We start from the raw sequence: 109,917 nt of genomic DNA, 5'->3' as shown, positions 1-109,917 counted from the left end.
ATCTTCAATAGATCTCTGGAAATGTGCGAAGTTCCATCCTGTTTCAAACGCTCCACCATCATTCCAGTCCCCAGGAAACCTGCAATCTCGGGCCTGAATAACTACAGGCCTGTCGCGTTGACATCTGTGGTCATGAAGTCCTTTGAACATCTCGTGCTGGACCACCTCAAGAGTGTCACGGGTCCCCTGCTGGACCCCCTGCAGTTTGCCTACCAAGCGAACAGATCTGCGGATGATGCAGTCAACATGGGACTGCACTTCATCCTAGAACACCTCGACAGTGCAGGGACCTACGCGAGGATCCTGTTCATGGACTTCAGCTCAGCGTTCAAGACCATCATCCCTGAACTCCTTTCATCCAAGCTTCTCCAGCTCAGCGTCTCACCTGCCATCTGCCAGTGAATTTACAGCTTTCTGACGGGCAGGACACAGCAGGTCAGGCTGGGGGAGGCCACCTCATCCACACGCAGCATCAGCACTGGGGCGCCCCAAGGTTGTGTCCTCTCTCCGCTGCTCTTCTCTCTCTACACGAACGACTGCACCTCAGCGAACCCGACTCTCAAACTCCTGAAGTTTGCAGATGACACGCTCAAGACTGTAGAGATGATCGTGGACTTCAGGAGGCATCCTTCGCCACAGCTGCCCCTCACGTTGTCCAGCCGCCTTGTGTCAACCGTCGAGACCTTCAAGTTCCTGGGAATTACAATCTCTCAGGACCTGAAGTGGGAGCTCAACATCAACTCCGTCCTCAAAAAGGCCCAGCAGAGGATGTACTTCCTGCGGCTTGTGAGAAAGCACGGCCTGCCACCGGAGCTGCTGAGACAGTTCTACACAGCGGTCATGGAATCAGTCCTGTGTTCTTCCATCACAGTCTTGTTTGGTGCTGCTACACAAAAGGACAAACTCCGACTGCAACGGACAATCAAAACTGCTGAAAGGATTGTTGGTACCCACCCTTGAGGACTTGCACGCTGCCAGAACTAAGACAAGGGTGTGCAAAATCTTCTCAGACCCTCCGCACCCCGGTCACCAGCTCTTCCAGCTCCTTCCCTCAGGTAGGCGCTACCGATCAATGCAAACTAGAACTAGTAGACATTCCAACAGCTTCTTCCCTCTTGCGATCAACTTCTTAAACAGCTAACCTATAATTCCATTACAACAAGCTGGCAATTTTTTGACTTGAGTTCGTTGTCACATTTCTGTGGGGCCAATTATGTATTAGTAGTTGTCTCGCCATGCTGCACTATTTGCATATACTGGCCACTCATGCCAGAGTAGCATCTGCTCCATTTGCACACTGATTGAGGAGTATCTGTAACATTTGCACAACCATTGTCCCAGATTATCGCACTACTCGTCACTTTAAACCGCATACACTCCTTGAAGTCTCAGCGCCCTTTGCAGAATGGTCATTGCGCCGGACTATTGCGATATTAGTCATTCGAACTGCTCTAAGTGCTAGAGGACTCTGCATCTTTTTGCACAATTGTTTTTTGTCAATGTCTTTATGTCTCCAACGTGTTCTGTAAATTGACTGTCTGTTGTACTAGAGCGGCTCCAACTACCGGAGACAAATTCCTTGTGTGTTTTGGACATACTTGGCAAATAAAGATGATTCTGATTCTGATTCTGATTCTGATGCCTCAGCCGCAATTCCCGTCGGACCAATCAATGGACAATAGCGGGTATCGGTCCGCCCTTGTGTGAGCTTTTGTACAAAATAAAGGCCTCCTCTCAAATAAAATGGCCGGTACTCTCTGCAGTTGAGTAACTAAACAACAAGCAGCCACTGTATCTAATAGAGGTTGCATTCAGGCCCTCTAAACTATTAGGAAAAAGTGCAGCAAAATACATTGCTAAACATTAGGAATGAATAGCTCTCTACCAATGTTCATACCTAGTAATATGTCACCCAGATGTTAATATTTTGAATAATTTGTTCACGTGATTAGATGATCATTTTCAATGCAAGAGCAAAACGAAGCCTCTCCTTATGCAGTAGCTTCCTCTTCTGTCTTTCCCCTCTTGCTATTTCTAGCCTGATACAACGCTTGTAATTTCCTCTTTACATGTGGTGACTCCACACTGTAGCTCACTTGTAATTTTTGTCAGTAGAACAGCGCACAGGCCGTGCCGTCACACCCGCCTTAGTACAGACTGACAACCACTGATGTTTTTAGGCATGCTCACAAATTGTATTTTCTGACAATATGTAATGCAATAAATTCAACCAGAATAGATATTGGAAAACTTGTTTGTGTAGTTTTATTGTATTTAAAATGCCCTCAGCATGCATGGAACCAGAACACTGTAATATTGTAATACAGGCTTTGTATTGCATTTGTTGGTGGTGATTGATCCGGATTTGAATAGAGGACTAGAGCAGTGCGTAAAGGATGGGGGTTATGTGCTCATATTTACAGACTCTCATCAAGACCCTGGCAGTGCTGTTTTGAATGTTTTGCAGCTTCTTGATGTACTTGCCAGGAATCCCTGTGAAAAGCCTGTTGCGGTAGTCCAGACTCAAAGAGATCAAGGCATGGACAAACATCTAGCAGGGTTAAGGTAGGACGGAGCCTGGAAATGTTGCAGAGATGGTGAAATTAGGTCTTGCACAGGTGGCGCTTCATATGAGGATCAAACCGAACTCCCAGATTTGTGTCTAAGGAGGGGAGAGGGATGATCTGGTCATCAAATGAAAGCTGGAATATGGTTGAAGACTGAACCTGGTGTAGTGTGCCAATGAAAAGAGCATCTGTTTTATTGCTGCTTAGTTGGAGGAAGTTGCTGTTCATCCAACTCTTTATCTCCTCGAGACAGGTGGTGAGGAATGGCGTTGCAGAGGACTTTAGGGCTGTCTTGACGTATAGTTGTGTTTCATCGGCATAACAATGGAAAGCGATCCCATGTCTGCTGATGAATCGGGCCAAGGATTGACCCTCGGGGGACTCCATGGGTGACAGGGAGCAACCTGGACTTGCTTCCTTCCCATGAGACAAATTCAGTTCTGTCTGAGAGGTAGGAATGGAACTGTAGTGCATGGTCTGACAGTCCAACAATATTATGGGGGCACTCGAGGGGACTATATGGTCCGCAGTGTCAAATGCTGCTGTCAAATCAAGGAGGATGACAAATGACAGTGATCCTGTGTCAACTGCCATCACTAGATCATTCGTCACCCTGAGCAAACCTGTTTTGGTGCTATTGGCTGAACGAAAGCCTGTCTGAAATTTTTCAGACACGTCGTTAAGAGTAACCCTAAGTACCAATTTTGCGAGATAGGAGCTGTCATTTGTCATCCGTCATTTTTAGCTTTGACTTGCAAGTGCAAACTTGAGATACGAGTGTTGGCAGTGAATTTTCTTTTATTTTGCTTTACTTACCTTCATTCCTACTTTTAAAACCCTGTACAGATTGTGTGCAAAGTTTATAGGTAAATAGAAAAGCCTAATCATTTTTGTTTGGAGACAATAGAATGCTAACAGATAATTTTTTTCCCCATACATTGTAATTCTTTTATCAAAGCACATCAAATTATTATGCTAGAAAAAAATAAACCAAAGTATTTTTATATTACTATTTTTTTTATGAAATGTCTCCCTTCATTGCACTTTTCCGACTATATATATATATATATACATAACCGCAGCAGTGCATACTGTACAAGAAATAAACTCAAAGTATCGATCTCATTACGTTGGCGTCAAGCATGATCAATACCAAGGTTGTTATCGATATTATCGATATTTGTGATGAGCCTTCCGCCACTATTTTCCAAAGCAAACGCACCTTTTTCCACGTCACGCAGGAGGAGGTGTCGGCGTAGGCAGGCGGACAGCCAGCCAGCCGTACCTCCTCCCTCCTCCCTCCGTCCCGGCTGCTACCCTTTCGTCCCTCTCTGCCTCACGTACGTGGGAGCTGCCCGAGTGTCTGCTCCCGGAAAGAAGAAGCTACCCCTGCCCGCTGTGGAATGAGTTTTATCAAGTGGAGACGCAGTGTGAAGGGAAAGGACAGCAGCAAGTGAGTCCGTGGTGGTGGGGGGGGGGTATCGCCAATGTCGCTCTTTAAGATGGTAGCCACGTTCTCGATATATTTCTATTGAATTCAGTTCAAAGTGTATCCGTGTAATGTTATGGTGCTGTGTTGAAGGACTCAGTAAACTCGTTCCGCGTGTTGCCGGTGTCGACAGCCTGTTGGACGACATTACACCGCCTGATGTGGTCAAGCAGGCTTGTTAGCTACATTGTTATATATTTCACACATCTTATACATTAGTCTTGCGCATCACAGTATGTTATTTAAAAAAAAAAAAAAATAAATAAATATTTTGGGGAATTGTTGTCAGGAATTCCACATTCATATATGTTTTTAAGTGGCTCTTTATTTAAAGTGTGTGTTCAAGAAGTAACTTGTCGTCACGAATGTTGCACTACGTGGCTTTCAAACATTCGGCACGCCAATCTAATGAGATCCTACCAGAGGTGGCAAAAGTTCTCACACTCTGCTTAGAGGTAGAAGTACAGATATGTGTGTCAAAGCACAAGTACTGATTTAGCTCCTGTGCTTAAGTAAAAGTAAAAATGTACGGACAAATGCACTTATTATGTATTTTTTCAAATGGATTTGTCCTGTCAATTATATACTACACCCGTTTTGATAACCTTTCACAACAAAATCTGTGCAGGAGAGGCAATTTCAGGATCATCGGTTTAAGGGTGCTTCGCTCCTAGCTAGGCAAGATGAATTTTGCTGTTTTGTACATTTTAACGCAATTTCATTCCCACATTTATGAAAAGAAGCGAAACTCTTTTTGTGAAAGTCTGTGACAAAACCATCAAATCTGATATGATTTTTTTTCAATGTTATCGGCATTATCACAGCAATAAAAGAAATGTAGACAACAACAAAATCACAGATAGGCAACAAAATAATAAATACAAAAAGTTGAATTTTCAATACAAAAAATAAAATCATCATACATATACTTTTTGACTTTTGTAAATTGTAAACAGCAACACCTAATGTGAATTTCAATGCATGCAAGACCCCACAAACTGTACCTAAAATGACTAAGATAGACAGTGACAGTTTAATAGTAGTGGGACTCGACTAAAACTTTAATCTAATTAGCGGCTTTGTAATTAATCACATATAATCAAATACAAATATTAGACACAATTGAAATGAATTTTGGTCGATGAGTAGATACACTTCAAACACAAATGTTTATTTTCCATCCAGCTATTACATACAGACAGATTGGTTCTTTATATTAATCCCCAAGTGCAATGATCAGAATTTAATTTTAATTTGACAGTATTTGCAAGGCTCTAACACATTAATTGAAGTCTGCTATATTCCAGTCGTCCCTAACCCCCCATTCTTTCCTGCTTGAGGCGTCACTCTTAAAAGCGCCGCGCACACAGCAGAACAAAGTATGCTTAATACGTTATTAGGGCTGCAACAAATCATTCCATCCATCCATTATCTGAGCCGCTTCTCCTCACAAGGGTCGCGGGAGCGCTGGAGCCTATCTCAGCTATCATCGGGCAGGAGGCGGGGTACACCCTGAACTGGTTGCCAGCCAATCGCAGGGGACATAGAAACAAACAACCATTCGTCCTCACAGTCACACCGATGGGCAATTTAGAGTTCTCAATTAACCTACCATGAGGAGAAGCGGCTCAGAAAATGGATGGATGGATGGGTTTTTTCTGTTATTTTTTTTTTAAATCACTTTTAAATGTCCCATCTTTTTAATTAAAAAACAAGACATATCAAATTGACAGTGCAGAAAATTCCCAAACAAAATTTATTATGATTCAGTTACTTGTTTGGTTGGTAACATTCCAGAAAATAGGCAAAAATGTTAATAAAAGAAGTACATTTCCTAGGTTGATGAAAGATAAGCAGTCTCCTGTATTACTATAATAAATATAATGTAATTATAAATATATTGTGTTGGGAGGCTGAAAATCAGAGTATATGGACAATTAATTTAAACGAGGTCTCTAAACGATAGTTGCCGATTCATCGTTGCACCTCTGTACGGTATTATCAATCATTAAAATTTGAAACGATTGGAATTTTATCCTGGTTTATCAGTGAACTGTTTCATACCTACTCTGCACTACTGCTAATGCTAAGATTTGACACTTAAAGGAAATGTGGAAAATTAACAGTTTATATGAATAAGACCGCAATGTCATTAGTATTCAAATTCCTTCTTAAAATAGGCAGTCAATAAAAAGAACAATGATCCCTCTGATGAGTCCTGTTGACTCGTCTTGCCACGGATGTGACAAACACATCGATTTGTTTCATCGCTTTAAATGTCTTTAATCCATCAATCTGGTCCATCGTCACATTCCTTCTACTGTCGTGTTCCTCTCTCCAACACGAGATCCATCAGATGAAGTTGAACTTTAACCTCTTCACAGGAATGTCATGAAGGCACAAAATGTCCCTGATGGCCCGGACTCCCCGAGCAGGTACTTTCCATCGAATACCTCCAGGGTTTGACATTTTAGCAGGAGAAAAAGGAAGTACAATGGGACTCAAGGATGTGCTGTTTAATAACATAGTTATTTTGTATTTTGGTATAGGCTTTCAGTCGTAAACACTCCAGCATTGGATCCTATCATCAGCGACTTCAGGTGAGTGAATTTAATGATATTAAGCTAATTCCAGTACGTTTACACACCACGTTTGACTGAAGATATGTGCCCTTTCAATAGTGCCGTCTCTAATACTGGTGGATCAGGCAGGACACTTTATGCTGCGCTACTGCTAAAGCAAATAAAACCACTTTGACTCATATGTGCTTTCACAATGTATTATGGGGTTTTCACTTTACTATATATGATAATTCTACCAGAAAGAACAGCTTTAAAGTAATTATGATACACTGACATGCGGTTCCTGATATTGGTGAACCAGCTCACTTCATGCTGTGCTGTGTTAGCATCAGCGCTAATATTGCAATCCAGAGTAGGTTTTGGCCTTTTTTTTTGTGACTTCACAAATACAATTACGACACTGACATTTAAAAAAAAAAAAATAATTGCCTCATCGAGCATCCAGTATGTCCTTATTGTGACTTTATTCATAAACAGTTTCCCGAACCTCACAGACCTTTATCTCATCAGAAATGTGAGATTCCACCTGCTAAACATGTCCCACGATCGTATCCCTCGAACAATTGCTGGCCGCTCAGATGGATTTCATCCCTTGAGATAATCTTCTTCCTCTACTGTTGTTCATTCTTTTAGGTTGCAGTTACACAGCAACAAAGATGCCCCGGAACAAGCTAATCCTTCCAACGGGTAAGACCAGAGAGTGGACTTTACTGCGTCGCCATGGCGACACTTTCACAACGTGACTGTGAATTACGATGACTTGTGACACACTGATGTCAGCAGAAGGTCTTCGGTATTACTGTAGCTCCTCCCTGCTGTGTCAATAATGTAAGGTATGACATGGTAATGGTTTTGTTTGGTCGTGTTTTTGCGAACCCGTGAAACCTATGGGGTGTTGTAGACCTGTACAAAGACTACTATTTTTACTTATGCAGCATCTCCTCCTTTGTACTTGATCATACTCTGAACAGTGTGACCTCAAAATTGATTGAAATTATGAAACCGATCCAAATTTCCGGGAAAGATACACCTCTCGATTAATAAGAAAAGACAATTGTTAAACAATAATTAGAACATGTAAAATAAATAAACGATACAGATAGATAAAGGTGATGTAAAATCAAATTGGAGTAACCTATTCATTCATTCATCCATCCATTTTCGATAGCTCTTGTCCTCATCAGGGTCACAGGTGAGCTGGGGCCAATCCCAGTTGACTTTGGGAAAGGGGCAGGGTACACCCTGGCCTGGTCGCCAGTCAATCGCAGGACTCAAATTGACAGAACCATTCACACATACATTCACACCTATGGACAATTTCAAGTCTTCAATAAACCTAACATACTGTACATGTTTCTGGAATTTGGGAGGAAGGCGGAATGCACGAATTCCACACAGGAACGCCTGAGCTGAGTTTTGGACCCAGAACCTCAGAACTGTGAGGCGGAGATGCTAACCATTAATTCACCGTTCTGCTCAAAATTGCTCAAAAATATAAATCAAATGCGAAATAGTTTAAATAAGGATAAATCATGCTCAGTACAATGTAGCAAAATGAAGAGTAAACGAACGTCGGAATGTACACCTCAGTCATCTCCAGTTTGTGTTCATGTAAAGAGTCTTACCTCCCAGGGGCACGCAGCAATCTTTCTTTGCATGTTCATCGCTACGTTACATGTCCACCGTGGGTCATGAGACTTTTGTTACAGGGTTCAGAATGTTAAAAAGCATGATTCATGAAATGCCTTACCTTCAGCAATCCTCCCTCCCCACTTGACTGCTATGCTTTTGTTGCATTTCACCAAAAGGTACAGTCGTTTTGTCTGTATATGTACTGTATAAATGTATATGTTCAACTGTATATTGTCCTCTTGGGGTTAACTTCTTTTTACATGTGTATGGCAGTTGAGAATGTAAAAATATTACTTAAAAATTGCCTGTACTGTTCCATGATCGGTTGTGGGAAAATGCCTGCAAAATTCGAACAAATCGGTTGTTGACCAGCGTTTTAAAGTTTTAGTGTCTTGTAACTAGGCACCACTGTGAACTTACGTTTAGCACATCTGATTCACAGTTCTGACATTTGGAGCTCGAAGGCTCCAAGACTTGTGAAGTTTTCATGTTCTCCTCGTGCTTGCATAGGCTTCCTCTCACATTGCAAAAACATGAGTATTAGATGAAATGAAGACTGTAAATTGTCTTTAGGTGTGAATGGTTGTTTGCCTATATGTGTGCCCTGTGATTGGCTGCTAGCTGGGATAGCCTCCAATTCACCCGCAACCCAATTGAGGACAAGCCCTCTAGATAATGGATGGATGTGTTGTATTCTTTTTTTACGGCCACAAAGTTGAAGAGTGCCGATTGTCCACTGGATGTTGGGACTTTAAAAGTGCTCTTTGTCACATACTGTTTAACAAGTACCAGAAAGTCTTACCTGTAAATGCCCTTTGAAGGTGTTTCAAAAGGACTACTAACTCCTGACTGCCTAATTTTATGACTGAGGCCCAGCCTCCAATTTGGCCTCACCTAATCGGAGCAAGACTGCAGTACGTAGCATTAGCTGGAATAAAAACACATTATAAACGATAAGGGTTGATTTTATAATTCAGTTATGGCCCTTCTGTAGTGCATGTATTATTTCACCAATGTTCCCACAAATTGAGTTGTGTGCGTGGGTTTCTTTGACTGAAGAAGGCACAGATCGCATTTGTGTCCCCTTGTGCGATGTGTGATAGTCATCCCAATCTTATTATAGGCTTGCTGGAGCCACTGAGTACTTCCTCCTCCTCCCATGCCCCCCTCCACTTCCTTCTCCTCCTCCTCCTCCTCCTCCTCCTCCTCCTGCTGCCTCTCTGGTCAGCTGCCCTGCTGCTGCTTCTCTTGGAGAAAGACACACCGTCCGTTTACTCATCAGAGCTCATCCGCATTACTTTCCTCACACACATGAAAATGTCAGGAGAACGGCCACTGTCGAACGGGTAAGAAACGTCACTTCTGCGGCTTGACGGCATGGCCTGTCTGTTAGTTTGCTCTCTTCCTTGCCCGCTATGATGGTGCTAATGCGTGTGGCGGAGCTCAGGCATGTGGACGAACTTGCTGGGTTTGTTTTTCAAAGCTGCCTTGTGTCGCAGCACAGCACACCCAATACAGTAATAGCGACAGCAGCAAAGAAAGGTCAATAACGGGATGCTGTTGACCCGCCCAGTGTGGAGATGTTGCGCAAAGGTGTGACTGTGAATCGTTGCTGTGCTTCCTAAGTGGTTTTATGTGTTTAAGAGGACTTGCTTCATTGATAATCAGGAAATATGGCCAGAATATTAGGTGTGATGGCTTGAAATGACAATAAATCAGCTTTGTTTGCTGTGTGCATTGTCCTTGTTGTACTTTCTCACAATGCAGTAAGAGGATGATGTCTTCTTCCAGATGTTGATATTGGCCTGCTTAATTCTCAATTGACATCCTGTTAGTACCAGTTGAATTGGTTTTCCAGCTTTAAAGAAATTACTTAACACTTACCTGTAGTATCATCTTTATGAAGGTTTATCAAACAGCTCTGGCCTCAATTTCAGGATACAGGTTAGTTTTAAGAAACACCATAACTACTATCTGGAGTTCAAATAGAAATTACAGTGGAACCCCCACAAAGTTGAAAACAACTTGTTTTGCGACATTTCAAAACAATTTTTCACCATAGGAAATACAGTAAACCCCTGTTTTTCACAGGCGACATGTTCCAAACTCACCTGTGGTAGTTGAAAATCCGTAATGTAGAGAGACCATTTACTATATATATCCATCCATCCATTTTCTGAGCCGCTTCTCCTCACTAGGGTCGCGGGCGTGCTGGAGCCTATCCCAGCTGTCATCGGGCAGGAGGCGGGGTAACCCTAACCCTGAACTTGTTGCCAGCTAATCGCAGGGCACATATAAACAAACAACCATCTGCACTCACATCTACGGGGAATTTAGAGTCTCCAATTAATGCATGTTTTTGGGATGTGGGAGGAAACCGGAGTGCCCGGAGAAAACCCACGCAGGCACGGGGAGAACATGCGGGGCCGGGTATTGAACCCGGGCCCTCAGAACTGTGAGGCTGACGCTCTAACCAGTCGCCCCACCGTGCCGCATATATATATATATATATATAATATATTAATATATATAATATATATATATATATATATGTATATAATATATATATATATATATATATATATATATATAATATATATATATATATATATATATTATATATATTATATATATAGTAGACCTCCCACATGCGGAACAGTAACACATACAACAAAAGAGTATTAAACATTGTATATCTAAACATTGGAATGTTCCACCAAACCATATAATTTTGTATACCCTAGCTATCTTAATGCTGACATATATTGCAGAACGCCGTAGAACGGTTACAGAAATTAGATCATAGTAATTGTAAACCTTCACGCAACTGCTACTTTAACACACACACAGCAACAACACATTCAAAGAGATCATTTAATAATACTCACAGGCATACATTCTTGTCTGTGAGAACAATGACTATTGCTGGAGAGTAGTTGGGGACCTTCCTTGCCTCTTTTTCTTGCTCTTAATTGCATTCTGCATCGCATATAGTTAACCTAAATGCTACCTGGCATGTTGCTGCACAACATGGTACCACGCTGAAGGGAAGCAACTCTAAATTTGGACTTGCATTATACTGCAAAACACAAAAAATGCTTGCTTAAAAATCTGCGATATGGCGGGGGCTCGGAAGATGAACTGCGCAGGGGTTCAATCTAATGTAAAGTGAATTAATTATTAAGCCCAAACAGTCACACTACAATCAAATCTTTATTAACTGTACAGGCAATGGTTAAGTACCAGTTTAACATTCCTAAGTATCATACAAAACAACATATAGCAGGTGTTAACCTCTGAATAATAAAGCTGAAATAAAGTAAAACTATTCAGCCAGGCAAGAACAGGAAAACACTTTGGGGTTCACTCTTACAAATTACGCACACTGTTGGCCACAGGTGTACAAGTGGTGGAGACTGGCATATTTAAAAGAAGGTTTTGCGCTTTTGGTAGCTGATTGTTTTCTCATTGAACAACTGGGAGAGCGGCCCAAGCGCAAAATTTAGTTTGAAGTGACGTAATTGGAAGTGTTTGTGCAAGAGGCAACCAAACATATTGATAAATTACAGAAAATAAATCAATCACACCAATAATTTTGGGGGAGCCAGCAAGTGCATAAAAGCCATGCTTTGATTGATTTAACTTGCCCCAACTGTGTGGCAATTGGATGTTGAGTACAGTAACACTGCTTTTAAAACATCACACCAGGAAAACTGCTATGGGTGAGGTCAGCACCAAATGTCACAGTACGCTGAAATGAGCCAAACGCACCAAAATGCAGAGTTGAAAAGATTTATGTTGGGTAATATGGCATGACGCCTTCTTATGACTGGGGAAAAAGTCAGCCTTTAGATCAGCTCCAAAATTGCATTGCTGAATATATGTCGCAATCATTTTTCATTGGCATTTCACAAATGGATACAAGAGCAGAAAAGGTCTCCCCGCTGCCTCTATTTTTGCATGCGCTACGCTGGCGTCGCTTTGCGTGCTGTTTGTCACCTACCTTTCAGACTTGCTATCTAGAGACACAAAATCAGCCACCACAATTCTTGTGAGGTTTGATAAATCACATAGCGCGTGCTCTCTCTATATATATATATATATATATATATATATATATATATATATATATATATATATCCCACATTTGGAAAATATGTCGAAAATTTAAATGTTAAATTAACCCCTGTAGCAGATCCGGAAGTTAGGCGTCGCCAGTGAGACGTGAGCACCGCTCGTCTAACAGGCTACTTTGAAGGAGCGCATTTGTTTGTATTTTCTATTAAATAAATACTGTACAATACATGTAATTTCATCAGAATACTGTGTTCATGAGTGAATGCATGTTTGGACGGCCAGCAGTTGGTCCATCAATAGGAAAGCGAGTCAGGTGTTGATCAGCATTGCCCAACAACCATACTAGCACCACACACGCCGGCGAGTCATTTAAACGGATTTCACGACCGACGATGACATAGATCAGATAAACACTAATGATTCAAGATCTAACACACCATCAAACATCAGTCTGCTGGCGCTGAATTTGTCTTTGCCAATTAATATGACATAATACGTCGATGTTCGGCCGTCGATCGGTGTAATGTTGTAGGGACACATTTACGGCCGTTGGGCAGTCGGTGAGCGTATCTGGGCAGGTGTCTCCCACACCAGTGGCACGGGTCAGCCGTCAGGCTGTCACCAGCCTTTGGAGGCTCAGAGCACGAGAGTAGTTAACTAAATCAAAATATGCAATATGATGTTTCACTTTCCCAGGGCGCTAGACTTCCTACAGCCTCTGAAGTGCGAATAAGGAAACATGCTTAAGCCTGGCAGAATGCGTGCTTGAGCAGATATGCGAGGGAACACACACACTTTAGGGTTACTCCACCCAGCGTACGCAAATGGCGAGAAGGTGTGCAAATGATATAATTAAATGGATGGCAGAATGGGCGAGTCAGAAAAGTGCAGAGCTGTATGCCTTTTCTGACTTAACGCACAAAAACACACTTAATCCTCTCGATGCTCACTTATCTGTTCCTTCGAAGGATTTTCTGACATAACGTCACCGATGATGGTTTGGGCTCCAACTTTTGTTTGAGTTTTTAGATAGACATTTACAGAACTATTTGGTTGAATTTGCATGGCTTTTGAGGCAGTTGACTTTGGAGGCTCTTCTGGAAGAAATCCAGGACTAGCCCTCTTGTTACTGATGTGTAATTCCCTTTTCGAAAGGAGTACATTTCTTAAAGGACATTATTAGCAATGATGCTAGCACAACATAATACAGTTTGAGACCACTGAATTAGGTGATCTTGTGTTCCCCTGGAAATGAAAGACATGTTTTTGTTGTTACTGAGGCAGCGTACCCTCCAAAAGATGTATAATATTTGGATGGATGGATGTTTTTGCTGTGTAAACAGAATGACAACATACGAAATTGTTTGTCACAATAATCTGATTACCATTGCAGGTTTATTGTCAGTATAAGTTGCATGTGAGAATGTGATGATACAGCATTTAAATTAAAATTACATTAATTTATGTAGGATTTAAATGTCATTTATTGACAATGTTTGATATTAAAATAAAAACAAATCTGTGCATAAGTCACACATATATCTATTCGATTGATAGTGCTCTAATATAATGCCTGTGTTTGTCCTGGAGAATGCTTACAGCATCATGTTTTTGGGATGGAAACAAGAATTGATGTTTGAGTGACAAATCAAATCTCTGTGATTATGCTGTGCATCCGCTTTAGCAGGACATACAGGAAACTCCTTGTTTAAACTGCTTTCGTGAGTGTTTGCCTCCTTAACTCACAGCAAATAATTATAATGGATGATTTGACACCAGATGGTGTGACAATTTAGAGGGGGTAAAAGTATTTTAATTATTGTTGGTCCCAAATCTTTCTTCCAAACTGTATTCCTTCATTTTGATGATGGCAGCAACAAGCACAAAGGATTATTATTATTATTATTTCCCAGTGACTGTTTTTCTCAATGCCTTTATGTCTCAAAAGTGTTTTCTGTCAATTGACTGTCTGTTGTCGTACTAGAGCGGCTCCAACTACCGGAGACAAATTCCTTGTGTGTTTTTTTGGACATACTTGGCAAATAAAGAGGATTCTGATTCTGATTAGGGCTCCACTAAAAATGAAAATACACATACTGTAAGAATAAAGTTATAGATTTACCTGAATACATTTGTAAATACAAAATTAAAGTGCAAATATTACATATTTAAATATTGTAACTTTTCAATACAAAAATCCCCCATAATTTTAGGAGAATACTTCTGTAGTACTAAGAGCATAAACCTGCGTACCTGTGATCTTGTTAAGGTGACAGACGTTAATTTTTTTTCGGTCATTTTGATATATACTCAACATTTACTGAAATTACCACTTTATTCTAGTAATATTGCAACTTTTTCTAAAAAAAAAATTGAACTTTATTCTCATATCACAACATATTCTCCTAACATTACGACTTTGTCTTGTAATTTTACCTCTTGTACCTCTTTTTCCCTGTTAAATTATGATTCAATCTTTGTAATTTTGCGACTTTTCTCGTAATTATTTTTTTTTCAGTATAGTCTTTCATATAGAGGCATTGTCCGACATTTTCCTCTAAAATGCGTGAGGTGAGCACATGACTCCTATGATTACCATCCTCATCGAACCATTAAGGGATCCCTCGTACCCTGTGGATGAGGACATTGTCAGCTACAGAAAAGACCCCTCATTTATTGTGTTTTTTCCTATTGGTCATATGGTGACCACAATGGTCACCCGCATGTCATTAGCCAGTGCTGCACCAGTGTATACTCTTCTGGGCTTGTGTGTGTATGTGTGAGAGTTTCTCTGTGTCTTTTAATTGGCAGGAATGTAAAGTGAATGCTGTATATTAGTCATCGTTATTACACAGATTAGTAGTTTGTGGTGACTGTGTGTTTCTATTTTTTTTTCCAGTGGTCTGATATATCAACTCTTGAGTGAAAGAGTTGACCCTGACTGAATGTTTTCTAGTTTCCTCTAATTCAGGACAATTTTTCAAGCTCATGTGATCAGTACGGTGCTCTGAAAAAGAGCACATAAAGCTGTGGTTTGTGGCTCCAAAACTCAACATCCTAATTACAAACGGACCTTGAAGCAAACATAGCTAAATGATAGACAACTGAATGTATGGAAGTGAAAGTGAAATGATCGAAAGCAACCACCAAGTCATCATAAGTCATCTTAATGAAAACAGACACGCTTCAGTGTCATCTGGCCCATTATGTTTAATGTTGATGATGCTTTCACGCTGTCCATTCTGCGACAATGCTGAGCACTGTGATTGAATCCAATGTAAGCGGCTGGATGAGAGCTTGAACTGGCTTCCGCCATATGCTCCTCATCTGAAGATCACGTGCATGCAGTGACATGATAATTAATGAGTTTCTTTGCTTTCAAAAATAGTGCTTTTGCTTATGGACATGCATATTTTGAAAGGCAGCACATAACTAACCGTTTAAAACATCTCCCCTAGTGTAAAACTTTTTTTAATCACGGGCCACAACGTAGTTATGGTTTCCCGCATGACAATTCGCCGATGTCAATGACGTCATTGATCGGATCTGCAAAAGACATTTACTCCACGTCGCCACGTGCACACTATATTTTAATCCAAAAGTTTCGTTTATTTTTAGCCTTGTCGCGTGTCTTTTGACGTAGGACTGTAAATATCTGACGGCCAATGAAGTTATTAAAAAAAAAACAAAAAAACATGTCAGCGGTGTGGGACAGACAACACGTCTGAGACAGGCAACACGTAATGTCCGGATAAAACTACAAGAAAAACTACTGCAATAAAATCTTGTATAGCGATACCGCCGCATCCCGTTTTTTACGATCATTGGGCTTTATCTTGACAACTCAAATGCGACCGGAAACACTCGTTACCGTGGTCGACGGTAGAGTGGAGCGTGTCGACGGTATTATAAGGACAAAATGGGGAAAAACGTGTGTTGGTGGTCACCGGTGCTCAGGACAGGAGAGGACGTTCGTTTAAGGCTTGCTTGAGGTATGTTCACGTAGTTTTAATACGATACGGCTCACAAGCAGGCAATAAAATGTTATGTAGCCTGGCAAGCTACTGCTAGCACGAACGGTTGGACGTAAACATGCCGCCTTTCTGTCGAATCATGCTCTAAAGTTTCAGTGTGGGTGAAGTAATTTAATTAAAAATAAAGTAATTTAATTACAGTAAGCTGGCACCCATTATTTCTGTCATGTAATGTTGGTTTGACCTGACTGATTAGAATACACGATCTGACTAGAGCAGTGATTTCCAACCTTTATGGAGCCAAGGAACATATTTTACAATTGGAAAATCTCTCTGCACACCAACAAACAAAAATGTCACAAAAAGTGGATACATTAATTACTGTATGTACTTCCTGCCATCTAATAGAAGACCATTCATTTGTTCTGTCTGTCACTATGCCTCACTGGCATAAATAGAGGAACAAATATACATTACTTATTGTAAGTATAATTTTTTGAGCAATTAAGTACACAAGTATATACAGTAAATGAACAGGTCATTTAAATAGACACATTCCTCCATCTTGTGATTGGATCGGTGATCGGTTATCGTTTTTTTAAACACGCTGATCGGCCCCAAAAATCCTGATCGTGTAAAAGCCTACTTTAAACACATTATAACTTAAACTTAAAACACAACGTTTCTCATTCACTGTTCGGTTCACATTAGGTACAGTAAGGGAACAAAACAACTGTGCTCTCTTTTGTCTTCACTGTGACAGATTCAGTGGCATTTGAAATGAAACATCAACAGCTTATTTTCTTTTTAGGAAAGTGGAACGTCAATACTTTGTATTCTTTTTAGGAAATGCTGTAAAAAGATTTAAAATGGCATTTGTTATTGCTTTGGCGCCATCTGAAAAACCCAGAATAGGTTACCATTTTTTTCGTTTTGTTTTAAACATATGGCTAGCCATATTGTCTGCTCGTCAGAAGCTGTGCTTCGTCGCCACGTGCACAGCTGTGTTTGTTTACAGACTAGACATACGGCTAGAGTTTGAAGCACACTTCTTGTCCCTTAGCTAATATTTCCTGTGTGGGAACCCGAATCATTACCCCACCATATTATATAATTGCACCTGCTTTTAATTAATAGCATTTTTAGGGCTAGTTTGGAGCAGAAGTCAAGGCCCAAAAACAAGGCATGGAGGGCCAGCTCTAGCCCACTTACCTTGAATTTGTGCCTTATCTTGTCTGTGGCGTTGGCAAGCCTTCTCATGTTGATACTGAGTTCCTCTGTAACTTCATGCTGTCAATGTAATGTATAAAGACACATTTGACTTGGGGATGGACACTGGACTATACTTCCTTGGTTGGAGCATGGAAGGATGGATGTTTACTTTAGTAATGACAGGGAAAGCTTGGTGAACCACCACTTCCTGTGTTTGCTTTTGTTCATCCAGGTGCTCAAGCTCGGACCTGTCGCTGGCTCTCAAGGACTGCATGGCCGCCCTGGATCTGTTCCTCCAAAATGACTTTGAGGAGGCACAGGCCCGCCTTAGACCCAGGTAGGAGCGCACACTGCAGCACAGTTTTAACTGCAACAGCAGCTTTTCAGCCCACGTGACTAGCTACACAAGCCACATGCTCTATAGCACGTGTTTTTTAGTGAGGAAGAAGGCGTCCTTTATTTGTCCCTGGGGAAATTCAATTAATTTTCCATGATACATACACAATGGTCAGAAAAAAATACACAAGGGCTCCTCTTGGAGCAGATGTGACAATAAGACTAGTGCCCTATGAATATTTTGACTATGCTTTGCTCAAGGCCACCACGGCTACCACTAAGGTCCTCAAAGCTACTGCAGTGAATACAGTGGAACCTTTAGAATCAAACACTGTCCATTCTGCAACATTTGCTGAACTCCAATTTGTTCCAATTTATATATATATGTGTATGTATGTGTGTGTGTCTCTCTCTCTCGCTCTCTCTCTGTCTCTCTCTCTCTCTCTCTCTCTCTATATATATATATATGTATATATATAAATATATATAGATAGATAGGATAGGATAAGCGGCTCAGAAAATGGATGGATGTGTATATATATATCCATCCATTTTCCGTACCGCTTTATCCTCATAAGGGTCGCGGACATGCTGGAGCCTATCCCAGCTATCTTCGGGCGAGAGGCGGGGTACACTCCAAACTGGTCGCCAGCCAATCGCAGGCCACATAGAAACAAACAACCATTCGCGCACCCATTCACACCTAAGGGCAATTTAGAGTCTTCAATCAACCTGCCATGCATGTTTTGGGGATGTGGGAGGAAACCGGATTGCCCAGAGAAAACCCACGCAGGCACGGGTAGAACATGCAAACTCCACACAGGCGGGGCCGGGATTTGAACCCCGGTCCTTAGAACTGTGAGGCAGATGTGCTAACCAGTCGGCCAGGATACCTTCTTTTAGGATTTTAGATTTTATATATATAAAAAAAAAAACATTATATCCCCATAGGTTGATTGAAGACACTTTTTTGCCCGTAGGTGTGAATGTGTGCCCGAAGATAGCTGGGATAGGCTCCAGTGCGCCCGCGACCCTTGTGAGGATAAAGCGGTACAGACAATGGATGGATTATATCCCCATCATTATAATGACTTTGATCTTAAATCTAAAATCCCACTACTTACATTTTTTTCAAGAACAAATTCAAGAAAATGCTTATCAGTGTACTGGTGAATCAGGTACAATTGAACATTTTAATATTGTGAACTGTTATTATTGTCATCACTGGTACACTTTTGTCATAGCATTACAAAAAGGTCAAATCTAAACACGTGAAATTTACCCTTGAGAAGCTTAATTTTTTTTCCCGTCACATCGTTAATGAAATATAGTTATTTACAGCAACTAATCGATTATCATATTAATAGACTATTTTAATAATCGATTAATCGTTTAGAGACATTGTTTAACTTAAAATGTTCAAAATCCTCAGAATTTCAGCCTCTCAACAGTAAATATTCTTTGATTTGTGTAGTCATGAAAGCAGAAGGATTATGTTTGTGTTTAATCAAAATAAGACATTTGAAAACATATTTTACAAACCCCAGTTCCAATGAAGTTGGGATGTTGTGTAAAACATAAATGAAAATAGAATACAATGATTTGCAAATAAGCGGCACGGTGGCCGACTGGTTAGAGCGTCAGCCTCACAGTTCTGAGGTTCAATCCCCGGCCCCGCCTGTGTGGAGTTTGCATGTTCTCCCCGTGCCTGCGTGGGTTTTCTCCGGGCACTCCGGTTTCCTCCCACATCCCAAAAACATGCATGAATTGGAGACTCTAAATTGCCCGTAGGCATGACTGTGAGTGTGAATGGTTGTTTGTTCCTATGTGCCCTGCGATTGGCTGGCAACCAGTTCAGGGTGTACCCCGCCTCCTGCCCGATGACAGCTGGGATAGGCTCCAGCACGCCCGCGACCCTAGTGAGGAGAAGCGGCTCAGAAAATGGATGGATGGATGGATGGATTTTCAAATAATTTTTAACCTATATTCAATTGAATATACTACAAATACAGGATATGTAAAAAAATTTGCATATCCTGTATTTGTAGTATATGTGAATATTTGCCAAAAAACAATAACATTGTTTTTTCGCAAATATTCACTTATTTTGAATTTGATTCCTGCAACACGTTCCAAAAAAGCTTGGACAGGGGCAACGAAAGACTGGAAAAGTTGAGGATTGCTCAAAAAACTTTTCAGCCTTGACATTTCACAGGTCAATAGGTTAATTGAAAACAGGTGAGTGTCATGATTGGAATCAAAAGGAGCATTCCTGGAATGTTCAATTGTTCACAAGCAAGGATTGGACAAAGTTCATCACTTTGTGACCAACTGCGTGAGCAAATTGTCCAAAGGGTTAAGAAAGTTTCTCAACGTACAATTGCAATACATTTAGGGATTTTATCATTTACGGTCCATGATATCATCAAAAGATTTAGAGAACAGAGAAATCTCTGCACGGCAGTGGCAAAGCCAGAAACCAAAATTGAAGCCTCGTGACCTTCGATCCCTCAGGCCGCACTGCATTACAAAAACACATCATTGAGTAAATATTTCCACATAGGCTCAGGAACGCATCAGAAAACTATTGTCAGGTAACATAGTTTGTCACTACATCTACAAATGCAAGCTAAAGCGCTACCATGTAAAGCAGAAGCCATATATCAACAACACCCAGAAATGCCACCGAGTTCTCTGGGCCTGAGCTCATGGATTGACGTAAAGTGCAAAAGTGTGCTATGGTCTGACGAGTCCACATTTCAAATTGTTTTTGGAAATCATGGACGTCTTGTCCTCTGGGCCAAAGAGTAAAAGGACCATCCAGACTGTTATCAGTGCAAAGGTAAAAAAACAGCATCTGTGATGGTATGGGGGTGTGTTAGTCTTCATGGCATGGGTAACTTGCGCATCTGTGAAGGAACCATTAATGCTTAATGATACATACAGGTTTTGGTGCAACATATGCTGCCATCCAAGCAACATCTTTTTCAGGGATGTCCCTGCTTATTTCAATAAGACAATTCCAAACCATATTCTGCATCTGTTGCAACAGCGGGACTTCTTAGTAAAAGAATGTGAGTACTAGATTGGCCTGCCACCAGTCCAGATCTGTCTCATGGAGAATGTGCGGCGCATTATGAAGCGCAACATATGACAACGGAGACCCCGGACTGTTGAGTAACTGAAATTGTACATCAAGTAAGAATGGGACCAATTCCACCAACAAAGCTTCAACAATTAGTGTCCTCAGTTCCCAAATGCTTTTTGAGTGGAAAAGTGATATAACACAGTGGTAAACATGCCCCTGTCCCAGCATTTTTGGAACATGTGGCAGGCATTCAATTCAAAATGAGTGAATATTTGCAACAAAACAAATTATCAAGTTCATCAGTTTGAACATTCAATATTTTGTCTTTGTAGTGTATTCAATTGAATATAAGTTGAAAAGGATTTACAAATCATTGTATTTATCTTCCGTACCGCTTATCCTCACTAGCGTCGCGGGCATGCTGGAGCCTATCCCAACTGACTCTGGCCGAGAAGCGGGGTACACCCTGAACTGATCACCAACCAATCGCAAGGCACATATAAGCAAACAACAATTCACACTCACATTCATACCTACCAATTTAGTCTTCAATTAACCTACCATGCATGTTTTGGGAATGTGGGAGCAAACCAGAGTACCCGGAGAAAACCCACGCAGGCCTAGGGAGAGAATGCAAACTCCACACAGGCGAGGGCGGATTTGAACTCGGGCCCTCGGAACTGTGTGCTTACCAGTCATTCACCGTTCCGCTCAAATCATTGTATTTTTAAAATGTAATTAAATTCACATTTTACACAACGTCCATACTTCATTGGAATTTGGGTTTTTACTTTGGAAAACGATCAACATTTTTGCCCATTTTCTGACATTACGCACCAAACCAGTAACTGAATCATGATCAATTCATGTTTGTGCATTTTATGCAGTGTCAATTTGAAACAATGTCCTGTTTTTGAATAAAGGGATGCAAATTAAAAATGTTTTACCTCTGATTCATCAAATAATTAAAAACATAATTGACAAATTAATCGATTATTAAAATAATCATTAGTTGCAGCCCTACTGTATTGTAATTCTGATTCTCCGAGTTATCTGTTTGACTATCAGGAGCTAGTTTAGGCGACATAGACATTGAGCTGACATTTTTGGTGTGCTGCTTGAAGCTGTATTCACTAACATCTGTTGCGTCCAGTTCTGGTAACCAACACCATGTCATCAAGTTACTACATTGTTGACTGCTTTTCTCCTCGGTCATCAGAGGCTTCATCACATTCTTACCTTTATCCTCCCCACCCGTTCCCACCAGCCTACTTTTTACTTTTCAGCGCTGTTTTGTGTAAAGAACTCCTTTTTGTCATGATTGGACTGACATCTTTACAGAGTTAACTGTGTTCTTGGGTTGAGTTGAAATGTTCTGCGTGATGTCATGAACCTTAATCCTAAACTCAGACTTCATTACATGGTCTCATCTTGTGTGTCTTTTAAGGGTAATTCTTGATTGACTTAATTAATCTGTTTTAATGCACCATGGCATCAGTAAAGATGCATTGTTGCGTATGTAATACTCAACTCTGAAAGAAGCCCTATTATCTACTATCATTAAATTGCTGAGTGATGACCAATTTATCACCTTTTCTATTGCATCAGTCACAGTCATTGAAGCACTCAGCTGAAGGAAAAAGCATCTGAAGGAACCTGCTTGCGACCCTAATGAGGACAAATGGATGGATAATGGACATGCAGTTCAGACTCATACAAACTCCCACCATAAAACAAGCTTAGAGAGCCATCAGTGTTGTTAGTGTCTTGTTTTTATATTGTTTTGCAGACAATTTCTTTGAGAATTTAAGTGCTCCTTTTAAACTGTTCACACTGTGTCATTATTTGACATCGAAGAAATCCTAACTGCACGCCTATATTGTTACCAATATGCCCAGAGCTATACAACTTGTTCTGTGGAGCTGGGGTTACTATAATGAGGTGGACCCAATCTCAGCATCTCGTGTAAACCCTCACTCAGACTTGAAAAAAATTTGGACTGCTGCTGTGAAATGTTTGTAATTCTCCCCCTTTCTTACCAACTATGCAACTCGCTTTAAAGTTCCCTCCTAAAAGCTTTCTCATCTGCCTCTTACTCGGATCCTCTCTTTTCTGTGAGTGTCACACTACTGCTTCTGGTAATTTAATCAACTTTTGGAGGATTTACAGTAGTCTTATTTTAACCTGTAAAGCTTTCCGGCATAGCAGCTTTGTGAGTGGGTGATTGCGAGGCTGGAAGAAAGTTCAGGGTAAATACAGACATACAGTAAAAAACAAATGAACAAAGGCGTGCAGATGTTAACAGTAGTTCAGTTTGAATATTCTTCCATTTGTTCAAGAGAACTTTTAAATGCATACTTTAACATAAATTAGTCTTTCCAGTTAAGTATGAAACAATAGCTATTGCTGCAACACTGAAGTTTGTAATTGCATGTTTTTAATTGTATTTGACAATCTTTATGTGACGACAACGATATGGGAATGAATTATAATACTTAGCGTGAAAGCATTTTCTGAAACTAGATCCTTTGAATTGAGGATGCCTGATGTAGCTATCTATCAAAAGCGTGTCTGTGCAAGTAGTTTTTTTTGGGTGGTGAGAAACAACAATGCAACGTTAGTGCACAAATCTCTGTAGCTCAATAGGTGTGTTTGGCTACACAGAAGATCATTTTGTATGAACATAGTGGAAGTAAACATTGTCCTGAGGTTGCTTTTGTGCCTTTTTTGTTTGACTAAATTATTTTCTCCTTAATCATCATTTGGTAATGGTTTACAACTGGAACAACAAGTAGAACTTCAATGACGTCAATCATTCTTCAGCTTGTGCGGGCAAAGTTTTTATTTCCCGGGTGTGACGTGACAGGCCAGCAGCCACAGGTATAAATAGATGGACAAGGTTTTTTGTGTTGTGGTGTTTTGGGGGGTGTGGCGTTCTAAGTAACCAATTTCACCCATGTGCCCACACATCAGAGTAAAGGATTTAATATTCACTTAATCTTTTGGTTCTCTCTCTAACCATATCCGTTCTTAATGAGTGCGTTCTCGAACATGGCACGTCCCCTTGTCTGATCATTCACTGTCATTTTACTTTCACAGAATCAAAGTCAGTATGTATCATGCCCTGACCTACGCCACCTTCTTAGAAATGCAGGCCATGATGACCTTTGAACCCCGACACATCCTGGAGGCAGGAAACACCATGAAGGAGGCCCAGTCTATTTGCCAGCGGTGAGACTTTGCTTTACTATGATAAAGGCCAGTTGAAAGACAGTTGATTTTGACATTTACATACAGTGCCATAGTCAACAGTAAAATAATATAGTTACTTTGTCACTGGAAAATGTATTGAAAATGCTCTACTTAAGGGAGACATGCCTTTTTTTTTTTCATAATTCAAAACAATTCCAAGGTGTCTTAATAGAAGTTCTCTGTTTCCACTGCATGATGGGATTTTGGTCACTCAGAGAGTGACTGTATTTTGCATGCAGCAGAATTGTGAAGGAGGCGGCACGGTGGAGACTGGTTAGCACATCTGCCTCACAGTTCTGGGGACCGGGGTTTAAATCCCGGCCCTGTCTGTGTCTTGTTTTTATACCCCGTGCCTGCGTGGGTTTTCTCCCACATCCCAAAAACATGCATGGTAGGTTGGTTGAAGACTCTAAATTGCCCGTAGGTGTGAATATGTGCGCGAATGGTTGTTTGTTTCTATGTGCCCTGCGATTGGCTGGTGACCAGTTCAGGGTGTACCCCGCCTCTCGCCCGAAGATAGCTGGGATAAGCTCCAGCACGCCCGCGATCCTTGTGAGGATAAAGCGGTACAGAAAATGGATGGCTGGATGGACAGAATTGTGAAGCTGTGTGCTCCCAGCATGCATTGTGCCATCAAATGTTGAACTGTTGCTGTAATAAAGATGTTAATCCTTCATGTTCATGAACGATAAGGATTAACGTAGCATTGAGCATGTGTGTTTATGTTACCTGTAATTTGTTGAATGTGTGTCTTATTAAACTCTCGCGTCACATGTATGTTGCACTTTTCTTCATGAAACCCTGACTGTGGCTTGAGTGACATCCCGGTCAGTTCTGCTGTATGCTAAGTGAAGCTAAGATAATCGTTACCGGGTCTATTTCTTCTGCGAGCTAAAAGAGCTCTTGTTTACCTTGTGTAACTCATCAGCCCCACAATGAAAAGAAACATTGATTTGACACTGTTGTCAGTTTAGTGACTGTAATTCAAGTGTACAGTAACTTACGTTGTTGCCAGTAAGTTACTGTGAAAACCCAATGAAATGTCTAACAGTGTATATAGACACCCCATGAAGCAAGCATCAACAAGATTTGATTCTGTTTTCACTTGTGAAGGCAGCACTTCAACAAATTGCCGAATTACACGTGTACTGGAGTGGTTCTAAAACGTTTTACACCATAAAACCTTTTACACCAAGTATCACCTGAAAATTAAAAAATAATTAATAAAATAGTATTTCTAAGTACCCCCATGATGACATTAAAATACTGTTCGTCAAAAATAAGGCAGCGGTTTTAATCTTAAGAAGTGTATTTCATATTATTGTAAGCAATGTGACATTATGCAGTTTGAGCATTAACAATGTGTTTAAATGTAGAAAAATAAAACACTACTTAAAAAAAAAATATTTAAATGTATTGCGCATAAAAGTTAAATCTAAATTGTATTTAAAATATTTGTTTAAAAAAAAAAACAGTTCTCAAGGATTAAATTCAAATGTGTTGTATCTAGAGCTTAAACGCAACTGAACTGTACTTGGGTTTCTATTTGTACCCGTACCACATTTTGAGAATCTCTGGTGTGGCAGGTCTGTGCATGTGGTGCATGCAGTGGACACATTGTACACACACAAACTCACTCCCATGTTGATGTTTCGCATTTTGGCTTTGACAGGGTCATACAGTACTTCTGTGTAGTCCGGCGACTGCAGTGAAAATGGTGGCTCTATGGTCACCCTACGTCAGCTCAGTTATGAGTGGAGAAACTCAATGTGCGACATTTTCAGAAATCAGCACATAACAAAAGATACGTTTGATGGGTGGGCAGAAACTCTGACCCAAGCATACAAGCAGTTTTCCAAAATATGTCCCCTTTTTAGCAAATAACAAAACCATGCACCGGGCAATTGTAAACGTTAAACCTGTTCATTATTTATGATCAGAAATAATTATGTTTATGCTCAAATCTGAGTTCGACCGAGCCGCGGTCCCCGTGATTGGGGCATAAAACAGAGCAATAGCCAATTAGGAAGCTCGCCGAAGTTTGCGCTGATGCGGACACAAATCATTCTTGATTGCCATTTACATCTGGGATGTTGTGACGCCATTCATCTACAATTCCGTTTTCGCATCGCAGCAACACTGGCGGTCGACAGTCGGCCACTCATGAAAACGAGTTGCTGTGTCGCTCGGTGTGCAGCGGGAATAAAAAAGGCTAGTGTTATACAGGAAACAGAAAGCAGATAAGCACAGAAGTGCAGGGCAGAAACTGATTATGTTTGCTCTCCTCATCAGGTACCGGAAGAAGTCGAGCTTCTCCAAGGGCTTTACAGAAGGTGTGTTTGTGTGTGCATGAGAGAGAGAGAGAGAGAGAGAGAGAGACAGAGTGTGTGCGTGAGGGTGTGTCAGAGAGAGAGAGAGAGGGTAAGAGTGTGTAAGTGTTTGTGCGAGAAAGAGTGAGCGTGAGTGTGTTTGTGTGCGTGTTTTGCGAGCGTTGTGCTGACTCATCATAACATACATAAATGACATTTTCACCGCAGACGAGATCCATGCTGAAGTCTGCTATGCTGAGTGCCTCCTGCAGAGGGCAGCGCTCACCTTCCTTCAGGTCAGTATAGCGGCCTCCTCTAACTTGCTTGGTCAACAATAAATGGATTAGCTAAGATTTTTAAGCTGATTTTGAACAATTGTGATGTGCTGAATCCAAAGATCACATTAGTTTTACTCAATCAGGTCAGCTTTTTGAACTATGGCCACATGTTTTTGTTTACATGTACAGGCATTTCCGCTTTAGAGGTGCAAATGAACGGTGGTTCATGCCCTGTCTTTTGAACAATGATGATGTAACATTCAAGTAACAGTTACTTACTTTTATCCGTGTCTACTATTCAATTTACAGTAAGCAAAGTTTGCGACATTTGACTATTAAACTGTTTACAACATGACATTAAAACCTGACCTGAACAAGAGAAACGGGTATCATTTTGGATTCAGCGATACAAAATTGTCCTAAATCAGTTGAAAAAAACATAAACAACCTGCAGTTTTTTGTACCCCAGTGTCATCACTGATTATGATTTTATTGTGTCATCCTTTGACTACTTCGCCGCAGGATGAAAATATGATCAGTTTCATCAAAGGAGGAATCAAAGTGAGGAATAGCTATCAGACGTACAAGTGAGTGTCTGACTCTAAACCTTTCTCGTCACTCTTTCAAAATGTAATTTTCTTTACTAACTTATTCTCTGTTTCATCTAAACCACAGAGAGCTCCACAGAGTGCTCGAGTCCACTGCGTACAGTCATGGTGACAATCATGGTCATTTTGAGGGTGGAGTCAAATTGGGAGTCGGAGCCTTTAATCTGGTAACAGTGTTAAAAATGTCTCAAATGCAACCAAACGTAAACAAACAATACACTGCTGATTTCAAACACTCAGTAGACATGCACACTGTGATGCAAAACCTGTCAGCATAAACCTGCTGACACAGCAACAATCTGATCTCTTCTGTTCCTTTGCCTCTCTTCCTCACGTAGATGATCTCCATGTTGCCGACACGGATGCTCAAGCTGCTGGAGTTTGTGGGCTTCTCAGGTAATAAGGTGAGTTCCCTTGACATGTGCTAAAAGAGTTTAAGATACACAAATGTCTGGAATATGAGTTTTGAAGGCATCCCAAAAAGTTAAAGCCAACATTGCGGTCAGACCCAGGCCAAAGTTTGAGTCGAGTGATTTTGTATTTATTTGTATTTTTTAACTGGAAATGACATAGGAAATTGGTCAAAGTAGTTGTTTTAAGTGGTGTTAATATTTGATATTTTCTCAATTTTTTTTTTTACATTTTGACTAAAACTCCCTGTCTAAAAGCAGGGATGTAGCACGAGTTTAGGAGTTGATTACGTACGTTGATTATGGTGGTGGTGATGGGGGTGGTCCTTCTGGCAGGGGCACCCCAAAGTGCTCGGGAAAGTTGTTTGACGCCCCTGTCTAAAAGAATTTATATTCAATCTTTCCATTCTTCAAAATAAATGCATATCTGCAATGTTCTAACTCTATACTTGATAAGAATGTCCAAATTATGCTAGAAGTTTACTAGGTTCTTTTGGAATGTGGCAAAAGATTTTTGAGGATATAAAAATTTTCAAGGCCAATGTTTTGTATTAATATCACTAACACAACTGCTATCATTTCCCCCACAGCATATCCTTTAAAAAAATACTTTAACTCAAAATGTGGCCTGGCTATAAATAACTTGGGTCTTGTGTAGATTAGAGTGTCACCCATGGCAAACATGTCCTAGGCGAGGGACCAGACAAAGCACAGCTCCAAAGACCCCTATGATGTTTAAAAATACTGGAAGACATTTTCCCTTGCTCGGACGCGGGTCACCGGGGCCCCCCTCTGGAGCCAGGCCTGGAGGTGGGGCTCGAAGGCGAGTGCCTGGAGGCCGGGCCTGCACCCTGAAAGGGTAACGTGGGTCCCCCTTCCCACGGGCTCACCGCCTGTGGGAGCGGCCATATGGGTCGGGTGCAGTGTGAGCTGGGCGGTGGCCGAAGGCAGGGACCGTGGCAATCTGATCCCCGGCAACAGGAGCTGGCTCTAGGGACGTGGAACGTCAGCTCTTTGCCAGCGAAGGAGCCCGAGCTGATGTGTGAGGTTGAGAAGTTCTGACGAGATATAGTCGCGCTTGCCTCCACACACAGCTTGGGCTCTGGTACCAGTCCTCTTGAGAGGGGTTGGACTCAACTTCCACTGGTTGGTCACGGTGAGAGGCACCAAGCAGGTGTGGGTACATTTATTGCCCCCCTGGCTCAGCGCCTGTACATTGGGGTTCACCCCGGTGGACGAGAGGGTAGCCTCCCTCCGCCTTTGGGTGGGGGGACGGGGTCATGACCGTTGTTTTTGCCTATGCACCAGACAGCAGTTCAGAGTACCCACCCTTTTTGGACTCCTTGGAGGGGGTGCTGGAGAGCGCTCCCGCTGGGGACTCCATCGTTCTGTTGTGGGACTTCAATGCTCATGTGGGCAATGACAGTGAGACCTCGAAGGGCGTGATTGGGAGGAACGGCCCCCCGAGAAATTGAATTTTGTTCTGTTATTGGACATCTGTGCTCATTAAGTATTGTCCATAACGAACGCCATGTTCAAGCATAAGGGTGTCTATATGTGCACTTGGCACTAGGACAACCTAGGCCGCAGTTTAATGATCAGCTTTGTGGTCGTGTCATCAGACCTGCAGCCTTGGACACTCGGGTGAAGAGAGGGGCGGAGCTGTCAATTGATCACCACCTGGTGGTGTGTCGGCTCCGATGGTGGGGGAAGATGCTGGCCTGACCTTGCAGGCCCAAACGTATTGTGAGGGTCTGCAGGGAACTTCAGGCGGGGGACATTGAGTCCGACTGGGCCATGTTCCGCACCTCCATTGCTGAGGTGGCCGACCAGCGCTGTGGCCGTAAGGTGGTCGGTGCCTGTTGTGGCGGCAATCCCCGAACCCGTTGGTGGACACCAGCAGTGAGGGATGCTGTCAAGCTGAAGAAGGAGTCCTATCATGGCTTTTTGGCTTATGGGACTCCTGATGGGGGTACCAGCTGGCCAAGTGGAATGCATCTTTGGTGGTGGCTGAGGCAAACATTTGGGCGTAGGAGGAGTTTGGTGAGGCCATGGAGAAAGACTTCTGGACGGCTTCAAGATAATTCTGGTCTACCATCTGGCATCTCAGGATCACATCAATGCTGTGTATAGTGGGGATGGGGCCCTGCTGACCTTGACTTGGGATGTTGGGAGTTGGTGGAGACAATACGTCGAAGACCTCCTCAATTCCACCGACATATTGACTCCCTTCACACTTTGAAACCCATATTTTTAGTCTGGCATATTGTATTATACTGTTATACTTTTATTTTATATATATATATATATATATATATTCATATATTATGGATTTTATACTTTTAACTACTGTTTGTAAAGTGTCCTTGGGCGTTTTTTAAATAAAATACACAGACACTGCTTATTGTATTCATAAAACAATTCAAATGTAATGTTTTACATATTGTGTCTAATTGTATGCAGGAGTTTGGCCTCCAGCAGCTTCAGGAGGGCTGTGCAGAAAGCACATTCAGGGCGTTCTTATGTAACATGCTGCTGCTCTGTTATCACACCTTTATGAGCTTTATTCTAGGCAAGTAAACACACACATACACTAGACACACACACACACGTGATGCACCTGGCGGTAAATCACTTACTAATTTTTTTGGCATTACATGCGTTCTGTGACCTGCAGGCACCGGAGAAGGAGACGTCGAAGACGCAGAAAAACTTTTGCAGCCATATCTCAAGAAATACCCTAAGGTGTGCAAGCTGTGTGGGCTTTTTCACTCAGTTGTGTTGTTTAGTGTGTCACATGGCTAAGAAATCTGGGCTGTTTATATCGTAGGGATCAATCTTCTTGTTCTTTGCTGGTCGAATCGAGGAGATCAAAGGCAATCTGGATGCTGTAAGTGAACTGAAAATTGTAAAGAATTGACATAGTTATGACTTTAATTATATTGCTTATATTGTACTGAGCAGTCAGACCCTTTTACATGTCACAATATGTTCTATGTTTGTGAATGATCAGACATTCCTCTCCCATAGCTGGTTCCCTTTTGTGTTGACATAAAAAAAAAAAAGCAAAGGAAAATGCAAAACACCCTTGTGAAGGTAATCCTTTTGATCAGCGGTAGGATAACTTTTGTGCTCAAGGGCCACATTTGCGTTTTAAAAGTAACAGATTGGCCAGGTCTTTCGCAGATGCGGTTTAAGAAAAATAGTTTAAATGTATGTCTAGTTAATTTAACAAAAATTACAGGACTCTTGGTAATGTAAATGCTTGGTGGGCTGGATTAAAGAATGGAGCGGGCTCTATTTTGCCAGCGAACCATACATTGTCCACACTCGCTTTAAATGCTCACTGAGCCAACATCTCCCTTAATGATGGTTTGAACTAATTTTTTGTTACTTGCGCATATAGTACTCTGCAAGGACTGTACATTGGCTGCTTTGTTGTAATCTCACAGAGGCGTGCAGCCGTCCTATTCAACTAAAGGGGCTGTCTGCGCCAGTGGCCATGAACAGAGCCAATCAAAGCAGCTTATTAATTTCCTTTAAGTGAGGCGCAATGATGGTCTTGCATGCATGGAAAGAGCGATCAATGCGTGACTCGAGCAATTGGCCAGTGTGGCAAAAGACAACATGACTAAATACATACAGTATGAACTGGTGAAAACCACAGGTGACTTAAGTATTTTTGTGGACCTCATAAATCCATTCCCACCCATGTGCGCAATCGTTCGTGCATGTGCTCCCCCTGTTGCCAGTAAGTTAATTTAAACTTAAATTATATTAACTTACTGACAACAGTGTCAAATCAATGTTTGTATTGATTGTGGTGCTGATGTGTTACATGAGGTACACAGAAACCTGAAGAAATAGGCCAGGTAACACTTAGCATTGAGCAGAACTTACCGGGATGTCACTCTATTGCACACAACCCACAGTCAAGGTTTCATGAAAAAAAGTGCAACATACATGTAATTTGCGAGTTAAATAATACACGTATTCCATGAACTATGTGTAACATAAACACACTTGATCAGTGTTACTCTCTCTGTTACTCTCTGTGTGACATCAACCAACATCCCATGATGCAGTGAAAACTAGTAAATTACTGTAAAATCACGTTAAATTATTTTACTGCAAAGTGTGTGGTAAATAACTGTAGAATTTACAGGAATGTCTAATAGAGGATGATTCAGAGGGTTTGATGTCCACTTTTGACATATTTCTGAATGAAATACAGATTTACATTTGACAATACATTTGATCCACCCCACATGTCTGTGGCGATCGTGTATCTGTCTGCCCACTCTCCAAGGACCCGAGCTAGACCTGGTTTTGGTAGTTTCGTGGACCAGCGTACCCCCAACACATTTAAAATGGGACGACTGCGCTGGTGTGGGCGTCACCACAGCTGACTTCAATCCTGACCAATTGAAGCGGGTTATTGCATAGCATTTAAAAGTGGCCCAAATAATCTTGCATGGTGATGTCATAGTGTGTGTATGTGAGAGAGAGGTGGAAAGACAGAATAGTTTCACTGCTTTTCCTGATTCCTTCCCCCGTCGCACACACACAATAGATGGTAGAAGGGGGCTTGCCAACCTAGCAAATTGCTGTTGGACATGACATTCTTCAAGCCATCAGTAGCCTTTGATTGCTTATTATGAGTTATTGCATAATCAGTAGTAACAAACATTGACTTGATAGACTAACTGAAATATGACTTCTGAATATAGTAACGTGTTAGATTACTCGTTACTCAAAATGGCAGACATTTTAGATTACAGGTATCATTGGTCTATGAATTATAGAGCCCAAAGTAACAAATCATATTTTCATGGTGCTTTTGGACTGTTAACAGTACATGCAGACAAAGAGACAATCATCAGTGGGGACAATATTGTGTAGTGGGGACAATATCAACATTCAAATGTAACCCTGAACACAAAGCAAACGAACCACAGTGATGTTTACGTGTGTCTCTCTGTCAGGCTATCAAGCGTTTTGAGGAGTGCTGCGAGGCGCAGCAGGAGTGGAAGCAGTTCCATCACATGTGCTACTGGGAGTTGATGTGGTGCTTCACATATCAGCGACACTGGAAAATGGCCTACTTCTACGCCGACCTACTCAGCAAGGAGAACTCCTGGTCCAAGGTGGGCTATCAGCATGCAATTTAATTGGAAAACATAAAAAAATAATAATAATTAGAATTTTCGAGCAAGATAGTGGGGTGTTTGCAGACCAATACTCTTGCCCCAAGGCCTCCAAAATACACTGATTTTATCCTATTATTGTTAAAATAAATCACTTGGGCAGCACGGTGGACCATTCTGCCATGCAGGGTTGAAATCTCAGCTCTGGCCTTCCTTGGAGTTTTTTTTTATCTCCCCACACTTGTGTGAGATTTCTTCAGGCACTCCTGCTTCCTCCCACATTCCAACAACATGTATGTCAATTCAACTCAAGACTAAATTGCCCTGAGGTGTTTATGTAAGTGTGAATTGTGGTTTGTCTGTATTTGCCCTTCAAATTGGCTGGGTACCAGTGCAGAGGGTACTGTGCCTTTCTAAATGAGGACAAGCGCTATAATGTACAAAGTGGATCGATAGATAATATTTTTGGCAAGTCGTAGGAGTCTGTCAGGAAAAAATATGCCATCCCTCCGTATTCTTTTATTGAGACCAAAAAACCCTATAATACCACCATTGCTGAGAAAGCAAGCCCCTGGACCTGTATATTCTTCTTTTTGGTTCCTTTTTCATTCTGTAAAAGAGGGTTGTGTGAGACTGCAGCAGTAACCACTCTTTTCCTCCCTCAGGCCACCTATGCGTACATGAAAGCAGCCTACCTCAGCATGCTGACAGAGGATGATTGTCTAACCTTCGGGGAGACCGCGCACACTCTGTTCAGGTCGTGGAAGTTTTTATATTTCTCTCATACGTAGTCAAATGGGGATCATTAACTATGGTCGCTATAAAACGGTGCCATCATAATGCCTTCGTCAAGTTAACACTAGTGCTTTGAGAGGAGAACCTGGACTAAAACCTATGTATATGATCTAAATTAAAATCTAAAATTGATGTTGTTTTTAAATACTATGCTGGATATGTAAGTAATCTTATCAAAGACAGATGATCATTATTTATTTTTTATTTTTTATATATATACAGTATATGATGTACATTGCAGGCAGGTGCAGGGGCTGAAGCAGAAAATTGCAGGCAAGTCTTTACCCACAGAGAAGTTTGCCATCAGGAAAGCTCGTCGCTACCTCACAGAAAACCCCATTCCTCTTCCTGTCCCACCACTGGTCAGTGCTTCTTCCGTGGGTGTAACAGCCATCCATCCATCCAATTCCTGTACCGCTTATCCTCACTCGGGTGGCGGGCATGCTGGAGCCTATCGCAGCTATCTACGGGTACACCCTGAACTGGTCGCCAGCCAATCGCAGGGCATGGGTGTAACATACAAGACTTTATTTGACATATGGGCAAACATATTTTGACATACAGTTGAACCTTGATAAAAGGGACCCCAATATAATGGATATTGGATAAAACAGACCGTCGGGACTGAACAATTCCAAAAATAGTTTCTATTTGTCACTTAAACTGCCGTTGACAAGGGACTGACGTACTACAGGGTCACAGATTTACAAAAAAATAAAAGATAAATTCCAAAAGATTCCCATGCCTATGAATGTGGGGCATGGACGTGGTGGCCATGTCATGATGGATATATCTATTGTCTATTGTACATCAACGCGCAGTGCATAGAGAGAGAGTTGCATGGTGGCAGTGTTAACTCTGAGGAGCCTCTGGAGTCTGGAACATGCTATTTTTGGTACAGTAACAGTTTTTTTTGTCAAGCCGTTCGCCTTTGGCAACATATTTGGAACTAGGAAGCACACTAATTCCTCACGCCTCATGAAAGCGACTCGTCCACGATGAGTACTGTACGTCAACAATGCCACCATGAGCATGCAAACCGCCGTGGTAAGTTTGGATAAAATGTGAACCTTTCCAACATTTTCAAGCTTTTTTTATATTTATTAACAATAACTTTGTACTGTACTGGGCATTTTAAGCCACGAAAAAAACCTACAAAACAATAATTTTGTACTGTACAAATAATATGGGTGCATATGGCCTTAAAAAAAAAGCGCTTCAACGGTCCGTCAGACAGTCGACTATATCGGGCAACCCCCCCCCGCCCCTCTTGGTCCGTTCTATTGAGGTTCCACTGTACCTCTTTATCGGGCAATTGAGTTAATTAATTCTTAATTTTGGACAATTTTTTAAACTTTGTGACAACAGTTTGGGGAAGGACTTCTTGTCCTATCATGCCTCAATGCACCAAGTAATGAAATAAATATTGAAATAAAATGTGAAATAATTGAATAAATACTGAAATAATTGAATACCATATTTATTTATTTAATGATGTTTTTGTTAATTTTATTTTGGCACTGTTAGTCTTCCATATTGGTCCTCCATAGTCATGACCCACTTTTCTAGAATTCAAACAGCAAGCGAATGTATTTTTTTCAAAAATAACCTTTGAAAATACATGTATGTCACCTTTTAACGTTATTTTGGGGTTCACCAGAGGCACTTTGTGACCGTTGTTTGCTGACTCCCTTTTAACATGAGTTTGAAAGTGATTGATTAATTCTGAACACAGCCACACTCACAGTTATAAGAGGGTGTGTGCACTTGTGCAACCACAGTATTTCAGTTATTTTTACTTCCCTCTCTTTTCAATTGTGTTGTACAGGTTTTAGGTCATGTTAATGGTGGAAAAATTATTTAACTTAATCTACTTTTTATATCACAAAAACCTGATGATTGAACAGCGGTGTGTAGACTTTACATTGTAAATAAAATTAAGGGAAATGTAATGTATATTCCTAATCATGGATAAGTATGTAACCTATGCTGTTGGATATCTGGTGAGACAGACAGTTGACAGACGTTTGGATGATTCGCTGCACTTCTTGTCCAGGAGATGATGTACATTTGGAACGGCTATACGATCATCGGCAAGCACAAAGAGCTGAGTGAAAACATGCTGAAGACACTGGACGAGGCGCAGGCAAAACTTGAAAGCATGGAACGTATGAGGAAACATCAACATACAATAAATTAGGATGTTCCTTCTCAGTTTTGTAATCAGTTTCGTCATCTGTAAGGCTCCGAGTTCTCCTTTGACGATCAGTGTCTGCTGAGCTTGCTGAAGGGACTGTGTCTCAAGCACTTGGGGCATCAGGATGAGGCCGAACACTACTTTACTCTTGTCCTCTGCAAGTAAGCGTTTCACAGACAAACGTACCTGTCATTAATGGACCGTATATAGATGCTTTCTCTGTATGTTATTTATTAAAAATGTTCAGACCCATTTCTTCTGCAGTGAGACCCAGATCAAGTATGACCACTACCTAGTTCCCAATGCAATGCTGGAGCACAGCTTGTTATGTTTGGAACAAGGCCGGAACGATGAAGCTGTAAAACTACTAGAAGCAGCAAAGTAAGTGACAGGGAACTCTAATACATCTCAGTGAGTCGGCGCTAAAATGGGCAATACAGGGGGTCCTCGTTTTATGACGGTCACGACATACGACTTTTCGAGGTTCTGAACGGCACGTGATGAACTAGTGTAAGAATAAGCAGCAAGCAGCACAAGAAGGCATGCTCAGTGGTTGATTTACTTACCGTTATTCATTTGATTGTGTTATATGTATGGCTTTCAGCATCCATCTATTGTGTATATATATAACTGTAATATATAGTAATAGTATATTACTACCACATTCACTAGTATCAAGTTACCCACAAAGCCATGTTGTCTCTGGTGAAAGTTTATAAAACTATCCGTAGTAAAATGCGCACTGCAGAGTCGACTCGTGGTGTTGATGTTCAGCTCGCTATTCACGTGTGTCTTTAATAAAAAGTCAATCCATTGCTTTTTACTTCCTCATTTTTGGGGACCTTAAAAAAAGAATCACCGAGCTGTTCTGTAAATTGAGGCATCCAGCAAAGACACATTTTCGGGGTGGAGCCATGGTTAGCTTGCTAACTGCACGCTGGAGTGGTAAATGGGCCTTGTTATGGAAGCTAAGCACAGCTAACACTCAACTGAGGAGCCAAACGAAATGACGTCACTTTGTCCTTATACTGTGTAGTGGGGTTGGGAACTTGCGCTAGAAACTATACGCCTGTGCTTTAGCCCTGCCCACAAAATCAGGAAAATTCAAACGGTGAGAAAGATGGTTCAGCTATATCGCAACAATCCAGCACTATATTGTTATAAGTCTTTGTAAATGTTTTCAGCACTTATCTTCAAACATATTTAATGTATTTAGAAACAAAACACAGATATCTGCTTAGAGATCCTTTTAACCAGGTCACTGACTAATTTTGACCTATGTTATGCATAAAACAATGGGGGGAAATTTTATTTTGACAGCATGGGACCTTTAAAATAAAAAAGAAAAGAAAAAGAAAAAAATTATGTGCTCAGGCCAAAGCAATATTTACTATATTGAAGTCAGGGGAGGCGCTTTATTTAGTAAGACCACAGCCTTGCCTAATAGAAAAAAAGTGATTTACAGCCATCATGTGGCTTCCAGGGGCAATTTCAAACCATTTTGGGTGGACATCAATTACTCTATGATTTTTGCTTTTTTCAACAGGGCTCAGTCCATATCTCCTGCAAATTTGAGTTACATGTTGGGTTCTCACAGTTTTCTTCTTTGTCATTCTGTGGTGGCATTGCAAATAAAGGCCAAAGAAAAATCCTTAAGATGCTCACTGAGATTAAAAATAAATAAATAAATAAATAAACAATAAAATACAAAAAATACAAAATTGCATGATTGAGGGTTCTGTTTTCCCAAAAATTGTACTAAAATTCCAAATTGTAACTTCGGCGGCATTTTAATGTTGAACTTCCACTGTATATGCTTTAAATTTGTGCACAAACAATACATAACATTTTTCTCAGTGTGATTGCTAACTAAACATTATGTTTATGTACAGGCAAAATTACAAAAACTACTCCATGGAATCCCGGACTCAATTCCGTATTCAGGCCGCCCTGCACAAAGCCAAAGGTGCGAGAGAAAATGGAGTCTACGTGCCCTCAAGCCCATAAAAAGCGAGGAGTGCACACAAGAGCTGAGATCCTGCATCTGCATTCTCCCTCAATGCACCACTTGGCTTTAGGCAGCCCCGTCACAGTTTTGGAATGGTTCTTCAGGAGGGTTTTGGGGAAGAGGAACAGGGGATATTTTTTCTATTTTCCTTTGCGTGTTTGTTTCTCCTTTACGAGCAACTGCCGCCAATGGCGTGCCAATGTGGCACTGATGGCGATCATCAAGCGTGTCATCTAGCGTGTGACACGTGCACTGGCTGGCCTTCACTTCCTCAATCAATTGGAAGCCGAGGCATGTCCAGGCATGTGCCTCAAATAACGGCGCACTCAAGTACCAAAGCTTTTTTTCGGGGTTGTGTCGCTACAGCTACTAAGAAAAAAAAAAGTTGGTCTGTGCAGCGTTAAGGTGGTTGTGTGTGTATATTTATCTATATATATGTATACACATATACATATACACGTATATATACACGTACTGTGTGTATGTGTGTGTGTGTGTATATATATATATATATATATATATATATATATATATATATATATATATATATATATATATATATATATATATATATATATATATATATATATATATATATATATATATATATATATATATAAAAAACACACACACACACACACACACTGGTTAGAGCGTCAGCCTCACAGTTCTGAGGACCCGGGTTCAATCCCCGCCTCCACTTGTGTGGAGTTTGCATGTTCTCCCCGTGCCTGCGTGGGTTTTCTCCGGGCACTCCGGTTTCCTCCCACATCCCAAAAACATGCATTAATTGGAGACTCTAAATTGCCCGTAGGTGTGAATGTGAGTGCGACTGGTTGTTTGTTTGTATGTGCCCTGCGATTGGCTGGCAACCAGTTCAGGGTGTACCCCGCCTCCTGCCCGATGACAGCTGGGATAGGCTCCAGCACGCACGCGACCCTAGTGAGGAGAAGCGGCTCGGAAAATGGATGGATGGATGGAGAGAGAGAGAGAGAGAGAGAGAGAGCGAGAGAGAGAGAGAGAGAGGGCGGCACGGTGGTCGACTGGTTAGAGCGTCAGCCTCACAGTTCTGAGGACCCGGGTTCAATCCCCGGCCCCGCCTGTGTGGAGTTTGCATGTTCTCCCCGTGCCTGCGTGGGTTTTCTCCGGGTACTCCGGTTTCCTCCCACATCCCAAAAACATGCATTAATTGGAGACTCTAAATTGCCCGTAGGCATGACTGTGAGTGCGAATGGTTGTTTGTTTCTATGTGCCCTGCGATTGGCTGGCAACCAGTTCAGGGTGTACCTCGCCTCCTGCCCGATGACAGCTGGGATAGGCTCCGGCACGCCCGCGACCCTAGTGAGGAGAAGCGGCTCAGAAAATGGATGGATGGATGGATGGAGAGAGAGAGAGAGAGAGAGATAGGAATTTAGATGGGAATCTAAATTGTCCCATTCCCATCTAAATTGCCCATATGTGTGAATGTGAGTGCGAATTGTTGTTTGTTCATATGTGCCCTGCGATTGGCTGGTGACCAGTTCAGGGTGTACCCCGCCTCTCGCCCGAAGATAGCTGGGATAAGCTCCAGCACGACACTAGTGAGGAAAAGCGGTACAGAAAATGGATGGATGGAGATATATATATATATATATATATATATATATATATATATATATATATATATATGTGTGTGTGTGTGTGTGTGTGTGTGTGTGTGTGTGCTGTGCATGTGCATCTAAATATAAAAATTCAGTAGCTCAGTTAAAAAAGTGAAACTTGTTTATTACATAGATTAACTACACACAGAGTGAAATATTTCATGATTTTTTTCAAGCTAACGTCTTATTCAGGGGTGCCATAGCGAAACATCGTCTTCCTGTCCTCTGCATCTTCTGCTCTTACTCCAGCTCTGTGCACCACATTCATAAATCTCCTCTTTGGTCTTCCTCTTTGCTTCCTCCCATGCGGCTCCATTTCCAGCATCCTTCTGTCAATATATCCACTGTACTGCTACTGCTCATGTCCATACCATAGCTTACAGTTAGCTAAAACTCCAAATCCACAATGTCAATAAATCATATTACATAAGTAATAATCAACATTTTTTTAAATTTAATTATTTATTTATTTTTTTTGCGAAGGTAGGTCGGAATTGGCCGTCTGAAATTTTTTTTCCCAGTGTGTTTAATGAATCTATATGAGTTTCACATTTTAATTGAACTACTAAAATGAACTTTTCTAAAATTTTCTAATTTATCTAGATGCACCTGTAGTTTATGACTAAAGCTACGACTACATGATCAATTTAATTTAATTTAGTGGTCATCTGTAAAACTCCTGCCCTTAGTAAGAAAATGCATGCATTATGTGCTGATAGCTAAGTTAGCATTTAGCCAACTTTTCCCTTTACAATACAAGTGTGATGAACATTTCTGTCATCCTTAGTTACTGAATCCAGAGTGCAGCTTTATATACAGTAAATGGAACCTTATACCCAAATTGTTCTGTTGTAAGAGGACAGATGACCGTGTGTCTTTTAAAAAGGCAGCCCTCCTCCTTTACTTCTGCCCCCACCCCCACCAGTGGGACAGAATCCAGCAGCACTTGAGCTTGAACAAACAGACCATTCACTTGGAGCAGTGAGGGGACCGCGTGGTTGTCCGCCTGTTGCATCTTTAACAGCGAAATGACAAGCACTACAGTGTGAACCTTAACCTGCTGCCCACCTGTATCAGCTGTGCTTGATTACAACCTCCTGTAAAGGGGGTTGAATCGTTGTATTTAGCAGGAATGTCAAAGTGTAATTATGTATCTGAACAAATACAGTACGTCATAGTGAAAGGAGAGAAACCATGTTAATATGATTGGATGACTTAATGGGCCGGGCCCCAGCATCATGATGGTTGAAAACCTTGAAACACAAGATGGTGTTTCACGTTAGAACTGTTATTCATGTTAAGTGGGAGGTTTGGTTTTCATGATGTTTTAAATGTTTCTCATGTGTCTTAATATTACAATAACAACTTATATTTTATTTTCTCGTGTGTATTATGATGTATTTTCCTTTATGTTGCACCTGGACATTTTAACATGAAACTTTGTGACATTGTGATATGTGCATTGAGCAATAGGTAAGGCTACCACTGAGCATAATGACATTCCTGTATATACTGAATGTTTTTAATTTAAATTAAAATGGAATTATGAGAAGAAGCTCACGAAAACAAAAAAATCAAATGTATTGTCTTTTATGCCAGGGTTCTCAAACTTTTAACAAAAATAAACATAACTACCATGTGTATCCCTAAATACACAAAAAAGTTGCCTATTTCGCAGAACAAAGTTGGTATATGAGTAGAGATGTCATACTATTTTACGATATATTCATATTTTAAGGAGAAAAAAGTTGTGATGTTATGAAAATAAAGTAATATTTTGTCAATCCCAAAAAGTTTTCATCTTCACAAGGACAAACGTATCTTGACGGGATAAACAGTCATAATCTTGTGAGAATAAAGTCATATTTTCACAGCATAAAGCCATAATATTATTATAATATTAAAGTCAAAGAGGGAAGAAAGTCATTTTGACAAGTGAATTTAAAAAATACAACTTTATTCTCGTAATATTACATCTTTTATTCTGGAAAGGATGCTGTTATTCTCAAAGAAATAGTACTATTTTTGAAAAAAAAATCTGTTTTGTTCGAGAAAAAAAATAGGAGTTCATTTCAGTAATATGTAATAGTAATAGTTTGTTATATATATCTATATATATACACACATAAAAAAGAACAACTTTATTCATCAGCTTTTAATGGCCCTACAGCTAAGGTTTTTTGTTTCATTGGTACACCAGTCCCCATATGTGGGTATACACTTCTTTTAAATGTTACGACATAACTTATTGCAAATTATTTTGCAAACCCCCAAGCTCAGGCTCGTAGACCCCCAGGGTTCCACGGACCTCGGTTAGAGAACCACTGTTTTGTGTTTTCTTGTACAGTATTTTATTTTATTTTTGTCTTTTTGTTAATAAAAACTTTATTCATGCAATCATATCAGAACTTTTAACTAGCCAAAGGCTAAGGTAGAGAAGAGTAATTGGTTTCCCCATATGTATGTATTTTCTTTTAAATTATACAACATAATTTATTGCAAAATATTTTGCAGACCCCGGGGGAGCGGGGACCCCAGTTGAAGAACCACTGTTTTTATGCCATTTGTTGTGTCTCTTGGGCAAGTTGTTGTTTAAGATAATTCAAGTCATGTTATTGACTGCCTTCAGAATACTCATTAAAAATCTCACTAAAGACTTAGTAAAACAGTGGTACACTCGCCTGACTTTGGTGCGGGCAGCGTAGGTTCAGTTCCCACTCAGTGACGGTGTGAATGTGAGTCCAAATGGTTATCCGTGTCTATATGTGCCCTGCGACTGACTGGTGACTAGTTCAGGGTGTAGTCGGCCATTCGCCCCAAGTAAGCTGGGATAGGCTCCAGCGCCCCGCGACCCTAACCAGGATAAGCGGTGTTGAAAATTGATGGCTGGATGGACTTACATAAAAAAAATAAAATGCTGCCAAATTGCACCTCAGACGGCGCTCTTGTTTATGTTTGCAAAGAATTACAATGTGATCGATCCGATTGGCTGCGAACAATTGCTGCGTGTATGTACTCGGGCGCCGATTGGCTGATTTTACGGTGGGCGGTGCTTGGTGTTGCTACAGCACCCGTCTTTTTTGTCGATGTCGAGTGCGACTGAAAACTGGAAAGTCCCTGACAGTAAAGCGAGGGTTTCCGGGAGGAACTACTATTAGTTTGAATGAGGGTTGTCGGGCCTTTCTTCGCCTGGCTTCACTTCATGGATTTCAAGAGCCTGATTCGTGTGTATTTCTAGCCTAAAAGCGACTGTTCCAGCTAGCTAGTCGGAGCGAGCTAGCTCTTTGTGTGGCTAGCGGCTAGCTCGAGGGATGTTGTGCTGTTGAGTCGAAGGCACACTTCCCGTCGTCGGGGAGAGGAGGACAGACGTCATCCGTTTGTGTTGGAAAGCCGCCGCTGCTCATAAGAACATCAGTGAAAGAAGTGGCCTGTGAAATATTCGCTGTGTTACGTAAGAGAAACGACGCCGAGGGAAACAGAAGGAAGGAGTTCGGCCGAACATGGGAAACTGCCTCAAGTCGCCAACTTCGGACGACATGTCGTTGCTCCACGAATCTCAGTCGGACCGGGCCAGCTACGGAGACGGCGCCGACCCCGACCTGGAGCCGCCGCCCCCTTACCAGGTAACTTTCTGACCAGGCAAATGTGTGCGGGGCTCGAGTCAGCTGTTGACAGGTTCGACATCGTCCCTCGGTTACTAATCCGCTTTGTAATATCCCGACGTCCTGTGCCTCTGCCATTTATGAATAATCCTCCACAACACCATAGGCAGGCACCACACGTCCTGCTGAGCTTTATGTCAATAAATGAATGACACCTGTCAGCTGATTTCCTCCTCGATGCTTACTTTTTAAATGTACGGTGGTGCCTTGAGATGCGAGTAACTCAAACCACTCTTATCTCAAGTTCACGTTCCCCATTGAAAGGACTCAAAATGCCTTGAAACCACTCCAGCTTCATTTATGTCCTCGTTCTTTGGTAAGGAAAAATAGAACTCCTTCATACTATACTGTTAGAATCTTAACATAATTAAACATAATGTAAAGAATTCAGCAGTTTGTGCATCATAATTTGCTGCATTCCAGTTCATTGTGCTGCTCTTTCTGGTGTGCCCACCTTCACCTCTGGGAGTGGGTATAACACAGTCATGCAGACACAAATGAACTTCTACTACTACAAGATGTAAGATTTGTATATGTCTTGTGTGAGTATTGTTACATTATGTGTTTACGTGTTGCTCCCCTGTTAGTGTTCAAATATCTGTTATTTCTAAAACCACAATTACTGATGCCAAGGGGTATCGTGCAATTTAGCCAACCCTCATCCTGCCCCATACACTGCTTGGCCAGTGGCGAGTGTGGCATTCATTGCCATGACAACCAGGGGGCAAGGCTTCGTGGGCTGCCTTTCATCATCTCGCTGGCAAGCGTATGCGTAAGAGCAGCCTGGATCTCGCCAGTGAGTGTGCGCTGTGGCCGGCTGCTTGCTTCTACCTGCGGAAGCAGACTCCAGATTGTGGAACAAAAACCAAACGCCCGTAAAGACCATCAGAGCATTTGAACTCATGGAGGCGGCAGTTCATTCACTGCACTGTGTCTATGTGGTGCATGGACTCATCACCAAAAACAAATACCACACAGCCTATCAACAACTTCACAGAGCAATCACTTGTCTCCCACTCAGAAGCTTCCGCTGTTAGCCAACACTAATCTGTGATTAATGGGCTTTGACATGATAGCAAGGGCATTGCACCCATGGTGGATATCCAGAGGTTGCTTGAAAGCAGTTCTGAAACTTCACCCAGTCTAGCTGATCATGTCATATGTGGAGAAACGTAAGTGCTCACTCAGACACATTTTCAGAAATAGGCAGATTACAAAAGAGTTACTTTGTTGTTTAATTTCACACTTACTGGGTGAGAATACACTTCAGAGATCCAACTATTTGTATACAAGCCATTAAAGAGGTAATTTCTGAAATATGTCCCCTTCAAGTAGCATCCGATAAGTGTTGCGTAAGGCCTTGGCAGCCTGTGTGCTAATTACTAAGTTAATATGCCAAGCCTTATCGAAGATTTAAGATAAGCATTTGTTTTTAAGGGTGGAGTAAAATGGCTCAGGAGAAACCCGGTAGCTCTTGACAATGTAAATAAGATTTAATAGTGCTACATAAAATGTTGCATGCTATTCATTTACAACATACAAGGTAGACTTTACCAGCATGGGGGTGTTAATTGAACTCGATGTAGCGAAATATGGTAACCAAACCTAGAGTTTAAACTTTTATCATGCGTGACGTCAGCAAACCTTGTAAGACTTCAAAAAGTTTCTGAAGAATTCATCCGTCCATCCATTTTCTGAAGCGCTTGTCCTCATTGGGGTCAGCTGACTTAAGGCAAGAGCCCAAGTACGCACTGGACTGGTCGCCAGTCTGTCGCAGGGTATATATAACTAGGCTTTACACGATCAGGATTTTTAGGGCCGATCAACGAGTTTAAAAAAACGATAACCGATCACCGATCCGATCACAAGATGGAGCAATGTGTCTATTTAAATGACTTGTCCATTTACTGGATATACTTTACTGTATATTAGTATCTTCAAAAGTATTCATTCTTTAGTCCAGTGATTCCCAACCAGTTTGCCGTGGCACAATAGTGTGCCATGAGCAATCTTCAGGTATGCCGTGGGAAATTATACAATTTTACTTACCTGCTCAAAAAATGATTCAATAACAGGAAATAATGTATCTTTGTTCCTCTATTTATGCCTTTGAGGCATAGTGACAGACATAGCAAATAAATGCTCTTCTATTAGATGGCAGGAAGTACATACAGTAATTACTGTGCATCTACTTTTTTGTGACATTTTTGTTTGTTGGTGTGCCATGAGATTTTCCAATCGTAAAATATGTGCCTTCGCTCAATAAAAGTTGCAAATCACTGCTCTTCTCAGGTCATGTATTCTAATCAGTCAGGTCAAACCAAAATTACAACATGACAGAAATAATGGATATACTGTAGTTGAATTACTTTATTGTAATTAAATTACTTCACACACCGAAACTTCAGAGCATGGTTTCACATAATGGCGGTACAACCGTTAGTGCTAGCACTAGCTTGCTAGGCTACATAACGTTTTGTTGTCTGCTTGCGAGCCAAATCGTATTAAAAGTATGTGAACATACCTCAAGCAAGCCTTAAATGAACATAATCTCCCAAGCACCGGTGACCACCAGCACACGTTTCCCCCCATTTTGTTCTTATAATACACACAATGCGATCGATTGTTGTTGTCGTGGCCGTGGTAACGAGTATCCGGTCGCGTTTGAGTTGACAAGATAAAGCCCCATGATCGTAAAAGACGAGGATGCGGTGGTATCAGAATACAAGATTTTATTGTAGTCGTCTGACAGTGCAATCGTGAAAGACCAAATTTGTCTTGTAGTCTTATCCAGGCATTACGTGTTGTCTGTCCCACACCGCCAACATGTTTTTTTTTAAAATAACTTTATTGGCTGTCAGATATTTACAGTACTACGTCAAAAGACACGCGACAATGCTAAAAATAAACTAGCTTTTGGCTTCAAATATTCTGTACACAATGGCGACGCAGAGTAAATGTCTTTTGCGGAGCAAGAAATGACATCATGGATTGGATCGGTGAATTATGACATTAAAGCCGATCAGCATAAAATGCTAATTATCAGCCGATGCCGATCAGATCGGTGTAAAGTCTATATATAACCAAGCAAACATTCACTCTCACATTCACACCTACAGTATGTACAAATTTCTGTCTTCAATGAACTTAACAGGCATGTTTTTGAATTGTGCGAGGAAGCTGGAGTACCGGGAGAAAACCCACGCAAGCACAGTGAGAAAATGCAAACTCCACGCAGAAGGGCCTGAGCTGAGATTCCATCCCAGAACCTCTTGACTGTGAGGCAGATGAAATAACCACCATTTCAATGTCCTAACCACTATTTCACCGTTCTGCAGAATCATTAATTAAATGTAAATGTAGTTTATGTCATCACAGAAGGGTACCAGTGATAGAAAAGGAAAAGTGTAATAATAACTATATTCCGTACCTGTAAATAAAATTTATTGCAACATAGGAAAGGGTCTAGCTACTAACAAACACCACATTTTTACTAAAAAGTGTTTTACGTATTTCACAACTGACAAGGCTACCTTTCAATTTATTATTATATACAGAAATAAGAAAATGATTAATTCCAGCAGTACCTCTAAAAACTCCACTCGGTTGACAGTATCCCCTTACCTGTCCCCCGTTATTGTGTGTCAGGAAAAGTGTAATTAGTAGGGATGGAACGTTTTTTGAAAACCTTCGGTTCGACTGTTTCGGTTCGGTCTGCGTGTCTTCCGTACAGTTCATAGGCATGCACACTTTTTTTTTTTTTTTGGGGTTATTTACTAAAGTGGCGAAGCAGTGAACAGCAGCACTTAACAGTACTAATGCAAGCCAAAATGGCGTCGCGTATGGTTGCGGCTGTGCATATAAGGTGCGTTCAGATGCCCCAACGCAACTCCAAGAGTGTAAATTTCCACAGCACTCTTGAGTTTACGAACGCTGCATAGTGTAGCAGAGCACGCTCGGAGGATATTTCCGAACACACTTGTGCCTGAGCCAGTGTTGAACTCTGGGTAATGTAATCATGATGCCCATTTGTAGCGCTGTCAATGGTTTGTGATCTCACATAAAAAACTACATTTCCCAGCACCTTTAAGTTCGTCCCATTGTTTTTTTTAGCATCTCTTTGGCTCCTGTATAACATTGTAGGGAAGGAAAAATAAGTTTGGCCACATTTCCAAGAAAATTAATAGTGCTGAAACAATCCTACAAAAGTATAAACGTTTGTGAGTCATAATTTGGTTTTGAGAGAGATTTGTCAGACCAACTTCAGCAACCTGAGGATACGCAATGCCAGCATGAAGCTAGCCAGTCCCCATAAAATTAGTAGAGTAGGCATTAAAGTGGTCGATATACACGGACTGTTATTATTCCTGCATCGTTTACCCGATGTGGATTCAAATACCCTCAAATTAAAGCTGCAATTCTGTAGATAAAGCACATCTTGTTCGTTTTAATTCAAATCCATTGTGGTAGTGTTTGAAGCCAAAAAGATGAAAAAAGTTTCCATTAATCAAGAGATGAAAGTTTATGGAGTGAATGTTATGCATGAGGTTTTATTTAGGAGATTTATTGAACCGAACTAGACCAGTGTTTTCCAACCTTTGTTGCGCCAAGGCACCTGTTTTACATCAGACAACCTCATGGTAAACCACCAAACAGAAATAGCATGAAAAATATCAGTTGTTTAATTGAACACAAAGCTGATATATTTGCAGGAAGCCATGATCTTTTCTATGAATGGTAACAGGTGGATACACAGCTTTATTGTACCTTTTGCCATCCAATGGAAGAGCATTTAATTGTTCTGCCTGTCACTATATGCCAGGGGTATCAAACTCAGTTTTGTTGTGGGCCATGTCGTCGTTATGGTTTCCCTCGTAGGGCCGTTATGACTGAACTAGCGATGGGCGAGCACCGATACCAGGTATCGGTATCGGGTCAATTCAGGCTTAATTTCAAGGTATAGGGTTCTCCTGAAGGCTGCCAATACCAGCCACCGATACTTAAGACAAAAACAAATCTGACATCGGGCAAGTCCTCCTTGCCAGTAGTTGCCGCTACACTGCGGTGGTTTGACACATCGAATCATCATGTGCGTCAGAACGAAAGAAAGGTCTTTGTTCACATTTATCTGTCATTGTGTTAATTGAAATGTTAAAAGTATCAAAAGTACTAGTGGTAAAGTACTAGTGAGTACTCAAGAGTAAATACTTACTGGTATCAGTCTGAAAAAAAGTGGTATTGAACATATACTGTGAACCCATATAAATTTATGATCGCCTACTATCATTGCATACACACGACAAATTGATGAATAACTAGTTTTGAAATCAGAAGCCCGTCAAAATTGTTTCTTCAACTATTATTAAATTTATTTATGGAGGGGGGGGGGATTGAGTGGTGTCAGTGCACTTTGTTTACACTGATAGAATTTCACAAGAGGCTTAACTAACTAGTTAAAAGCTACATTTATAAAGGACTCTTTCATAGCAGCCAGAGCCGACTCCCCTCCATGCCCCCGAGTTGACCACGGTAAGCACAACCAAGCTGGGAACACAGCACACGTTTGGCATGCTCTTACAGTTCAGCATAACACGCTTTTTTTAGAGGGGCCAAGTCCTCGCCTTTGCTCTATCACTTTGAATGTAGCTCCATCCTCAAAGCTCTGTCCTCCATGCCACAGCACTAAGAAGTGGGGTACGCACAAACAAATTTTAAACATCTTAACGGATTTTTTGTTTTTTTTATGTGAGAGCCCAAGAAAAACCAACACTGCGTGTAGAAATAATTTGTCTTGATGGTGTTGAGCCAGGAGGAAAGAGTCCATAAAAGACAGAAAAGGTCCAAAGTTTGGGAAAATTTTACACTTAACAAGGAAAATAAAGTGCAAAGTGTATCACAATAGCACATCTAATGTAAATATTGTTAACAATTATAACTAATTTATATAGCCTATCATCACGAGTTAAAACTTATTGTAATGTTCCTGCAGTTGGTCAAGGACCGGCACAGCCGCTGGTCCACTTTCAATCGCTTTATTGAAAAAATGTTAAGAAAATGACCATAACCACAAATTATGCCAAATCACTCCACATGCCAGGCCCAGCTTTTTAAAGCCACACACGCCCAAAGTCACAGATCCTACAGTCAAACATGAGGATGGCGACCCCAAGTGAACAAAAATAATACCTGCACCTCACATGCACATGTGATTGTGTTTAATATCACAAAATACATTTTTATCTGATTAGGCCTACTTGATTAATTGATGGATAATTGGTAGAATACATGATTCCCAAAAAATGTGACAGTTGCAGCCCTAGTGTGTACCCTGCATTAGTCCTGAATCTCTTTTACACAGAGACTCAGCAATAGTGAATCACATATGGCTACAACCCTAATAACCACATACATGTTGTTAGTCTGTTTCATAGTTGTTAACTTCTTTTTACTTGTGTGGTAATTGAAAAGTTGGATAAATTAAGTGCCCTCTGCTGTGCCACACTGTGCCTTTGTGTAAATTGACAAAGGGGGTTTTATGTCATAATATTAACAGCGTATTTGCGCTTCTACGGTATATTTAGTTAAGAATGTTAGAATATTTATTTACATTTTTATGATTCCATCTATAACCTGGCCAAAACCACAACAGGTACATAGATTCCTGAAGTTTTGGGGGGCGGAGGGTGCTAAAAGTCAGATGATTCTTCCCCGTGTTGTCTGGAATTGACTCATCTTGGTGCCAAAAACATTCCTTGCTTAGAGCTCAAGTGTGCAGCTCTGTTGCATTGTTGGCTTATTCTCTCAGAAGGAGACAATTTTGGATATTAGTCATGCGTTGTAAGCAATGACAAACATTCAAAAAATTGCATTCTAGGGAAGTGGCAGCGTGTATCAAAGTACATTTTAAAAAGTGAAAGATAGTTTGTTAATATGCTGAAAATGAATTAAGACAGGCAGCACCATCTTGTGGTTAGCACGTCTGCTTTACACTTCACAGGTTCGGATTCAAATCTCTGCTCCGGCCTTCCTGTGTGGAATTTGTTGTTTTTCTTGTGCATTTTTTTTCAAAATCAAATAATCTGTAAGCCATTTATTTTTAAGGCTAATGTTGTAAGGTAAGTTTGAAATTATGTAAAAGTGTTTTGGGGATAATAGTTTGTGGTACTATTGATACAGGCCAGTGATTCACAACGTCTTTTACGCATACCTGAAGTGTGGTATGTGGGCTCCCTCTAGTGGTATGCACAAGAATCACTGCCTAATTACAGTTCAGTTGTGTTTAACTTTTAAGTACAATACATTTGCATTCAATCTTTAAGAACACTTGTTTTTTTTTTACTTTTAATGAGGTAATATTTTTATTTAACTTTCATGGTCAATATATATATTTAACTAGTTGGAAAGCGCAATCTTAATGTTCAAACTGTGTTCCACTGGCTTACAATAATATTGAATATACTTTTTATGAATAAATCCTTTGTCTGGCCTATGCTACTGTATTTGAATATTGGTTGTGATGGTGGGACTTGGAGCGCTAAGGAGTTTTTTTAGGTGGTACTTGGTTTAAAAAGTTTGAGAACATTGATCTAGGCAATTATGTTTAGGGGGATGTCAATTGCTCACTCTTTTTCGCTATTCGCGGAAGGGCTCGGTCCCTATCACTAGCAAATAGCTAGTGTTTACTGTACAGTCTTTTTAAAATTCAAAAAAGAAAACCATACCAGTTTGTAGGAGGTTGTTGCCTTTTAAATGTTCACTTTTTAACATCTGCTCTCTGTTGTGGTTCTCTGCGATGACAACGCCCGTCAGACCTTGTTTCACAAGAATCCACGCAGTCAGCAATGAATCAGAAGGCAGGTGTCTAAGCCAAAGGCACATTGTGCTGCTTTCCCACTAGTTTCCTGAATGAACAAAGGAATGTTCTTTGGAATTTGCCAACGCTTCAGAATAAGGAGCACCTGTGCTTACAACATCCTCTTTGTGGGAACCAGCCAGACTAAGTGGACAGGATTGGGGTTCTGAGCCGACCAGACCACTTAGGCAAGCTAAATATTTTGCGTCCGCTCTATCATGATGTCAAGTGTGCAGATGGGAGTGTTAGTAATCTCAGATAATAGCTGTACCTCTTATTTGGGCTTTAGTGTTGACTACCTGTGTGACTGACTGACTGTCAGTTCTTGTGATTTGGAAAGTATCTGGTGAGAAGAGTGCTGACTCATTGCTATGGGAGCAGACTGGAGATACAGCTGTTTGCATTAGCAAGTGTGACCTGCAATGCCCCTTGTGCAAAGCCCCGGAGATGGCAAGCGTGGCGTGTAAGGCCTGCATGCTACTGTCAGATTGCACTTTTCAAAATGGCGAGAGAAAAGAAAGTTGGAATAGATGGTGTTGGACCCACTGTACCAATGTACAAAAGGGGAACACTTTTAACATTTGTAAAATGTGTAGTTAAACCAAATTTTACAGAAATATACTGCCTTAAATGTCAACTGTCAACTCGTGACATCAGCATATATTGTGAGCTGCCAGCGCACCTAAATAGACCTGATTTCACCAACTTACTCTGTGTGTGTTTTGCCTTTTTCTTTGAGTTTTTTGCGACATTTTTTTTAAAGGGCCACAAGTAAGTAAGTAAATGTTATAAGGATGTACGTCCCACTTTTTTTTTAAGACTGAATACAAATCAAAGTACTTAAATTGGGTACCTGCCAAAACTGGATACCGGAGCACTGCGTAATGATCTAGGGTACGTTCGGAAATTCAATCTGACGCTCTCACTGCGCTCTGAGAGTGCAGTGTTCAGAGAGGCAGAGCCCGTGCCATTTTCTATGACTTTATGAACGAGCATGTTGGCCATTGGCAGGTATACGTCTGTGCATCCGTCATATTGAATGTGTCATCTCATCCTGTCTGACGCTCTGGCCGCCTTGTCTCCTCAGTCAGGGGCTGGAGTGTGCTCCGGCACTCCCAGAGTGTGGCACTCTGAATAACCGAACGGCACACTCCAACAACGCTCTGAGTTTCTCAACGTTCTGGAGTGTAGAGAACACGCTTGGAGTGTATTTCCGAACATACCCGTAGGCTGCTATGTTAGATTCTCATGCAATCTAATGACTTATTAGCACTTAGCAGCTATACAGCATATTCTACAGTGTGTCATATTTTACCGTTTTACATTAAGTTAGTGGTTGGTTTCATTTTACACTTATGTGATAGTCAAGAATGTAAAAATTTTACTTTACAAATGTCGATCAGCGTCACGAAAGAGATTGTGGTTGACTTTGAGGTAGCGTACTATATTATTACATAATTACTAGCCTGTAACGGTGGCCCGGGGCCACTACCGCGCTGTGTCAGACCGGCCCAGTGTCGACACATGTAGGTGTGTCGACACTGGGCCAGTCATTGCACTTTTTTGTCTGCTGAAAATTGCCTAAAACTGCATTTTCAGTGTCTGCCTGAAATTCTTTTAGCGCCAAAATGTCCCGTCCAAGACAGGCTATTGTGATGACGCAAGGAGAAACTGTGACCAGTACAGCCTGACTGGATAAGCGGGCACGCATTCGGGCTTCGATAGCCAAAGCTAACGCTGCTAACCACATACAGCAGCTCGTACTTTGCAGCCTGTAGAATGTCATTCTGCCCTCCTTGCGCGTGCTTTAAGCTGTTTATTGCCCCCCCTCAGTTGGAGTTGACTGTAAAACTAAGCACACAACAAAAATGATTGCCCTCATTTTATATTTAAATACAAGACACACATTGTTTTAGAAATCATCAAATTAATGCTAACAGTCAATGGAAAATCCTATTCACGGGCTAGCTCGTATTAGTATTTGGTCGCAGGAGGGATTTACCTTGAAATAACGAATATTCACACAAACACCGTACAGAGACGTAATACATTACTCACGGGCATATATTCTTCCTATTCTGTGAAAAACAAGTTTATTAACATTATATCGCGACTTTCTTCTTCTCTTTTAAATTTTTTTATTTTTAGTTGAGTTTACAGAAAATGAGTAGCTCCATGCATGCATCACATGCATCAAGCCACACTGCCCCTAAGAGGCCAAGGCGCACACAGCAGGAGCAGCAGATACAGTCATTGGCTGTATAAAAAGACACGCTTTTTCCTGACTTTGACATGAAATCAGACTAAACGTTTCCTGTTTTAGGTCAGTTAGGATTACCAAAATTATTTGTATTTGCTAAATGTGAGAAAATGAGGATTTTTTTTTTAGACATCTATAATAGAAAAAACAGTCATGGCTAAAAGCATTGGCATGTTTTTAGCCACGAATATATTTATCTTTCTTAGTTTTTTTTTTTTTTTTTCAACTTCTATGACTTTAATGTGCTGTGTTAATATTTTACTTGTTACTAATTTATTTTCTGGTTGTTCCTTTAAGTTATATTTAAAGTTGAGTTGTGGTAGTTGAATAAATACAAATTCTTGAAATAAATGTTTATTGATCATGATTTCAATATCAGTCAAATAATTATTTTTTCCACAATCCCCGAGCCCTTGTGTTTCGTCCCCTCCTCCCTTCACACTGAGCAGGCACGCAAGCGCTATGAAGCAAACCCAAACAAACATGTCATATAATATAGCCAATAGCACTCACCGTAAATAAATTTAAAAATTGACAGCTAATCAATCAATATCGGCAGTGATCAGCAGATCTCACTCATGGATTACTGGTACCGGAATCGGCAGTATAAAATACTAGTGAGCACCTCCAATCATACACAGCGTGCACAACATCAAGACACAAGATAACGAATTGTTGGAATGTCAGTGCAAAGTAAATATTTGAATAATTTTGTAATTTATTTATTATTTTAAGCATTATTATTAATTTGTGCAATTGCAATGCCTTGATTTTAGCAAGTTTAGTACACAGTCATCGCCATGAATGCAATTGTACTAATAATTTCTTAAGGGGGCTATAATACAGTATAAAGACGCTTAATATAAAATAATCACTAAAACTCAATGTATTATATCATGATATACGGGCCACCACTCAAAAAGGCGTAACGTCGGACTCTGCTATTTCGGCCACAGAAATGTTTCGGCCTAAAATGGTCCAAAAGTAAATTTTTGTTTTTGGACCAAAATTACGATTTTACGATATGAATGACAACATAGCCTGAATTACTTTGAGCTTAGCTAGCTTTGTTATTTGAAGTGAGGGTATAAAGATCTTGTTTAGGTGGTGGTGAGCAGAGACAATCAAACCAAACATACCAATCCTCATATGTCTGCAGCCACAGACACTTTTGAAAGCAAAAATGCTTGCATGGCACATACAGACGCTTTCCAAAAAAAATAGAATATCATGGAGAAGTTCCATAATTCCATTCAAAATTGCTCATTGCTAAGGAGGCTGGCTGTTCACAGAGTGCTGTGTCCAAGCATATTAATGAAAAGTCGAGTGGAAGGACAAAATGTGGCAGGAGAAGATGCACCAGAAAAAGAGATGACCGTGGGCTTCAGCAAATTATCAAACAGAGAAGATTCAAGAATCTAGCAGAGATCCAGAAAGAGTGGAATGAAGCGGGGGTCACAGCTTTAAAAACCACCACATTCAGACGAATCCGGGAGATGGACTGTTGGGTTCCTCGGGTCAAGCCACTTCTGAGCCTGAGCCAACATAGGAAGTGTCGCAACTGGGCCAAGGAGAAGAAGGACTGGACTGTTGGCCAGTGGTCCAAGGTCCTCTTTTCCGATTAAAGTAAAGTGTGCCTTTCATTTGGGAATCAAGGTCCAAGGGTTTTGGAGGAAGGCGGGTGAAGAACAGAACCCAAGCTGCTTGAGGTCCAGTGTCAAATATCCACAGTCAGTCATGATTTGGGGTGAAATGTCCAGTGCAGGTGTTGGTAAACTCTGATTTCTTAAATGCAAGGTCACCGCAACAGTCTACCAGAATGTTTTAGAGAACTTCATGATTCCTTCTGCTGAGGATCTGTATGGAGATGCAGACTTTCAGCGGGACCTGGCCCCTGCCCATGCCGCCAGAAGCACCAAAACCTGGTTTGAGGCCCATGCCATCACAGTGCTTGACTGGCCAGCCAACTGGATCTAAACCCCATTGAGAATCTGTGGGGTATTATCAAGAGGAAAATGAGGGGCACCAGCCCCACAAACAAAGAAGAACTGACAGCAAGCATCAAGGAAATCTGGGCTTCCATAACTCCCAGGCAGGCCACATAACTCCACAGGCTGATTACATCAATTCCACGGTGCATCGAGGCAGTGATTAAAGCAAAGGGATTCCCAACCAAGTACTGAAGATTAACATATCGTTTTGAAAGTACCATATTTTGATTGATTTAATGTGACCCTAATTTCTGGTTTTTTTCCTACAAAAACTGAGAAGTAAATGGTGATTTCTTCACAGTATTCTAATTGTTTAAATTACTGATTTTGTGAGTTTCATGAGGTAGAAGCTCAAATTATGTAAACATAAACAAATAAATACTTGAAATTGTTTAAATTGTGGGCCCTGAATCTATAATCTATGAAAGTTTAACTTTTCGAATGGAAATAAATAAACTTTTCCATGATATTCAAATTTTTTGTAAAGGCTCTGTATGCTGCTCCCCTAATCCAGTTCAACTTGGGTTTTTACCCTCCCTCTGACTATCATGTCCTTAAACCTGATTTGTTAACACAATATAACTGCAAAGGGCAATGCTTCTGTTTGTTTAAAAAAAAAAAAAAAAAAAAAAGTTTGAGTTAGGGCTGGACATTTAATCAGTTTTACTGATCAGTTTGAGTACATGAGTCAGGGCGCTATTTATTTTTTATTTTTTGTCTATTTAAATGATCATTTTGTAAATGTTCATTTACTGTATCTACTTGTGTGCTGCATACTGAGTATCTTCAAAAGTATTATCGAGTCAGGTCATGTATTCTAATCAGTCAGGTCAAACTAACATTACAACATGACAGAAATAATGCGTGCTAACTTGCTGTAATTAAATTACTTTATTGTATTTAAATAACTTCACACATACCGAAACTTTAGAGCATGAATCCACAGAACGCTGGCATGTTTACGTACAGCCCTTAGTGCTAGCACTAGCTTGCTAGGCTACATAACGTTTTGTTGCCTGCTTGCGAGCCTTATCGTATTAAAAGTACATACCTCAAGCAATCCTGAAAAGAACGTCCTCTCCCGAGCACCGGTGACCACCACCCCCACACGTTTTTCCCCATTTTGTTCTTTTTTGACCAACATAATACATGCACGATCCATTGTTGTTGTAGTAACTAGTCCATGGTAAAGAGCGTATCCAGTCGCGTTTTAGTTGACAAGCTAAAGCCCAGTGATCGTAAAAGATGGGATGCGGTGGTATCGGAATACAAGATTTTATTGCAGTAGTCTGATGTAGTGCAATCGTGAAAGACCAAATTTGTCTTGAAGTCTGATCCCGGCATAACGTGTTGTCTGTCTCAGACATGTTTTTTTTTTTTTTTAATAACTTTATTGGTGGTCACATATTTACAGTACTATGTAAAAAAACATGCGACAAGGCTAAAAATAAACTAGCTTTTCGAGTCAAATATAGTGTACACGATGGCGACGCGGAGTAAATGTCTTTTGCGGTCATTGATCTGATCGGTGAATTATGATATTAAAGCCGATCAGCATAAAATGCTAATTAACGGCCGAAACCGATCAAGCCGATCAGATCGTGTAAAGTCTAATAGGTGGCACTTCATAATGATGTTTCCCAATTATATTTTTTTGGTTGCAGCGACTTCAAGCTTGTCAGTAAGCGTGCGAGTGTCAGTCGCCGCTTGTAATTTGTTCGGTTTAGCTCAGCCATGTCGCTCCGAGTGCGGCTGGCTTTACTCAGGGTAGGTCACCCTTCCTGCTTATCCAGGTTGATAACATAATGTGCATACTCACAAAGCATGAGTCATCAGCCTGTGGTGTTATCAGCAAACACATCCTGGGATGGAAACATGCGCTCTTATCTTTCCATTGTTATTTGCTGGTGTGATGATGTGTGATGCCTGTCGCATGTACAGCTGTTATCCAGAGATTTTGTTACTCGGTGGCAAAGAGACAGCAGGCTTAGATTGAAGAGCCTCTCAATGATTCATGTTTCTGGTGTAACTTCCCACAAGTGTTCCGGTCGATTTGAAGATGACGTCATATGCTGCCGCTGGACTGTTTTGTCTATTGGAATAATCTAAGGCCAAATTGTCACAGTGCAAATATTCAAGACTTTATTGTTTGCGTGCTGGTAGAATGATTGTATTTCCCCTGAGGAAATGCACTGGCAGTTTTTATTTTTCTTTCTGTCTGCAGTTCAATTTTCCAGTCATCCCTGAAATGTTTGGAATGCTTTGGACATCACTGCAGCTTGGTGAAGAAGTTTCAGATTCAGTACCCTTTGAGCTGAGCTGTAGGTGATGGTAAATTAACAATGATCGTCTGAATATTAAAGCATCTGAGTAAGACCGTGTAATTATAAACCTCTGTAAACTACACCCTCAATAATTAAATTGTTATAAACAGACATACAGTTAAATTAAGACCTTTGGTTGCGTCCTTCAATACACAGTATTAGCATCACTGTGAAGAACATATAAATTCCAAATAGGAAGGCCAGGGCCAAAAGCCTGAGTCAAACCCAGAAGCTCTCGAATGTAAGGAAGACATGCTAACCACTACTTCACCATGGTGCACCTCAGTGGAAACTATTGCTCAGTTAATTATTAGCAATAATGCTTGCAATTGTTTGTGTTAAAATACAATTACAATGTGTTCAAAAGTCTTCAGTTTAAAGGCGAGTCGGACTGGTAAAACTATATATAATATATTTAAACATTTATTTTGTCGCTGTCAGGCACTGGAGTCCTCGCATCTCAAACGCATTCCTTTTCAGGAAATGGAAAAAAACTCATCTTGCTTGAGTTACCAACCTTAGCATCATTAAAGTAATAATAATAATGCATTACACTTATATAGCGCTTTTCTAGGCACTCAAAGACGCTTTACAATTTCATGCATTATTAATTCGTGCATTTTTCATTCACTCCTCTGTCACACCCAGTGTGGTAAACTGCTTGTGTAGCCACAGCTGCCTTGGGGTAGTCTGGCAGAAGCATGGCTGCCATTATGCACCTACTGCCCCTCCAACCACCACCAAACATCCAACCACATTCATCTGTGGTTGTGTTTCTTGCCCAGGGACACAACAACTTGCCCTCTGCGCCACGCCGCCCACAAAGTTGGTATTATACCTTATATTGCTATCATATACTGTTGCGCATCAAATTAACACCTCCCCATAATCATTTTCAATTTATTCACAAAAAAAGAAATTGCTAATAGGTTTATGTGTGCCCTGCGATTGGCTGGCGACCAGTTCAGGGTGTACCCAGTCTCTTGCCCGAAGATAGCTGGGATAGGCTCCAGCGCACCTGCGACCCTAGTTAGGATAAGCGGTACAGAAAATGGATGGATGGATAATAGGGGAAATTAATTAGCAGGCAAACTTACCTTCGTGGCTGACGGGCTTCCTTCCGCAATGAAGCATTGCTATTGATTTTTAACAAAATAGGCCTATACAAATGTATTTAACCTAACTATTTTCACCCATTTTTATCTGAAAAAAATATATAACTTTCAATAATAATGCCGCAAGTTTCCCACAGAGTAAAGAAGAGGTAGAGCTAGATGACGGTTCTCAGACAGTTGAAGTGTCTCAAGTTACTTTCATCGTGGTTACTGACCATTAGTATCAGTTTTTGAAAAAATACGAACTTGACCATATTTGGACATAAGAGGTTTCCACTCAACAGAGACAATATGGTCTCTTTTTACCGCGTTTATTCCCCTATAGCAGGTTGGTCTGCAACATGTCCCGAACGAGGGTTTGCTAGATCCTAAAATTCCATTTTCACTTGGACTAACCTAATTTTGGTCAGTTTGCGTTAACACCTGAGACCTGGCAGGCTTACATCCGCCGCTGTTTTTTGCTTCATTCAGCAGCCAGGCCTTGCCCGAGGTCTCCTCCGTGTTGGCTCAGCTCGCCACTCTTCGCCATCTCTGCCCCATTTGATCCTGGCCAAATCGCTAAACTCCCTCGTCCGTCCCCCGTATATTCCGTGTGCTCCCGGTCAAGCAGAGGTTACGTAACGAACAGTTGTTGCAGCCCAGCTGGTGCACTGTGTATGAGAGAAGGGAGAGGCCTATGATAACAATTAGAATGCTGACCATTGGCACAGCTGACACCACACACGCACACAGTATGGCAGCTACCCCCTCTTAGAACTCGGGTATGTCACTTTTATCCCTGTTTGGCACGGGTGAAAGGAAGAGCTGTTCGGCCTAGCCTGCCAGCCAGTGATGCTGACTCATGGCCACTCTTGGTGCTCGCTCGTGTTACTACCCCACACAGATGTATTATTCAGACTGCAAAGAAAATGAGATTCCAAGTAAATGAAAGACTTTTGTATGGGATGGGATGGGAGGGGTGGTTTGCCACATCTGCAGTCATCGTCAAATAAATGAGTCATCATGCTTTCAAGTTGGGGCTTTGAGTCATTACAGTTCCATACTGAATGAAACCCTGGCAATAATGTCACCTGAAAATAGTACTTTACTGTAAATGCAGGGGTGTTTGTGGGGAGGGGAGGTAAGAAGTCACAATTGGATTATCCTTAAAAATGCCACTTATTCCTGACTTCATAAGTTTTAGAAATGCTACTGACATTATGGGGCACCCAGAATGTATTTTAATTTAAAAAAAAAATCCACATTTTGTGATGTTACAGCATTATTATCCATCCATCCATCCATCCATCTTCTTACTATGGTGAAGAATTATGTGTAGAATTTTGAGGGGGGGGGGAATAATAAATTTTCTTAATAGGCTATAGTGCTGCGCGATATGGACAAAGGTTTAAATATTTTGTCCTTAAAATTGCATAAAATGAATGGAAATGAATATATTTAAAAAACATTTAATATAGAACAATAAAAACATTTAAAAATTTAAATAAAACATATCAAGTGCACAATCACCAAAATATCTGGTAGTAGTCCTACAACCAGTTTTCAAGGAATACAATAAAGTACAAAGACTTAAAATAAAAAAAAATTTTAAAAATGGCTTTCAGTAGCATTAAACCATTAAAAGTGCAAAATGAACTGTGACTTAGTGTAGCAGTTGGATTGATCATAAATCGATTTCTCATGCCTGTGAAGTGAGGCTCAAGGATGACAGAATAAAAACGCAACTGAAGTTATGTTATGCTGCTCATGCAGGATAAATTCAATAAACGGAGTATGAAATGCACTTCGAGGGAATATGAGACAAGTTTGTGAGTTTCTGTCTGACTTTAGAGCAGACACCCAACTCCTCAGACACTACATCAGAGTAGCGACAGAGGTAAACTAATAAAATCAATGTCAAAATAACTATATAGCAATAGAGGGTTATATCTCCGCATGGTAGATGATTTGATCTCTCGCTAAGATATAAATCATAATATTGCACAGCACTTGGCTGTCGCATAACAAAATGTGGAAAAAGTGTAAATGTAGTCACACTCACACCTTTTATTTAGTCTTCAATGAAATTAGCATGCATGGTTTAGGAATCTGGGAGGTAGCCGGAGTACCCAGAGAAAGCCCACGTAAGCACAGGGAGAACATCAAATTTCCACACGGATATGATCTAACATAGACTCAAACCCAAATCTCCTAACAGTGAGGCAGCCATGGTAACCATTATTCTGACATGTTTAAACACCATTCAACCCTGCTGCCCTGATTTGAATCAGTGATTCAAAACACACGAGAGAGAGAGAGAGAGCGAGAGACCTATGACTGTGTGACGCCATCTCAATCATGAATTCCATTTGAGTTAAAAGCGACCCGCTGCAATATGATTGGCTGCCTGCTGCAACACAATTGACTGCTTCTTCCAGATAGGACACGCTATTATCACAGCACTATCACATACATGCGCAACACATATGCACACCACAGACAGTATGCCGTTGTGTCTAGCCAGTGGCCACCACGTACCTAAACTAACGACGCTGGCCTGCTGTGCCAAAAAAATACAATATCGAGGGAAAGTCCATTTATTTCAATAATTTGTTTCAAAAAGTGAAACTTGTGTTATATTAGTTCACCACCAGTGATGCTGGTAACGCGTACTAAAAAAAATTGGTCTGGTGACGTCATTAGTAATCTTAACATGTTACTTTTTATATTAGAATAATCAGATTACAGTTACTTTGATTTTGTCTGCCAATAGTTACTTTTTTGTACATGGATATGAACATTGATATGCTTTTGATGAATAATAATAATATGCTATTTATGCACAGGCAATAGATATTAATTATTATCATATTATTATTATATTATCATTAACAAACTACAGTGCTTGGGAACATGACGCAAGTCAATAACCAAGACACTTGATTCAGTCACGGTGCATGTCATAAGTGTAGACCAATTTTCAGCCTTTGTTTTAGTAGTGACGAATAAAACAGATGAAACACACAATATTCTTAACTATCCATCACTAAAATGCACACGACGACTAACTACAATATCGAAAAAAGGCGAAATATTTCTAAACGGGGCGGCACGGTGAACGACTGGTTAGAGCGTCAGCCTCATAGTTCTGAGGACACACACACACATTTTCCTTCATGGACCCCCACACAATCGGCAGGGTTGCTACAGTCTGTCTCTCTATCTATCAGTTAAGAGTCTTGAAAACCCACGCAGGTACGGGGAGAACATGCAAACTCCACACAGGCGAAGCCGGGGATTGAACCCAGGTCCTCAGAACTGTGAAGCAGAGGCTCTAACCAGTCTTCCACCGTGCCGCCTACATTATATAGTACTTGTTTTAATTGTTTTTGCTGAATCCAGCTACTCTACATGGTTGTGGGGTATTAATCCAATGGCCAAAAAGGGTCCTGCTGTGCTAGCTGCTGTGGGGGAACATCCCCATCTACTGCCAAGGACATGATGCATTCCCATGTCCAAACTCACTGCTCACAATTGTTCAGTCATTAGATTGCTAGCTGACCAACATTATTGGGCAAACGTCGCCTGAGTACTAACCATATGTGTCATGTACTTAAAGATGACCTCTTATTTGTGTTGAAGTAAACGCTAGTGCATTGTTTATTTGCTGTTGACTGAAGCCTTCTTCTATTTCTCTGTGTGCAGGAGCAGATCCACATTCCAGTCTACCACCCAACACCCAGCCAGGCCCGACTAGCCACCCAGTTGACAGAAGAAGAGCAAGTGCGCATCGCCCAGCGTATCGGGCTGATCCAACACCTTCCGAGGGGTGTTTTCGACCCTGGGCGGGACGGATCTGAGAAGAAGATCCGAGAGTAAGTTTTGAAAACTGGCCAGAATGATCTGAATTTGAAAAGATTTTCAAAAGTGCATTATTAGAAACACCAGATTCATTCGGTGGAATCTTGGTGTTGAATGTTAGGTTGATAGTACTTTATCGTCGGCATTTGAGATGTCCTGGTTTGTTGGCAGTCCTTAAATGCAGCTAAGCAGCAAAGTGAAAGTATGATTTTGCTTCTCTCCAGATCCAGCTACTTTTACTAGCCGGTGTAGTCTACTGTACTGTTACTGTGTGCCTGTATTCCCTAACATTTATTGCTGTTTTCATGCCAAAAGGTGAGTTTGACTTAATACCGTTTGTGTTAAATGCTTGTGCGCATATTTATTAGCCAATGTGTGATGGCATGTCCGTTTGTGCTTACGTTATTTAGTCTAATATGAAGGCTTTACATGTTCAGGATTTTTGGGGCCAATCACCGATCAGCGAGTTTAAAAAAAATAATAACCGATCACCAATCCGATCACAAGATGGAGCAATGTGTCTATTTAAATTACCTATTCATTTACTGTATATACCTGTGTACTTAATTGCTCAAAAAATTATATTTACAATAAATAATATATATAAATAATATATATTAAATATAAATAAATATAAATATAAATAAATATATATAAATAATATATAAATAATATATCTTTGTTCATCTATTTATGCCAGTGAGCCATAGTGACAGACAGAACAAATGAATGGTATTCTATTAGATGGCAGGAAGTACATACAGTAATTAATGTATACACTTTTTGTGACATTTTTGTTTGTTGGTGTTCCGTGAGATTTTCAGATGTAAAATATGTTCCTGGGCTCCATAAAGGTTGTAACTCACTGCTCTAGTCATATCGTGTATTCTAATCAGTCAGGTCAAACCAACATTACAACATGACAGAAATAATGGGTGCTAACTTACTGTAATTAAATTACTTCACTCACACTGAAGCTTTAGAGCATGATTCGACAGAACGGCGGCATGTTTATGTACAACGTTTTGTTGTCTGCTTGCGAGCCGTATCATATTAAAATAACGTGAACACACCTCAAGCAAGCCTTAAACAAACGTCCTCTCCGGTCCTGAGCACCAGTGACCACCAACACACATTTTTCCCCGTTTTGTCCTTATAATACAGTCGGCCCGATCCACTCTTGTTGTCGTCGCCACGAAAACGAGTGTATCCGGTCGCATTTGAGTTGACAAGATAAAGCCCAATTATCGTAAAAAATGGGATACTGTGGTATCGGAATACAAGATTATATTGCAGTAGTCTGTGATGGAAAAAAATTATATATATTATCGCATAAAAACACATTGTCGCTGTAACTGCATTTAGATGATAGCACCCTTGTTCACTGGAAACAAGAGCAGTTTGGAAAAGTACTACAATACACATTGCACAAGGCACAAACCCCCACACCTCTAGACACTGACCACATCTTGATAACAAACTAGTCCTTAAAAGGTCATGGAATGTGATACCACCTACTCAAGCTTTAATAAAAAGGGCACCATAAATAAAAAGAAGCGACTGCTTCTCCTTTTGTCGCAAAAGATAAGTACTGGCTCAGGTTGTGTTTGGTGTGTCTCCTGTCTCCTTTTGGCGGATGCTAAATTGAGAATATCTGTAGATTTACAGGATAACCCTAACAGTCTGACAGTGCAATCGTGAAAGAGCAAATTTGTCTTGTAGTCTGATCCGGCGGGCATTACGTGTTGTCTGTCGCAGACATGTTGTCAGTCCCACACGGCCGACATGTTTTTCTTTTTCTTTTTTTTTGTTAATAACTTTATTGGCCGTCAGATATTTACAGTACTACGTCAAAAGACACGCGACAAGGCTAAAAATAAACTAGCTTTTTTTATTAAAATATACTGTGCACGATGGTGACGCGCAGTCAATTTCTTTTGCGGTCATTGATCGGATCGGCAAATTATGACATTACAGCCGATCAGCATAACATGCTAATTATTGGCCAATACCAATCACGCCGATAAAATCAGTGTAAAGTCTACTAATATGTTAGCTAATGCTATTGATGAGCCTCATCTGAAGGAGGTTTGTTTCCATCCATCCATCCATCCATTTTCCCAACCGCTTATCCTCACTAGGGTCGTGGGCGTGCCGTAGCTTATCCCAGCTATCTTCGGGCGAGAGGCGGGGAACACCCTGGACTGGTCGCCACCCAATCGTAGGGCACATATAAACAAACAACCATTTGCACTCACATTCACACCTACGGACAATTTAGAGTCTTCAGTCCACCTACCATGCATGTTTTGGGGGATATTGGAGGACACCAGAGTACCCAGAGAAAACCCACGCAGGCACGGGGAGAACATGCAAACTCCACACAGGCGAGGCCGGATTTGAATCTCAGAAGCGTGAGGCAGATGTGCTAACCACTCGTCCACCGTGTCGCCAGGTGGTTTGTTTGGATTGAATAATTTAACTACTGAATACAGTTGTTTATGTACATACATGCAAATCAGTTGCCTTTTGGCGAAATCCGCCATTTTGAACACAAAATGGGCCATTTACGTGAGTTGTATAGATCCGATGAGTTTTTCCTTGGGGGGGGTCGCCAACGTCATAGGCTGTTTTGTACTCCTTGAACACTGGCAGCACTGCCATTCCACACATCCACCATCAACACACAGAGGTAATTGTGAATATTACTCAGCGGTGGACTAATATGGGAGCACATTGGCCTGAGGTTCCGCCTGTCACAGGAATTGACGAGACCAGAAAAAAACACTAACGCCGCTTCTGCTGTTAAGAACTAACGGTACTTTTACTCCGTTACAATGATCTAAATGTCGCTCGCTCCTTTTAATTAACAATTATTGCTTATCAATCAACTATTTTGTGCGCGAGACGACGACTTCCGCATCGGCGCTGTTTGCGCCAATCCAGTTGAAGCGCTAGTGACGTTTAAGTCTAGTTCGCCAATCAAACGACACAAGAAAGTCACATGACCTCACACAATGTCTTCTGTTGGGCTTCACGGGCATACAGTGGGTACGGAAAGTTTTCAGACCACCTTCAATTTTTCACTCGTTTTTTTTATATTGCAGCGATTTGCTAAAATCATTTAAGTTCTTTTTTTTTTTTTTTTTTTTTTTTTTTTTTTTTTTTTTTTTTCACATTAATGTCCACACAGCACCTCATATTGACAGGAAAAAAACGGAATTGTTGAAATTTTTGCAGATTTATTAAAAAAGAAAAACTGAAATATCACACATCCATAAGTATTCAGACCCTTTGCTCAGTATTTAGTAGAAGCACCCTTTTGAGCTAATATAGCCATGAGTCTTTTTGGGAATGATGCAACACATTTTTCACACCTGGATTTGGGGATCATCTGCCATTCCTCCTTGCAGATCCTCTCCAGTTCTGTCAGGTTGGATGGTGAACGTTGGTGGGCAGCCATTTTCAGGTCTTTCCAGAGAACCCTCAATAGGGTTCAAGTCAGGGCTCTGGCTGGGTCATTCAAAAACAGTCACGGAGTTGTTCTGGAGCCACTCCTTCGGTATTTTAGCTGTGTGCTTCGGGTCATTGTCTTTTTTGAAGGTGAACCTTCGGCCGAGTCTGAGGTTCTGAGTACTCTGGTGAAGGTTTTCGTTCAGGATATCCCTGTACTTGGGCGCAGTAATCGTTTCTTAGATTGCAACCATTCTCCCTGTCCCTGCAGCTGAAAAACACCCACACAGCAAGATGCTGCCACCACCATGCTTCACTGTTGGGACTGTATTGGATAGGTGATGACCAGTTCCTGGTTTTCTCCACAAATGCCACTTAGAATTAAGGCCAACAATTTCTATCTTGGTCTCATCAGACCAGAGAATCTAATTTCTCACCATCTTGGAGTCCTTCAGGTTTTTTTTTTTTTTTTTTAAGCAAACTCCATGCGGGCTTTCATGTGTCTTGCACTGAGGAGAGGCTTCCGTCGGGCCACTCTGCCATAAACCCCCAACTGGTGGAGGGCTGCAGTGATGGTTGACTTTCTAGAACTTTCTCCCATCTCCCGACTGCCTCTCTGGAGCTCAGCCACAGTGATCTTTGCTTTCTTCTTTACCTCTCTCACCAAGGCTCTTCTCCCCCAATTGCTCAGATTATGGAGGCCACTGTGCTCTTAGGAACCTTAAGTGCAGAAGAATTCTTTTTGTAACCTTGGCCAGATCTGTGCCTTGCCACAATTCTGTCTCTGACCTCTTCAGGCAGTTCCTTTGACCTCATGATTCTCATTTGCTCTGACATGCACTGTGAGCTGTAAGGTCTTACATAGGCAGGTGTGTGGCTTTTCTAATCAAGTCAAATCAATATAATCAAACACAGCTGGACTCCAACGAAGGGGTAGAACCATTTTAAGGATAATCTGAAGAAATGGACAGCACCCGAGTTAAATATGAGTATCACAGCAAATGGTCTGAATAATTATGGCTGTGTGATATTTCAGGGTTTTTTTTTTTTTTTTTTTAATAAATCAGCAAAAATTTCAGCAATTACGTTTTTTCTTTCTGTCAATATGTGGTGCTGTGTGTACATTAATGAGGAAAAAATGAACTTAAATGATTATAACAAATGGCTGCAATATAACAAAGAGTGAAAAATTTAAGGGGGTCTGAAAACTTTCCGTACCCACTGTAGGTATTAACACTAGATAAGCCAGCCCGGCTGATTGTTGTCCCTACGTGGCATGTTGGAAAGGTCGTCGTTACCATGAAGGCAACGGCACGCTACTATTGTTTACATTTAGATGAACAAAAACGAACAGCTTTCATGTATTCATGTCTGCCCAAACGTGGATATTTCAAAACATTGTGCAGTAAATTGCAGATGTTTTCTCACACACACACACACACAGCAACATCAGAATTTGCACATTCACATTTTATTTTGTATTTTTTTGTTGGTGGTGATGTTCATGCTGTGGTTAAAAAAATCAGAAGTTACTCAGTACTTCCATCCATCCATTTTTTGAGCCGCTTATCCACACAAGTGTCACGGCAGTGCTGGAGCCTATCCCAGCTATTTTCGGGGAGGAGGCAGGGTTCACCCTGAACTGGTTGCCAGCCAGTCGCAGGGCACATATAAACAAACAACCATTCGCACTCACATTCCCACCGAGGGGCAATCTTAGAGTCTTCAATTAACCTACCAAGCATGTTTTTGGGCTATGGGAGGAAAACGGAGAGCCCGGAGAAAACCCACACAGGCACAGGGAGAACATGCAAACTCCAAAGAGGCGGGGCCGGGATTTGAAACCCAGTCCTCGGAATTGTGAGGCAGACGCTCTAACCTGTCGCCCACCGTGCCGCCTTACTCAGTACTTGAGTAATTATTTAACTGTACTTTTTACTCAAGTAAATTTTTTTGGAGGACTACTTTTTACTTTTACTTCAGTTACATTATTGTCAAGTACCGTATTTTCGCGACCATACGGCGCACCGTATTAAAAGGCGCAGTCTCAGTTACGGGGTCTATTTCTGTATTTAACACATACATAAGGTGCACCGTATTATTGGGCGCAGGCATGGTAAAACATACGCTAGCATGCTATCGGTATGTTTTTAAAAAGGCAGCGGGAGCAAAACTGAGTTCGGTTGTACTTTATTGAAGTATTTAACAATGTACTCACGGTATTTTTTTTTAATCAATCCTCATCCACAAATCCGTCAAAGTCCTCATCTTCTGTATCCGAAATGAACAGCTGGGCAAGTTCTCCATCAAACATGCCGGGTTCCCTCTCGTCATTGTCGGAGTCAAGTCTCGTTGCCGGGGGGCTGTTCAGCAATGATGCCGGCATTTTCCTGCTTCCTCCACTTGCGAACCATGGATTCGTTGATCTTGAATTCTCTCGCGGCTTCTCGATTCCCATGTTCCTCCGCGTAACTCACAGCTTGCAGTTGAAACTGTGCTTCGTAAACATGTCTCGTCGTAGGTGCCATTTTCGGGGGTCCTAAGCCAAACCGATGTTGATTTGCACAATGCATATAAAACTGGGGGCGTGCCTTTAGCATCCTCTTTCATGTGCACTCTTCCCCCAGTCAGTGAAACGCTCATCAAAGTCGCACAACAACATTTACAGATTTTAGAACACATAGCACACATAAGACGCGCCGCATTGTAAAGCCCCCCGTCCATTTTGGAGAAAATTGAAGACTTTTAAGTGTGCCTTATGGTCGTGAAAATACGGTAACCGTATTCTTACTTAGGTATAATATTTGGCTACTCTACCCACCTCTGGAGCGGACATCCTCTATTGCTACTCTTACGTTTAAGCAACATTTTTGTTCATCAGATCAGCCAGTGTGGTATTTGTTGCACTGGTCTTTTGTATTTTCACGTTGAGGTCCTGCGGGTCGTGGCCCTGGTTGTGGTCTCAGCGGAACCGCGAAGCACATGTAACATTGGCGACAAGAGTTGATCCGCTACTACATCTTTTATTAATGAGAAAACGCGGCTACAATTATCTAATTAGTTTACAGATGTTCATGTTAAATGTATTAACGGAGCGATGTTAAGGATTATGTCATAACAGAATGAACTCACTTCAAATTCAGAAATGGCCAATAAAACCAGAAAAATAATGTACTTAATATTTTCCTGGAGGATGCATTTGGGATTAGCCTTTGAAGTTGGAAATAGTGAAAAATAAAGTGAAACAGACAATGATTGTCGTCAATTCTTATCCAGAATGAGAGTGCTTAAAGACGAGGACGCTATTCATGTGTTGCAGCTTGAAGCAGGCATCAGGTGCAGGTGGAGATTGGCCTGGCTCAAATTGGAGGCCAAAACAAAAAAGCAAAGAAATGAGCAAATTTAATTATAATCTTAAATTTTTACATCAACATGTACTTGAGCGGTGTAAATAAATTTTTCTCCGTGAACATTTTTTTTGTTTCCCCTTATTGTACTCTTCAGAATCTTCCAGATTGCTTCATTTGTTTGTTTGTCACGTTTTTCATGCCTTTGGTGTTTGCATGTCTGTTATGTAACATGGGTTCGTGATCGTGTACATTTTAGATGCATGGTGTTAATGTTTTATGATCCTCTCCGTTCTAAGTGCATTGCCGCCACCTTGTGGAATTATACTGATTTGCACACTCGCTGATGTCACACGCTACCCGACCAAGCCCTGCCTCTTAAAGGCACATCTAACACACAGACATTACAATATGTACATTACCCTCCATTTTATGCTTGTAATTTTGTTTGTTTGTATTCAAATACGCTTACAGCGTGTTTTAATAAGTTTAAAGCATGTGAGAGGGGTGAAACTATGTTTAAAACAATTTGTATAGTCTTTCTATATCAATGATTTTCACCTTTAGCAGGTGGGTCTGATGTCTGACGAAAGAGTCAAATGTGTGCGTTTGGGTCCGCAGGTGCGTCATCTGCATGATGGACTTTGTGTATGGGGACCCCATCAGGTTCTTGCCCTGCATGCACATCTATCACATGGACTGTATTGACGACTGGCTGATGAGGTCCTTCACCTGTCCGTCCTGCATGGAGCCGGTGGACGCCGCGTTGCTCTCCTCCTACGAGACCAACTGACACACACCTGCACGTGCCCGCACACACACACACACACACACACACACACACACACACACTTGTGGACCACGCTTGACACAAACACGCATAGACTGCACACTCGTGGACATATCCAGGATTAGTAAAGATGGAAGCAAGCGTTCACGAGTGGGCCTGCTGGTCAGGATTGTGTCTGGGAGAGTGAAAGACACTGCGGACCAGGAAGCAGCGGACAGCTGAAAAAAGAACAAAAGGTTACCGAGACAGTCTTACTGTCATATACCTTAAACTATTCACAAAAAGTTTGGGATATTGGGTTTACAGGTGAAATTTCTGGATGAACCTAAAATGCACTCTAATCTTTACACTTTATTTGACATTCTCTAAAGTTTTGAATGTATTTGTCCACCTGTTCAATGTTTTAGTACTTTTTGTACAACTTGCTGTTCTCTAACAAGGATACATTTCTTGGTTGGATTTCAATTTGTATTTAAATAGTCCGTCATTCCATTCACATTTTGACATCATGAGACCAAGACTACTCCAAACAATTGATCAAGACTACCTCGCCATTGCAGCTTCAAACAGGAAGTTGTCAGAGGGAAGTGGCCACTAAGCTTCGATTGTCATCGGGAAGTTACAACAGAGATACAGAGACTGGAAGAGCCATAGAAAGGCACAGAAGTGGACAGCCGTGGAGGTTTTCATGGATCAAATACCTGTTGTGAATTTTGCTGTTTAACCCCATGATGGACAAAAGTGAGTTGTGCGAAACGTAGTGAAACATTTGGACATGTGCATTCAGAAGTTTACAGAAAGGCAAATAAGGTTCACCTGTCAAGGTTATAGTCAATTTTAGGTTCATCCTGAAATTTCAAAGCTCAATATCCCTAACTTTTTGGGAGCAGTTTATCTTTGACGTGGACTGAGACAGCACACAAGATGGCCTATCTGCCCACTGTGCTGTTTCTCTTCAGACTAACTCGGATCCTTGCCAAGATGAGGTCGAAGAAACAACAGTCTTCAAGAGCCTCTAAAATGGACCCCAGCTGCGAGCTGCCAGCCGCACAGATATGTGATGAGATTACCACAGAGGGTCTCGGTCTTGATCTCCGGTGAGAAATGTCAACTTGATCGTGTTTTTGTTAAGGCCTTTGTTTGATTCCCCCACGTGGCAAAAGGAAATGTGAAGTGTCAATCAAGCAGAGGCCGCCATTTCCATAACAAAACCCCCACCCCCTCCCCTGCGTTCACGCTGCCTTCCTGGCAGATTGCCGCCTCGGAGGCATAACGGTAGAGCCGGTGAATATCCACCCGTCTGTTTCAAACAGAACTCGTCAAAGCGGGACGTTGCTGTCTTCATCAAGTCTGCAGTCACACGGCTGTTACTAGTTTACGCATTCAAATGATTCGACGTTAGCAACAGTGTTTTCAACACAACGGGTCTGTGAACAGAATGTTAAACTTGACACTCTGGCCGTGCCTCTGATCCTACTTCAGAAGTCGGCAAATTCCCAGGTTGAATTCAACCCTCCCACTTGGGTACCCTTACGCTACGGGTTCTCAAACTATCTAGTTCCAAGGACCTCATTCCAACCCTAATGCCAATTAACATAACTACCATGTGTAACCCCAATTGTCATTGGAATGATGAGGTTGCTAATATTCCAGGGGAAAAAAAGTTGCAATGCTAAGATGACAAATTCATGTTTTTTTTTTTTAAGAAACAAAAGTTGCAATGTTATGAGAGTAGTAATATTTTTAAAGATTAAAAAAAAAAAAAAAAGTTGAAATCTTGACAAGAACCAAGATGTATTTTGTTGGGATAGCAAAATGTATTTTACCAGGATTAGGTCATAAGAAAGGAGGAAAGAAAGACGGGTTTTAACAAGGCAATTTCAAAAATATAACCTAATTCTCTGAATGTTACACCTTTTACTTTGGAAAAGATGCCATTATTCTTTTTTTTTAAAAAATGCATTCTTTCAAAAGAGGGGGGGAAAACGTCTTATTCTTGTCATAATATGCCTTTTGTTCTAAAAAAAGAAAGAAAAAGATTTCATGCAAGGATGTCAGATTTATGTGATGATGAGTCACAATCACATCCGAACTTTTAATTGGCCCCAAGTTAAGGTAGCTAGGAGCAATTGGTTTATTAAGTTTGGTTTATTGGTGTGCCAATCCCTTGATGTGGATCTGTACTTTTTAAAAATGATACAAAATAATAATTATTTAGCGGACCCCAATGGCTCACGGACCCCACCTTACAGGACAGCGAATCATGAAAAGAGGGCTTAGACAGTGTGTGAGGGGCTCCAGTGAACCCTTTCATGCTGCCTGTCAATGCTTTTTCCCCACGTTGCTGTTCTGTGTGGTGAAAGCCATCAACGCGGAATGGGAGGGACAAAGGCTATGGGGAAAATTCCCGGGGGGAGCGCCTGACACTCCCTTCTCCTGCCGTGTTGTGTTGAAAACAATTGTCACATCAGACGCTGCTGCTGACTTTATTGCACATATTTTGATCTGATTGTGGGATTGCGCATGGAAACAATATCACGCTTTGAGCATTTTGATTTCCTTGATTTGATTTCCAGCTAAAGGTCCATACGTACTATTATATTCTTTAACATTTCAGCATACTGGTACTGCTTACTAGTAACCTTTTTTCCAATACTGTATGGCCTTTCGCCACACTAGTAGGACAACATGCAGCAAAACTGCACAAGTTGACATCTACGCACTACTAGTACTAATAGTGAAGCACCACTAAGATAAGATTTGTTTCCACTACTGCCTTCCACTACTGTATCACATTTCTACAACGTTAGCATATTAGTAGAACAACTACTACAAGTTAATAGTGAGGCAAAACTACAATTGAGCATTTTGGTGCTACCATTAGGGTGCAGGCAGCTACTAGTGTGTGCCACATGCCTACTAGAGGGGCATTGTAGTGTTACTAGCGCAGCACGGTAGTTTACTAGAAATGTTTGAAGGTCAAAGAGCGTACGAGCACATGGATATCAAGGATACCGAATAAATGTTCAAATGGCTTTCCATAGGGTTCAGTGTGAAAGGCGTAGGCGGATAGATGCATGCCGGATCTACTTGCAGGGCTCGCTAATTTTACGGAATCGCTGTGTAGAAGAGGCTTCCAAAAGCACAAATGTTTCACTACTCCTTTGCTAACATTTCTGGACAACACATCCCAATCCTGAACACGTACGGAGCCGTGGTGCCGTAAAGTCCTCACCTCAAGTTTTTGCACAGACTTTGTAGTACATTCTTCTCCATCGCTTCGGTGTGGAGCGTCATGCACTTAGGTTGTTCAAATGTGTCGAGGGGAAAGAGACAAGAAAGTGTATGTACGAGGTTCAGGTCTCAGTCTGGATCTCGCCAAGCGGTGTTGGGAATAACAAGGAAAGGGACGTGCAAATATAAGTACAGTACTGTGCAAATTAGCTTTTCTCGTTTTAATGGCCTTTTTCACAGGAGTCAGTTGGACATCAGCAAATAGAAGGACAGATCCTGTTTAGCTGTATTACGCTAAAAAGACAAAACTGATTTCCATAAATATTTGTTAAAGGTTTGGTGCAGACATGCTAACCACTACCTCACCATGCTGCCCAAACCCATTACAGGAATTTTTCACCTCGTGAGTCAACCTGGTTTTCTTTGGTTTGGGGAAATCAAATTTCCACTTCTGAGTAGTACAGCAGGAAACTACAAAAACCACACCGCATTGAACGTACCAGTTGTAACTGGTACAAAGCTAAGGGACATCAACTGTTTTTTTTTGTTTGTTTTTTATTATGTTGAACATTTTTAGCCGCATATCAGCCAACAAGCGACAACTAAGTTTACCCGTATGTTCTACCCCCATATGCTTGAGGTTTGGCATTCACAAATTTGTTTATTCACTTTTTTTTTTTTTTAACCCATCCTGTTATTTGCAAAAAAAAAAAAACATCACCTATTTGCCCTTTTTATGCTCAGGCCAAAGCATTAAAAGCCCCCAAAACGGAAATTGTGTTTTGTTTCTAAATACATTAAATATGTTTGAAGTGCTGAAAATGTGCAAAGACTGAGCACAATATGGTGCTGAATTGTTGAGATAAGGTTTAAAACTCACCTTCTAAATCTTGCTGGTTTTGTGGGTGAGGCTAAAAAGTATCCTCGTGGCTCTCCCACTATATAAACACCAAGCGCTCTTATTCCATGCAGTGACCATACGGTGGAATTTCCCGTCCTTGTTCATAAAGAACTTCACACATTTCTGCCAGTATAGCATGCAATTGGCCATGAAACTATGCCCACAACTCGAAAAACTACATCTTCCCTGAAGTATGTGTTTTGTGTTATCTGGACTATGTGTCTTGCCATCTGCCACCACGAGTTGGGTTACGAGGCAGCGGCAGGACGAGGTCTGAACCGGATGAGATCCGCAGCCCATTGCCAGCCCGAATGGAAAAATGTATCCACGGGGAGCGGTATGCGTCGCGCGCTGTGGCCGCCTAAAGTGTTCACCCTTTAGGCGGCCACAGAAGCGCGTTGTCCTGCTGAATTTCAATGGAGGGAAGATTGTCCCGGCCGTGCGGCTTATGGTCATTATGCCGGCGCAGAGGCTGCTGCTCTGCAGCCCGTGAAACGTGTGCTATCTCCGTCACTGGAAATTCTACTTACGAGCTGTGAGAGAAGGATCTATCCTCCTGTATTTGATTGACAGCTGAAAGGTCCGGGGGAAGCGATTGCCCACAGCGTCTGGAAGCTGGAAGAATGTCTCAATTCTTGACGATTTTCAAGCCTGATTTCACATAATTTAGATGTGCTTTGCTACCATCTTGCGGCATCGATAGGCATTTACAAACCTTTATTGAGTTGCGTCAGTTTTTGCTATTTGCGGCAGGGCTCAGTCCCTACGCCCCGGGTACTTCAAATAATATCTGCTTTTGTCAATGGAAATAGCAAGCATAGTCGTGGCTGGCAAAGTAGATTTTCTGGTTATACTGTATGCGGTCATGAAAGGCTTGCTAAAACAGCAAACAGCTTTTTGCACAGTATTGTATGAATATGGCATGTTACAGTTACACTCAAACTGCAATCCATAGTCGATAACTCTCGAACAATTTACAGACTCAGCTCAACTGCTCTTATTTATTTCCACAAAATGACTCATGGGTGCGCACTGTGCCGGAAGTTCACTGACAATGAAACGGCTGCACATGACGTTGCCACACTTGGGGGCCCAATCATTCTCCATTTATTTATTTAAAAAGGCCGAGCTCACAAGCACAACGTGTTGATTGTGGGTGAATTTATTTTTATTTTTTTTTAACAACCAAACTGCCCATCTCTGTTTGCTCATGTGAATGGTTTATGTGTGTTTTATGTTCGTGTAAGGATCTTTGTTAGATATTTCCTTGTTTGTGAGCATACAGTATATACAAATATGCAGAGTGCTACAGGCCACTAATAAATAGACACTGCAACTGAACACGCTGCGTGTTGTTTTCACTTTCACTTCATCACTGCCTGAAGCTTGGAAAAAAAATAAAAATAAATAAATCCAACTGCCTGTTGAAGCACGGAGGTGAATTGTATTTTTATGTGGTGAGAAAGACTGAGCAAAATAGTTTTAATTGTTATGAATGTGGAATCTGAGTGTGAGTCATTACGACTTGATATTGTTTCTTATTGTGGAACTGTATGACTGCTTTGGGGAACCAACGGTCTCATATGACGACTTGTCATACTACAGACAAGTTACGATAGAGGAGCTCTGATTCGAAAATCCCTCTGCTCGTCGTGGGCAAAGTATTGAGTAAATAATCACATATGCCCCACAGAGCGTTTACATTTCTTTATGAGTCCAGTAATATTTGTTGCATTCATTTAGCAGTTTTTTTTTGTTTGTTTTTTTATCCCCCCCAAAATCTATTTCATTATATCAGTAAAAAATTTTTGATTTGTTTGTAAAATTGTATATGAAAATCCCATCACAGCGAATACTTTTATTTACATGAAAACATTGGGCGGTACGAGGACTAACGGCCCAAATACAAGACTCAGAGGCAAAAGAAAGTTCCAGGCTGAGTTCGGTACACGGCTAGGCAGTTGGCGAAGGCAACGGTATCCAAAAGCATAAGCAAAAAATACAAACATAAAAAAGTCAGTAATTAAACTGGGTCTATAGGAATCGGTGGCAAAAACGACCAATACTGTAACGTGACAATAAAGTGGCGATGTGACAGAATGAGACACGGCTGAGGTCATCAGGCACAATCAGGAGCAGGTGAGCACAAGACAGGAGGGCCATTAGCCCCAAGACACAGATATCACAATTTATTTTCATATAATTGAGTCATTAATACAAATTTAGGGGGAAACAAATATACAAATAACCTATTTTACATCAACTTGTCCATCTGTCCTTTTTAAGAATCAAATGTCTGTTGAGCAAAAAAAAGTTTGCCCACCCCTTGGGATCCAGAAGCCAGGTTTGATTGACACTGTCCATGAGGTCCATCCGTCCATTTGCCACACCGCTTATCCTCACTAGGGTCGCGGCCGTGTTTCAGTTCAATCAACCTACCATGCATGTTTTGGGGATGTGAGCGGAAACCGGAGTACCCGGAGAAAACCCACGCAGGCATGCCGCCATTTGGCCATGAGGTAGTCATTCAAAATATTTTAATATTGTGGTGTAAAATTACACTCCACATGAAAAACTCCTTTGTTGTGACCGTTTCTTTTTAGGGTGTATTTTCGAAGTACAAAGCAAAAAAAATAATAATCATTGGACATCCAATCAGGTTGTGTACTTTCTTGAGTGCAGGCCTTTTTCACACTGATCCGACCCGTCCGATTCTATTGATTAATTCAAGAGCGGGCGGCCGGAGAACTTTGAAAACGTTCCATCTGCAACGTAAAGAAGCAAATTACTGAAGGGGAGTAAAAATCTTATTTTTGTGTACAGTGGAACCCAGCTATTGTGGAGGGAGGGGGGAGGTAGAGAACGCCCCGCCCGCAAAAAGTGAAAATCTGTGAATAGTTGATGCCCATTATAATTATACTTACAACTTGAATACGTGGAAAAATACTACCAATAAGCGGTTTCCGCTGAAAATGTGGGTATAGGCGCCCCATTCCCCCTTAAAAATAAAATATATATATTTTAAATATGCAAATATAGGTGAATCCGCGGGTGCTTAACTGTAAATATATGGGCGTCCACTGTAGTTGTAATGACAAGCTAATACCTTTATTGGGTTGGAAAGTTTCTATTTGTCATCACCCCTACAATTTCTCTGGTAATGGTAGTACACTTGTACCTCAACTCCCGAGTGACTCAACTTACTGTTGACGATCGCAGTCCATCGGCCAGTTTTTTCTGTCTTGAGTTGCCAGCAGAAATTGGAGTTACGCATGCTAGGTGGTGGCAGCGAACTCCACAACAAGCAGCCGATAATGCACATTAACATTTTTTCAAAAAAAGAGGCAAAGTGCTTGCTCCAAGTAGTTTATTGCCACTCTCATTTCAAGTTCAATACAGAACAAAACATAAAACAAAGAGAATTACTAAGTGTCTGTTTAACCACACCATCTAACTTTACCTTGCGAAAGTCTTGGCTAGCTTAATGTTAACACACAATGCAATACACCATAGACAGGCTCACGAAACTAGCATCGTTTAAACTAGCAGTAGTTACAACACTTTAAAGCATAGGTGTCAAACACAAGGCCCGGGAGCCGGATCAGGCCCGCCGGAGTATTTAATGTGGCCCGCGATAGCAAATCGTGTGTGTGGACTTTAAATATCTTGCTAAAATACCAAACCTGCAAATTGTCTTCACTTTTAATAACTCAGATATTGCAAGCATTTTTTGTTACCAATCCCCCTTTTCAAATACATTGATTCATAGTAGAACAGGCAATGTTTTACTGGCTTCTGATTCCAAAAACAAGTTATCCATCAATTTGTAGTGTATGTGTAATAATATGAGGCCATCATATATTTATCTGGGTTCACAGACGTAATGGCCCTCTGAGGGAAACCATAACTACAATGTGGCCCTTGACAAAAATGAGTTTGACACCGCTGCTTTAAAGCAACAGATACACGAACACAAATGGTGCAGCAACACTTCGAAAGATAATATACTGTAGCAATACTCACAGGCACAACTTTTGTATCCTCTTTAAAAGGACTAATATTACTGTGGCTTACTGAGCTTAGAAGAGAGTGTCTTGTTTGTGTATTTATTATGGCAGTATTACACTGCCCCCTGGTGGCAAAGGCGTGCACACCATAAGGAGCAGCACAATGTCAATGGGCATTGAAGCTTGAAGGCATGATGCACAAACTTTTTTTTATTCTTTATATTCTATTAAATTGTATTATTACTGTGTTTTTATGAAGTACAATACCATAGAGTACAGTTTTTCTTATTAAAACTGTGCATGTTACAAAAACATTGGGGGGGCTGGAATGGATTAATATCATTTCCATTTATTTCAATGGGGAAAGAGGATTTAACCCCTTACAAGAAGTAGACAATGTTTGTTCCACTTTTATTTGTACTGTCAAATATCATTTAACACATTCAGTGCCACTGACTGCTTTAGAAGTCAAATATCCATGTCAACTGGGAGGGCCGGCCGGCACTGAATGAGTTAAAGTCACTCGTTCCCATGGTGTATGCTCGTTTGACTCCATTTTAAGTGACACCAGATCAGTGGTGCACCGTTTAAACGTGAAACACTCGTTACCATGTACAATTGATGAAAACAAAATGGTGCCCTAAACGCAGGCTCGCTCTTTAAAGGTTGTTAGCCTTGCTCTTGAGGGGGCCCAACACTGAGGTATGGTGCCCTCAAAGGGACAAATGGCAAATGGTGGTTGGCGTTCAATGTACAGTGTCTTATTTTATAATATTATGTCAACTGAATAAACCACGTATGTAAATGTCAAGGTAATGTTGGATTAACATTCTAACTTGGGCTGGAAGTGCGTATTCATGCCTGTTTCTATCAATATGCGCCATAACTGCTTCACATGGGGTTTGTTTTTCTGCAGCTATCAGCAAACGTCGCCGAGATGTTTTCATATTTTGCAGCACTGGATGGGAAGACAGAAACAGGAGAATAAGCTTCGAGGTGGACATCCACACTTAGATCAGAGTACTCACAGTGAGTAGCACGTAGCCATAAATGTACAACAAGGAAGTACGTGTCTTCTTGTGTTCTGTGACCAAGCTGCCTAATTAACATTAAGGTTAACAAAATATTTTGACCGGCTTGGTAGTTAACTGACTTTGAAGGTTCTACTATACGGCACTATCCAAATAAAACTACGTCATTTTTATCTTTCGTTACCTTTATCAAAACCACTTCATGAAATAGTAAACCATGTATCCTTGAGATTTTTATTACAAATGTTTAGCATCAGTGGAGCGAAAACAAGCGGAAGAAGAGAGCTGCTGATCCAGATCTTCATCTAAGTCTTCTAGGCTGCGTGAAAGAGAGAGAAAAAAACCTGTGTGAGTTCATGGGAATAAGACATGTTTGCGCAAAAAAAAAAAAAAAAAACAATGAGCAGCATTAGTGCCCATCATGACTGCACGTTTATGGTTGTGGCGAGTTGGTAAACAAATCCAAAGCAATCGACTGCGACGTGATCAAGCCCAATGCTGCAGCCCTTGTCCCATGTGACCATACGTCACTACCTTTCAGCCAATCCAAAGTCGAGATATATATATACACGTCAGAGCTACGCCCCGTTTACCCCCTTTAGGCCTCGTGCAGCCACCCTGCCCACTTCAGCTGCGTCCACTGCAACACTTGAAACACTTTTCCCTTTTCTAACCCCTTTAAGACACCCGGCACCCACTTGTGTGAGTGTTTTGGACGTACAAAACACAGAAAAACGTCGTTAATTGACACCATTTGATGGGTCAAAGTCAAGCGGCTCTTTACGTGATGTTGAAATCAATCAAAGCGGTGCACTACTCTGTCAAATGTCAAAAATAAACGTGCCAGCTAATAATATTAAATTCACGTTCAACGAAAATGTGCGATAACGACACGCGCACCGTCACTCGGGAAATGAAGGTGGAACGTCTATTTGATGAGGACCTGAACATAACTCGGCAAAATCGAATTGTTGCAGTCTCCGGATTGCATGTTAAAATGGAAGGAGCGTTTATAATCATGAAATAGGATACGTCGTGTTTTTAATGTCAAAGGTGAGCCACTAAGACGCTTATTGATCTAAAATGCGTAATCCGGCGCTTTGTGTTAACGCGCTTTGGAACATAAATGTTCAGTTTTGGGTGGAAGGTTCAAGTCTGCCTGACGCGGCTCTCAACTCGTCAGCAACACGTGTCCTCGTCAGTTAGCAGTCGAATGCTGTACTCGTTGTTTTATACGTTCAATGGCCATTGGATTCGGTGCTATCGTGTTCTCTACATTTACGCAATGCAATACTGCATTTAGGCTACATTTTACAACAACAACAACAAAAAGTTACAAATCTACTGTAAAATAAATACATAAATAAAGGGTTGTGTTCAATGCATTGTAATATGCGTCCACTGTATAAATGTACATTAAGCGCCCTGCGCGTGCATGTCCTCGTTGAAACGTGTCGGGTCTGAGCGCTTACAATTTCCAAATATTTCACTCCAAGATGTGCTTTCCTCGCTTGAAACATAAAGCTAAACGGGATTTATATCACCGCATGATCACCAAGAGAGATGTTTTTTTTTTTCTTCTTTTTTTTTTTTTTTCCTGTACTAACGTGACACTCGTGGCTGCTGCTTCGCTCGTCCACATATTCCGCGACGAAAGAAGGCCGACGACGTGCTCATGTGGGGCGCCGCCAGGTGGACGATTTCGAGCTTTTCCTCAATGCAAAATCCCGTGATAAATGTACTTCTCGACTGTTGATTTATCAAATCTGCTGCACGTGTCACAAAGTGTGTGCGTCCAGCTATAAAAGAAGGCCTCCAAAACAGACATGAAAATACAAAAAGGTTTTTTTTTTCTCCAATTTGAAATGCCAATTTTGAGATAAATCGATTTGTATAAATTTTTATCTTGAATAAGTATCTAAGGACTGTAAGACCTTGTGTTAAAATGTAGTCGTAAAAAAAAGAAATACGAGGTGTGTCAGAAAAGTTCCAGGACTGGCGTCACAGAGAGATTTCAAACCCATACTACGAATTTGTTGCTTCAAATGTGTGTCCCATGATCAACTAGCTCGTCCACAAAAAAATAAAACAAATAAAAATAAAAATCCTACACGCTTGCTTCGTACATTGCACGAGAAGAGGAGAAATTTGTGGCAGGACAGCCTATGGCTGATTCACCATGACAATGCTCTGAGCATCCAACAGTTCCTGAATACATAGTTTGTCACACCAGTCCTGGAAACATTTCCGACACACCTCATACTATTGACAAAAGGTTCCATGACCAAAATGATTGGTATTCATTCTAAAAAAACAAACAAACAAACATGTCCATTTGTAATAAACATATGGAGGTGTGAGTGGTTTAGTTTATACAAGAACATTCTAGGATCCTTCAGAATAGAGTCAAAGGTAGCGTTTGCTCAATTATCTAGGCTCTGAGTAATGTTGAAAATAATATTTTTTAATATCAAACCTCTACTTTTGTCACTTTCTTGATATTTCCTGCCATTCAACTCATAAAAAATTCATTTTAATGCCAAGTCTTGCCTTAACTGTACATGCTGTACAGTGCATATCGTATGGAGAACAAGAGTGATCATAGTGAACAAACACCCCTGTTGAAACACTGAATGACACCATGATAAATCATTTTCAAACTTTTCATGAAATGATGGGAATTATAACCTAGAAACGATGCTAATGTGTCCAACCCTTCAGATAACTTCAATGCTTTTCAATTGGATTTAGTTCTGGGCTATGACTTTGCCGTTGGAAATCCTTTATTGTAAAACCGCAATTCCAATGAAATTGAGACATTGTGTTAAACATAAAGACACAAAGACAAGATATTTAATGTTCAAACTGATAAACTTTATTGTTTTTAGCAAATAATCATTAACTTGGAATTTTATGGCTGCAACACGTTCCAAAACAGCTGGGACAGGGTCATGTTTACCACTGTGTTACATCACCTTTTCTTTTAACAACATTCAATAAATGTTTGGGAACTGAGGACACTAATTGTTGAAGCTTTGTAGGTGGAATTCTTTCCCATTCTTGCTTGATGTACAGCTGTTCAACAGTCCGGGGTCTCCGTTGTCATATTTTACGCTTCATAATGCGCCACACATTTTCAATGGGAGACAGGTCTGGACTGCAGGCAGGCCAGTCTAGTAACCGCACTCTTTTACTACAAAGCCACGCTGTTGTAACACATGCAGAATGTGGTTTGGCATTGTCTTGCTGAAATAAGCAGGGGCGTCCATGAAAAAGACATTGCTTGGATGGCAGCATATGTTTCTCCGAAACCTGTATGTACCTTTCAGCATTAATGGTGCCTTCACAGATGTGTAAGTTACCCATGCCATTGGCATTAACACAGCCCCATACCATCACAGATGCTGGCTTTTGAACTTTGCGTCCATAACAGTCCATGTGGTTCTTTTCCTCTTTGGCCCGGAGGAAACAACGTCCGTAATTTCCAAAAACAATTTGAAATGTGGACTCGTCGGACCACAGAACACTTTCCCACTTTGCATCAGTCCATCTTAGAAGAGCTCGGGCCCAGAGAAGCCGGCGGCGTTTCTGGGTTTTGCTGATGAATGGCTTTTGCTTTGGATAGTAGAGTTTAAGGATGTAGGACTTAAGGATGTAGCGCCGAATTGTATTTACTGACATTGGTTTTCTGAAGTGATCCTGAGCCCATGTGGTGATATCCTTTACTCATTGATGTCGGTTTTTGATGCAGTGCCGCCTGAGGGATCAAAGGTCACGGGCATTCAATGTTGGTTTTTGGCCTTGCCGCTTACATGCACTGATTTCTCCAGATTCTCTGAACCTTTTGATATTATGGATTGTAGATGATGAAATCCCTAAATTCCTTGCAATTGTACGTTGAGGAGCATTGTCCTTAAACTGTTCGACTATTTTCTCACGCGCTTGTTCACAAAGAGGTGAACCTCGCCCCATCTTTGCTTGTGAATGACTGAGCAATTCAGGCAAGCTCCTTTTATACCCAATCATGGCGCCCACCTGTTCCCAATTAGCCTGTTCACCTGTGGGATGTTCCAAACAGGTGTTTGATGAGCATTCCTCAACTTTCTCAGTATTTTTTGCCACCTGTCCCAGCTGTTTTGGAACGTGTTGCAGCCATAAAGTTCTAAGTTAATGATTATTTGCTAAAAACAATAAAGTTTATCAATTTGAACATTAAATATCTTGTCTTTGTAGTGTATTCAATTAAATATAGGTTGAACATGATTTGCAAATCATTGTATTCTGTTTTTATTTATGTTTAACACAATGTCCCAACTTCATTGGAATTGGGATTGCAGTTCTGGTGAAGCTCATCTTTTCTTAATTTGGATGTTGGATGTATGCTTACATGGTTGGCTTACTGAAAAGTGAAATTCTTCACATTCAACTTTCAACTATTTAGCATAAATTTGAATGCACTGGAGGGGAAGTACTTTGAATTTACGTAATTTGAAGATGTACATCAGTTGTACATGAATAAAATGTGTTAAACTAACATATATTTGATTATTTTAAAGGAAAAGGGGAATATTTAATATATAGTCACTTTAATCATCCATCCATCCATCCATTTTCTAATGCTTATCCGAGGTCGGGTCGCAGGGGCACTAGCTTTAGCAGGGACACCCAGACTTCCCTCTCCCCAGCCACTTCATCCAGCTCTTCCAGGGGGATCCGGAGGCATTCCCAGGCCAGCCGAGAGACGTCGTCTCTCCAGCGTGTCCTGGGTCGTCCCCGGGGTCTCCTCCTGATGGGACGTGCCCGGAGCACTTCACCAGGGAGGCGTCTGGGAGGCATCTGAATCAGATGCCCCACTTTAATCATGTGCAACCCAAATTTATGTACTTTTGTTTTTTTCGGGGCACGGTGGACGACTGGTTAGAGCGTCTGCCTCACAGTTCTGAGGAGCGGGGTTCAATCCCCGGCCCCGCCTGTGTGGAGTTTGCATGTTCTCCCCGTGCCTGCGTGGCTTTTCTCCGGGCACTCCGGTTTCCTCCCACATCCCAAAAACATGCATGGTAGGTTAATTGACAACTCTAAATTGCCCGTAGGTGTGAATGTGAGTGTGAATGGTTGTTTGTTTGTATGTGCCCTGCAATTGGCTGGCAACCAGTTCAGGGTGAACCCCGCCTCCTGCCAGATGATAGCTGGGATAGGCTCCGGCACGCCCGCGACCCTAGTGAGGAGAAGCGGCTCAGAAAATGGATGGATGGATGGTTTTTTCGGTGTGCAATTACACAGCCACCGTTATAAGAGGCTGCACAGACCTATGCAACTACTTTAGTTTTCTATTTTTAGTCTTTTTAGTTTAGTTTTTCAATTGAATTGCCATGTTTAAGTTTGACATTAATGGTGGTGAAAAGTTCTGAAATTATTAATCATGGTCTTTTTTAGATAATAAAAACTGGCATTTTAATAGAGCTATGTGTAGACTGAGAGAAATAAATTGCACAAGCACACGGGAGGATATGAGTGTTGAAAAGAAATAATTCACTTTCACTTTCATTGACTGTGGTTGTGAAACTGACACAAACATGTTTTTAAAATAAATAAATAAAAAACACAGTCCAGTCAATGTTCATTTTGTGACCGTTAATGATACAGGAGAAATGTACATGTTTGTGTTTTTCCCGTTTTTAGTCTTGTCTTGTCCTGTGTCAGTGCTTTCACCTGGTTTCATCAGCCTTTTTTCTCAGCCAATCAGCTGCTTTCCATTCCTCATGCTCCACCCAGCCGTTTGTGATCTGGGAAAATATGCTGCACCGCATGCTCGGAAGTAGCAAATATTCCAGTAGGAGTTTATGAGGCCAAACTGCACAGCGTTTCAGTCGAACAAACATGGCTGATTGGCTACTGCATTAAGTTAATACTTGTTTGGTTTATGAAAAGACCAGTTCACTGTTGTCAGTCCTGACAATGAACTATATACTATATCTACACACCAATTCTATACACAATTTGGGTTAAATTGCAATATCTATACACAGGCAAATGCTCAAGCCAAAAAAGGGGCAACCATCGCCAAAATTATTCATATAATTAAGAAAAAACAAAACAGTACTATATAGATATGTATTATGTATTTCTGTTAACACAATCAACACAGTCAATAATACAACTATTTAGAATGGAGGTGAAGGGAAGCTACAGTGGATACAAAAAGTCTCCACACCCCTTTTCAAATAGCAGTTTTTTTTTCTATACAAAAACGAGAGGGGAATTAATAATAAACAACTGAAATAATTTGGTTTCACAAGTGCAAATGCACTCTTACAAAAGGGGATGTGGCTGTGTTCAGAATTAAGCAATCCCATTCAAACTCATGTTAAATGAGACTCAACACACAACTGGCACCATTTAACGTGCCTCTGATTAACCACAAATACATCTCAGCTGTTCTGGTAAGCTTTTGCTGACATTTTTATAGTGACATCTTACAACCCAAGCCATGGTCCGCAAAGAGCTGTCACAGTATCAATGGGGTCTCATTGTTTAAGTATTAGCCCGAAGAAGGGTACAAAAATGTTCCAAAGCATCAATGTCATATATGTATAATTCTCCCAAGGACTTAAATAAATCCCCGTCAGATATCAAAACACTTTTGGTGAGATTTATGACACAGAGGGTCATTTCTATTTTATTTTTAAAAATATTGATTCATAAAGAAAAAAAAATGGGCCGCAGTAAAAAGGGCACCTTTTTCATCAGGGCAACAGGATGGGTGCTTGAGCACCACTTGGGGTCTATGTGTGCGTGTGCTTGTTGATACAGATGTCCTCAATAGGCAGACTCTGGACCGCCTTCAGATTTATATGTAGAGTACAAATTGTTTTTGCAAATGTAGATTATTCAGAAAGAATACAGCAACTCAAACCCATTCCTTTTTATGATTACTATGGATTTTATTTAAAGACCCTGTGAAGTGATTTCATTGATTTGTTTCTAAATACATAATACATGTTTGAAGATATTTGCTGAAAATGTGCAAAGACTAAGAACCATAGTACTAAATTGTGGAGATATAGGGGTCTATTCTATTCATGACGAGGACAAATCTCGCGTGGCGTAACTCTGCTAGGGGGCGGGTTAGACCATGTAGTTGTAATCTTGCAGAGGGGCTGTGAACACAGCCAACTTTCTTCACCGCCAATCAAAGCAGCTTATTTAATTAGTTCCCTTTAAGTGAGGCGCAATGATGGTCTTGCATGCATGGAGAGAGCGATCCATGTGTGACTGGAGCTCTTGGCCGATGTGGCTAAAGACAATGTGATTAAAAACATACAGAATGAGCCGGTGATAACTGCGGGTAACTTAAATATGTCCACAGACCTCATGAATCGATCCCAACCCATGCACATCGTTGATGCATGTGCCCCCCCCCCGCCCCCCACCCCACACATAGCTGTGTGCTGGCCAGTGGGGTGATTTGAACAATAAAAATAATAATGACGATGGGTGGAACGGTGCATGATTGGTTCGCACATCTGCCTCACAGTTCAGAGGAGCGGGGTTCAATCCCTGGCCCCGTCTGTGTGGAGTTTGCATGTTCTCCCCGTGCCTGTGTGGGTTTTCTCCGGGTACTCCGGTTTCCTCCCACATCCCAAAAACATGCATGGTAGGTTAATTGAAAACCCTAAATTGTGTGAATAAGAGTGCAAATGGTTGTTTGTTTATATGTGCCCTGCGATTGCCTGGCGACCGGTTCAGGGTGTACCCCGCCTCTCGCCCAAAGATAGCGGGGATAGGCTCCAGCACGCCCACGACCCTAGTGAGGATAAGCCTGTCGGAAAATGGATGAACGGATAATGATGATTCGTTCAATGAATTGCTTTCCACTGTAATTCAGAGGGTTCGATGTCCACTGTTCACATATTTATGAATGAAATGCGTCTGATCCACCCCACATGTTTGTGTATCTGTCTGCCGACTCTGCGAGGAGGCGGGCTAGGCCTGGTTTTGGTACTTTTGTGGACCGACGTACCCCCAGCGCATTAAAAATGGGACATCTGTGCTGGTGTGGGCGTCACCACAGCCAACTTCAATCAATCGAAGCTGGTTATTGTATACCCTTTAAAAGCGGCGCTCACTTCAACCCCTGAAATTTTGGCCTAACATTTTGCATTTTATGGATGTTAAGCATTTTCCATAGACCATTATAAGAAAAAGTTTAACGTAGCTTAATGTTCCAAAACTGTCACCAATCATCACCAAAATCTATGTGGACATTTCTACTAATGCCCACTTCAACCTCTGAAAATATCAGAACAATTGGCCCAATATTTGGGATTTTATGGACACTAAGCGTTTTCCCATTGGCACTATATAGGAAAAGCTTAACGTGGCTTAATGTCAGAGAATGGTCATCAATCATCACCAAAATTTATGTGGACATTGTTAATCGTGCCCACTCCAACCTCTGAAATATCTGAACGATAGTCGCAATATTTTGGATTTTATGGAAGTTCAGCGTTTTTCCCCATTTGTGCTATAAAGAAAAAGGCTTTACGTCCATAAGCATTTTAGACTGTCCCCTCAGCGACCTGTGCGCGACTGGAGCATCGAACATTAGGGGTACACCGTTATTAAGTCCAAAATGAGCAGGTGAAAAATAGCTGGCCAATTAAATGTGTCCGCAGACCTCACTGATCTATGTCACCTCAAACGATCGTTTGTTTCCAGACCTCAGGCGTCTCCAGAGCCCCCTAGCGGCGTAGCGGATTAAAAAATTATAATAATGATGATAATGCATTCAATAAATAGATTTCTACAATCAATTGAACAGTTTTTCAACAGTTTTCCTGATGTTTTTTTTTTGGGGGGGGTGGGGCATGGCTAAAAACAGGGACAAGTGACGTACTTGGGCCCCACTATATCAGAACATGAGCGCTTTCATTTGCATCAGCACTTGTCCGACACAATTACGAGTTATAATTACTAGGCACAAGCCTGTTAGCTTGCAAGCTAGCTGGTGGCAAGCGCCGCCTGTCACTATATTCCAGACATCAGAGACTTTTAAGTGAATATATTTTCGCAGTTCAAACAAGTCGGGATGTGTAGGCATATGAAAGATGCTAGACGAAGTAGAACGTTGTACATTTTCCAGGGGGGTATTTGATTGACAGTTGAGTGGGGCTGGGTTTCAGTTCAATAAGCGAACACACCCAAAGCATTTGCGAGTTTGCCCCCCCCCCCAATTTTGAAGCCTTACTTTATATACTTGGCGATTTTTATTTATTTCTTTTTTAATCACAGCATTGTTAATAACACGCTTCTTTGTGGTGTATCAAATATACAAGACATTTATTTTCATTTTACACTTTAATTGTGGACCACTGGATGGAATGGGGCAGAGGAATATTGCTTCTCTGAGTTAATTTAGTCCTTGTCGTGTTTTCTTTGTTTACGCCCTGTCCTGCTGTGATGCCATGCCTTCATAGCTTTTTTGAATCCTCTGCTTATTCCTGCCTCTGCAGGGGTTTTCCCTACTTTCTGACGAAACCTTTTGGGTATTCTTGCCTGAGCTTGCTACACTTTTGTGTGTGTGCTGGAGACCCACGCTATGCCCCTGTCCCAGGTGAGCACCAGCCACCCCGAGGCCTCTCTCCCATGGCACAATGCCCAGATAATCTCCTTGTGTTTGACCTCCTGTATTTCTCACGGAGGAATCTAGGCGTGTCCGTGTGTCTGCTCTCCTCGACATTCCATCAGTGTGATTTCACCAGTCCACTTGGCACTTTGGTTTTCTTTTGAAGCTGGCATCCTTTTATGTCCTTCTGCTATAAGTATAGCTCTCCTCACCGGTCTTAGGTTTAGTGATTTTGGACTAATTGAGTATTAGGTTGATTGATTTTGGACTAATTGAGTATTAAACCTTTCTTAGTTTCCTGTCTAGACATACTTTCTGCCTTTGGATGCAACTCGGGTTCTGATCTACATTGGAACTCTTGATGGCTCTAACTGTGTTCTCAGCTCCAAATAAGAGAGTACCAAAAAACACGAATTGCCTTTGATGTTGTTTTGGGACACAGAAGTAAAAAATAAAAAATAAAATAAATAAATACCTCAACCAGTTGCATGGCAAGTATTGAGTCCAGGGTTTCACACTTCCCTGTCACTTCCCCTGAAAATCCCTAACCGCCACAACATGTATTACAACATTTTGATAATATAGTAAAAAAAATTATTATCATGCAAATATAATGGATCCTCCCAAATCGAACACAAGCAAATATGTGACGTTGGTCAGCCTGCGGTTTCGTAAAGAAACTGAAAATTAAAGTTGTTCCAGAGTCCAGCGTTCACCATTTTAAAACCAGCCATTGCTTGGTCGTGTTTTTTTGCTTTGACTGTGAGCAAACATTTGAGCGTGCTTCAGATATGCCTGCTGCTCAAGCAAACAAAAAATAAAATGGAGAAAAAAAAGTACATTCAGCATTTATTAAACACTCAAGCAAAGATACAAAATGACAACACTCGCACTGAGATAACCGGCCAACCAGACTGACTCCACTTCAGAGCTTGCTAGGCCACGCTCCTTAAAGGTACACGTCAACGCACGAATACTGCAGTGTGTGTGCGTGCGTGTGTGTGTGTACGTCATTTTCGCCTTCATCTTATCTCTTTAAATCCTCTTTTATTATGTATACTTATACAATACAGTGCTATTTTTGTTTATTAAAACCAACCTAAAAAAAGTTTTTTTCGGAGGGGGGGGGGGGTGTAGGTGATGTATGGCACTTAAATTCATTTCAATTCGATATAAGAGTACATTGAGGTACGAGCTTGGTCACAAAACAAATTCCAGCCATCTATTTTCTGAGCCGCTTATCCTCACAAGGGTCGTGGGAGTGCTAGAGCCAATTCCAGCTATCATTGGGCAGGAGGCGGGGTACACCCTGAACTGGTTGCCAGCCAATCGCAGGGCACATACAAACAACCATTCGCACTCACATTTACACCTAGGGGCAATTTAGAGTCTTCAATTAACCTACCATGCGTGTTTTTGGGATGTGGGAGGAAACCGGAGGGCCCGGAGAAAACCCACGCAGGCACGGGGAGAACATGCAAACCACAAAACAAATTAAACTTGTAAGTTAAGTTAACACTGTAGTCAGCTTTATCATCATTGTTTTTATGTGCCCTGCGATTGGCTGGCGACCGGTTCAGGGTGTACCCCGCCTCTTGCGCGAAGATAGTTGGGATAGGCTCCAGCATACCCACGACCCTCGTGAGGAAAAGCGGTAAAGAAAATGGATGGATATTTATGTATATACTGTTGTATCCGTGAAGAAATTGTAGTATAGCACTGTTTGAATTGTAAACTGCATTATCTCAATTTATAATTATTTTGGATTCTAATCTCAATGAAAACTATTTAGTCTAATCACTAAAGTACACCATTAAGAAACATGCAAAATCACTTAAAGTACTGAGTTTTTGTTTGTTCAGAGGATGTAATGCTCATTTCATGGATTGTAGCTAAAAGTGCCCAATCCCTAGTTCTTCATATTGAAATCATTATAGTAATGCAATATTGTGTCTCTAAATGATTCTGCTGTTCAATTTTTCACTTGCTACAAATACCTAGGAATCTGGCTTTGACAGTTCACTTACCGTATTTTCGCGACCATAAGGCGCACCGTATTAAAAGGCGCAATCTCACTAACGGGGTCTATTTCTGTATTTAACACATACATAAGGTGCACCGTATTATTGGCAGGCATGGTAAAACATACGCTAGCAGCATGCATGCTAGCGTATGTTTTTAAAAAGGCACCGGGAGCAAAACTGTGTTCGGTTGTACTTTGTTGAAGTATTTAACAATGTAAACAGTGAGTTCGGTTGTACTTTATTGAAGTATTTAATAATGTACTCACGTTATTTTTTTTATCAATCCTCAACCACAAATCCATCAAAGTCCTCATCTTCTGTATCTGAAATTAACAGCTGGGCAAGTTCTCCGTCAAACATGCCAGGTTCCCTCTCGTCATTGTCGGAGTCAGTCTCGTTGCCGGGGGGCTGTTCAGCAATGATGCTGGCTCTCGCGAAGGTTCGGACAACAGTCAAAGCAGATACCTTAGCCCAGGCATCCACAATCCATTCGAATATGGTGGCGTAACTCACCCGGCGCTGCCTCCAAGTCTTAGCAAAGCTGTGTTCGCCATCTGTCATCCATCACTCCCACGCCACTCGCAACTTCACTTAGAACACCCTGTTTACACCGATGTCCAGCGGTTGGAGTTCCTTCGTCAAGCCTCCCAGAATGATGGCAAGCTCCGAGTTCATTTGCTGCACTTGGTTTTTCACAGCGGCTGTGAGATGGGCGCGCATGGAGTCACAGATCAACAGGGACGGTGACACGTGGAAACAAACATCCGGTCTCTTTACGTACACCTCACTCAGCCACTCTCTCATTTTCTCCTCGTCCATCTAGTCATGCTGTCCTCAGACACGTCTGCCTTTCCTCTATATAAGCAGGGTGTCGGCACGAAATGTTCCCAGTCATTCAAGCGGAGCGCTCATCAAAGTCACACAACAACATTTACAGATTTTGGAACTCGGCGCACACATAAGGCGCGCCGCATTATAAGGCACCCCGTCCATTTTGGAGAAAATTTAAGACTTAAGTGCGCCTTATGGTCGTGAAAATACGGTACATTTGAAACAACAACAATACGTGTCTCTCAGAAGTTAAAAGCACATTAGGCTCTCTCTACTGAAACAAATCCTCACTAACACGTTCTTTGGAATTGCTTCGTGTTAAAATGACTGTCCTCCCAATATGACATTACGGAGATGTATTATATAGATCATCTTCAAAAACTCTCCTCCAAAAGTTTAACACCAAATACCACGCTGCCATCCGCTTTGTCGCTGGTGCTCCTTTGAAAGGTGCCATATTTTACCAAACCAACTTTTTCTCGTATTTGGGATGTAAAATTGGCTCTATGGTGCCTCAGTAAACATGTGAATTATGAATGAAAATCGTCCACGCTTCCCTGATTTACAGACGTTTTTCTGCCGAGGGGCCTGAAATCAGGTCATACCAACTTCTCGAGCTTATCTACGTCACTAGCGAAGATCTCCGCCTAACTCTCCGCTTCCCTGCTAGTGCTGTCAACATAACAAACGTGTGCTCTCAAAAGTGGGTCTTGTACACGCAGGCAACCAATCAGATGAAAGGGAGTGGTCTTAGCCAAATATGGACAAAGCAGATACAAAACTGGGTCAAACAGAAGTAGCTGTCAGAGGGGACTTTTCTGGACACTCGTATGACAAAACCAAGGTCTTTTTCGAAATGAAATTGAGACTTCTATACTACGTCCATGTTAGAGAGTCACTCTATGGAAGTCTAAATAGCCAACATATGGGACCTTTAACACTCACCACTGTGATCTGTACTCCGTGGTTGATTAGATCTCTTTTCAATCATGCAGAAAAATTCAATGGTCCATGTTTATCAAGAAAAAGCTCATTGGCAAGATCCCACCCTATCTTCACTCTCTGCTCACCATGCATACAACCACCCGCACTCTCCGTTCCTCTTTGTTCCTGAAGTCTACAGCACTTTGGTCAAGCTTCTTTTGAATTTTCTGCCCCAAATGACTGGAACACTCTACAACAAATAATAAAACTCACCTAATTCATCCCAATATCATTATTAAAAAAGTTCACGAGTGATACTGCTATGATAAAATATAATGTATTGTATAAATATGGGCGGCACGGTGGCCGACTGGTTAGAGCGTCAGCCTCACAGTTCTGAGGACCGGGGTTGTGTGGAGTTTGCATGTTCTCCCCGTACTTGCGTGGGTTTTCTCCGGGCACTCCGGTTTCCTCCCACATCCCAAAAACATGCACATTAATTGAAAACTCTAAATTGTCCGTAGGTGTGAATGTGAGTGCAAATGGTTGTTTGTTTGTTTGTGCCCTGCGATTGGCTGGCAACCAGTTCAGGGTGTAACCCACCTCCTGCCCGATGATAGCTGGGATAGGCTCCAGCACGCCCGCGACCCGAGTGAGGAGAAGCGGCTCGGAAAATGGATGGATGGATGTATAAATATGTAACTATATCACATTGTACAGTTTGTTGTGCAAGTATTTATTGGTTTTATTGTACTTATTTTTATTTGCTTTTATCTTGCTTTGTTTTACTCATCTGTCTGCAGCCAGGTATGCATTGTAAATGAGAATCTGTTCTCAGTTGCCTTACCTGAATGAATGTTAGAAAGGTAGCTACGGTTAACATTAGCTTTGAGCATTTCATACCGACAGCTATTTGAATGACAACAAAGCTAACAATAACGTACAGCCATTTCTAATGTTAAAATTAGCCTTACTATATTAAGCAACACCATATTCATACCAAATCGTCTTGTGTTGTAGCTCATGGTGAATTGCTAGTATAGTAGTATACTATTAGATACTGATACAAAATAGCTATGGCACTTAGCTAAAAGGGTGTGTTCCAGTCAGAGTTGATGTTAATATTATCCAGGAGATGACTTCTTAGTTATTGTGTTGACATTTATAAATAGCTAATATTGTATAACTAACAGTGAAATTAGCTTGTGCTTTAGCTATAGCTAATGGTAAATTTAGCTGTTTGTATGAAATAGTTATAGCACTTGGTTAAAACATTGTGTTCCAGTCATACAGTAGCTAATGTTAACATCATCCAGCAGATTATATCATAGTTATAGTGTTGTATTATTAAATAACTAACATTGTATAGCTAACAGTAAAATTCTCTTGTGTTGCAGCTATAACTCATGCTAAAATGAGCCACTCATACACAGTAAGATAGTTTTAGTACTTAACTAAAAGGTTGTGTTACGGTCATAACTAATGCTGAAATTAGCCAGCAAATGATGTTATAGTTATTAAATTGACATTTGTAAATGGGTAATATTGTTGAAATACACTATGAGGTTATACAGGATTTTCATTAAGTCGCTGTGCGCTTTCAATATAATACATATAGTATGTGCCTTCTGTATTCTATGTATATTCAAACGTGACTGTTAATAAAATTAAAAGTGAATGGAGATTTTTCGGACACCCTGTAGTTATTGAAAAAGAAATGATGTGAACAGTGTGAATTAATAATGTCAAGTATCAACTTTCTTTATGTTGCAAAGAACACTAATTACTATAACCACACATAGAAATAATGATATTACTGCAGTGTAGACTTTTAACACTGTGCTGTTATTGCAAGTCAGATTGAAAGGGCTGAGGGCAAAATAAAGTTCAATATAGGACTGTAAGTTAATATTGAGTATAATCTCCACCGAAAATGTTATGTTTGCAGTAGAGGACATGATTTTAGAACATTTTGTTTCAAAGTACAATCTCGTGCATTTTTCCTTTGACCATGATAATTATAATTTTAGCTATGAATGCATATATTACATACTCTGTAAGTGACACACATTTACAGCATATAGAGGAAAATACATGTAAACTCTGTGAATAACCAAACAACTTGAACCTGTTACATTATGACAAAAGCTTACTGAAATATTAGTATTTTAAAAATCCAAATGAGTAATTATATGTAACATATATTTTACATATATAGTTAAATATTGTACTTGTTTGTTCACTCATCAAATGAAGTGAACTTGGCGTTTTACCTGCAAAAAATTGACTTTAAGTATATTTTTACAAAGTAATAGATCAACTAAATATAAGATCATTTTCGCTACGGCTAATACCAAAATTAGTCTCATAAAATTGAGTGCAAGTATGCTTTTTTGGTTTAATAAAATTAATTGTACGAGAATAAAATGTTGTTAATGCCTATATTTTGAACACATCAATGTTTATTCGTTACTAAGTAATAAATGTACAGGCAAAGAAATGACTATAGGTAATTATAAAAATAGCTAGCAGATTATGTCGTTGACATTTGCAGATATCAAAGCTACAGCGAATACCAAAAGTAGCTTGATAAAATTGACTGCAAGTATGATTTTTATCTTGTTTTTTAAGTGAAATGACAAAATGTCTTTGCACCTATATTTTAAAAAAGTATTCACAGGTAATATAGCTAAAGGTAATGGTAACAGGAGCTAGTAGATTATGTCATTGACATTATCAAATATTATCTATGCTTAATACTAAATTAACTTTACAAAGTTGACTGAGTCTGATTTTTGTGTATTTCTGGGTATAATTAAATGACTTCCAAGAATAAAATGTTCTGTGCTGTTCCTGTGTTTTGTAAAAGTATCTATAGGTCATGATATGGCTAAAGCTAATGGTAACAGTCGATAGCAGATTATGTCGTTGACATTAGCTAATATTAGAGATGTGGCTAATTGCCAACATTAGCTTGATAAAATTGACTAAGTATGATTTTCTTTTTTTGATTAATGAAATTACCTTTTGAGAATAAAATCTTTGTTCCTCTATTTTAAAAAAGTAGCTAAAGCTACTGGTAACATTGTCTAGCATGTTACATCGTAGGCATTAGCAAATATGTGCTACAGCTAACACCAGCCTTAGCTTGATAAAATTGACTGGAAGTATCCATTTTGTATTTTTGGAAAAAAAAAAAATTATTTAATGCCTTTCTTTTGGTAAAGTATGTACAGGTGATAATATAGCTAAAGCTAATGGTAACGATAGTTGGCAGTTTATGTCATTGACAGTAGCGAATTTTAAAACTTTGGCTAATACTAAATTAGCTTGATAAAATTGACTTCAATTATGCTTTTTGTGATTTGTTTGTTTGTTTAATTAAATTATTTTTTCAAAAAATATATTTTCCTTGTGCCCATATGTTGAACATATGTGCCCATATGTTGAACATATGGGCACAGATGATAAAGATAAAGATAAAGATAATGACAACAGTGGCTAGCAGGTTATATCATTGACAGTGAACATTACTGCTATGGCTTATAACAAAATTAGCTTGATAAAACCAAGTGGAAGTATGCTTTTTGTGGGTGTTTTTTTGTTGTTGTTTGTTTGTTTGTTTAATAAAATTTATTTTGCAAGGAAAAATATTCTTTCTGCCTACTTTCTGAAAAAGTATTTACCGGTAGCTAAAGGTAATGGTAACTGTAACTAGCAGATTGTGTCATGGATGGTACCCAGTATGAAAGCTACAGTTTATACCACAATTACCTCACGTATGATTTTTGTCTTTTTTTGGGTGAATTAAATGAGTTGAGAGAGCAAAATGTTATTTGTGCCTCCATTTTAAACAAATATTTCCGTGATACAGCTAAATAATGCTAAAGATAATATTAACTTTTTGTTCTTCCAATTTTTATTTAACGATATGTCAAATGGTAACAGTAGCTGGGGGTAGATTATGTGGTTGAAATGATCAAACATTATCTACGGATACTATTCAAATTAATGTAATAAGCCTTGCACAAATAGGAGCATGTATACATATTGTTTAAATCGTACCAATTTACTCACTCGAGCCAAGGTAGCTGTGGATGCAAGCGGCCGTGTCATTCCACCCGTGGAGGAGCGCCAACTGCTCGGCGGTCTGCCCGTCACGGTTAACCTTCAACGGGTCCGCGGTGGCTCCCAGTAGCACCCGGACCGCGTCTACGCGGCCCCTCTTGGCGGCCGAGTGCAGCGGGAGTTTCCCACGTACGTCCGCGAGGTTCGCGTCCGCCCCGTGAGCCAGGAGGGCCCGCAGGGTGTCCGCGAAGCCTTCGCGGGCGGCGTCGTGGGTGACCGTCAGGCCGAGCACCGGGTCGCGAAGGTTGGGGTCAGCTCCGGCCTCCAGGAGGGCCTCGACGACCGCGGTGCTGCCCACCTTGACGACCTGTGGAGAGGTGAGACAAGTCGTTGGTGTTAAGAGCGAAAGCATTTTTATTCTAAAATAGTCATTCTCGTTCAATCAAAACAAAAGAGCAAAATAAAATACAGCACACGAATGGGGAGGAGACGCAAAAATCTAAAATATTGCTTCTATTATGACAATAAAGCTATATTCTATTCCATTTTATTCTATTGTATTCTAGTATATTCAATAGGATAAATTTAAGGCATGTTATTTTATGTTTAGATTTATTAACCTCTACTTGTAATAACCAATTTTGCCCCAAAAAATAAAAATCCTCAAGCACCATGTGTTCACCAAAGCATACATTTAGAATTTTCGAATGAGAACACACACACACACATACACACACACACACACACACACGCACACGTCTTAAGTGTCCTTGGGTCCCTTGAAAGGCGTTCTGTAAACCTAAGTTGTTGTTATTATTAAACTAATTTTGAATTTACTATATTTTACATTGAAAACCAAGCAGGCATTGTAGAAGCCTTACATGAAAGATTAACTGCCAGCCACCATTTTATTAGCAAGCCCTCCATTTTGCTTCCTTGTTCTTTTCCTTTTTATTGACTTCACCAGCAACTCTCAGTTATAAATGTTTTTCACTCTGATGTATGAAATTGTGTGGAAAATAATACTCAAATGGGTGTGTTTGTTAAAAGCATGTTTACTTTACAGGTTAAGTTAAATAGTGAAAGTAGTGAATAATGATTGGACTATGAAACACCTACACACTTTTTGATGTTAAGCAATTTGTTATGCAATATTACACTTAGTAATATGAATCTAATTCTTTAACATTAGCCCGGTCCTTTGTGAAGCATTTGCCCTCCTCCATGCTTCTCCTTTTTGGATTATTCCATGATGAAAAATGGATCAAAATGTGTATGTGGGCCAAGGAAGGACCAAGAGTACAGGATTATAGGTACAAATATCCAAGCTCATTTGGATGTTATAAGACAAAAGGGACAAACCAACCTGTAATGCAGTCCTTTTGAAAGTGTTCAATCCATTGACAGCAGCTCCGTTTTGCAGCAACAATAAAACCTCTGGTAAATTTCCGCTGGCAGAGGCACTGCACAGGCGATCAGCCAGTGGCAAAATGTCAGCCATTCTTTTACCAAAAACAAACCAAAAAAAAAAAAGAGCAGTTTACAGGAGGCCAAAGACGGAGCTGTCTGAGCTGAGGCACGTAGTATGCAGGCAAATTGTACCAGGGAGACAAAAAGACTCCTCCCCATTCGGGCCTATCACATCACATGATAAATTTATAATTGTTTAAGAGGTTAGACAGATTGGCAGGAAATGGATATCTAACCGGAACTTAATTGCATAACACCGTGCCAAATAATGGCTATAAGGCTGAGGTTATTGCACGTCATATAAAATGAAGAGAGTAGAATAAGCATAACCATAAAGACTCCGCATGTATTTGTCACTTTATTTTATCTGTAGTTTATATAATATAATTTAGATAAAATAATTAAACGTATATATTAATTAACAAAACAATTATATAATATGAAATACATTTTATATATTATATATATTAATACATTATTAAGTTAGTCAATGTATATCTAAGATGTATTAATGACACAACTTTAAAGTGTTATGTCTTAACGTGGGGATTCGTCTCAATTCAGTGGATTAGCTACACGTCATTATGACATTTTACTATATATGGCAATAGTATACAACAAAATGCATATTTTTGCACATTTACTTCATTCAGTTACTGACGTTTTTAAAATAAAACAAGAATATAATATAGAAAATAATAAATATATATTAACTGCATGTATATTAATTTACAGTAGTGTTAATAGTAAATATGATAACTATGAATAGTAAAAATATAATAAGTATTCATATAATAGTAATGATACTACTACTACTTAATAATAATAATAATAATAATAATGACTATTATTTATTATTATATCCTAGCCTTTACTGAACACAAGTTCCAATTGGGGGATAAAGTGTCGATAGCAAAAAATATATATTTAAAAATAAATGTCCTTTTATTATTATTATTATTATTATGTAGTCGAAAGCCACAAATCTGTGGGGTGGGCGCCAGTACAACAACACCGACAAAGACAAGAACCCAAAAACCCATAATGTGGATGTTCACAAATAAATATGAAAAGGAAGCCAAATAGAGTCGAACAGTAAACGGCTGCCTCTGAAGCAGAAAAAAAGGGCCGCCACTTACGGTCATTTCCCGCTCATTTTCAAAAGAGCTGCGTGCGTCGGATGAGGAAGGACCACATCATAAACCGCGCTCGATTCGATGGCGGACGCCCAAATAGAGCCTCGTACGAGCACTTGTATGGCTGAGAGGAAGGCTGATTTTACGGTAATATAATGGAGCATGTGTGTCCAGCCAGCGGTTATGTACGTGTCGCCCGCTCCATTTACCTCTCCAAAAAAAAAAAAAAAAAAAAAGACAAGACGATTGGATGAGATCTGAAAGGACAAGGAGGCGGGTAGCTTCCTCTAAAAGAAACAAAGCGCCGCGCGATGCTTAGACGCAGGCGAAAAGGATAGGAGACTTCCCCGTTGCTTCGGTATCCTTCTTGACAATACAAACGACATCCACGCACGATCAATAATACGCTTTTTGATGCGTTAAATGATCATTTCCCCTCCTGCGAAAACCCAGGGACAATAAAAGTGTGCAGTCGTGGCGTGTTTTTCCTTGTAGTGTGCTGCCCTCTATTGGTGTTGGCCGGTACAGAGTTTTACAGTGGCCATATAAAGTCGACACAACCTTGTTCAAATAAGCGTTTTCTAATATAAAAAGAAAAAACGAGACGGAAATAAATAATTTCAAAACCTTTTCACCATTAATGTGACCTGTAACATGTACAACTTTTTTTTTGTAATCTCCTCGAGAACGGAAGTAAACAAAGAACAACAACAAATAATGTTGTTGCACAAGTGTACACACCCACTTATAACTGGGATGTGGCTATGTTCAGAAGTAACCAATCACATTCAAACTCGTGTATCATGACCTGCCACCATTTCGAATGTTTCTGATTCACCCCAACTAAATTTCATCTTTTCTTTTGATTTTTTTTCAGATTTTTTTCTCAATTAACCTTTACTTATCCAGGCAAGGCAATTGAGAACAGATTCTCTCCCGACCTGGTTGCAGACAGCAGAGTAAAACAAGGTAAAAATAAAAGAAAATACAAATAAGTACTTATACAACAAACTGTACAATGTGATGCATACATAACCTTCGAGCTGTGCACAGGATGGCCAGGGTCAGCCCTCCCAACCCCCCAAAACAAACAAACAAACAAACAAAAAACGTAGATTTTTGTGTGTGTGTGTGTGTGTGCGTGCGTGTGGTTTTTTGACAGTTTGGCATGACGTAAGTTATTGCCGTTTACATGGGGATCTTGCGCCCCCCTGTGGAGCCTTTGTAGAAGAGATGCGAGGATAGATGGCGAGGATGAGTGTGTGTGTGTGCGTGTGTGTGTGTGTGTGGGGGGGGGGGGGAGGTCGTTCTTAGGGAGTGATGGGTAATGTAGTTATTTGTAGTAAAACTGGAGAAAAAAGGGCACAACCTTCATGGGCACAATTTTGAAAGAAAGGAAAGAGGAATGTAAGAAACGAGCAAAGGATGCAGCTGTGTATGAACAGCTTTATTCTGTAATGTGTTGTTATTTAATGGGGGGTCCGTTTGGGGGCTCCCGGAAATCTCGTGGCCCAGGCAATTGCCTGTGTGCCTAAATCCACCCTTGTATAATCTGTAGCACTTCTCACAGAGAGGACACCCAAAGTACTTGACGTAGTTATAGAATACAGCCATGCATATAGAAAATACAGAAGCACAATATTTTAAAATTATTACAAGAAAAAAAACTAAATAATAAAAAAAATAACCCAAATCAAAACAATTTTGTCTTAGTGCAATGCCTGCTTAAACAAATGTTTTAAACTGCTTTTTATAAAGGTCCACTGAGGTGGCAATTCTTAGCAGAAAAGGAAGTACATTCCACAATTTGGGAGACATTTTCTGTCCGGACAATAGCACCCTTTAATACAGACTTGTGCATTTAAATTTGTTTTAATTTAAAACCATTGCCAGGTGTCCTCGGCAGCGAGTATGCACATTGGCAGAACTTTTCTTCCACTTGTAGAAGCAGAGCCCAAAGTGTGGGGAAACAGGAAATGAAAGCATTTTTAGCTTGTGGAGGCAGCAGTTCATATGCTATACAATGTGTATTTGGTGCTTGGACACAAACACAGCAGGCACTCCCTGACTTGGGCCCCTGCACCGCCAGCACCTACGTGTCGACAACGTTGTCGACCAATTAAGTAAGTGCTACATATCAGACAAGGAAAATCTGTGCATTCAACAAAAGCTTACCTTGTGAAAAGCTACCACTATGGAGGTAACAATGTTAGATAAAGCTCATCTGTGCTGGCTACTTTACTCACCTTTTGAGTTTGACATAACAGTGCTTTTACCGTAACGTGAAAGAGCCACTTTGACTCTGGAACTTCAGCCAGCCGAGCTGCCAAGTCACGTCAATGTAGAACAGCTTGCAGACACATTTCCGAAACAGAAGGATTTGCTTGTTTTTTTTGTTTTTTTTTAAATTTCCCAAATGATGACTGACAGCCGACCCAACTATTTGAATACAAACAATAAAATGTAAATGTTCCATAATATAATAAGATAGTTTAAAAACGGATGCTTAGGTTGCAAAAATCAAGATTAAAAAAAATAAAAAAATCATAAGGTCACGGGGCCTATTCTCAACCTCTTCAATGGCACATGTCCAGGTATGTGTTGTCATGCCGGTGAATAGCAGCATTATTAATATCATTTCTGCTCTCTGATTACTAGTATTATTCCCAATAATTGCTATTGCTAATTGATTTCGAAACTACAGATGAAACAGATGAGAAAAAGTCACATGCTCTCGGTGGCCACAACATTAGGTATACCTGCACCATGTCATGAGATCCAAATTCAAGAGATGATGGCGAAAAACACTTTTTCAATAACAATCGTGGTATGTTTTGATTGAATTTGTCAAAAGTTCAGTTAACAGCATTAATTACTATATACAGTATAATGCAGGCTAATACCTGTACTTGGTACAGTACAGTGGTACTGTGAGGCATTTGTGCTAACCACTAGTTTACCGCGTCACCCTTTGACGAATGTATTTATTATTTTACTAAACTATATATTAAAATTAATATTATGAAACCATCCATTTTTTATGCCTTTTATCCTGTTCAATGTGGGGAGATGGAGCCTATCCCATCTGATTTTGGGCGAAAACCCTGGACCGGTTGCCAGACAGTAGCTGGGCACATATAGACAATGACGAACATTCATTCCTCACATTCACACGGTCACTAAGTGGGAATTGAACCCACACTGTCGACACTGAAGTCAGGCGAATGTACCAGTACACCGTCAGTGACAATAGTATTATTATAAATATAATATTAATCTATTTATATATTTTTAAAAAAAACTAAAAAACCATCATGTACCAAACTGTGATTCAGACTCGAATCTTAACTTTGGTATTTATCGTTATGACAACGAGCACGACTATCACGTCCCCGGCTGCGTTGCAGCATTTGTCACTCCTTTACGTCAGCTGCCATAAAGCGTAGAACTGTAACGCTACTTTGTAGAATGATTGCCTGAAGCAGTTCCATCCCAGTAAAGCTCAATATTTTCTTTTTGCACGTCTTCAAAAGGGTCATCACGTCTAAGTCGAGTATTTTATTCCCATTCAGTATCCTCCTGTGCTGCGGGGAAGTGACGAGAGCGCGTGAAAGAAGCGTTGCTTTTAGCCAGTCATCGCCATGGCCTCCGACAGCGGCGACAGCAACCTGGACAGGGAGATGATTCTGGCGGACTTTCAGGTCTGTCTACCGAAACGACGCGTGCAGCAGTGTGTTTCTGTCAAAGTGCGGTGCCGTCCACCCGAGTGGCCTCATAGACGCCGCTCCCGGGACGGGGGTCTTTGCTCTCTGCGGTTTATACGCCGAGCTAACCAACTGACAGCTTGCTAACTGAAGGCTGTTATTAGCATGGAGCTTTCGCTGTCTCGTCAACAACACTCGAGCGAAATGTGCCCATGTAAACACTCAGACCAACTGACTTTAATGTGTTTTTTTCTACCCCTCGTTAGCCCGGCCAATAATGTTATTGGTCTGAAAGCATTTACGTTGCTCTTCATAGCGGTTAACTGTTGACCTGTTTACACCGTCAAACGCCGTACATCACGATGAATATCTTCTAGCAGGTGATTCTCTTTGAAGGAAGACTGGGGTTGCCATTATGTGTCGTAACGACTCAAATACTATAGTGCAGTAGCAATGCATCAAACTGCTCTTTGATCAATTTTCAAAGCCTGGTATGCTCAACGTGGTTCTTCAAATCACCAGTCTCTTGTAGAATGGAGTCTGTGATGCTTTTAAATTGCGTGGTACATTTCCCATATGTACGTAACCATGTTAAATTAGTAATCACTATTGAACTGCAACTCTTTACTTTGTATTTGGTAACATCTTGTAAAGCGAGAGTGGTTCTGTGTGGGCCATATACTGTCCGCAAGAGCATTTCATACTTATGAAATAATTAATATGAGGCTTCATGTTTTCATAAATGTAGTTTGGCCCTTGGAGGGCAAATTTTAAATGGCCCCTGATCGAAAAGCATTTCCCTACACAGTTTCTAAGGTGACACAAATAAACAGTATTTTACCCTGTACTGACACAGAATAACAGTTCCATAAAATATATTTTTAACCCATGCAACATGTCAGTCATCAATTTTTTCCCCCCGCTGTTCACAGGCTTGCACTGGAATCGACAACATTGCAGAGGCAATCACCCTGTTGGAGCTTAATAACTGGGATTTAGTGGTAAGTTCATTATCCGTAGGCTTGGCTGTTTGATTCACAGGTCACAATCACCACTTCACACTAAAAGCCCACTAGAAAACAACCTTTGATAGAGGATTATAATGTTAATTAATATTATTTTTGGTTGATAAAGCATCCAGCCATGTGAGGTGTTTTGAAGTCATCTGCCTGACCAGGTTTGTGACAACTCAGTATGCGCTCCAATGGCACTTGCGAGACTGTGAAGATGCGCAAAAGCTGAACAAAAATGCTGGCAAACTGTTGAACCTGGTTCTGAATCTGTCACATCACAAAAAAGATGAAGAATAGGCAAATCACACTTTCGGCATAAATCCTTTATACTTCTCACTAGACTTGCTGACGTCACAGATGATGTTTGAACAAGAAGTTAGAATTTTTCCCATTTTTATCCATTTTTTTCCCCAGAACATTTTGGTGGTTTCCCTGTATGTTATTTTTAGTGTTGTTTATATGGGCTTTGTGTCTGTTAAAAATGATTATTAATGCACCAGCACAAGTTCTGTTAGTTCTGTCCTGACTAGTTTGTGGCCTAGAGAAGAATAACAATAACAATCTATGAGAAGATGATGAAGATACCTGTGAATACTCTTTACCTAAAACATGACCTCCTTGATGGAGGTAATAAGAAGTAGCCTTAGTAGGAAACACATTTTGGAAGCTCTCTCTGTGTGTGTGTGTGTGTGTGTTTGTAGATATATATCTCTGCTGGCAGGAGTTGAAAGGGGGCAGCATAGTGACAGCACAGAGGCCAGCTTGCACACACTGCACCTGTGAATGTGATGACTTGCACTTTTTGTAAACACTTGACAAAAGAAGAAATGTGCTTTTGTGAGTTTTATCGGAGGAGGGTCTGGATTTATTTTTGTTGTCTCCACCCCTTTAATCACAAGATGGCGTGGCAAAAATAGACCGCTTAATTCATTATTAGTTTCCAAACCACTCCTGCATTTTCCCATTCCATTGTCTCCGTTACAAACGTGTGACTGAGTCATCTCATAACAACAAGGTTACAGGTTAAATCCGAAGTTCCCCTTCAGTCCTGTAGAAGTGTAGTGGAACCTCAAGTCGAACGCCTGAGACTGTACGACTTAGAAAGTGACCAAATTGCCTCTAAAATTGTACAAAAGTTCTAAGTTCAAACTGCTGTCATTTACTCGAGACCTTAACAGATCTCACCAGACATCAGCGCCGGCGTAACATAACAGCCTCTTTAGGACTTCATCCCTGCACCCCACTCTCCAGGCACGCCCAATCAATCCATGCTTTATCCAATTGTTATATTCTTGTACTAGTTGGATTGAGCGTTAATCGATAAGTAATGACTGGAGAGTGAGGCACAATGATGACATAATAGAAAGGCAACTTATTTTGTTACCGTTTTGGGCGCTACATTAGTGTAGAAGCAGAGGTAACCCAGTACACCACATATCAAAGTAAGAATATAAATGATAGAGGGTTATATCATATGGTAGATGTTTTTATATCACTCCACGGTATATATTATTATATCGCATAGCACTAGTTCAACCATTGTTACTTTTAGAAAAAAATATCTGCTAGCAATATCTCAAGGTTATTAAAAGAGAAAACAATTTGCAGTTTTGAGGGCAGTTTGGCGTATCAGTGTCGGGATTCCAACTGTGTAACGACTTATCAACAGCTGACCACATACAGTACATTGATACGAAACAAATGAGGCAGAAATATGCATGACGCCACTCGCAGAATATTTTCTTCAAAAAAAGTTGGCCGGCTGCAGCGAAGAGTCCTATCAAGTAAATGGGAATGAGCACAAAAACAGTAAGTACTGTAGAAACGTACCAAAACCAGTAAGTGTGCTAAATCTGGACATCGACTGAGTCTTTCTCCTTCAAATAAGTCCCCTTGCTTCATAGTTACATCCGGTGGCTGTTCTTTTCTCTCCTCACATTGCTACTACTATAGCAAAATAGCCCAAGTAAAAGGTAAATAATCTTTTTGAGGCTGGCTGAAATGGGGCCTAATGAGATGTGCTAAGGGCTCACATTGTGACAGTTGTATTTGAAGAACATTGAAGGCATTTTTCTTTGACAGTCCTTATGGGGTTTGTGTGTTAACGTTGCACTGTGGGCCAAAACTCTTCTTGTATATCAATGTGTAACTTTGAAATACAACATGATAGTAGACTACTTTATTAGACTTGATTTGAGGACCTGTTATACAGTACCAACAACTACTGACTGTCTTTTATTTTGCCTTTTGTTTCATTGAAGTGCAGCGAGTGTTCGGGACCAATCTATTCAATAGTTCCTCAAACAAAGGCTCATCTAAGCGAGCTAAATCTGTTATGTTATTCAGCTCTCTCTTGTCCACAGCGAGACAGGTTTAGATTGTACAACATGTTACACTCAATAATTACAATAGAATTGTCCCAAACTATAACACAGGATTTAATTCGGGATGTCGTGACATACCCCAGATTTTAGTATATGTCATGTCTTTTTCTCTGTCACTCAAAACAGGCCGCCATCAATGGAGTGATACCACAGGAGAATGGCATCTTGCAAAGGTAAGAAGCCAGATTCCACACACTCCCTGTCGAAGAGAATAGCGTCAGATGATCTAATGCTACATGACTGCATGCATGACACCCTTGGCCACGTACTGTTGTTATCACAAAGGCGGCACAGTAGAGCATGGAATTAGCGTTATTATGGAGAGATCCTCCAGTGTTTCTGTGTTTCTTGCACAGTTGTTGAGGGTGTGTGCATGTGAGGCACTGAAGAAAAATAAGTGACATGAAGCGAATCCACATCACTGTGTTGTCACACAGTAGTAACAAAACATTTTTAAAGAAAAGGTCAAGCATGTTTGTTGCTGTTTTTTCCCCCTGTTTTTCACTATCTTTGTATGTAACTGTATGGACATAACTCAAAAATATTTGGAAGAAACTTAGATTCAGTGGTACAATTTGATGACCTTTTTTAATGATCATGGTGCTTAATGTGGATTGGTATAATTTTTGTGTGTGTCCATGACGAGATAATATTCAAAATAGATATCAGTATACAGAAAGAAACCTGAATACACTCTATTCCGGAACACCAACCTCTGGTTTGTTCAAATTTCAAAATAATTATCCCATAGGAAATAAAGGAAATTTAATTAATACATTGATACAATATATTAATATAATGTAAAAAAACAATAAAAATAGAATGTTTTACACAAAAAGTACTTAGACTTGTTAGGACAACCCTGGCTAAATGTACAAAACAAAAACAGATTCAGAATAGATTTTTTTTCTTTTACCTAATCCCTTTCCTTTACCAATCACAATGACTTTAAAATGAACAATACGCTTTTTAACGAGACTTTCATCGAAGCTTGGCCTTGTACACAGTTTCCGAATAGAAAAGATTCTTTTGTACCCTTCACACTCCTTCTACGGTTAGCTAACACTCATGAATGCACAAAGCCCATCTGAACCCATTCTGTTGTATTGCATTGTGTTGTATTCACAGCTCTAGTGTGTGTGCATGTGCTGCAGCGTGGTTCAAGGCCTTAGGCCATGAGATTATTGTTGGTCTTTCTAAAGGGACTCACTCCCATGAATGGTTGCTGACTGGCAGTGTGACTAGCAATCAGCACATTTACTTAAGTGGTTGGCACTGGAAGAAGTGCAGCAACCACTGGCCAGTTCACAAACTCTGGGGTAACCTGAAGTGGAATCAGTTGGCGGCTACACAAGCACTCCTGTTTCACAATAGACTTCCTTTCGCATGTATCCTCTTCTCTAAGATGGTTGGGGAAAAGCTCTTGCTGGCACAGTTTGTCTGTGATAGACATGTTCACCTGTTATTATTCCAATTTGGGAACCTTCGAAACTACACAAAACAGTGCTATTATGATATAGGGGAGAGCATACATATGTTCAGACAGGAACACTACAAGTCCACTATATATTTTCTACATGAGGGGTGTATAAATTGGGACACTATATTACATCTATATAGATGCCATCTATCCATTTTCTGAACCGCTTATCCACACTAGGGTCACGGGCGTGCTGGAGCCTATCCCAGCTGACTCTGGGCAAGGGGCGTGTACACCCTGAACTGGTCACCAGCCAATCGCAGAGCACATCTCAACATTCACACTCCATTCACAACTACGGGAAATTCTTCAATTAACCTACCATGCATGTTTTTGAGATGTGGGAGTACCCGGAGAAAACCCATGCAGGCACAGGGAAAACATGCAAACTCCACACAAACCAAGTCTTGGTGTTCTTCGCTGACTCAGACGTCACGCAACAGGCGAGGCCCTGCCTTTTATAGTCAAACGCATTTAGTCACAGATGGTCACAGATACTACAGTATTGTGGAATGTGATGATGGCGACCCCAAGTGGACAAAAATTATACCTGCACCTCACATGCATATATGTTGGTGTTATATGCATGAAGCTTTAAAATATATCCATCCAGCCATCCATTTTCTGAGCCGCTTCTCCTCACTCGGGTCCCGGGCGTGCTGGAGCCTATCCCAGCTATCATCGGGCAGGAGGCGGGATACACCCTGAACTGGTTGCCAGCCAATCGCAGGGCACATACAAACAAACAACCAGTCGCACTCACATTCACACCTACGGGCAATTTAGAGTTGGCAATTAACCTACCATGCATGTTTTGGGGATGTGGGAGGAAATTGGAGTGCCCGGAGAAAACCCATGCAGGCACGGGGAGAACATGCAAACTCCACACAGGCGGGGCCGGGGATTGAACTTCAGAACTGTGAGGCAGACACTCTAACCAGTCGGCCACCATGCCGCCCTTTAAAATATATACACATAGTAAAATAAATATTTGGTCGCTACTTCGTGGCTTTCGTCTTTCACGGGAGTGGTCTGCTATGTAACCATGTGATAAACGATGGATTACTGTATAATAAAACTAAATCCTACGCAGCTTTTGAAGATTCCTGTCAGACATGGGATTCAGGGCCCACAATTTAAACAATTTCAAGTATTTATTTATGTTAAGATAATTTCGGCTTCCAGCTCATAAAACCCACTAAATCAGGAATTTAAAAAAAATCAGCCCAAACTTTGCAGGCCATAAATGTTTTAAACTGAGTGTCACACACTAATCATCTACTAAACTCAACACCTGCACAGGTCATCAAATTGCTTCAGTTTGGTTCAATTGTCTCAGTTGGGTTCAATATGGGGAAGACTGCAGACTTGACAACTGGTCAGAAGACCATCAGTGATACCCTCCATAAGATAGGTAAGCCACAAAGGTTCATAACTAATGACGCTGGCTGTTGACAGAGAGCTGTGTCCAAGCATATCAATGGAAGGACAAAATGTGGCAGAAGAAGATGCACCAGCAAAAGAGATGACCGTGGGCTTCAGCGGATTATCAAACAGAGATCCAGAAAGAGTGGAATGAGGCGGGAGTCACAGCTTCAAAAACCACTACTACATTCAGATGCATCTGGGCAATGGGCTACAACTGTCGCATTCCTCGGGTCAAGCCACTTCTAAGACTAAGACAACGTAGGAAGCTTCTCAACTGGGCCTAGGAGAAGAAGGACTGGACTGCAGGCCAGTGGTCCAAGGTCCTCCTTTCCGATGAAAGTAAAGCGTGCCTTTCATTCGGGAATCAAGGTCCAAGGGTTTGTAGGAACACGGGTGAAGAACAGAACCCAAGCTGGTTAAGG

General features: G+C 40.8%; 4 protein-coding genes across 15 annotated transcripts in view; 3 read left to right on the top strand and 1 right to left on the bottom strand.

Annotated features, from left to right (window-relative positions):
* Positions 1-3,821: 3,821 nt before the first annotated feature.
* ttc39a (tetratricopeptide repeat domain 39A) lies at positions 3,822-38,467 on the top strand. 4 transcript variants are annotated; one of them, XR_009789398.1, is made up of 21 exons: positions 3,822-4,020; positions 6,441-6,491; positions 6,606-6,656; positions 7,272-7,325; positions 17,766-17,870; positions 24,057-24,188; positions 26,502-26,542; positions 26,747-26,814; positions 27,319-27,383; positions 27,472-27,571; positions 27,743-27,808; positions 30,278-30,386; positions 30,492-30,559; positions 30,645-30,704; positions 32,800-32,961; positions 33,627-33,718; positions 33,998-34,118; positions 35,813-35,924; positions 36,000-36,114; positions 36,201-36,334; positions 37,846-38,467. XR_009789398.1 is itself a non-coding variant. In XM_061779689.1 (21 exons), the coding sequence occupies exons 1-21, from the start codon at positions 3,971-3,973 to the stop codon at positions 37,958-37,960; spliced, it is 1,854 nt and encodes a 617-aa protein (XP_061635673.1). In that variant the 5' UTR covers positions 3,825-3,970; the 3' UTR covers positions 37,961-38,463. The 4 variants fall into 4 exon arrangements, 3 of the variants coding, with proteins under 3 accessions (XP_061635674.1, XP_061635673.1, XP_061635675.1); XM_061779689.1 differs by having other exon boundaries at positions 3,825-4,020; positions 36,218-36,334; positions 37,846-38,463; XM_061779690.1 differs by lacking the exon at positions 30,645-30,704 and having other exon boundaries at positions 3,824-4,020; positions 36,218-36,334; positions 37,846-38,464.
* Positions 38,468-42,636: 4,169 nt separating this feature from the next.
* On the top strand, positions 42,637-75,711 carry rnf11b (ring finger protein 11b). 2 transcript variants are annotated; one of them, XR_009789330.1, is made up of 4 exons: positions 42,637-43,224; positions 62,490-62,659; positions 70,067-70,471; positions 71,195-75,711. XR_009789330.1 is itself a non-coding variant. In XM_061779015.1 (3 exons), the coding sequence occupies exons 1-3, from the start codon at positions 43,102-43,104 to the stop codon at positions 70,236-70,238; spliced, it is 465 nt and encodes a 154-aa protein (XP_061634999.1). In that variant the 5' UTR covers positions 42,637-43,101; the 3' UTR covers positions 70,239-75,711. The 2 variants fall into 2 exon arrangements, 1 of the variants encoding a protein (XP_061634999.1); XM_061779015.1 differs by having other exon boundaries at positions 70,067-75,711.
* Positions 75,712-77,705: 1,994 nt separating this feature from the next.
* Positions 77,706-99,690, bottom strand: cdkn2c (cyclin-dependent kinase inhibitor 2C (p18, inhibits CDK4)). 7 transcript variants are annotated; one of them, XM_061780373.1, is made up of 4 exons: positions 99,490-99,690; positions 98,247-98,382; positions 96,890-97,247; positions 77,706-79,335 (listed from the first exon to the last, which is right to left on the bottom strand). In XM_061780373.1, the coding sequence occupies exons 2-4, from the start codon at positions 98,379-98,381 to the stop codon at positions 79,157-79,159; spliced, it is 672 nt and encodes a 223-aa protein (XP_061636357.1). In that variant the 5' UTR covers position 98,382; positions 99,490-99,690; the 3' UTR covers positions 77,706-79,156. The 7 variants fall into 7 exon arrangements, with proteins under 7 accessions (XP_061636357.1, XP_061636358.1, XP_061636362.1 ...); XM_061780378.1 differs by having other exon boundaries at positions 79,213-79,335; positions 96,878-97,247; XM_061780377.1 differs by lacking the exon at positions 77,706-79,335 and adding an exon at positions 79,629-79,727 and having other exon boundaries at positions 96,878-97,247.
* A 3,199-nt stretch (positions 99,691-102,889) lies between these two features.
* faf1 (Fas (TNFRSF6) associated factor 1) overlaps positions 102,890-109,917 on the top strand; it is a 95,666-nt gene continuing 88,638 nt past the window's right edge. Inside the window, exons 1-4 of one of the 2 annotated variants that reach the window (XM_061779186.1) lie at positions 102,890-102,981; positions 103,059-103,187; positions 104,123-104,191; positions 106,714-106,760. In XM_061779186.1, the coding sequence (XP_061635170.1) occupies positions 103,128-103,187; positions 104,123-104,191; positions 106,714-106,760 (176 nt within the window). In that variant the 5' untranslated portion in view covers positions 102,890-102,981; positions 103,059-103,127. Of the gene's footprint in view, positions 103,188-104,122; positions 104,192-106,713; positions 106,761-109,917 lie in introns of both variants that reach the window. The other variant, XM_061779185.1, reaches the window with a different exon arrangement.

The sequence above is a fragment of the Phyllopteryx taeniolatus genome, chromosome 7 (genome assembly GCF_024500385.1).
Source record: "Phyllopteryx taeniolatus isolate TA_2022b chromosome 7, UOR_Ptae_1.2, whole genome shotgun sequence".
NCBI classification, from domain to species: Eukaryota; Metazoa; Chordata; class Actinopteri; order Syngnathiformes; family Syngnathidae; genus Phyllopteryx; species Phyllopteryx taeniolatus.
This window is presented reverse-complemented; position numbering and strand designations above follow the sequence as displayed.

Bases quoted from the DNA above. Each gene is read 5' to 3' on its own strand.
- ttc39a (XM_061779689.1), top strand. From the start codon at position 3,971: ATGAGTTTTATCAAGTGGAGACGCAGTGTGAAGGGAAAGGACAGCAGC. The intron at 27,572-27,742 runs GTAACAGTGTTA...TTCCTCACGTAG, and splicing joins GAGTCGGAGCCTTTAATCTG to ATGATCTCCATGTTGCCGAC. The intron at 30,560-30,644 runs GTGTGCAAGCTG...TTTATATCGTAG, and splicing joins ATCTCAAGAAATACCCTAAG to GGATCAATCTTCTTGTTCTT.
- rnf11b (XM_061779015.1), top strand. From the start codon at position 43,102: ATGGGAAACTGCCTCAAGTCGCCAACTTCGGACGACATGTCGTTGCTC. The intron at 43,225-62,489 runs GTAACTTTCTGA...CTCTGTGTGCAG, and splicing joins AGCCGCCGCCCCCTTACCAG to GAGCAGATCCACATTCCAGT. The intron at 62,660-70,066 runs GTAAGTTTTGAA...TTGGGTCCGCAG, and splicing joins TCTGAGAAGAAGATCCGAGA to GTGCGTCATCTGCATGATGG.
- cdkn2c (XM_061780373.1), bottom strand. From the start codon at position 98,381: ATGGCTGACATTTTGCCACTGGCTGATCGCCTGTGCAGTGCCTCTGCC. The intron at 97,248-98,246 runs GTTGGTTTGTCC...ACCTCTCCACAG, and splicing joins TCAAAAGGACTGCATTACAG to GTCGTCAAGGTGGGCAGCAC. The intron at 79,336-96,889 runs GTGAGTAAATTG...CTTCCCATCCAG, and splicing joins CCACAGCTACCTTGGCTCGA to TGCTGCAAAATATGAAAACA.